The sequence below is a fragment of the Rhipicephalus sanguineus genome, chromosome 6 (assembly GCF_013339695.2).
Source record: "Rhipicephalus sanguineus isolate Rsan-2018 chromosome 6, BIME_Rsan_1.4, whole genome shotgun sequence".
Taxonomy (NCBI): Eukaryota; Metazoa; Arthropoda; class Arachnida; order Ixodida; family Ixodidae; genus Rhipicephalus; species Rhipicephalus sanguineus.
In genome coordinates, this window is record NC_051181.1 from 108,194,569 (window position 1) to 108,338,747 (window position 144,179).

At 45.6% G+C, this 144,179-nt stretch overlaps 6 protein-coding genes across 12 annotated transcripts; 1 reads left to right on the plus strand and 5 right to left on the minus strand.

Annotated features, from left to right (window-relative positions):
- Positions 1-6,720: 6,720 nt before the first annotated feature.
- Positions 6,721-13,591, minus strand: LOC119396139 (uncharacterized). The gene is made up of 4 exons (XM_037663238.2): positions 13,413-13,591; positions 8,426-9,341; positions 7,185-7,248; positions 6,721-6,845 (listed from the first exon to the last, which is right to left on the minus strand). The coding sequence occupies exons 1-3, from the start codon at positions 13,456-13,458 to the stop codon at positions 7,230-7,232; spliced, it is 981 nt and encodes a 326-aa protein (XP_037519166.1). The 5' UTR covers positions 13,459-13,591; the 3' UTR covers positions 6,721-6,845; positions 7,185-7,229.
- A 13,192-nt stretch (positions 13,592-26,783) lies between these two features.
- Positions 26,784-29,157, minus strand: LOC119398004 (uncharacterized). The gene has a single exon (XM_037665278.2). The coding sequence runs from the start codon at positions 29,026-29,028 to the stop codon at positions 26,839-26,841; it is 2,190 nt and encodes a 729-aa protein (XP_037521206.2). The 5' UTR covers positions 29,029-29,157; the 3' UTR covers positions 26,784-26,838.
- A 14,219-nt stretch (positions 29,158-43,376) lies between these two features.
- On the minus strand, positions 43,377-48,806 carry LOC119396140 (mucin-19). 6 transcript variants are annotated; one of them, XM_049416976.1, is made up of 5 exons: positions 48,679-48,806; positions 46,994-48,187; positions 44,689-46,387; positions 43,771-43,838; positions 43,377-43,504 (listed from the first exon to the last, which is right to left on the minus strand). In XM_049416976.1, the coding sequence occupies exons 1-4, from the start codon at positions 48,722-48,724 to the stop codon at positions 43,817-43,819; spliced, it is 2,961 nt and encodes a 986-aa protein (XP_049272933.1). In that variant the 5' UTR covers positions 48,725-48,806; the 3' UTR covers positions 43,377-43,504; positions 43,771-43,816. The 6 variants fall into 6 exon arrangements, with proteins under 6 accessions (XP_049272933.1, XP_049272929.1, XP_049272930.1 ...); XM_049416972.1 differs by having other exon boundaries at positions 44,689-46,105; positions 46,703-48,187; XM_049416973.1 differs by having other exon boundaries at positions 44,689-45,937; positions 46,535-48,187.
- Positions 48,807-60,270: 11,464 nt separating this feature from the next.
- LOC119396141 (heat shock 70 kDa protein) lies at positions 60,271-82,733 on the minus strand. 2 transcript variants are annotated; one of them, XM_037663241.2, is made up of 4 exons: positions 82,472-82,733; positions 66,393-66,685; positions 61,694-61,775; positions 60,271-60,391 (listed from the first exon to the last, which is right to left on the minus strand). In XM_037663241.2, exons 1-4 carry the CDS (start codon positions 82,731-82,733, stop codon positions 60,381-60,383), a joined length of 648 nt encoding a protein of 215 aa, XP_037519169.1. In that variant the 3' UTR covers positions 60,271-60,380. The 2 variants fall into 2 exon arrangements, with proteins under 2 accessions (XP_037519169.1, XP_037519170.1); XM_037663242.2 differs by lacking the exons at positions 60,271-60,391; positions 61,694-61,775 and adding an exon at positions 64,357-64,449.
- Positions 82,734-100,567: 17,834 nt separating this feature from the next.
- On the plus strand, positions 100,568-102,389 carry LOC119396143 (hexokinase-2). The gene has a single exon (XM_037663244.2). The coding sequence runs from the start codon at positions 100,853-100,855 to the stop codon at positions 102,275-102,277; it is 1,425 nt and encodes a 474-aa protein (XP_037519172.1). The 5' UTR covers positions 100,568-100,852; the 3' UTR covers positions 102,278-102,389.
- Positions 102,390-138,902: 36,513 nt separating this feature from the next.
- Positions 138,903-143,044, minus strand: LOC119398006 (frizzled-8). The gene is made up of 4 exons (XM_037665279.1): positions 142,904-143,044; positions 141,740-141,951; positions 141,165-141,246; positions 138,903-139,001 (listed from the first exon to the last, which is right to left on the minus strand). Exons 1-4 carry the CDS (start codon positions 142,947-142,949, stop codon positions 138,994-138,996), a joined length of 348 nt encoding a protein of 115 aa, XP_037521207.1. The 5' UTR covers positions 142,950-143,044; the 3' UTR covers positions 138,903-138,993.
- Between the last annotated feature and the right edge of the window lie 1,135 nt (positions 143,045-144,179).

Consider the following 144,179-nt stretch of genomic DNA (forward strand, 5'->3'; position numbering starts at 1 on the left):
CAAGGAACGAGAACGCGCCCTCGCCCGCGAGGGAAAAGGCCGACGCAGGCAATGCCTGCTAGCGCATTTCTTGAAGAAACGGACTACTCGCGCTGCTCAGCCTTTCATCGGCCACCCCGTATATATAGGTAATGGATCTTGACCTGCAATGTAGTGCCGCTGGGACATTTCTCTTTGTGTAGTTGAACAATAAATATTCGCAGCGTGCACGTTAACTAAAAGCGGACTGCGGGTCTCTTTGTCTAATATTTCTTCTGTCTCTCACTGCCCATTATCAGCGATATTGCTGTGGGGCACACCGGCGCACGCTGCATACTTCGCCCTTCCAAAGTTTTACGTTAGCGGAGCTGAAACACCCTTTCCTACATGATTCGCCCCTCCCCAATTTACTTTGAAACGGCATCACAGAAAACTTTCTTCCTTTTGTTTCTCTGTTTCTTTTGTCTATTTTTTCTATATTTCCCTCTCTATTTCTTTCTTTCTCTCTATCTATTTCTCTTTCTTGCTCTTTCTATCTTTATTTTCTTTCTTACCATTTTTTTCTCTCTCTCTGCTTCTTTTTCTCGCTTTTTTTTTATTTCTCTCGATTTGTCTGTTTCTTTCTCTTTCGATCTTGCTCTCTGTTTTTTCTATCTCTCTTTTGGGTCTGTTTTTTTCTGTCTCTTTCTATGTCTTTCTCTGTCTTTCTACCTTTTTCTAAGTTTATTCCCTTTATTTCTGTCTGTCTTTTTCTTGCTATCGCGCTCTCTCTATCTCTCTGGTTGTCTATGTTTCTCTGTCTTTTTGTCTTTTTATTACTCGCCGCCGTCGCTTCGCAGCGATTTCTTGGGCTAACTGCTGCCTTCTTCACTTTTGTTCGACCAGTGGTGAATAGTGGGATTCGCTCAATCTTTGTAGCACATACCCGTTGATGACGATAGTTTTCTGATGGCCATAGGCATTTTACGGCCGGCCATAACAGCTTGGCTGTTAAGAAATATAGAGAGACAGAGAAAGAAATAGACAGAGATAAACAGAGAGACAGAGAGGAGATACAGACAGTCACACACAAAAAAAACATACACAGAAAGAGAAAGAAAGGGAGAACGAAAGAGAAACAAAGAAAGAAACAGAAAGAAATTGACAGAGAAAAATAGAACCAGATAGAAAGAAAGAGGAACCGAGAAATAGAGATAGATAGAAAAGGAGCAAATATAAAAATGATAGAAAGAGCTAGAAAGAAAGAGACAGAAACAGAGGGAGAAGGAAAGAAATAGAGACGAAAGGGAGATTTTACTTAATGAAGCTGCTTGCTGCTTTAATTGCCAAGCGATTCCCAGTGCAACCCGATCAACAACTAGCCCATAGTCATTTACAATGTGTTCACGTGAATGTGTTCATCGGCGTGTGAGTGCACGTGGGCTAGTCAAGCAAGGACCAGCCGCATGCCGACGACCCCTGCAGGGCGCCAGCCTCGCCCCTCTCAGTGCAAGCTGTGCAAATTTTTATGGCATGAATTTCCGTCGATATCGTAACATGCTTACACCAGACAAATCAGTCTGAGTTTCCGGCTAGGAGCCGCTCTGTGTGGTCACAGATGACAGCCATTTTTGCCCTGATCCACGAATTTAATGAATATGTTACTATATAAGTGCGCCCCCTACGAGAGCGGTAAGTGCCTCTCTACAGCAATTGCATATTTATTGTTAAGGGCAGATACACCCTACAGTGCGCTACTGTTGTCTGGTAGTTCTGTAACTTTAGACCTTACAGCGAACGATAACTTCCACAACACTCTTAATCAGGTTCCGCTGAAATTGCTAGATATAGCAAGGAAACCGGATATTATTCGTCTAGTTTTCTGGATATAGCCAGCGTTTAACTAAGACATGATTTAAAGTGAAGTTTCGGTTCGCATGGTTTTGTGCCAATAATATCATTAATATAAGCACGCTGTTTAAGCCCTTTTGGAAGGCACGTTTCCAAAGGGCTCTTTTCTTAAGCGATTAAGCGTGAAACCCTTCAGAGGTGCTGATAAATGAGATCTCTCCAGATATTTTGAAGCACGCACTTTGTTAAGGGCCGCACACTCACGGCAATGTTTGGAAGGTGGGCCTGCGGAACAGTTCCAGAATGTTAAAGGAATAGATTTATCCTCAACCCGATAAGGAGGTTCTCTGACGCATATTCTAGTTTTTGCATGATAGCTTTCAGAACATAGCTTGAGACTATCGCTGTACTGCGCAGGCTCTCCTTTTAGCCAGAGCGATAATAACTGTGAACGGTGTGTTGATCACTTGTTATATCCTTTTTGGGGTTGAAAAGCAATTCATTCCCCTTCGACGGCGTGAAACTTTACTGAACTAACAAAAAACTACATGCGACATCAAGTAGCTGCGGCAGTTTGAAGATCACGAATTTATTTGTGCGTTGACGTGATATTTCAGCATTATCCTTAAGAAAGGAGGAACCGAAAATGTTAATTAGGTACTAATATGCTATCTGCGTTATAGCAAAAACGGTACCGTCAAGAAAGTTGCAGTTGTATCTTCTCTAAAAAACGCGGATTTCTTCGTACCGGAGTACTTGGCAAAAAATATGAGGCAGGCTCACTTCTTAATTAAGTCGCTGTGGATTTTGTTGTTTCGTAGGTGTGGTGAAGACCTGCATTAAGGTACTATGCTCTCTGTGTATTAGGTGCGCGTTGTAAAGACAGATGTTCTGTTTAAATTTAAGTAATTTTATGTCAAATGTGCCCCCAGGAATTCGCTGTAATAATGACAGGTGGTTTTTTGTATCTTTGTGCACAACCAAATAAGTTTTGCAGGCTGCAATGAACACTGAGTCCGCTAAACCATTTAATGAACTTGTTCACTTGTTCGGCTGTGTGTCAGGGAAAGAGTGACATATGAGATGGGGGAGGAGAGGAAGCTCACCCTATGCGAGTTTCTGCTTGCTGCACTTCGCTGGTGGCAGGGCAGTAAACCATTCAGTTGAGTACAACGCCGATGTTCTTAAATTCAATAAAGGGGCCCTGGTATCAGAACCACATCTTACTCTTACCGGTATTCCTTGCTGACTGCCGAAGAGGTTCAGAATGCAGGAATCACAGTATACCTGGAGTGTTCTTACAGAATGTACCTCACAATTCAGTCTCTTCCTGCTATACACTATAATACAGCAGAGCTGTTATGCTTGACGTCTGCCGTGTGTAATAGGTAGAAAATTATCAACATCACGAACCGGCACGCGCTCTCTTCACCCTCTTCATCTTCGTTCTCTTCTGCTTCGCTCACATAACACGTGCGCCGATTTGTCCAGCGTGAGATGGAATAATTCTGGTAGGTGAGCGAACGGATGCAGAGAGAGAGAGAGAAAGGAAGAGCAGGAAAGAAAATAAGATATAGAAAGAAAGATAAAGAGAGAAACTGTTGGCGAGAAAATTTCTTGGCGAGGCGAGATTCCAACCTGCGTACCCAAGACCCCAAGGCGAGCGTCGTAACCACTGGGCTATCCAGGCTGGCTAGCACAACATAGCATAGCCTTATATAGCCCTTTCAGTCACGGATTATGATGCACAGTCTGAAAATGCATCAGATTTGCATGGCATGATTTCAAGGCACTCAGTATTACATTCCAAGAAATAAAATGAATAAATGTGCTGTTTTATGTGAGTTTCAGCAATTAATGTTAATTAGTGTGTAATTAAATATCTAATTATTCTGCAATCAGTCAGCTTCAATCCTTGCATAAGAGGAATCAACTATTAGGCCCCAAATGCTTGCACAGTTTGTTTTTTAGTTGTATGCTTTTCGAGCGAAGTAAAAAAATACTCTTGACGTTGGTCCTGGAACGTCGCACGTCGTACGATCGTCGAACATGGTAGTGCCTCTAGCAAAGTGATCATCTGCAGCAATAAGCAGCCTAATGAAGTTAAATAACCGCCAGTTGTCCACTCAGGAAGCCTGCACGAATGTGCACACTAAGTTTCAGGCCACTTGAAGAAACACGCGGTGCGTGATGCGATTCCGAAGTTGATGTGTACAATTGTACACACCGTGACTGAAAGGGATAGTATAGTACAGTACAGTATAGCAAGGGGGTGGGAAAGGAAAGTGAGAGTGAGGAGGAGAGATGGGATGATGAGGTGGGAAAGGAAGAGGGGGAACCAGTACAGGGAGAGAGAGAGAGATACAAAGAAAGAAATAGAGAGAGGAATACACAGAAAGAAAGGGAAAAAAAGAGAGAAAAAGATAAAAGGCGAGAGAATGACTACAGAGAGAGAGAGAAGGAAAGAAAATGGCTTTTAAGGGCTCCTTTTTCTTTGTTAGACAGTATATTAATGAGAACTAACAGGCAATAAAGATTTTCCTTGGCATTATTGTCTGTTAGTTCTCATTAATACAGAGAGAGAAAGAAAGACATAGAAAGAAAGGGAAGCAAGAGAGGAAAAGATAGAAAGACAGATAAAGGAATAGACAGAGAGATAAAGAGATATAGGTAAACAGACATCAAAAAAAGATAGGAAAAAAGAGAGCACGCATATTGATGTAGAGTATAGTGCAGCAAGGGGTGGGAAAGAGAGAGGTGAGAAGGCAAAAGCCTAGTCAAGCCAGGGCCAGCTAGGTGCCCACCTGCTCTGCTGTGACCCAGGTTTGCGCGATTTAGTGCAAGCTGCGCTAATTTTAAAGACGACAGTCTTTCTTGGGGAACTTAAACGCAGAAATTTTGGTCTGTCTGTCTGTCTGTCTGTCACCCGGTTCAGCGACCCGCCCAAAGTTGAACCACTTGCTTACCGCCCAACCATCTAGAACTGGTACGGCTGTCCATACTTGTGAACGTTGTCGATCAAAAAGTAAATATTACGCATATCTGAGGCGCAACACCACTAGGTAAGTATTAGGTGGTGTGTTCCTTTAATAGAAAATACATAGATACGTAATTATAAAGACCGTAGTTTCTTAAGCTGCGATCAAAATGCCTATGCGCGCCGACGAACGGAAGGAAGCCCTCTGCACAAGCTCATGTTTCCCGATGTATTGCCAGATGGCGTCCATCTCACGCAGCGTAGAGTTACTGTATATGCTACCTTTCTGAAGGTAGCATGTACAGTAACTCTAACGCAGCGCCTTCTCTATCGTCTTTACACGGCATTTGCAGCGGAGCACGCAGATACGCGGCCAATTTTTTTACCGAATACTTAGGTGCGCTCGTCTTACGAGCGCACCTAAGTATTCGGTAAAAATTAGCGCAGCTTGCGTCAGACCAGCAGGCACGGGGAGGGAGATGCAGCGTGCGCATAGTTACCATGACCATATTTTATAAGTACTCTGAGAGTTCAAACGCCGCACTAGGCCGTATTTTTTGCCATCATTGCGGTATTCATAGAGCGACGTGGACCACTGAACACAAAAGGCCGGCGTCCCTGTGTTTTCCTCTCCCTGGCCTTTACTATATTCTTCGACACGCACTTTAATGCAGAAAATCTTTTGCAGGAGGGCCTAGAGATATGTGCCGCTATGGAATATGACCTGAAGAGGACTAGCAATACGCCGGCTAGGGCAGAAGGCTTCGATGAGTTCGCGTATCGTTGTCACAGATTAAGCGAAGCTTCTATGAGTTACAGATGTCGGTGGTGCTGGCATAGTGCGCAAGAAGCCCGCAACCGGCGAGTGTAGGGAAATGAGGGTGCACACGAATTCGGCCCTCGAATATGCGCAGGTCACAGGCGTATTGTATGGGCCGTTTTCCAATAATTCGTTCTCTCTAGATCGTGGGCTGGTCGGCGATCAGCCGTTTCTGATATAGTAGTCTGATTTTTTTATCGAAGTCACCTGTCATTTCACGTTGCCACGTTGCATTTCTGCCTTTCACTGTTGCATTTCATTGGTTCATATGACCATTATTGCTGCTTGTAGCATAAAAGCATTGCTCTGCTAACCATACAGGTGCTTTTTCCGCAATGGAGGTAGGAAAAGTTAGGAGAGAGCATTGCGCAATGCGGTAGAAAGAAAGAAAGAAAGAAAGAAAGAAAGAAAGAAAGAAAGAAAGAAAGAAAGAAAGAAAGAAAGAAAGAAAGAAAGAAAGAAAGAAAGAAAGAAAGAAAGAAAGAAAGAAAGAAAGAGTAACAGGTGAGGCACGCAGACGCCAAGCTTCGCTTGCCCCCATTTTCCGGATAAGGAAGGGCTCCTAATTTTTTATCAGAGGATGTTGCGATAGTTTTTTTACATTTGCCTATGTGGAAATCCAGCGCTGGACGCTGTTGTGTGCATGGGAATGCTGATATATGGTGCCTGGTTCCGCTTCGTTTTCGTGTGGTCGGACCACCTCGAAGGTGTGCGCCGGAATTTGCTGCTGCTCAGATTAATCAAAGTTCTTTTAAGAAATACATTCAAACCTTGCCGGCCCTTGAGCTAGCGACTGAAGTGTCTGGCCGCTACTTTCAGCGTAAAGGCCTGCCCAGAAAGCGCTGATGGCTACCACTATCACCGGATAAGGGCTGATGAAATGCTACAAGTATGCTCAGAAATGTCCTCGACAGCAAAACGGCTTTTCAGATGCGACTGAACTCGCGCCCGGCGTCTCAGTGAGTTTTGCGGAGGTGCTTGTCTGTTTTTTTTAATTACGTTTAAAGCTGAGTACATTCTAAATAAATTCGCACATGTCAAACTCGCATCTTGGTGCACGTACAGATACGCACAATAAAATACTGCTCAGTCAGACAGCAGTAGCCCCAAAAAGTCACAATTAAACTTTTTTTCGTTTTATTTTCGAAAAATTAGTTATCAGTCTTGGTACTTTTTTACAGCCGGTGTTTCTTCGCTTCTTTATTATTTATTTTGTAGGGTGGTTCATCAACTATGAATCTGCAAAAGAAAACATATTTCACATATAGTATTTTCTAACTGTAACTACCATCAAATAGTGAGATATTTCGCTTGAGTTCTAGATGTCTCAGTAATTCTTCTAGCAAGTGCCTTATCAGATAGTCGTAATTTTTTTTCTTATAAGTCACTCGTGTGTTGCGTTCTGATTAGCGAATAGCTGGTTCCTAATGCAGATATACGAAGATAAAGGCGTGCCCTGCGATTGCTAATATTTGTCGTGATTGCCGCTCACGCAGATATTTTCCTTTGTTATACAAGTAATTAGTTATACGATGTTAACAAAAACAAACGCACATCTTATAGAAATATATAACATACGTGATTGATGTGTTGTTGACAATATGTCGGGCACTTGAACAGCATTTACCCTACGGTCTTGAGTCTGAAAGAGAGGAAACCGTGCACCAGATCAGTATTCATCGTTAGCTCCGTGCGCAGCAGAAAAATGTCACCACTTTAAGCTACGAAATTCCTCATTAGCCATGTGTGTGTCCACAAAACATGCACTATTGAGCGGCGGTCACGCTGTTCATGTTCATGGCATGTCCAAAGACGTGTCCGAAGTGTCCCACACTATTTCATAGCCGTGTCATATACTGGGGTAGGACACACGTATGAAACTATAATATGAAAGGACATTGAAGCAGAACCTTAACAAATCGGATAACTTATGTATAGCACTTCTGTAAGCTATATATTACTTTTAATGCGCATACAAACATGCTTTATAAGTTTACGGGCTACAAAAGAAATCGTATTATGTTTACTATTTCCAAAGCCCTAGACATATTTAAGGCCATTGAGGAGCGGTGTATCATTTATCCACTTCTTCTACTTCAGATGCTTCATTACGTATGTTTTAGAGAAAGCAGTTTTGAATGGAAGTAATAAATCTCATTTCTACGTTATCACAAAATTTCGCGGTATTCCGTGTTCATTAAGCAGTTGATTGCCTCAACCACTAGAATTTCTGATGCAGTCGGTATGGTTTAAGTTCTCTTTGAACGGGCCGTGTAAATTGTCAAATCAGGTAACTAAGGTAACTAAGGCCACCATCCATAAAAATGAACGTGCTGACTTAAACCATAGCTTTTTATGCCACTCATTATACAAGCAATTTCAGACTATGAACCAACAAAAGGTATTCGTTAACACAATGCTGCTGATGCTAATAGCAGAGTGGAGCAAGGACCGTAATAGAAGAGACAAGGTGACAGCAGATCTTTCTGGTTACTTCATAATTTACTAATAATTTCGGGTGTTTCACCTGCCAAAATCAAAATGTCATTATGAGGCACGCAGCAGTGGGTTAGTGCGCAATAATTTAATTTCATTTTATTGGGCATGATGTTCATGATGTTCTTTCATTTCGCTTCCACCAAAATGCGACCCTTCTGACAGTGAAACAGGCCGCTCAAGTTCTGTCCCTTCTAAAATAGTTTCATTAAAGTGAGAACACCACCCAAATACAAATTCCTCCTTTGCGTACTGAAAGCTGACAGTATTATCTAAAGCCACGCAACTGTACACGTAAGAGGGTGTAGAGTAGCGGTACGTACCCTTTTGAGCCAGTCACAGTGACGCTGGGGAGGGCAGCCAAGCCAGGGGGTGTGACGAGGCCGACGTTTGGTGCGGTAGCTTTTCCGACAACTCCAGTAACAGATGGTGTAGAAACAACACTTGTGCTTGGGCCTACAACAGATGTAGTTCCAGTTCCAAAGGTCCCAAAGCCTCCGAAGCCTCCGAAGCTAGGTCCGAAGCCTCCGTAGAAAGAAGGACCGAATGAGCCGTAATATCCGAATGGACGGTAACTGCCCCATCCACCATATCCGGGGAATCCAAAGGAGCTACCGTAGGAACCGAAGCCTCCAAGGGAACCATAACCGAATGAGCTCAGAGGGCTGCCGTACAGACCAGAGAAGCTAGGGTAACCTCCCAGGAAGCCTGAAAGGCCTCCGAGTCCTGAGTAACCTCCATACAATCCTGAGAGACCACTAAGGCCAGAATAGCCGCCTAGGAAACTAGGGTATCCGAAGCTACCACCGAGCACACGTACGCCTCCGAGACCGCCGTACAAGCCACCCAAGCCAGAGTATCCGCCAAGAAGTCCTGACAGGCCTCCAAGTCCAGAGTAACCACCGTAGAGACCAGAAAGACCACTCAATCCACCATAACCTCCGTAGAGGCCTGAGAGGCCTCCGAGTCCGGACAGGCCATAGGAACCCCCATAGAGCCCACCAAGTCCACCGAGTCCACCGAAGCCTCCACCGAGGCCATAAAGACCGCCATATCCACCGTATCCTCCACCGAGGCCATAAAGACCGCCAAGTCCACCGAATCCTCCACCGAATCCTCCACCGAGGCCATAGAGACCGCCAAGTCCACCGTATCCTCCCAGAAGACCTCCATAGCCACCACCTAGCAAGCCACTAGAGCCTCCCCATCCCAGGTTAAAATAGGCCTGTCCTTGAACGGCTGAAAGGAAAACAGAACGGTATTTCTAAGTAAATGTTTAGGCGCTCTTAGGTAAAAAAAAATGTTACAGATAGCATAGACTTCCGTTTTATAGCACTCACTTATGAGATAATGGTTATATATCAGCACATAGCAAGGTGATGATTACAAAGCATGTGAATTGGCTTGAGCACGGAAATTACGATCACGCCTGTATCCAGTACGTCCACCAAATTTGCCACAGGGCAAATTTGGTGGACACATGGCTGCAGTCGCATGGCTTCAGTAGGAATAGGAAAATATATTTTATGATAAGGCTGTCAAACAGTCTGGCTGACCAGCACCCTTCTCTTCTTCATGTTACAAGGTACTACTGCGTTCACGGTACACTCATGCACATTTTCTTTGATTTGGGCACAAATGTATACATTTTCGGTGACAATCGTGCGGCTACCTCTGATATGGAAGCCTCAATATTATTAGTTGTCGGGCCGATTCGGTCACTGCTACTTATCTCGTTTAGGGCGCGTTCAACTCCCTGAATAGACATTCGTTGAAAGATTTCGGCTGATCCCACGCCTTGTGGGAATCGGTTTCATGCGAAGAGGTAAGCAAGTATTCGTCTATGCAGCATTTTTGGCTTTCAGCTAAGAGTTACGAGATGGATCGACGTGTTCTTGTAAATTTTGCAGCTGTGTGCACATGTAAGCTTACGAAGCATGTCGACTACACTGGCGTTTAAAGGGTAGCTTATGGTTTGGCGTAACGTCTGCATTCATGTTAGAGCACATACGTCAGTATTATCACAATGAAGTGCATTTTACGGTGCGACGATGTGAATATCCTACGTAAATTTCGTTAGTGTATTTCTCCGGTGTCGAGCAACGCTTGAATATGTCTTGATGGATCATAGTTCTAAAAATGTAATGTTTATTAGACTGCTATAAAAGCAGAGCCAAAACTGCAACTACAATTCACATGAACCCGACATGACGCCTGTATCATATATTTATTACATATCTAATGTCTATTGCTTTGCTATAAAACTTGATAGCCAGCCCTGCAACCACAGTTGACGTTGCAGCGACATTACGCCTGGAGAGGGACTTTTTCCAAAGCAGCTAGTTTAAAGACCTGGCGTTGCTCTGTGGTAGAATGCCTGAGTGCCATGCAGAATGCTTGCGTTCGATTCCTGCTAGGATCCAGATTTTTATTCTTTGCATTCGTCGCGTCAATGCTGCCGATATCAGGTTTACTTAACGCTCATGTATTTCAATTACCGGTGTTTGTTCGCGACGCGGCGGAGGGGCAAGACCTGTCTGTCCCGACGTGGGAGCGGCCCGCTGCGCGCTAATCGCGCGTACCGAAGGACTAAAATAAAGTTGTTCATCCATCCATCCATCTCGCCGTTCCTGGGTAAATATGAACTGTCAATCACCTGTGGTGCATACCCGCATACCGCGGCCCGTGGTATACGGGTATGTGCCACACGTGTCTGTAGGGAAGGTTTTGACGACGTACGCGACGGGATTTACACGTTATTGACATCATGACCAGACAGTCATATTCGTCAAAGCCTCTTACCTTCCCATGCCGATTTTGGTCTACACCAAGTTAAGGAGGCAATCACAAGAGCACCCAGACGTAGGTGGCTAGATATATACGTGGATACGTAGATAGAAACGCTCAAAGTGCGTTTGGTTAGCTAAGAAGTGATATGCATTTAATAATTCTCAAGAGAGTCTAAATTGTTGCAGCTATGAGCAGGTAATCATTATGTTGGACTATTGGCCATATGTAGGGATTACACTTCTTCTATAGCAATGGTCTTAAACAGGCGACCCAATAGAGCATATACGGCCAGGTCGTTTCGTTCTTCATTTGTGTTGACATCGCATTACTGGTGACCGCAAGAGGTGTGTCAAGGAGATGTAGCAAGCGCGGCTGAGGACATTTTGACGAAAAGTTGGGCCGCCAATGAAGTAAACAGTTGGAAACTTCTGCGCTGCTCCTCATCCTATAAAGGTGCACATACTCATGCGGAGCCGGAAAAACACTCCGAGGCGCTGAGTAATCATACTAGCCAGTATCTGGTAAGATTACAAATAACTACATCTGACGCTGGCACCAATCAGAATATATCACGTAGATATACTCATCTACATGTGGCGCGCACTCGGAAACTTGCAGACTTTTGCTAATTAACATTTGTCCGCGTAAAATAGCGAGTTTGCATGCGCCTTAACAAGATGGCGGCCGAAAGATGGCGCCACCAATTCGCTTCCGTGAGTTGGCGTGGGCGCTTTGTTTGAGTTGCATATCGTCGCCTATATAGCCACTTCTCTTGAGGACTCGGTTTTACGAGCACTACACGTGGCAAAGGCATCTTTGTTAAATACCGTGAATCGCTTTCGTTCCATCTCATTATCAAGTCACGCCTTGCATCTGTGTTATTCTTATAGTTTACATACAGCGATGACTGAGCAGCCGGCCAGCCGCGATACATCATGGCGGCACCCTCATGGTGTCTGATCTTCGATGCGGAGTTTCTATTATAAAGTTCGCTATAATATCGTTAGCCATCAGTATTCGTTTGCGTGGGCAGAAGGCACTATGTTCATTGTATGCAACAGTGTCATGTATCATGCGTAGCCTATAATGATTGTTAAGAAGTTTTTATACTGCCGGAAGAAGCGGTTTCGTTAGTAATGCACTAGTTAGGAGTGTTTATCAGCAGTGCTTACTCTTTTATTTTTATTTATTAACTCGGTGTTCACCAACGCAGTCCTCATACACGATGCCTTTTGAAATTTGTACTAGGCATACGAAATCACTCTTTCTGTTGTACCGTGGTTCATGAAGAATTATACATATGATGGTGATTATTTACATCGCTCCTTGTAATAAGTGTCATCGCCAGCGCCGTGTTGCCGTTGAGTAGTTTTTGGATATCTTATCTCATTAATTGGCTAATGTGCGTCACAAAACTCGCGAGAGTTCGTGTGAAGTCATTTTCGTGTTTTGTTGGTGACGAAGTTGCTTAGCAGTACATTTGGGGGGGCTGGGAACAACACTTTGTGTTAGCACAACTTTGAGTAATCTAATTTGAACTCTCTCCTGTGATAAGTTTACAGAATTAAACAGGAGCGATCGATCTTGGCAAAAATATGCGGAAAAAAGGCACATGTCTGCCACAAAAGCGCAGACGCAACAGCTTGTCATTCGTGTAGTGCAGTCTTGGTGGCAACCATAGGCGTGTGCAAGGTTCCCCAACAGGGGTTGGAGGGTGGGGGGGGGGGGGGCGAAGGTTCATCGCAGCGCCCCCAGCCCCCTTACTATGTCAAAGTACAGGGCAGACTTTGACCTTGCCCCCCCCCCCCCCTTTCTTAGGTGACTACGAATGGCGACCGTCCCCCCTGCCCCCCATTCCCGTGCGCGTGCCTATGGTGGCACCACAGTGCCGTGTTGGTGCTGACAAATATACGCAGTACACCTTGAAGTGGCAGCTTATGAGCAAGGGCACACACAAGCCCGACTGATCTGTACTTGTTCTCGAAAGTTCTTTGTTATACAGTTCTTATGCTGATAACATTTTGTAAATAATCATTTTTCTCATGAACTGACCTATATGTTGAAATAAGCTAGAATAATAAAAGCGCCTTAAATATACATATAATAGCAATAATATCAGCAAGATATAATGGCACCATACTGTCAACAACAGTTGTTGTTTTCTGGTTAGAAGTTCAGCTAAGCGTTCTGGTATGCGTCCTGCCATTCGAGGTTAATACTGAAAGCGGTGGCACGTCGGCTATATAAAGTTATATTCATGAGGAGTGCTGAAGCCGTCCCTGTTGCAGTGTTCCAATCATTACTCAAGTGTCGCGGCAAAAATATGGCACGTTTCTCGGATCTTCAGCGTGAGCTCGTATTTCCCAAAAGCAGCTGCAGTATTCTCAGCTGTAGTCTGGCGGTTTGTGTTATCTCCTTCTCCAACTTGATAATGGTTGGATTACGTAACATAAACACGAAACGCACAACACGGTCTATGGGTTTGACTCCATTGTGTAGCGCACATAAACATATACTCACCACAGCCGAGCAGGCAGACGGCGATGGCCAGAACCTTTCCGTGCATGGTGGAGGATCCCGTGTGTCCCTTTCCGCAACGCTGTACTGCAGGGCGTTGTGCTGTGAGCCGGCGACGGCATCCAGTATATATACAACTATCGACTGCAATCCCAGCATTCCCCTGCGTTCAGGTGTTGTAGCCGCGTGGAAGCGTCCCTCATTGTTCGCACCTGTTTTGCTGTATCGAAATGAGGGGAAGTCAAGGGCAACGAAAACAATAAAGGCAATGTCATTGTTGCAAAATTTGCCTAAAATGGCGTAGAAAATGCTCCGATATTCGATGCTGGAAAGATAAAGAAAAATACATTGCAGCAAGCAACATAAAAAAGTTATTTGAGGAAGAGCGGATACTGCGCGTGATGGTGTTGAAAGGGTAGTACGACCTGAACACAAGAATGACGTATGCGCAGTCGTTCACGTCATTTGTACCCTCGAATGTTACACGGACAATTTCTGGATAAAAGCAAAAAACAAAAAACAAAAAAAAAACATGCTGTGTGGTTTAACGCTGCGGACCATGATCTCATTGTGTACCCAACATATTGGGGAACTCCAGGTTAATCATTACCCCATCAGTGTTCATCACTGTGCTCATATATCTAAGTACACGGTCGTTCTTACATTTTGCACCCAGAGAAATGCGGCCACTGAGGCTGGAAATCGAACCCGCTTGCTGCAAAATGCCAGCCTTTATGTATCATTCAAATAGTTATGCAAATTTGCTTTAAATTCAACCTGTCCCAAACGCAAGGAGCACCAGTGGCGTATTCATGCGCCATTTCCATTCATTATATGAATATTTCTTTTGGTGTTATGAGCCACCTTATGCTTTCATTCCTAGGCGATAACAGTCCGATGAAGAACGACGATAAAAACCAACCTCGTAGAAAAAAAAACAAACTACTGCGCGTTGAGATTGCGCCTAGATTACATTTCTTTCATATTTTGTTGATGAAACATCTTTTAACCATAACACCATTGCGAAACTTGACTTGTTGATCCTAGTATGAGTTTGTACTTGATATTCCGAGTGAATAAGACGAGCAACAACAGTAGACAGACCTGCAGGACGTCAGGTAGATGTTCTCTCAGTCTCAGTTCTCTTGTCGCTTGCCTTACTTGTTCACATTAGATGCTACTACATAACTGACATCCCTATACAGTCACCTTATATATGTAGTTTTATTGAAGGAACGGCCCGTTCTTGCACTGCGTAGTGACTTCCGTCGCTACACTCGTGTCCAAAAATCGGGTACCTAATTCTCCAAACCTTTGGTTCTTAGCTGTTTCTTTGCAATTCGTTAGTTGGCTTTGGTAGTGATATCACGAACAATTATAGGTCAGAAATTTACGTGGATACAGGCGCAGTTCCGTATGAATTGGGTGACCTGGCGTTGGGGCAACGAAAAGAAGGGTGTAGCGAAGGGAAGGGTACGTATGATGTGTTAACGACGGTAGGGTTGCTAACCAGAAGGTATCTCGAACACGAAATAATTGCTATGTCCACCACGTGAACTTTATTCCTATTTTTGAACTCGAATAATCGCAACTGTAAACAAGTTTTACAGTTCCAGCGACTGTGCTTTGTCTTTTCACTTTCATGTCTCAAAATTTTTTTTCAGGAAGCGAGCACGAAAACGCGACCCTTAAAGAACAATGCCCCATGAAAAACTAAAAAAAAGGCACACGCAAAGACGTCATCGCCAGTACAAGAAACGCAGTGGTCGGCAAAGAGAACGTTGTCTTCGGCTGTTTCAGTCGACTTGGTGCTGCTGAAAGAAAACAAAAAAAAAGGCCTAGCACGAAAACGAAACAAAAGAATACAGTAATGCATAACCGCGCTGGGCTCCCGAAATAAAATATATGGGGACCCGTGCTAAAGCTATGCTGAGGCCGGTAAATGGAACAAGATGCTAAAATATGGATTCTTTTCTCTCAACCCTGATTCTCTACCACACGCTGACATCAAATATTCATCTGACTGTAATGTGCAGCGTTGCCACAGCGGGTTCCTATTTCGTAACCTTTATTTTTAGGCAACCGTGCTATTTGTTCGACGCTCCAACCCTGCATGTGCTCCTCCAGCTTCTTAGGCAATATGTATTTTCCAACAATGGCATGTCTACCGAGACGGTCATTTCGTGAGTCCATGAACTTTCGAACCCGTCGTTTCCATGTTCTCGATACTGGCTCGACATGGTCTGCGTTCGATTATATTCTTCTGCAAGTGCTGCTTTTAAAATTTTGTCAGTTGATTGGCAAGACCAGTCACGGAAATCCTATACGTGTACAACCTTAATGAAAACCAGCATATAATGAAGCCAAGGAGGTTATAAGCGACGTTAATTGTACTGTTTTAAGTGTATTGTAACAATCTTGATATAGATGTGAAGAAAGTAACGTGGGCGAAAGGATAACTTGCCGGGGCCGAACCTGTGACCTTAGGATCCGAAGGTCGCCGTTCAGGAGCATAAATAGGCTGCAAATCGCCTCTATAGGCTATAAATAACGAAGATGAGCATCGCGAAGCACTCCTCTTCACCCCTAACGTAAACCAACTCGCGCACATCGCTTTTTTGTACGTATAGTATTTCAGTGTGTAGCTATTGCAATAATTCCTTCGCCATTTCGATGAAATCACGAAATTGCGTTTCCCGATTAGAAGCGAAGCCAGGGCTCGTTCCGCTGTAGTGTGCAACGCGCGCAAGGAATCTAATGAAGTAGAAGGTTCCACTCGTAAGCGTTTGCAACGGTTTGGTGTAACGGCGTTAAACCATGGCAACCGTTTTGCTAGCTCTGTATATACTATTTTTCGGTTATGCTACACTGCAACACTTGCGACCCGCCCCGATGGTCTAGTGGTTACGGTACTCGACTGCTGACCCGAAGGTCAAGGGATCGAATCCCGGCCGCGTCGGCCGTATTTCGATGGAGGCTAAATGCATGGGCCGTGTGCTTAGATTTAGGCACACATCAAAGGGACTGTCTACCGTTCTTCATCGCTTTTCTGTTTTGTACCGCAATAGAAAGCGTACCGTCTGAAGTGTCCAACCTTGCAGCGGTTTCTCTGGAAAGTGAGTGGAAATTTTTAAAAGAGAACTTTTAGATCTGCGTTCGGTCTTCTTCCATTGGCGTGAAACATGCCCACAACACTGGTAGGCGGACGCGATGACGATTGTAGTGCCGGTAAAAATTAAAACCTAAAGCACATGTGATTTCTGTAGTATTACTTTATTTTCGCTGAACACGATTGTACGGACTGTAACAGTTGTTTTCAGCGCTCTAGCGGTTAAATGAGGCCTTATTATACGATTACAGAACACTTGTTTTGCTGTAATCGCAGTCTATGTGTTTATTTTAGCACTGCTGCCACAATCCAAGCCAAGTCGATTCATCAAAAAGATACGATAAATGCGCGCCTTCACAGCGCAACACATGTGGGCATCCTAACAACAATACAGCGGCACAGTACGACCAGCGCGGAGAGCCGCATGGCATAACGCATGAGTTGAAGCACACGAAATTGAAGACGGCGCCGCGCCGCAAGAAGCGCATCCGGGCGCCTTTTTGGATGCGTGAAAAAAAAAGCAAAAAATTACTCTCTGACGCAACCCAAAGGTGCCTCAAGTGCGTTAAATACAATTTCAAGTTATACATGTCTGTTTTTAAGCAAAATGAGTCTACCTGCGAGGATTTCTTGTCCTACCAGTAGATAGAACCACATCGCCGTTGAGTTACGCTATAGCGGTCATTCTTTCGCGATTTTCAACATCAAATTAAAAATATAATTCCTTGTTTATGGGGCAAAAGCATGCTCCTTGCCGCCGATGTGACGAACGATCTCCTCATTTTCAGCAGAACCAGAAAAAATTTTTCCGAGCTGTAGACAGTCCCTTTAAGGAGCCCCAGGTGGTCGAAATTTCCGAGCCCTCCCCCCCCCCACCATGCGGCATCCCCCGTAATCATATCGGGGTTGTGGGACGTAAAACCCCAACACATTGTTACATGCAACATCTGCGTTCACTTTTTCTTCGGACAGCCTTGATATGCATGCACCGCGGTGTTTCGTCTTTTACATTAGCCTAATTTCATCAAATCTTTCTGGGCGTGTACTGTCTGTTTGCAGAGGAGCTGTTTTACGCTAGTTTACAGTGCATCGCTGCACGCGTCGACCTAGCGCCTAGATAAAAATTTCATCGATCTTCCACTAAAAACTTGATAGATCTTCCACTACTGTGACGATAGAAGCCAGCGAAAGAGAGAGAGCATTCCCAGGATTTGGGGACATTTGTGCGTGGCGCCATCTCTCAGCGGTAGCAAACGGCGTCCTGCCATAACTGAATGGGAAAGAGGCGAAAAAATCATATCTCTTGAAAAAAGCAAGCTATAGAAAACGAATCGGTGTTCTATACAGTAGATACCTACTGGAACGTTGTGGTAAAATTTCAGTGTCGCACTACAAAGCGCGTGGCTTCCCAAATTTTAACCGAATGTTGAAATAAGTTTCTACTGTATAGAACCGGGAGTCGTTTTGGTTAAAACGCTTTTCGTCAGATATGATTTTTTTCGCCTATTTCCCATTCAGTTACGGAAGGCCACCACAGTCACTGTCGAGAGATGGCGGTGCGTGCATATGTCCTTGAATCCTGGTCATGAAAGGTTTTTTTATGTGGCAGAAAAGCTGAGAGTTCGGCCTGAATTTTCTGGCCTGCTACAGGGCGTTAAGAAAGGGGAGGGGTGGGAAAGAGAGGAGAGAAAAGGTGTTGATGATGATAAGGAGGAAGGTGGCGATGAAGCAAAACCTTGAATGCCCAAAAACTATTTACAGTCTCTTGCCGAGTTCTGTCTCGCGGAAAAAACTTGCTCAGCGCTTTCAGAATATCGCGCTGATGACAAGGCGGTGGTCCCAACAGAACTTTTTTTGAAATTTGTTGCTTCGTAGATTTTAACAAGACGATGGCCGCCGAATTCTTATGCGTGATATATCGTGGGCAGACGCACAAGAGGTGTTCAGTATCTCAAGAGTGGCACGAAGCTGCGACAATGGCGGGTCTGGCATAATGAATATGGCAATGAATATTTGTGTATTTGTTGGAGAGAGCCCGGCATAGTGTACTTTTACAAGCCAGAATCCAACTGTGCCTGGCAGACTGGAATACTGGAGAAGTGTTTCAACGCGATAGCGTCAAAGATCTCGTTTCGCTGAAATTACGGTGTCGGAGTCGTTGGTCGTGAACGAAAAATGAGCGTTGTCCCCGAGCGAAATTCGAGGTAGATGCAAAAAAGAAATAATAAAAATCTTCGGTTCGAGTGGGGCTCGAACCTAGGACTTCTACGTGGCAAGCAAATCCTCTACCACAGAGTCTCGCCATGGCTTGAAACTCTGTCGGAAAAATACTCCATAAAAGAATTCGGCAGATCCCACGTACCGTGGGAATCGATGTTATGCGAAGCAGGCGGCGGAAAGGTGACTGTGGCGTAATTTTTTATATTGAGTGAAACGTTACGAAATGACGCCAAAAATATGTGCATATGGTATACGCACACACATATGTTAAAGAGTCGCACATGTGTTATATAACCAGTCGTTTAGAGTTGCGTAACGATGCCAACAGCAGCATAGGTGTTAGCAACGCCAGACGGAGTAAGCTGGTATGTAGTGCTTATACTTGTCCGTTATGATGGAGAACGCACGCACGTTTCACGAACCCGTGTGAATGAGTGGAAGGGGTTCTTGAGAGTTCTCAGGTAGATGGCGGCGAGCGCAATGTCTTTGTTATTGTAACTGATGTGCGCAACGCAGACCTCGTCGATTCTGCTGCTTGTCCGTGTGGGATGCGGCCTACGTTGAAGTTGTGCATCGCTGTGTTCTTACATGTGCCCACGCCTCCGCACCTGTAAATGTAGCCGCTTGCTGTGGACGACAAAGTGGGCTCATGGTTCCAGGTTTCAGAAAGTGCTAACACGCCAGTTTCTGTGAGCAGAGCAGTTTTTTCGAGGTCGTGCACGTGTGCGTGCACAGACTGTACGTTCAGAGCGTCGAGCCCGAGGTGATTGTTTTGGTTGTGGCATCGAATGAAAGTGGTATCCCAGTCCAAGACAATGTCTAGAGGTTTGTTTGGTAGCCAGGTCATGTCGTCGACAGACTGTCTGTCGATAGAGCGGGCGACATGTCGGTTCCTGAAGCCACCTTTCGCGTTGGTTAGTTATAGGCCGTTGAGGCTGGTAGCCCTGGAAAGTACTACGTAGACCAACTGCGGCGGTTGGCACTTATACGTAAACCACCTGGGCGTATGAGGCCCTTTGTGACCTATATATAGTTATGGAGTTTGCTTGGTCAAGGGGACACTTTGTCCTTTTAAACGAGATATTTTTCTGGCGTACATCGTGCTTGTGGTGGTTCGCATTACCACGGGCACCCATTTCAAGTCCATTGAGGGGTGTACGGTGGTAATGTGCTTCGTCCTAACTGAGACAATGCTTACCGTGGATGTTGGAAATTCAAGCCACAGTCGAACGAGGTTTCCGTGTTCATCACGCTTGATGTACCACAAGGTGCCCATGTTTCCATTAAAGAAGTCGTCGCTTACGGCCGCGATCATATACGGCTTGCCGATGCTCAGGAAAATTGAGGCCGGCAGGCAACGCATGTCGCTTGCGTTCATCTTTTTCACCTTGGTCAGGGAATCCCTGTGTGCCTGCTCATTCTTATAGCCAGTTATGTTATCGCATGCGGGATGACATAACACGTTGTCTGCAGCGTCGAAGAAACGTGCGTTATAGCGATCTACAGGGGCGTAGCCGGGAGGGGGGGGGGGGTGGTTGGGGCGGTTCAAACCCCCCGAAATTTTTCAGTTTTGCTTGCGTACATATACACGCACACATGCAAACGCATGCACGAACATACATAAAGTATGGTTGAACCCCCCCCCCCCCCCCCCGAAAAAGATTTCTGGCTACGCCCCTGGCGATCGACGTCCGCATTGGTGTAGTATAGCCGTATACCGTCAGGGAACTTCGCGGCGGCTTCCTCGCATGTGACAATGCGTCTCTCAATCAATCTGACGCCATACTTGGTCAGGATGAGTTCGTCGCCTAGCCTCATAAGAAATTAAGAGAATACTGCATCATTCTGGCGGACAACGTGGACGAGTGGATGGTAGTCGAGCGTCTTCCAGGGGAGTTCTGCCTTACAGCTCCTTCACTTGCCTGGAGTTTCAATGTGTATGTTCGCGGTTACTGTATTGATTGAGACTGTGTATTACCTGCGGCACATACCCGCATGAAATGATTTGTGATATGCGGGTATGTGCCACACGTGACTGATGGAAAGGGTTTCATGATGTACGCGACAGGGGTTTTGCGTTATTCATGTCAGGACCAGTGAATCATGTTCCTCATGCACTGATTCCCAGTTACACCAATTTTGGTATATTACAGGTTATGGAGGCGACCAGGAGAGCGCCCAGACGTAGTCGGCTAGATAGATAGATAGATAGAATAGATAGATTAGATAGATAAGATAGATAGATAGATAGATAGATAGATAGATAGATAGATAGATAGATAGATAGATAGATAGATAGATAGATAGATAGATAAGATAGATAGATAGATAGATAAGAATAGATAGATAGATAGATAGATAGATAGATAGATAGATAGATAGATAGATAGATAGATAGATAGATAGATAGATAGATAGATAGATAGATAGATAGATAGTGTGAGATGTTTGCGTGGGCCCAGGCGCTCAATCGACAAGGGATGGGTCACAGACAAAGACAGGACGTTTATACACATGGACATAAATACATAAATGGTCTAACTAGATACATAAATGCTGTGTTGTGCGCTGGTGGTCCCGGCGAAGAAGCAGGCGAAGAAGACCGGCGGTGGCGAACGCGGCCGGCGGGGACGCCGTCCAGCCCGAACACGCGGGTTGGCGCGAAGCGCCGAAGAAAAGAAACAAACGTCTGCACTGAACGAGTACTGATCACGCACTAACTTTATTTACAGGTCGCCTTACGAAACATGAATGCCAGAGCGGCGCCCCCTGGCATTCTCACAGTGCATTCCGAAACCGAAACCGCGAAAAACAACACAACAATAAACTCATAACCTCGGCCGGTACAACCGTCTCTAGCGTTCTAGTACGTGCACTGCACGGTTCTCGCGGCCCTGACACAGCGCATCTAGTGCGCGCACCACTCGACGTGACCCACTCACACGTCGCTGTCGTCGAGATGGTCCGACGTGTCGCCGTGTCTCATGGGTGTGACGCCGCGGGGTTGATGAACCACCACGGTAGTCGTTGGGATGGCCGCTTCGCTGCGTGGTGGATGGCCAGGCCTGTCCTCGGCCACGTCCGAGAACACCGGTATTCCTGCCGAGCACTGCTCAGCTTTCCTGGCTTGGTGCTCTGCGTAACCGCCCACTCGCCCGCAGGTCTCGACCGTGACCGCAAGCACCGTCGTCGCCTGGCGTAGCTTGTCGCCCGAGTCCGTCCGCAGTTCACCCATGACAGGTTGAGCGCCGCAACGGGCCGGTAGCCGCCACGAACCCTCGTTCGGCCACTGCTGCACCAACTGCTTCGGCCCGAGTTGATGACGATGATGATGCTCCTGGGATGATTGGCACCTACCCACTCAGGGTGATCGGCCAAGAGTCGGGCGTATCATATAGTCTGAAATTTTTAAGTGGTCATACAGCGTACAGTGTCAATTATAATCAAAAGTTATCTTTAATGAATGCTATAGTTTTAGATTAGACCGTGTTGCATAACCTCCCAAATGGCCAAAATGATTGTCATTATGACAATTTAAAAATTATTAGTGGTTGATGTGTCGAATAAGCCGATTTGATTCGCATATGAATTTCTCGATAGCACTGCATATATTCCCGTTCGAGTGCCCCAGCACAGAAGCCTCAAATGACAACAGTATAGTTGAAGGAACTGGTAGACCAAGGTGCCGCATTACAATTTCGATGGTTCGTTTTCTGAGAGAGGGAAAAGCGTCGGCATTCCAGCAAGAAATGTTCGATTGTTTCGACCTCATTGCAAAAGTAACATGTAGGAGAGATCGCCGGACCAGCTCTGTGCATGTATAAATTAAGAGTTTGGATCCTACATCGCAATCTTGTCATTGCTACTTCTGTCTGCCTTGTTTCACACCATTTTCTGCTCCGAGGGAACTGAAGGTGCTGAAAATCTGGTGATGAAGCAAGACTTGGAGTAAACAATGATGAAGCATGCTTTCTAAATCTGGCCGCAGCGACGAACGCCGTAAGTGGAAGTAGATCAAGGACTGGGCCTGCAAGGGATAGATAGATAGATAGATAGATAGATAGATAGATAGATAGATAGATAGATAGATAGATAGATAGATAGATAGATAGATAGATAGATAGATAGATAGATAGATAGATAGATAGATAGATAGATAGATAGATAGATAGATAGATAGATAGATAGATAGATAGATAGATAGATAGATAGATAGATAGATAGATAGATAGATAGATAGATAGATAGATAGATAGATAGATAGATAGATAGATAGATAGATAGATAGATAGATAGATAGATAGAAGCGACCGAAGTGCCTGAGGTTCGCTAAGAAATGCTTCTCATTTAATATTTTGTAGTGTGAGGGATGTGCTTAGCGCATGTAATATTGCCTGGCAGAAGCGCACAATCGCACCAGGATTCAAAACGTGTGAAGTGCGCCGCCGGTGGTTATTTTAAAGGCCCACGAATGACAGAGCGCACAGGCATACCTAATTATCATTATCAACGACAGCCTCAACAATGTGTGCAGTTAGGCAGGTACGCGTGTTACCTTACGGACGTGTAGTGGGTACTTCCCCAAGTCGCAAAAAAGAAGAATTATGTCGTACTGGGTACTTCGCACCTGTACTTGCAGTATGTATTCTGCATAGTTTGAAACGACCACTATTAGGCACACAAACGATCCTTTCCTTGCGACACAGTTGAAGGCGACGAGAACAGGGTCCGCTTACGCTACCGCGTTCTACTCTTGAAGGCGAAGCTCAAGCGTCCTCCAAGTTTTCTCTCGTGCTTAGGGTCAACAGACACAAAAATGTCGCCACCTTATAAATGTATATTTTTTGAAATCGTCTTTCTTTTAATGCAAAAATGCAAATAATGTCGAATGCGCAGCTTTAAATGGTGACAAAGATAATATAGCTGATAATGAAATAAAATCTAAAGAAGTAACCAAGGAAAAGACAAAGCGTGAATTTGCAAACATAAATCACCATGCATGAGGCAATGCATGAGATTTATCCAAAAGCAGGCAAGGAAACCGCTTTATCAAGTAAAGAAATGGAAAGCAGGCTAACACAGTCCGACCGCTTCCCTCTTTTGTGATATACCTGCATTATTTCTCGTGATAGCTTTTCACGGTGTCTGAAGAGCACCATATTGCTGTCAAAAACCGGACGACACCCACAGTCACGACAGTTCAAAGAAGCTCTGCAAAGCGCCATGCCAATTCGCCCAATGTTCCATCTCACTAAGTTGGCTTCCTCATTTTCGAAGACCTGAGTGAGTGAGTGAGTGAGTGAGTGAGTGAGTGAGTGAGTGAGTGAGTGAGTGAGTGAGTGCGTGAGTGAGTGAGTGTGTGAGTGAGTGAGTGAGTGAGTGAGTGAGTGAGTGAGTGAGTGAGTGAGTGAGTGAGTGAGTGAGTGAGTGAGTGAGTGAGTGAGTGTGTGAGTGAGTGAGTGAGTGAGTGAGTGAGTGAGTGAGTGAGTGAGTGAGTGAGTGAGTGAGTGAGTGAGTGAGTGAGTGAGTGAGTAAACTTTCATTGGGTCCAGCAAAACGCGATAAAACGCGCACCCGGTTAATCTCAGGATTTCTTCCACCCATATTCTGCAATGCAGTATGTCGGACCATTACTGACCGTATGAAACTAGCGACATCAAACGCCTTGTAGTAAAGCGGCGCAAGAAACAAAAACGCAGGAAGAAACAACATGCGGACACAGCGCCTCTGTATGTGTGTCGTTTGTTCCTGTGCTTTCGTTTCCTGCTGCGCCATGCCACAAGACATTTCATAAGGGCAAACCAACAAGCCCGAATCGATGCCCTCGTACACTACCGTACTTACTTTTATATTGCCAGCACGGGTTAGCACTGACTAGTGTTCGCTATTATTAGCTAAATATGAGTGATATGTCAGCTAGGGTTGGCTGATCTTGGCTGAATGGTGGATAGTACTGGGTAATGTCGACGAAATTCAGCTCAGTTTTGCTAGTGTTGCTTAGTGTCTGCTATATAGCTGCAAATGTTGGCTGATATCGGCTAATGTTGGATATGTGCTGTCAGAGCAGCAGCATTGTCTTTAATGAAAAGTCAGTGATTGAATAGTATACCACACTTTTCTCAGTTAAGTTCCCTGCAGGTCTTTCAAGTTAGCGGATACTATTTAACCAGCCACGTGCTATACAGCGCATGTGAGGTCGAAACCTGCTTACAATCTGCATAATGCAGGTTACAATCTGCATAATCAACTGCGCCGCACTCGGCATCGGCGCCAGCTAGCGGTACGGGTGCTATTCTAGTCTCTCCACAGATAACATCACAAAAAAAGGTATGCATAATATTGGAAACAATAGGCGAGACTTTATCTTCCGGATTTCAGTAGGAGTGGTTCGTAAGGTTTGCCTTCCGAGAGTCGTGAGCTGAATTGCTATGGCCCATTATGTGCAGTGCCGATATTGTCGCATTGTTCACGTCGCTGCATGTGCTTGCGTGAATAACAAGCGACACAGTTGGCTATGAAAAAATAAAGTTAACAAGACATATCTTTGCTGGGCAAAGGGATGAAAGCTCCGTTTTCAAAAAAAACGCGTGGGGGAAATCACGTTCTGTACGTAAGCACATTTAGAAGTGCTACATTACATTTCTCATTTTTTAGGTTCAATGTAAGAAGCGTTGGGTTCAAGAACTACTTTACTACAGGGCGTCAGGCGAAGGCTGTGCGGGGATTTACCTGCTGCTAGGGGTCAGCCATACACAACCGTTTCAATGACGCTTTGGGCATTCTTATATATAGACCGCCTGTCTCAAGAAATGCTTGAAGAATTTTCATTCCAGGTTTTGAAAAGTGAAGAGGCAATTTCATTTGAGTATAAGCCTGTTAACGATGCAAGAGACGCACTGTACAACGTTCACAGGCCACAGAACATTCTCATGGTGGGCAGGAAAATGAACGGGTATTCACGATGATTAATTGGAGCGGCTCCTGCGAGCAGAATAAGAATTGGTGTTCCGTTTCGCGGAATTCGTAGCTGAACCAAACGTGACCTAGTCATCACATAAGCGGTTACTGTCTGTGTCCTTACCGCCAAGTCCCTTTGCACCGCCCAATTTGGCTTTGCAGGGCGTCGGGAGATCCTTTCTCAAAGCCACCGCCATTATCCCGGCCCACAGAAGAGGTCATCCGAGCATCGTTGAAACAAAACCTTAGCATCCGGGCACTCAGCCCAAAGTAAAAGAAATGCAGTCTCTGGCCCCTAACAGGACCGCATTGCAGCACCGCATTACATACGCTAGTTAGGGCCCAAACAAATTACAAAGAAAAAATATTGCCTCCGAGTTCTTCTCAGGGTTTCTTCACACTATCCCTGAAGCTAAAACTTGTAGTCTCTGCAATTTCCAATAGCAACGGTCCCAAGGCAGATACAGGGCACCATGCACTTACACTATTAAACGCCGGCGCCGCACCTGTGCACTTATAAACGCCAGCAGGTTGCGTGTACGCGGAGCTAATCTCGGAGGCAACGGTTTGCCGCCTCCTTCTAGACATGGCGCCCCACTGTGTGCGGCTCACAGCGCCGCATGGCGCTTAGGATTGTGGCTGTTATCATCTCCAACAAATCTGCTTGGCCGGTAGCCATTTCATGCTTACATCTACTCTCAATTACGGGAGAGCCAGCCAATATTTAGGGACGAAAGGCGTAGATTTAGACGCGCGTAAAAAAAAAAAAAACATTAGTTTCTCAAAAGTAATCCGGAACCTGTACTTACGGTGTGTCGTAACAGAAAGTTTTGCTATGTCCGTAAGCAATTTACCGTTTACGGTTTACCAGGATACCGGGGAAGTATACGGCAATACATAACTTCGCTGCCAGCGACATCTGATTATGCAGGTTGTAACTAGAAAAACGGGAAGTTAATACTGCAATTGATCACGCGTTTTAATATAACTACTGGTGTCACGCACTGGCAAGGAGGTAAACGCCACCTCGCTGTTATTTTATGAGTTTCTATTGCCAAGAACAGTGTGGAGAGAGAGAGAGAGAGAAATAACTTTATTTATAAAGTCCAGCGAACTTGACTTGGGGTAGGCCTCAACCCCGGCCTAGGCATCGGCCGCGAGCCCTTGGGCTCGGGCGGCTTCCTCGGCTCGCTGGACGGCCCAAAGTTGTTCTTCGATTGCGGAGCTGAGCAGAGCCTCCTCCCAGCGCACCCTGCGGTTCGATACTGCCTCCTCATGGTTTCCGTGTGCTTTGTCGTCTAAGCTCGAGCACTCCCATAGTATGTGGCCCAGTGTTGCCCTTGCATCGCACATCTTACATTTGTCTGTCAAATAGAGATCAGGGTAACAGAGACGAAATATAACTGGGTTTGGGTAAGTGTGTGTTTGCAGCTGCCGCCATGCAACTGCCTGCTTTTTATTTAATCTATTGTGTGGCGGTGGGTATTTGCGTCTTCCTAGCTTGTAGTGCTGCGTTATTTCATTGTAGCTAGTCATACGGTCCTCCCACTCCCACTCTTCTCCGTGTGGGACCTCGGTCGAAGCGGCGTCGGCGTTCGCAACGGCTCGGTTCGTGAGCTCTCGAGCCGCCGCGTGTGCCGCCTCGTTGCCGGCCAGCGGGGTTTCTGTGTGTGCGGGGGTCCATATAACGAAAGTGTCATTTTTGTTTCGGATTTTTTGCTCGTTATTCGTTAGGATTCGCAGTGCCTCTCGGGAGACCCGGCCGTTAGCATAGTTACGTATCGCCGCTTGCGAGTCACTAATTACTACTTCGGCCTCGGTGGTGGCCACTGCGAGGGCGATGGCCACCTCCTCGGCCGTCTCGGTGAGTGTGGTTTGCACCGTAACACTCGTCTTGCATATTCCTTCGCAGTTGACCACCGTGGCCACATAGCCACACCTGCACGCGTATCTGGCCGCGTCCACGAATACCGCTTCCTTGCTATTCCCGAATTTCCTGTGCAAGTCCTGCGCCCTCTTATTTCTTCTACCGGCGTGATGATCCGGGTGCATGTTTTTGGGCAGCGGCGGAACTACTATTCTTTCTCTCACCGTCGCGGGTACGTCTGCTTTTTCACCTTGCTGCGTGTGATAGCCTATGCCTAGCTTTTCAAGGATGTGCCTACCCGTTTTTGTCTTTGATAGTCGTTCGTATTGGGCTATGTCGTGCGCTTCTATTAATTCATCAAGCGTGTTGTGCAAACCTAGTTCCAACAATTTCATCGTGCTTGTGTTCTTCGGTAACCCTAAGGCTTGCTTATAAACTTTCCTGATCAAACAATCTAATTTCGCTTTCTCGGCTACCTGCCACTTTAAGTAAGAGGCAACGTACGTGATTCTACTAAGGACGAAGGCTTGCACAAGCCTAATGGTGTTGCCTTCTTTCATACCGCTGTGTCTGTTTGTAATGCGTTTTAGCAATCTGATGGTCTGATTTACCGCTTTTTCCAACCTGCGAATGGTTTCACCGTTGTGCCCATTGGCTGCGAGATGCAAGCCTAACACGCGTATGATGTCTACTTTGGGAATTGCGTGTCCTTCCGAAGTTGTCAGCCGTATCTCTTCTTGTGCGTTATTTCCGCTTTGTTCGCTTTCTTTGGGTTTGCGACCTCTGCGCGTAGGTTTGTAGACTAGTAGCTCGGATTTCTCAGCCGAGCAGGTGAGGCCTGTGCCCTCTAAAAAACTCTGAACCGTGTCGATGGCTCTCTGTAGCGTTTGTTCGATCTGGCCGTCACATCCCTGCGTTACCCACATGGTTATGTCGTCTGCGTACAGACTGTGGCAGAGCCCGTCAATCTCCTCTAATTTAGGCGGTAACCCTACGAGTGCGAGGTTAAAGAGCATGGGCGAAAGCACCGAGCCCTGAGGGGTGCCGGCGCTGCCCATCTCTATCTCTCCGGACTCGAGAACGCCCAGCGTGATCTTCGCTGTCCTGTCCGTGAGAAAATCACGCACGTAGTCGTATGTCCGTTTACCGAGTCCTAATTCCATTATTCGGATCAGTATAGCTGAGTGCTTGACGTTGTCAAACGCTTTCTTAAGATCTAGGCCTAATACTGCTTTGGTGGATCTGGTCGTGCTGTCTATTACCTGGTGCTTGATTTGTAGCATGGCGTCCTGCGTGGAGAGGTTCCTCCTGAAACCCAGCATGGTGTGAGGAATCAGGTCGCGGTCCTCGAGAAAGTTTGTTAGTCTCGCGAGGACCACGTGCTCCATGACCTTTCCGACGCAAGACGTCAGCGATATCGGTCTTAGATTTTCCAGCTGTAGGCGCTTTCCCGGTTTTGGTATCATAACTATGCGGGCGGTTTTCCACTGTCGTGGAATCCGTCCCTTTTCCCAGCATTCGTTAACGAAATTCGTGAGTTGCTCTAAAGACGCGTCGTCCAGATTTCTAAGCGTTTTGTTAGTTACCCCATCCGGTCCGGGTGCCGACTTTGTGTTGAGTCTGTGCAACACCGCGCGTATTTCAGCAATGCTAAACGGTCTATCTAAGTCTTCGTTCACAGCGCCTTTGTATTCGGGGTGGGGTACGTGTCTAGCCTGATTAGTGTATCTCGTTTTGAGCTCGTGCAGGAGTTCTTCGTTGGTCCCTTTGTATTCGTTTATAATCTTATTGACCTTTTGCCTATGTGCCGTTTTTGTCTCCTCTGGTTCCAGTAGGAACCTGAGGAGATTCCACGCCTTGGTTAACCCTAGCTGACTATCCATGCTGTTACACGTTTCTTCCCACTGTGACTTGCAGAGCTGTGACGCATATTCCTCGATGTCTCTATTTAGTTTGGCAATTTTCCTACGTAAAGTCCTATTGTGTCGTTTTGCCTTCCATCGGGCTTGTAGGCTATGTTTAGCCTCCCACATGTGCAAAAGTTTACTGTCTAAGACCTGGAGGTTCGCCTCGGGCGGGACCTCATGCGTTGCCGTCGCGACATCCCGCTTCAGCGTTTCGGTCCACCTTTCGATATCGTCAATATTTTCCAATGAGTTAATTTTATCTTTCCTGATCTGTCTGAACTTATCCCACTCGACAAGCTTGAGTCGCGTGCTTCTCGTCTTGCGCGGCCCCGCGTCGACTTTAATTTCTACAATGGCGTGATCGCTGCCTAAATCCTCTTGTGTATTTGTCCACCATACGTTTTCTATGTTTTTAACAAACGCGAGGTCGGGTGAGGTGTCTGCACAAACGCTGTTCCCTCTTCGCGTAGGTGTAGAGGGGTCAGTAACGAGAGTGAGACCTTCCTGTTGCGCGTCCTCCCATAGATTCTTGCCTTTCAAGGTTTCATACTTGTAGCCCCATGCTGTATGGTGAGCGTTAAAGTCTCCCGCTACGAGGAGAGCTCGATTACCCGCTATGCCAGCCGCTTGCTTGAGTAACGTGCGAAAGCGGTGCTTAAGTCGGGGGCTGCTGTACACGTTAAGAATGAAAAGACTGTCGTTCCGGTTCTTCGTGGGCACTATCTCCACCAGCAAGTGCGGTATCGTGTCGGCCTTAATCTCGTGTTGCGTTACGGTCAGGTTACGTTTGACTAGCGTCGCGACGGCCGGTTTGTCCCGAGGGGCGGTATCCTGAAATGACCTGTAACACGATAATTTAGCCTTAACGTTAGTCTCCTGTAGGAGTATCACGTCCGGTTGCTCCTTATTAATTAGGTACTGTTGCAGGTTTCCCCGCTTTCTAGTGTATCCTCTACAATTCCACTGCCAAATTATGTAAGTTTTCGTGTCGTGTGTAGCCATGGTGCCAGCGAATGTTAGTGTTTTCCAGTGCTATCCCAAGTCTCTGTTTCCACTGATCTGTGGTACGGCTTCCCTGTCGGTTTGACGGGCCCACAGTTGCTAGCTGGCATTTTCCTTTCTGTGTTTTCGACCCTCATCTGTAAGGCTGTTAGTTGTTGCTGTATTTGCTGCATTGTAGCAGTTATCTGCTGCATCGCATTAGTGAGCTGGCTAAGCATTCCTTCCATTTCCAGCTTACGCGTGTTCTTTTCCTCCTCTATTTCTTTCCGCATTGTCCTTATGTCATCTTCGACTTGAGTGTCTCGTCTATCCTGCCTTTTCCTGCTCTTTTCCTCCATTTTCTGTGTTTTACTCTCGGCGTGAGTCGAATCCACTTCTACTGCCCTGCGTTTCGTGGGTGTGGGCACCGTTTCTTCCCCAGGTAGTACCTCCCCTGTATTTTCCGCAAATTGGATGATTACGTCCTTCCTAGCTACCTCGTCCTTTAGTTTGGCATTTTCTTCTCTGAGTTCCTTTATTACGTTGATGTATCTGGTGTTATCGCTCTCCAATTGCTCGAGTCGTTTTTGGATTTGCATGATAATGTCGTTTTCCCCTTCACTGTTAGGAGCGGCAGTGCCGAACCGCGCGTGCGCCCCGGAGGCGGCTTTTTGTGCCCAGCTCACCTTGAAGGCTTTGGGTAGCCCGTCTTTATCTCCGTTTCCGGTAGCTCGCGTCGTTGTGGTGCCGGTACTGGTGGTAGACCTGCTCCGGGACCTGGGTCCAGCCTTGGCTCCGGCTCCGGGTGCAGGCTGTCGCTTGGTGTTCCGCGACCGAGAGCGGGAGCGGGAGCGAGAACGGGAGCGCGAGGTGGATCGCCCTCGTCTCTCTCCCTCCAGCACCGAAAAGTCGTTTCCTCCTTCCTCGTTGTGTCTTTGGTCTTTGGCTGTTTCTTCTTCTTCTTCTCGTTGTCTCCTTTCCCAGAGTCGTTTCTTCACTATGTAAGGAGTCCTGTACTTGGCGTGGCATTTTCTGTCTCCGGTCGGGTGATCCTTGCCGCAAAGTCGACATCTGGGTTCGCATTGGTGGTCTTCCGCTGGATCATCGCAGCCACAACCTCTGCATCGTTTACTCTGTGGGTTGGGGCAAACATCGGATCGATGTCCGAGTCGGCCGCATGCGTAGCACGTCTCGTACTGTTTCTTGTATAGCACGCAACGGTGCTCCGTTCCATTGTAGTAGATGTAGTGCGGCACTACACTTCCTTCGAATACGACAATGGCGTTTGCCGTCTTTCCCATCCTCTTCGCGTGCAACAACGTTGGGTTATGCTCGTTGACCAGGTGTCTCTCTATGTCGTCAGGGGAGTCTTCGTCGGGTATCCCACGGATGATGCCCTTGGTTGTATTTTCCGGCGCTGCTGCGTATGCACTCGCTTCGTACTCTTTGTCTCCCATGCGTAGTTTGCAGATTTCACAGTATCTTCTGGCTCTCTCTTCCGATGGAGTGCTGACTACTATTATGTTCTGTCTTTCGTTGACACGAAAGATATCACCTCTTGTTTCCTCTTGCGTCAGTCCGGCTGCGTTGCGTATGCTGTCGCCGATCCGAGCAGCACGATGCGTCGCGGTACAGAAGCCATCTGTAGGGCGCACGATGATCTTGATGTCGTCCGCCGGCAGGTTCGGTTTCTTGATCGTCATGTTCAGTCTTCGCACGTTTCTGGCTGCCCTTCTTATATATATTTCTTCACTAGCCAGCGTGTCAACTGTTTGCTCAACTGGGTCAGTGCCCCCGACGAGCGTCTTGCGTTCCTTGCATTTGGCGCGTACGTCGAGCCATCCATTCTCTTTACGGAGCTCTGTCGGCGATATTTCTTCGCCTTCCACTTGTACCACTTCCATTTTGGTCGTAAACAAGGCCGTAAAGCGATGAGTAGTGAGGGGCGTCGCACTTCTCGCCGCGTTCGGCCTGGTCGCCGGCCGCGTTTGCGGCGCGAGCAACGGCGTCGACCAGTGCTGCGTTCGGCTTAGTTCGTCTGCCGGTGAGGCACCGCAATAAAGTCACTGCAGTGACCAGAAAAATGGCTCACCTGCGAAAAACTTGGTATCGACAGCGTTCGCTGACCTTCTCGATGCTGCTGAGGGATATGTCGTTGATCGAAGATCTGAATTTCCGCCACAAACATCGAAAAACTGCAGAGCCGACGTGAAACACGTCCGCACTCTCTGGCCCCCTAGTGGCACCGACCAGTGTGGAGACCAAAAAATCACAGCATATCCACGGAGTGAATGATGATGAGTGGGCGAAGCTGCGGAGGTTCATCGGTAAACCGTGAATCTTCCGTGAATTCTGCCCAGTACATCATCACCGACGTGAGATCGGGCGCGTTTATACTAAAGGTTCGATGAGTTATGACGACTTGCAGCTCACTTTAATTTTACATGTACGCTGTGAATTTTCATTGTTTAGAAAACCATTGCTTTAGAAAACACCTTGCGTCTTTCGTTAAGCAGCTGGCGTCTTTTTCGTTTTGCTTTAGAAACATCTGGCGTTCTTTCGTTTTGTTTTTACAAAACATCTGGCGTCTTTCGTTGGTTTATTTCATCAATCAACGGCGTTTTGAACAAAATTTTTATTGTTTAATCACGCACAGGAGAAATCTCACCAGGCACTACCTTGGAGGTAAACAATGGCTGCTAATGGGAATGAGAGACAGAAGAAGTCGGCTTTTAGCTAACACTTACACTTCTACAGAGACAGAAGAATTCGGCTTTTAGTTAACGCGCACGCTGCGAATTTTTTATTGTTCAACAACGCACAGGAGAAATCTCCCACCGGCACCACCTTGGAGGTCAAAGGGTAAGACTTGTTACTCACTACTACGAGCACGACGAGGGACGAACGGGTGCCGCCTTAAGGAGCTTCGCCCCTAAAAAATTTGAACAGATTGTAATAGGACAATATACTAGAAAACTGCTCCACTAGCTGTGCAATCACCGTTAGTGACACCGATGACACGGCAATCCCTTAGCGTAAAGATGTTTGCGGACAAACCAAAAGCCTCTCACCATACCATGGTTCTGTGAAGTAAAACACCAGAATTGAACATTTTTACGCGACGTGTTATTCTTTTCACGTTTTAAAGGAGTACTGACACGAATTTTAAAAATTTTCGGATGGTCGCTTTAAGCGATTATTGTGGTACCTGGGAATGCATCGTATATATTTTAATTACTGCTACCCTAAAAAAGACACTTTCGGTTTCGATATCGAGGGGGCGGCTTCTCATTGACGTTTCATAGCAGTGTCACGTCGCGGCGATACAGAAACCCGCGACGTACTAGCGGCAAATCCGTCATCTGCTCGTGGTGCACCTAAATAACGATGAGTGAATGGTCGTCCAGTGACCCCGACAGTGATTTCCGCGATTTAGGCTGCATGCAGGACGCAGAACTCGCAAACTCGGGGGAACTGTCTTGACTCGTCGAGACAATGTCCATTGCAGTGGGGCTGGCTTGCAGATGCTCAGCGACGAAAACTTCAGAGTCAAATTAAAATATTTTATACGTGTTCTCCGACTCCGATGTGTGGACTGCGTTGACACTACATACCAAGGGAACGAAAGATGTCCCTCTTTCGATGTCTCAAAATCGTGTCAGTACTCCTTTATGTCCGTGGCACTAAGGGTCCGGCTTGTCGGACGTCCGTCTCATGCTACGCGATCACGCTTGAAATCAAGGGCTCAATAAAGGCCTAAACCAGTCTAGCAATGGTCAACATAGGGTTAAAACAAACGAACAAGGCATAAAATAATATACTTAACAGAAATAACCAAGAAGAAGTCGCAATAATCAACTTGAAATAACTAAAAAAAATGCTTCGTTTCTTAAATTAAACTTAAAATTACTAAGATCGCTAAATGCCCGAGCCGCGAAAAAGAGGGTGCCACCGCCTCTCCGAGCGAGAGATTGCTCCTCCCACCGGCGTTTCGCTGGCGTTTCGTCGCTACATCTAAAGGGGGAAGCAACCCGACAGTGCTCGCTGCAGACGATAAGTATCTCAACTACCTTAACGAGCAGGAACTTGATAAAGAGCAGGAAAAGTAGCGCGCATGTCGCACACTAAGTTTGCGAATATCCCTAACACGATTCTACTTGTGCCGGGGCTACCCTGCATGCTTACTTCAAAAATTGATGTCATTGATGGTTTGGTACACGGAGCAGTGGGAACTCAACGATCGGGAATCGCTGAGTGCCCGTTTTACTCACTTCCGCAGGTTTCTCAATATTGAAGCTGAATTTAGCGCGGGATTTAGAACTACAATCACTGCACTTTTTTACTGCGAAAGATGTTATCAGATCACAACAAGGGCCGTTTTTGGCGCCGTAGTTGTCCGCCGCCGCAGCCGCCGGTGTCCGTAACCGCTATCGCTCGAAATAAGCAAAAAAAAAACGAAATAATAAAAATTATCCGGGATGGAACAAGGTTCGAACCTGGGCCCTCTGCGTGGGAGCCCAGTGTCCTACCTCAGAGCCATGCCGGTGCTTGAAAATGCCTTGCAAAAAGACCATTTACAGGCTTGATGCCGGGAAGTAACCACATTAACATATGTAATGTAGTGTGGTAGAAGAGTAAAATAACAACCAGGAGTCACACAACGCGAATTGTGAAACGAGAGTGTTGTTGAATGCTTCCAACCCATTACAAGGGGATCTGCCATTAATTCTTCATTGTTATCAGCCACAACATCAACAAAGTGAACATAATGTCTTACAGGTATTTAGCGGGTACCACGGTTCTCAGCAGAATGACGAAAAAATGCATAGTGGCTGCTTCCCTATTTCACAAAAATTATGATGATTTATAGCGTAGTGGGTTCCTCTCAGTGCACTTCTATTGGTTGCCAAGGAAGCCCATAAGGCTCCCATGATCCATTTCCTCAAGGTCTCAATAAGGTTAATTCCCTCACTCTCAGTCTTTCTCTCGTTAACGTATGTTATAAAGCGTGGTGGGAGAGTTCAATAACGACCGGGCGTCACACAATGCGAATTACGTAACTAGTGGTTGGTTTAAAGCTTACAACCCATTACAAAGGGCTCAACCATAATTCTTCATCGTCATCAACCGTGGCATCAACAAAGTGCACATGAGGCCTTACATATGGTACCTCGCTTCTCCGCAGAATGACGAATAATGTCGTTGTGGGTGCTACCCAACTTCACAAAAATTATGCTTTGTGGCGTAGTGGGTACGTTGATAGTGTACTTGTATTAGTAGCCACAAGGGAGTTTATAACGGGCTCTAGAAATGCCGCTCTTCCAGCTTTCGCTGTGACTGTGCTGCGCTATCCGCGCAGGCCTGGTGTTTTTTCTATAGCTGCACGCTATTGCGGTCTTATTTTAAAATTAGGTGGACTCAATTAGTACTTGCTTCTATAATTCAATTTCACACCGACCAAGATAGCTATAACCACTCTCCTGTAAGAGTCATCGCCACATGACCAGTGTGGAGCACGCGTCCTCCCTTCTGCGCTGCTGCTCAAGCAATTGGCATAAAGACGAAGTGGCTGAAGCAGACGCGCGTCTTCCGCGCTCACATGATTTTTAGTTTTACGAGCTGGCTCGCCAGGTTCATAAGCTGGGGCAATGTCCCGCGTCGTAAGCGTGACCTTAGTTCCATAGGCGACGGCTACAGGAGCAGCTCGCGCAAAAGAGAAGTCATCTTCCTCTTCTTGTTCCAGCCCTTTGATGATGATATTAACAAAGGCAAAACCATAAATAGCATAGCCAACTGTAGCATGCGCACGCTCGCGCGAAAGAGAAGTCTTCTTCCTCTTGCTCTTCGAGCGCCTTGATGATGACATTAACGAAGGCAAAACCACATTTCCTCGATTTCCTTGACCACACGTTTGGCCACAGGTGCAAAGTCTGGGACCGCTTGTGCTTCGACAACAACCTCACCACAATCGCTACTATTAAAACGTGTGACGTCTTTATATGACAGTAGAGGAATTGTATGAAGCAGTCACGGTTTACCCGATTATCTCCGAGCCAGCTCCTCAATCATCATTTACTTCGTGGATATGGCGTGATTTTTTTTACTTACGCGACGCCGTAACGACAAGGTGGACGAAGTAGGCGCACAGCTTACGCGCTCACATTCTTTTCTCATTTTTGGGCGATCCTATTATATAGACCTCACACGACCTCGAATCATAGCCATTTAAGGCTGTCGCCTTAAGAATGCGCTTGTATATATTGTAACTCAGACTGATGAAACTTCAAACTTTCCTTGCAGCTTAAAAAGCGCCATTTTTTACCGCGAAAGCGTTTTACGCCGGGCTGCAGGGAAAAGCTGTCTCTTGTACGTATGTTGCACAGCCATCGCCAAGCACGTTTCTTCTAATTCTCGAGAGATGGCCTTACTTTGCCGTTAGACCGCTATAACTCCTGCTTCTTTCTCATGCAGCTGTTCTGAAACCGGCTTAACACAGACAATGGCTTCGCTGCAATGGCGCCAAACAAGACAGGTCATAAATTATCTATCCATGCCTTTATGACGAACCGCGACCACTGAATGCAGAGTTAATTGCAGTTCACTTCTTTGAGTCTGCAATTAACGTCTACTACATAGTTCTTTGCAGATGTGTCAGTTACGGAAAGGGGGGGGGGAGGCGTGGAGGGAGATTTCACTTTTCCTTTCTCTTTCTGGGCCATAGACCTCAGTATTCCTAAATACTGGTTGTTTTATTCTAGACATTCAGTATAATGCTGGCACTAATCTTGCAAAAACAAACATCCATATATCGATCAAAAAATGGCAGATTTATTTTGTGTGCCTCACTCTCATTTCGCGGTCACTCTGGCTTGACTCGCCGCTCCTTCCGGGCAAATAGAAAGTAAATAGAAAGAAAAGCAATACCAACTATCAAATCAGAACCTCTTTATCTATATGTACATTTGTGTGTATAGGTGCGTCTGTTCAGAGGTGAATAGAATCATTCCCGTCCCTCTCCTTTCCCTTCTCTGTAAATAAATTAAGCAAAAATGTATCATTATTCCGTCGTCGTTACCCTCCCATTTGCCTCTTAAGCATTTTCTCAAAAGTCATGAAGCGTAGAGCCTAATCTGAATGTAATTAAATTCCTAGTTTCTGCTAATTTTTTAACCATAAGCAGGGTCAGTTCAGAGGCTTGTCTTGGAGCACTTTACTAGCATATTTTAAAGGCGACTCGAGTAAGGAAGCGATTGGAACATGTTCATACAATCTTTATTTTTATACATTGGTTAAAGTATTTGACAGTCCAACATCGACAGTCGTTCTTGAAACTTTCCCGTCACTACTTTAAATAAGTTAATTCCTTGGTTATATGCACACCGTTGTGAACAAACGATAGTTTATCTATACCACAGACTGTGCCTTAATTTTCTTCAATAGCAGTAGTCAGGGCTGGGCAAAGATACTTTGAAATTGTATCGCGATACGATACAAGATACTCGGGCAAGAAGTATTTGAGATACAGATACAAGATACTCGCGGAATAATTGTATCCGATACGATACTTCCCAATTGTATCTTAAGATACTTCGATACATTTGCAAATTTGCTGTTATAGATCTATATAATGAAGCAGCAAAGGCCTATGTAGAAATGTGTTTACTTGAAAATTTCTTAACTGCGACCAGCTTTGTTTAATTTTAACAAAATACCTGTTTGTATCACAAGATACAAACTTTCTTGCTCAAGGCGTATTAGTTTCATTTCTAAACGACTTATTGGGATTTGTTTGGCTGCTTAACATGACAGCTCTTTAACTGCTGCGCTGTTGTTTTTGCTTGACACTTCTGTAGTTTATTGGTGTCGCTGCTCTACTTGGCGACCAGCTGGCTGGTTACCATCTGCTTGCAAGTGCCTCCGCACGATGGCGCAAATATTTCTGTGCAGTCCTACCTTGTCTGCAGGCGTATTGCTTTCGTAATACCGCATCCACCGACAGGGGTACAGCAGCAACAACGTTGGTAGCGATATTGTTTGTGACGCATCGTGTAAAGACGATGAACTACATAGTCGGCGCTCACAATTAATTGAGGACACAAAACTGCAGTGATTTTTCATATTTTACTTATCTGCTGGCGTAAAGCGTTCGTTAGCAACATATTCACTAACGTGCCATCTTTTACCATTTGTTCTCCGAGAGAACCTGAGCCGCCAGGAAACGTCTCAGACGTATTCCAGCTGCGCAAAACGCCGAAGGTTATCACTGCTATTCACACTATTGCCACTTCTAGCTCCGCTTACCTGCGGATTTGTAACAATAACAATACTTTAAGGTGACCAGAAGAAGGAAAACGAATATATTTAGGTCAAATAGCAAGGCGGTTCCCCAACTGAAGAAACGACCTCGCCTCTATGCTGGCACAACGTGCATGGCCGACCTGGCCGGCCACGGCCCGAGCTTGGTCGACAGAGTTGGGCCGAGGTTGGGATTGGTTAATGACCTTACACCGGCCGACCTTTGGCTGCTAACGTAGGCCGACCTTGCAGACATCAGCTAGGTGGTGCGCAGCTGGATCAATAATCTTGTGCGAATAATGTAGTGGAAAAAAATGACAGCGGAAGCTCAGCGCTCATGTAAGAAATTTTCGCTGACCGAGAAATAATGCACGCGGCGTAGGAAAAAAATTTGCGCCCACAGATATAAAGCAATGTCGGCTTGTCGCTGACTCATAGTACCTGGCCAACGTGGTAGGTAGCAAAACATGGCCCTACGGAGGACCACGTTTGGTCGCCCGAGCATTGGGTGCCGACTCTTTCCCTATCATTTGCCGACCGTTGGCTGAACGTCTTCGGCCAACTAATGACCAGCGTAATTGGTTGCTGATCAGGGCCCCACCTTGCGCCGCCACTGGTCGGCCGACAATACCGGTTGCCGAGCGCTGCCCATGTGTTTGCCAACTATCGGCCGTCGGCCAATTTCATTTGGGTCCGTATTAAACAATCAAAGCGAATAAGTATACAGGGGTTTTCACGTAAGTAGAACCCAATATTAAAAAGATCAAGCGGTTAACCGCCGCTGAATGAAATCAAAGGTATTTGGTTTGCCGTCATGTGGCACTCGTTATGGTATGTTTTGTACTAAGCTTAACAGGTTAATAGAAGCGCGATAATGCTTTTAAAGCCTTCTGTGCTGACGACGGACTCGGCCATTGTCAGAGACAGACTCTGAGCAGTGTCATATTTTCGTTTCCTTTTTTTGCCCCTCTCTTTTTGTTCCTTTTCTTGCTCTCCCTCTTTTTTTTTGTAGCATCTCTCTTCTATCATCTTTTATCTCCCTTACCCCTTCCCCCAGCACAGGGTAGCTAGCCGGTCTATAAGAACTGGCTAACCTCCCTGTCTTTCCGCTTGTTTCTTCCTTCCTTCCTTAACTTGTTAATTAAATAGGGTCAATTATGCGACATTGCGACATTTTTAATATTCACTTTAGGGCCAACTGCGCTTCGACACATCGTAGAGCGAATTTAAAAACGACCAACCCAATTTTTTCTTTGGCGGCGTACATGCTGCGTGGTGAATATTTTCGGGCTTTTCGAGAAAGCCCGCAAAAATATGAAATAAAACCACGTTCGCAGACAGTTAAAAAATAAGAATAAAGCAGAGAACGTATTTTAGCAGCAGGTTACAAAAGACATAATACATAAACAGACGGGCGAAAAACTATGCAGAGGACTAGGTAATGCATGGGGTGCAAACGGAAGACAGCAAAGAAAGCACTTGTGCTAACAATCAAATTATCAGTAAAAGAACTTCTCGAATAATTTAGCAGGAAGAACAAAGGCACAGTACTTCAGAATATTTCCTGTTATGTAAATGCTGGTTCTATTACATCTAGCGTCAGCATAGAATCTTCTTTGCATGCAAGTCAATCTCGTCGTACTATGCAAGTCAAGTTTGCATCCACAAGATCTTTCAAATCGCTGATGTGTGAAAGGCGCGAGACGCAAAACAGCCCCATTTTTGCATTCTTGAGACATTGCGACGAAGCATCACGCAAGACAAACTTCGATAGTGACAGTATAGCGGCATCAGAATTTGCGCAAAAGACGCCGCACACATTGGGAGTACGCAGCAGAGTGCAGGGTCTATGAACAAGTGTCATCACATCAACACAACTAAAAATAAAGAAAACATCGAGAAAACAAAAGGTCGACAGTGTGTAGACGTTCGCGCGCTTGGTTTTGTTTAAATGACTCGAGAGCCATCATGTCACTCTGCTCCACCAATGGGGACGCGTATACCTAATCACCTGCCCTCGCTGGAGCACTGTGGCGGAAAGATAAAAAAATGTCGCAGTTGCTTTGTTTTCTTCTGGTGGAATTATGGGCAGTAGTATCAGCTTAAGAAGCGGAGTTCAGCCAACGTTTATTTTTTCGCACGGTGCTGTTTCTATAGCAGTATCTTGTACCTTAAGATACACGATACATTGCTGAATGTATCGGAAAACAGATACAGATACTTGTTTTGCAAGACGTATCGCGATACAGATACAAGATACCCAAAGAGTATCTAAGATAGTATCGAAGATACATGTATCTTCGATACTGCCCAGCACTGGTAGTAGTAGTAGTAATAGTAGTAGTAGTAGTAGTAGTAGTAATAGTTTTTACTACTGTTGGTAGCATTTTTATACATCTGACAAAATTTTCAGCACTGTTATTCACGACAGATGAACATTTTTTTGAAGCATCTTTCCAGAAGCAAATCTAACGCCTTTATAGAACAATATCAGCGATTGGACATCATTTCCACCAACAAAGACGCCTTATAGCTTACTTACAGGGGGATTGGCCAGAAAGACGAGAGCGTGCATTTGCTACAGTACCCCACAAATAAAAGAAGATAATTTCGCCACAATTCACTAATTTCGTCCAAATTTCGCTGGTGCGTACACTTTTCGGTGCTCGAATTTTGACAACTTATGCGAAGGAGTTAGCTCATAACACGTCTTCATGTGCCTCTTAGGCGAAGATTACGCGCTTTTCTGTCCCATAACAAATTCTAACGAAACTAACATGATTCAGTCAAAACTTAATGTTTCTTATCGTTGTTGTATAGACTGCTTATAATGTGGACCTAACAGCGCGCAAACATCTTTGTTTTCGTTTTATCGCCGCCATTGTTACAAGGGAGCTTTATCTTCAGATGCACATTGACCCGCGTTTTTAAAGCCGGTGCCGTCGCTGTTTTCACACGCTTAACATTTCACGCAGTTCTCAAAGACTCCTGCCAAGCATGATCATACAGACGTAAAAATTTGAAGCCGGGGATCACAGTGCACTAGTACCCAGCGTTTGGCAACATTCTAAAACGCGTCTGAAATGAAGGGCATAGATATCATTGTCTTAATCTGTGCCTATTGTTTTCTGAAGACCCTTTCTCAGCACGAAGTACTGAGCTAGAGTCACAACTCAAGCTGTCTTTCCATATTTCTTCATGAAATGTCTCTTTTGATGAGAAATGAATATTTGATAAAGCGCAGAGTGCTGCCGTAGCAAGTATACAGATCTACAACACTGTTGCAAGGCTTCACTGAAGCCTTGCAAGCAAGGCTTCAGTGAACTCCCATAAAACTTATTTAAAGGCTGATGCGTTAGAAATCTTAGAACTTGTAGAAAGCTCATATATGAATCTCTGTGCATCCATTCGTATTAATGTGTCTTCCAATTTGTGCTGCCCGTTTCTTCTACGACAATGTGAGGGACATATTATTGCACTGACTCGCAGGAGAAAATAAGAAATTTCGTGTCAGAGAGGCAAGCACCGCTTCTCTCTCTGCGACAAACTGCGCGGACTTAAGGGGACCTAATAACCCTTCTTGAACATACAAAACGCTGGCCATCTGTAGGCAACGCTTCAGTGAACTCACATAAAACTTATTTAAAGGCTGATTTGTTAGAGATCCTAGAACTTGTAGAAAGCTCATATATGAAGCTCTGCGCATCCATTTGTGCTAATGTGTCTTCGAATTTGTGCTGCCTGTTTCTTCTGCGACAATGTGAGGCACATATTACTGCACTGACACGCAGGAGAAAAATATGAAATTTCGTGTCGAACAGGCAAAAACCGCTTCTCTTTCTGCGGTAAACTACGCAGAAAGCGGGCGCCACAGGTATTAGCCTATTTCATGAACGGTGCGCTAGTTTCCGAGGCCAAAGAGTGCATCGTGTAGGTATCCCTGCTGCTCACGGGGTGTCACTACGTGCCCGATCTATGTAAGTTCTATGCATCTCTCTATTATAAGTACTCACTATCGCGGCAAAATAAAAGTAGGGAAATGCTCAAGGCTATGACACGTGCCAACGTGACCTCCGGGCTGCGCATCCCTGTCGTCCAACCTCCCTTGTGTAGCTTCGACTGCGTTCGTAGCGGAAAAAGCCGATATTCATTAAAAACATCTTTATTTACAGACAGCGCGGCTTGTACGAAAAGTGGTTTGTACCCGCTCATACTTGATAGGTTCGAAAGACATTTGCGGCAGGAAATCCGTGAGACAACAGAGGCCAATATTATAAGTCATTCAATGATAACTTAGAAAGGCGCTGCAGGGCCCCGATAATGTAAACTTCACAGACCTCATTGTCCTCCTTGAGAATAATGGCGCCAACTGCGAATTGAACTCTGCAGTTATTCCAACAATCGTGGTTCGTTAGCTCGCCTGTTAACAGTATGTAGATATACCAAAGTACGTTTATTTACGCCACCAGTCACATGCAGGCCAAACGCAGATATCCACATTAATTTCCATTCCCGGCTTATATTGGAAATGGCATAAACGACGTAAACTTCGTAGGCGCTAAGCCCAGCGCGACATTTATGACTATGCGTAAAGAAATACGTACTTACTATTACCACCCATAAGACAAGAATTTTAATGATCAACAATTCATTTCTTAAACAAGCAAGCTTGCACAACGTCGTTCGTGTTCCACTTGCGCACGTGTATAGTCCAAAACGGCCATTGTATTCAATAATTAGGGGAAGCACGGCTCATGATCTGAAAAAGAAAAGAAATGAATTACATGGTGTTTTGAAATGCTAATAAATCACCGCACAATCTCAGCATAGAAAAGTAAGATCTATTGTGACTAAAAGTTTGTCTTCAAGTATACTCAATCAGGGTTAATAGAAATCCACAACGCTATGCTATGCATTCACTAGTATCAATATGTTTTCGTCATGGAAGTTGTATTTCCTTCTTCAAAGACTGAATCATCTTACAAACGGAACAGAAGTAGCTAAAAATAAAGACATTCAACGTACTGGGATGTGACATCATCAGCGATCCTTGTTGCGATAGTGGGGATTCTCAACGCACTATGGTCTTCACACTGTAAAGAAACAGGAAAATATTCGCATGCCGCTTTTGTTTCAAGTTATTCTCCCTGCGTTCTCTCTTGTAGCTATGAGTAGATTTATGATCCAAAATGCACGTTTTATACTGAGAAACCATGAATTGATTAATTCTTGCACATCATTCACAAATACCACAGTGTCGTGATAAAGACAAGTAGGTCGCCTTGCATTTACATGTATCGCATTTAAACAGCCGCTTCTAGCCAGCAAAAAACTGTGTGGGATATCTTTTCGATTAAATTTTTTACCGAATATAGGCTTAGTGCCTGCGCCAATATTTAAGTTTTTTAGCCCAGGCACCAGTCAGAGATATTTCAGTGACAATAGTAGGAGCTCCGTGGCGCCATGGTTTTACAAGAAAAAGGATGGGAATGAATACCAGTGGTGTAATTACCAATTAATGAAAACAGCCTACTAATAATAGAGTGGCTCACATCCAAACGACTTACAGACCTCTGAGATCAAGCGACAAGAAGCGCTTCCTTCTAATATAGCTCATATCCAGTATCCCATCGGCGCTTTGCACTTGAGGATATCTAGCCGTATTTGTTATCATCATACATGTAACAGCGATGGTCAAAACAGCAGCCAATGCTCACAAGATTTTTCTTTGCTCAAAGCAAGTCTTATAAGAATATGGGCTCTACACAGGTATTTCTTCGTTGAATAGCGTTATTGTCTTCTCGTCTTCATCTATCCTTAAATATTTTTGCTGCAACAATTTCCTGGCTTTAGTTATTTAGAGGATCAAATTATTTTCCGGGATTTGTGATTAAAAGCATCAAATTTCAAGGCTACGATGAAGGCATGTATGGCAGCACATACCCCTTTGCCCCAGTTGCAATGTTTACTGGCAGTGCAGGCAGGCCATCGGGTGTGACTAGGGTAGTACTTGGTGCTACAACCTCAGGCAGCAGTGTGCCAGTGACAGATGGTCCTTGGGCAGAAGGGACACCAGTTGATGACATTGTAGTTCCTAAGGGGCCATGCTGGATGTGGGAGCTGAAAGATTTTCCCAAGGGTCCATATGGACCGTAGTAGCATCCAAGAGGTCCGCCGTAACCAAAGGGACCAAATGAACCAAATCCGTTACTGTAGGCTCCAGGGAATCTAAGGGAGCTACCGAAAGCGCCGTATCTATATGCACCTAGAGGGCCCACTCCTGAATAGCCTAGAGAAGTTGCGTATGGGCCATAGTTTCCATATAGACCAACTCCGTGCCCGTAAAGGCCGGAGTATCCGAGGGGGCCAAGTGAACTTCCGTAGCCGTATACGCCAGCGTGGCCGCCGAATGGATATCCCCAAAAACCATTCATGTCACCATAGGCAGAAGGATAGGTCCCACCAGAGTACCCGTTGTGGAGCCCGGACAAACCTCCAAGCCCTGGAAAACTTCCATACAATCCTGACAAACTTGTGATCCCAGGATAACTTCCATAGAGACCTGAAAGGGCAAGTGAGCTTCCGTAAGGGCTGGGAACTCGCGGGTAGCCTCCAAATAACCCTCGTGGTCCGGAAAGACCACTAAGGCTTCCCAAGTAACCGGGATATCTACTGTACAAACCAGAAAGACCTGTCGAAGTGGAGTATTCCCCCAATAGCCCTGACAATTTTCCAAGTCCTGGGTAACTACCGTATAGACCTGAAAGAGTGAGCGAGTTTCCATAGAGGCTGGAAAGGCCCAAGTAACCACCAAGTGTATCCAGTGATCCGGAAGGAGCACTAAGGCGTCGGAAGTAACCGGTGTAACCACTGTACAGACCAGGAAGCCCTGCCAAACCAGGGTATCCTCCCAAAAGTCCTGGCAAGTGTCCGAGTCCGGGGTAATAACCGTAATTGCTGTAGAGGCCTGAAAGACCAAACGAGTTTCCGTAGAGGCCGGTAAGTCCTGAGTAACCTCCAAGTGGTCCTAGCGGACCCGAAAGACTAAGACCTCCAAGGTGACTTGGGTGTCCACCATACAAACCAGAAAGCCCTGTCAAGCCCGAGTATTCTCCCAGAAATCCAGACAGGTGTCCAACCCCTGGGTAACTTCCGTAGATACCTGAAAGGGCTAGTGAGCTGCCGTACAGGCCTTGAAGTCCTGGGTAATGTCCAAGTAGTCCTAGGGGTCCGGAACGACCACTAAGGTGTCTCAAGTAACCGGGATATCCGCTGTAAAAACCAGAAAGCCCTGTCAAATCAGAGTATCCCCCCAGAATCCCTGATAAGTGTCCAAGCCCTGGGTAACTTCCGTACAGACCTGAAAGAGCGAGTGAATTTGCATAGACGCCGGAAAGCCTCGAATAATCACCCAGTGATCCGGAAAGAGCACTAAGGCGTCTCCAGTAACCGTTGTGACCACTGTATAGACCAGAAAGTCCTGTTAAACTAGAGTACGCCCCCAAAAGTCCTGGCAAGCGTCCAACTCCAGGGTAAAAACCGTAATTTCCATAGAGACCTGAAAGACCAAGCGAATTTCCATAGAGGCTGGAAAGTCCCGAGTAACCTCCAAGTAGTCCTAGCGGACTCGAAAGACTGAGACCTCCGAGGTAACTTCGGTGTCCGCCATAGGAGTACAAACCAGAGAGGTCTGTCAACCTTGAGTATTCTCCCAGAAATCCAGACAGGTGTCCGACTCCAGGGTAACTTCCGTAGAGACCAGAAAGAGCTAATGAGCTGCCGTACAGACCTTGAAGTTCTGGATAATGGCCATATAGCCCTAGTGGTCCCGAAACAGCACTAAGGCTCCCCAAGTAACCAGGATATCCACTGTAAAAAGCAGAAAGACCTGTCAAGTCAGAGTATCCTCGCAAAAACCCTGACAAGTGTCCCAGCCCTGGATAACTACCGTAGAGACCCAAAAGAGGGAGTGAGTTTCCATAGAGACCGGAAAGTCCCGAGTAATCACCGAGTGCACCCAGTGATCCGGAAAGAGCACTAAGGTGCCCCCAATAACCGTCGTAATCACTGTACAGACGAGAAAGTCCTGTCAAACCAGAGTCTCTTCCCAAAAGTCCTGGCAATCGTCCAAGTTCAGGGTAATAACCGTAAGTTCCATAAAGACCTGAAAGACTAAGCGAGTTTTCATAGACGCCGGAAAGTCCTGAGTAACCTCCAAGTAGTCCTAGCGGACTCAAAAGACTGAGACCTCCGAGGTAACTTCGGTGTCCAACATACAAACCAGGAAGCCCTGTCAAGCGAGAGTATCTTCCCAGAAAGGTGGACGGGCTTCCGACTCCAGGGTAAGTTCCGTAGAGACCTGAAAGAGCTAGTGAGCTGCTGTATAGACCTTCAAGTCCTGGGTAACGTCCCAATATTCGTAGTGGTCCGGAAAGATCACTAAGGCTTCCCATGTATCCGGGATATCCGCTGTACAAACCAGAAAGACCCCTCAAACCAGAGTGTCCTCCCAAAAGGCCTGACAATTCTCCAAGCCCTGGGTAACTGCCGTATAGAGCTGAAAGGGCAAGTGAGTGTCCATAGGGGCCAGAAAGTCCCGAGTAACCTCTCAGTGTTTCTAGGTGTCCTGAAAGGCCATTAATTCTTCGTAAGTAAGCTTGGTATTCACCGTAGTAACCAGAAGGTCCTGCTAATCCAGAGTGAACTCCCAGTAGTCCAGACAAGAGTCGAAGTCTTGGGTTGCTACCGTAGAGACCGGAAAGAGCCAGGAATCTCTTACTGGGGCCGTAAACACTATGTGTGCCTAGTGATCCAGAAGGAGCGGTAAAGCTGTCCAAGTAACCTGGGTATCCACCATACAAGCCGGAAAGAGCGGACAAACTAGGATAGCTTCCCAGAACACCAGACAAGTGTCCGAATCCTGGGTATGCTCTATATAAGCCTGAAAGACCGAGGGCTCTTTCATACAGACCTAAAAGGCCTGCCTGGTGTCCTGGACTTCCTAGGTATCCCCCATATCCTCCAGGAAGTCCTCCTAGAGCACCAGGGTAACCTAGAGATCCATAAGCACCGCGGTACAAGTATCCCCATGGGCTAGAAAATCTCGAAAGTCCGTAAGAATGGGACAAATAACTGCCATAGTCTGAGTAGCCCCCGTAGTAGCCACCATACAGGTTTGAAAAGCCCCCGAAACCTGGGTAGCCGGCCAAAGAACTATACGGGAAGCGAACAGCTCCCCATGGTGTTCCTACAACGCCGGTGCTAACAGTGCTTCCAACCACACTTGGAGCAGCACTTGATATGACGGTAGTTGCGCCGCCCACTGCTCCACCTGGAAAGCTGGCGACGCTTTCTTCAGTGACCCCAGAGGCTACTGCTGGTTCAAATGTGAGACTGATGTGCTCTTGATGTTGTCCTAATGGAGCAGCTCTGGATGAAACAGCTGTAAAAAAAATAAATGATTTATGAATCTTCTCATTAAAACTTATCATCCTGCATTAAATTTTTATAGCACTTTTGTGTTATACGCATCGGCAAAGCACTTAGTGACACCTACGATCCTTTTAAGAACATATACTCTCGGTTCAGTCTAGATACGTTCAGTAAACTCCTGCATATTTTTCTGTAAACCGTTTCTTCATGTTTGCGTGGTCATTCTGGGGGCTCAAGTTATCTGAGATAAACAATCCACGGTGCTTCAGCAAGCCTGCTATTGCTTCGGTGATTCGTCTAGTAGCTGTATACTCCAATAATAATCAGAATTCAGCATACACCCAGATTGGGTCTGTTAAACTGAATGTATTATTCAGCAAAAGGATGCATGTACGATACGTGACGTTCAGTTTTGTGCATTTCGCTAGAACAGTAACATACAAAAGCTTAAAGTACGGTTAACCTTGAGGTATAATGGTTTTGTCGACCATGAACACTCACCACAGCCTAGGAGGCAGAAGACGACGGCCAGAACCTTTCCCCGCATGGTGGAAAGCTCGTTCAGCCCCTTCCTCAACGCTTACCGGCCTTGTGTTGTGAAGTGAAGTGGCCCCTTCTCGTAATATATATGCCACTGTTGGTTGCTATGCAGCTTTTTTTCTCATCCTGTGTTGCCTGACGTACTTCTTTTTGTTCGTTGTGCGCGTATCATGTGCTTGCTTTTTACACCGATTAAATAAAGAAAGCTTCCATTTACTGTATGATTCGGCCGTGCTTCACAGCTTGGCAACAGCGGTTTGCAGGCATCTATTGTCTTTTACGCGTTGTGTTTCTTTTTGACACTTTCTGAACTCAGCGACTAAGGAGTAACTGAAAACGCTAAGCATACATTATCACTATGACATCGAACATTAGTTGCTAAGGAAAAATTGACTCAGTTTGTTCAAGCTTCGTTGCTTTTTTTCTTGTCTTGAACCATGCGCGCCAAGCCTTCGGCGCTTTCTGAAAAAAAAGGAAAGGTAAGTTTGTAATAGGTCGGCAAACTGTGACTTACGCAAAGTTGCTTGACAGGGTGAGATCAAACTCTATTTGGTGCCCCAGCAACAGCATCGTGGTTAGTCTGATTTTCTTGTTCTGTGATAGAAATTTCGATACTTGTTTGCCCAATGACTATTGTTTCCGTTCACGACTCATGGAACTTGGCGCTGTTCTACGGCTAGAAAAAGCTAACAAAAGCTAACGGGAGATTCAGGGCAACAAAGAGATGTTTCATGTATATTTGGATACTTTTGTTGCTCCGGTAACAGTTATTTGGCGTAAACAATTCAGCTGCACTAGAAAATGGTAACAGCTAGGCCAAACTAAACTTGTCAGTGTGACTTTCGTCCAAATGAAATAAAAACGGCGAACACATCTCTCACTCAACTTTTATCGGAAGCTTCCATGGGAGCCCCCTGCTGCTCTCTGAAGAAAAGTTGTGTGTCGAGGAAAATATCATGTAATTTTTTGTGACTGCTGCGTTCTTGAATTCCATTACTTCGTTTGAAATAGGCCCTTAAACATTAGAGTGTTATGTCTCACACAGCTACTTATTTTTGTCGGTTGCAGTAACATCGTTATTTCTCGTTCGGTGCAGTGTTACGTGCGTCAGGCTCAAAATTTTAGCAGATATCATCGCATGATCACTGTCCACGGTCATACGATTAAGATAGAGCATAACATCATGCAATGTTACCACCACCTACAAGCTTCATATATGAGGTGTGCAGCGTTGCCGCGCTCTTTTGTTCTTCACATTACGCATGTGTCATGTAGAGGTGTCGCTACGAAGTCTACACGCGAGCTGCGTCTCTGAAGTCAGACGATATCAGTGAATGATACCTGACTTAAGGTCGCTAACGCCCACCGCACGAAAAATGTAGCAAATTTTGTAACTGAATAGCAGCGCCAGCTCAGTGCGATATACCAGCTAGCAAATGGGAAAAAGGACTTTTTTGAAGGGCCTAAACTCCCGTTTTCCCAACTAAAGTTTCATGGAGGAAGTTCAATTAGAAGCCCTACATATGCCTAGTGATCGTTAGTGTGAGTAATAAAAGAAGCAGACACCACCACCTTTGTTTTGCCCTAAGTGCCACTTCAGTACCCTGAAGAACGATTGCTCCGGTCCTTGAGATATTGAGTTATGTATGTCTGTCGCAAAGCAAGATACTACTATCTGGTGTATGGCACCGTCGGATACCGCCCTTTGTAGACTGTGACTTTTTAGATGCGAAGTATCTCTTGCTCGGGGGTATGTCACGCGGCGTGGTAATCCGCATGCGGCGCAGTAGTCCGCACTCCCACTACGCATGCGCAACTCTCCTCCTTCCCTCTCTCCAACAGCTGCGCGTTACTCTCTCCACTTCTCTACCAGCACCTGCTTGCGCTTCTCCTGTGTTCTCGCTTCTGCTCTCGCGGCGCAAGCGCTACTCTCCTCCTCTAGTCTCCTCTCCTTCAAGTGGTAGAGCGCTGCGCGCGTTCAGTCCAGCGCTTGCCTCGGTTGGCTCCTCTGAAATGCGGGCTCGACATGCCGAAATTCTCTCCTGCAAGCGCCGCGATGAGGGCCAGCGCATGCGCGTCCCCTCTCCCTCTCTCTCCTCTCCTACGCTGCCTCTCTCTCGCGCGCCTGTCGACCGCGTTCCCCGCACGCCCTGTGAGAATTAAAGGCCAGGCTAGAGGGAAGACACGACGCGCGTAGTGTTCCTCTTCGCGTTCCATGACGCGAGGTCGGTAGCATGCCCAGCGAACGCCAACAGAACGCGATCGTGGAAGTGCTCCGGCTTCGCATCGCCTCATGGTCCCCTTTAGCGGAAGACGGTGTAATTTTTTTTTAAGGCGTTGCTGTACATCAATAGGAGATTTGTCCGTCTGTCCGTTGTGTGCAAAAACTCTTAGCGCAGGTATGTGCCACATAAATTGGGCAAATCCCACTACTCCCCAATGGTCCACTAGAAATGAAAAAGGAAACGCACGGGGCTGGACATCAACGTATGTGTCACACATATTGGGCAAAACCCACTGCACGATTGGTCCACCTAAAATGAAGAAGGGGACACGCGGGTGGCAAACCAATTAAGATCTTGCCCGAAGCGGCATGCCACGAAACCGATAATGCGGCAAAAAGATTCATGCTGCTCAAAGGCTCCTCACCGTAGTGCACGAAACGTCAAGCGTATGCGGTAAGCCATACGAGACGACGCATGTTGTGGAAAAAGGAGGCAGGGTGCTCAAATGGAAAGGAGAATACGCTAAATTCAAAAGGTACTTTCTGTAAAGACAGTTGCAAGGTGTGTGATTAGCTATGGCTCGAAATTGGCTCGAGTCGTATGCTAAACAGATTCGCTGGTCATTCACCATGACAGAGGGGAATGGCTCCTCAATTATTTTTCTTGTTCGTTCATGCCTTATGACCTCTGGTTTTTATATATACATTGCATATTTCCCGACTTAAACAAGCCTTCTGACATAGCACTTGATTGTGTCGATCGTATAACCGTGGAATAATTAACATCGAGTCTTATCGGCTAAATTTCTTGTGTTCTTGAAATGTGTCAGAAGTAATAACTCATATCTGTTCCTATGCTTATTATTTACGGACGGCTTCAACCTAGGCCACTATCAGTGTTAGTTTAAATCAAGGAAGTATCGGCGTCCGTTTTCCAAATTATCAGGCCGTGATTGTTTGATTGTGTAATACCCTTGTCACACGGGTAGTCTAACCACAGTTAAGTACGACGGCCGTTAAGTCTAACGGCTGTTGTACCTTGTCACACGACAACCCTAACCGCAGTTAATCCGCTAACGGCCGTTTTCGTAAACGGAGGTAGGCAACCCCTGTTAGCGCCGTAAACTGACAACATGGCTGCCTCCATGTCGGACGCGAGCAGCTCGGCTCCCAGCGAAATATCAAGCCAAAAGCGTGTCAACTGGACCGTTGCGACGATGGAGGCGTTGATACGCATTTGGGAAGATAAATTACCGGCTTTGAGGTACCAGTTTGTCCGTGCTGCAAAAATATCGTGTGCATTTCACGAGATTGATACACAGCAGCGTTCGTTCATTGAACAGGGCTTCACGCTATTTGATAGACGCGCATCAAAACACGCTGCTGACGCGTCCATAATCGAGCGTGAAGCCCTGTACAAGGCGGTGTAATAGCGGTGTTGCACGAACGCAGCCATGTATGAACTAAAAAACGCTTGGAAGCGCTGCAAACGTGTGACAACGCCTCTGTCTGGTTTACGGTAACTGTGGTTACGTCCGTTAACTGCAGTTGGGGATAACAGCGGTTAAGCTTACCCGTGTGACAAGGGTATAAGCTTCCGTGTCAGAGACTAACCGTCATGAACTTGCATTCATTCATTCATTCATTCATTCATTCATTCATTCATTCATTCATTCATTCATTCATTCATTCATTCATTCATTCATTCATTTAATGCAGAACTGCACTAGCAGGAAAACTTGAATTATTTGGTAATAGGGTGAAAATAACTCTGAGTACACGCGCTGTCGCTGACACACAAATATATACATCGAAAAAAAAACTGAAAGAGCTTAATACTATATGATTGAAATCCATCTTTATATGATCTTTCTGTTTTCTAAGAAGTTTCGGTTCTGTTTCTTAACTGTGGTATTTTTGTGTTTACCATAAAAAGCATGTATAGTCGAGATAAGGACACCATGTGTAGCTTATTCGGTGCTTCTCAGATTTTTCTTGTGTTATTGGTTATGCAAAAGTGTACTAAACATTTTCACTCAGTAATATTGACTATGCGGAACAGGCAATTGACGCGTCAGGCATCCACATAAAAATTCAGCACCTTGGACCGGAAATAAAGGTCGCGCAACTGGACACGGTCAATCTTGTGAATACTTGTGCAGGTAAGAGCACGCAACCTATGAGTAGATAACACTAGCAGCATGTTCAAAAAAGCGCCAAACACGCTCCACAGTTGACTCACTCTCATTCAGCATGACACAGATGTGTGACTTATCCCCGGTAGGATCCGCCTCCTGAGTAAACTTTTTGTGAAACTGAGTGTATTAAAAAGTACAAGCGAATGTTTGGTGGATCTGAGTATAAATGTATGCGTTCAGATACGTTTATGGTCAAGGCTTTATCGAGAATTTCGATTTCGGTTGGGTGCTACCAGAACTTGGGAGGTTCAGCATAAGTACCTGTCTGTTAGAGAGAAGGGGTGGTTTGTTTGTGCGAAACACTTTTTTGGGGGTGTTGGGTGGATCTGGGGTGTTGGGATCATCTGGGAGTGGGAGCGGAAGAGGGAGTATCATATATGAATATTTTAACAGCTGAGCTGTTTAAGCGGCCCGTAATCTGTCCAACGTGAACAAAATACCTCGGGCGGGGCCCACTACCGAGTACAGCAAGTGCGAGCGTTAAACAAAAACGAACACGTAAAAGAGAGAGAAGGAAAGACAGAAAAGAATTAAAAGAGGAAAATATAGAAAGAGAGAGAATGAAAGCGATAGACAGAGAAAAATAGAGATAATATCTGGTGTTTAATGTCCTAAAACCTCGATATGATTAGGGGAGACGCCGTGGTAGAGGGCTCCGGAAATTTCGACCACCTGGGGTTCTTTAACATGCACCGAAATCTAAGTACACGGTCTTCAAACACTTTCGCCTCCATCGAAAATGCAGCCGCCGCGATTCGATCCCGCGACCTTCGGGTCAGCAGTCGAGCGCCATAACCACTAGACCACAGTGGCGTGACAGAAAAGTAGAGAGCAATAAAGGGAATAAACACATAAAAATATAGAAAGAGAGAACATAGAGAGAGAAAGAGGTAGAAACAAACGCACACGAAAAAGAGATAGAAAACAGCAGCAAGAGAAAAAGAGAAAGAAACAAAGAGAGAGAGAGAGAGAAAGATATAGAGAGAAAAAAGAAGCGATAAATGGAGAGAGAGAAAGGAAAGAAAGAAAGTTAGAAAGAGCAAGAAAGAGAAAGAAATATATAAATAAAGAAAGAAACACATACAAAAAAGAGATATAAGAAACAGAGAGATAGAGAAAGAATGCGAAGAAGAAAGGAGAAAAATAAATTGTTGTTTAACAGAGTAGGCTGCCCTGCTCTGCACTTCCTTTAGGCTTGGCACCTCCAGTGCGAAGCTGCCATAATTCTTTATGGTTTGTTTATAATTTTAGTCAGAAAAACTCTCAAAGGCAAGAATTTATCTTCGGAATCATTAACGGTGAATGCGGCGAACATAGGTGGAAGTATATGTGATTTCTATGAATGAGAATGAGGATGTTTTCTCATCGCAACAACCCACAAGAAAGCCACTTATCTCTACCGCAGTGGTTTTTTAAACAAAAAAAGTGAATTGTAGTACCTTCGGTATTGTGTTGTGCGGTGCTAGATTGTAGCTGAACAGCAATCACTTTTTATTGTTTTTTTTTTACAATTTCTGAATATTGTAAAAGTGGGCTTGTCCTTCGCTTCTTTTCTGTGGGGTTATGAGCAGAATAGTTTAAAAAATACAGACTTTAACATGCGGTGTGCATAGTCAAAAAACATTGAAATGTGGCTAAAACTTTTTAATGTGCTGATGCAGCCGCTTTCATCTGTTAATACGCACTTAACTAATAACAGCTGCAAGTTAGGCAAATTCTTCTCCTTGCGTTGGGTCCCGCAGCTGCGTTCGGCGGTAACTTGCACTCGTAGTTTTCTTTTTAATCTTCTAACAACACGATTTCACTTGTGACCTGTTGAGGAATACACCTTTTGAACTAGCGTTGAACGAACTTCTTTTCTAATGTTACTGTGTCAACTACAGTAACAATCTTAATAGTCCGTTTTACTCTAAGGGTTCTACAATACCTTTGTTTTCATGTGTGAGTATCTTTCGTTCTGGAGTTCGATGACTTCAAGCATGCGAGAGTCTTCATAGAAGTGTATCACGTGCCGAGGGGATTGGACAATACCTGATCACTTAGTGATGTGACTCATGAAATATACTTATACACTTCTTAAGTAATAATTGTTTACTTTCGGCCGTCACTTGGGCTAGATACATCAAATAAACGCGGTGTGCAAGAAACTGGCTTTAGCTGCGCCGTTGCATTCTGCATATAGCCCGCGTCAGGTAACATTTTTTTTTCATGCTTAGGGTCAATGGACACAAAATATTTATTGCCGCTACTGTATTTTAAAATTGTCTTTCTTGAACCAATTACTTCTTCCTTTTGTCACCCATCCCCTGATATTCTTTCATCAGTATTTGTTTGTTCCCTCTTGCAGCTCTGAGAGCTTTAGCAGTTATTAATAACGGAAGTTCTCAGAGCTGCAAAGGATGAGCAAAAGAGAGCTTCAAACGACCTGTAAAAGAGAGCTGCGTCAAAACTAATCTCGATGGAGCATCAGATGCTCCGTCTCGATCAATCATTTTCCAGCAATATAATAAGCAAGTAAGTAAGCAACGGTGACTGGAACTTTAGTAAATCCAACGATTCATACTTGTAATTTTATGTATTTTCTGACGGGATGTCATTGGACACTCGGCTAGCGGTAAAAAAATTTAACCTGAAGGGTTGACCGTGGATAAACGGCTTTGAGTAATATTTCAGTCATACGTAATCTTTCGCCTTCCGCGAATGATAGACTGTACGTTAAACAACATTCCCATTCGCTTAACAGCCACGTCGGTGACCGGTCTACGTCCGTAATACCTTACGATGTACGAGGTACTAAATGAACCGTTCGATTTTACTATCTTCTCTGTTAATGTAGATATGTTTTTTTTATTCTTCAGCTGTTTGGTCTAGGCTGTTTTGAATTTGGGAATAATAAAAAATAATTAACTTATTAGTTCATTGATTATGATTGATTGATTGATTGATTGATTGATTGATTGATTGATTGATTGATTGATTGATTGATTGATTGATTGATTGATTGATTGATTGATTGATTGATTGATTGATTGATTGATTGATTGACAATGCGAAATGTAGAAACTTCAGACGGCCAAATATGCGCCCTTATCCGTACCCTGCACACGACAGTCAGCTTGTGGAAAACTACTCGGGCTTAAAGGGGCCCTGCAATACTTTTTCAGCCTGGTCAGAAAAGGCTGCCGATCGGTAGTCGAGGCACCCTAGAACACGCGAGCCAAACATTATAGCGCCGCCCGTGGCCTGGGTTTTACAATAAATTCTCAAAATCAGCTAAAAATCACTTATTCTCCTCTCCACAAATGATGCTATTGACTCACTATCACTGCGGCACTGGCTCAAGTTCCACGCCATTGGCTGATTTGATCATGGCGCGCTTGGTAGTTACTGAGGGCGCCGCGGAAGGCCGTCACTAGCCCCCGTGCGCACGCGATTGCACTGAAGGTACTCAGCGAGTTCGAAGAACAAAAAAAAAAGAAAAAGTGCTCAAGGTCACAAAGTGCGCGTGACGTACCTTCTTCCCCCGTGCCACTCCTCCGTGCTTAGCTTCCAGCGCTTTCGTGGGGACGAGAGAAGAGAGAAAGCAGTTACACCGTGCGACAAATCTGTAATTCCACTCGTACTGGGCGGATTCTAAAAATGTTTGCGGTGGTCAATTCGTGAGGAAATAAGCTCATTTAGTGAAGCCATTCTATGGCTGCTTGGAAAAGCGTTGCAGGGCCCCTTTAAGTTGTATTTGACAATTACTGCTATTACTACAAGTGACACGGTGTTTTACTCGAAAGTTGCAATCGGAATGTTGATCTATGGCTTCGTTTGCGAGTGCCATGTTAGTATGCCTTGTATCATACATCACATCACATCACATCACATCACTTTATTTCCTTAAAGAACCCTCAAGGGGGTATTACATAAGGGGTGGGTTTACAGTACAGCCAGGTGAAATTCATTCGGAAAGAAAATTGGTTACATACAAGTGAGCCCTGCTTTTAAAATCAAGTACGGGACCTTTATCTTGAGAAGAGTGGCGAAATGTGAACGTGATAGCGTTAAAGAGCTCGTTTCGCAGAAATTCCGGTGTCGGCGTCGGCGTCATTGGTTGCGAGTGAAAAATTGTCATCTTGTCCGTGACCGAAAATTCGAGAAAGATGCAAATTAAATAAATGATAAAAACCTTCGGTTCTAGTGAGAATTGAACCCAGGCAGTCTGCGTGGCAAGCAGGTGTTCTACCACAGAGCCATGCCATTGCTTGAAACTTCTTCGGAAAAAAACGCACTATATGAATGTCATGTAGTAGAAGGAGTCTCCCTAACGCATGTAATATTGCGTGGCAGAAGCGTAGAATCGCGCCAGGCGTCAAAACATGTGAATTGCGCAACGAGTGGGTGTTTTTAAGGCCTACCTATTACAAAGCGCTCAGACGTGCTTAATCATCATCAGATACAAAAGCATCAACAAAAAGCAGCTGCGTAAGTTTGCGTGTTGCCTTACGGACGCGTAGTGGGCCCTTCGCTGATTCGCAAAACGAAGAATTATGGCGAAGACGACACTTAACAAGTGTACTTGCAGCGGGCATTCTAGGATAGTTTGAAACGGCCATTGTTACGGGCACAATCGTTTTTTTTTCTTACGGCACGGTTGAGGCATGCACCGAGAACTGAAGCTAGGCTAGCATTTTAGAGGGCGGTGCGCACGGGGCCCGATTACGCTATCGCGTTCTACTCTTGAAGGTGAAGCTCAAGCGTCCTCCAAGTTTTAAAGACGATAGTCTTTCTTGGGGAACTTAAACGCAGAAATTTTGGTCTGTCTTTCTGTCTGTCTGTCTTTCTGTTTGTCGGCACGTCACTCGATTCAGCCACCCGGCCAAAGTTGAACCACTTGCCCAAGGGCCAGCCACCTTGAACGGCTGACTAGGTTCATACTTGTGTACATTGTTGATCAAAAAGCAAACATTACGCATATCTGAGGCGTAACATCACTAGGTAAGTATTAGGTGGTGTGTGCCTTTAATAGAAAATACATAGATACGTAATTCTAGAGACACTAGTTTCTTAAGCTGCGCTGAAAATGCGACTGCGCTGAAACTTACCTTACCTCATTGTTGTGTTTAGGTTTCGGTTCAGTATTGCACTGTACGAATGCCATGGGGCGCCGCCCTGTCATACCTGTTTTAACCAGGGGACGTGTAAATAAAAGAGTGTGTGGAGAGTACTCGTTGAGTGCGGACGTTTCTTCTGCTTCGGCGCTTCGCGCCAAACCGCGTGTTCGGGCTGGCTGGCGTCCCCGCCGGTCGCGTTGGTCACCGCCGGTCTTCGCCTCCTGCTGCGCCGGGACTACCAGCCCGCAACACAGCACACATGTTTCCCGACGTATTGCCAGATGGCGTCCATATCTCACGCAGCGCCTCTTCTATCGTCTTTAGACGACATTTGCAGCGAAGCACGCAGATACGCGGCCAATTTTTTATATTGATAATCAATGACATGTCAAGAATGCCTACTTTTTCTCGCCTACATTCCTTATTTTTCATTCGTGATTAAGCGTACTTCGTCGTTCCCAGTGTCCTTATTGTCATGATTTACTGGTACCATACCCCTTTACTTCAGGAACTTAACGCGCATGTCTTCGGGTATGTCTGTCACAATTTTACGCTTCATCGTAACAAGAAGCGACGTAAAAGCTGCCTGCCTATGAAAATTATGATAGTCTTCAAACGCGCTATATCCTTAGTAGCCTTGTACTATAGATGTCGGTTGTTCGTAAGCAATGTTGATTCCTTGCATTAACCGATTTTTTCCAAAGGTGCTAGCAGCATTCATTGATGGTGTGCAAGGCTCGCCCTGTGACGCTATGCTAGGTGTTGCTTTCGGCCCAACTGTCATGCTCCACAATAAACAGTGACAATTGTTCGAGAAAAAAATAGAAAAAATTGAATCGCAGTCCCGTATCAATGGGGATGTGCCTTCTTTTGGCACTGCTTTAATGTGGTAACCACTCTTTCAATTTCGCGTATTCAATGATATCCATGACAGAAAAGCGAAACGGTGATGCGGAGACTCGCTGGAGACAGCCACCTGTCCCGAAAATATATAAATGTGATAGCGCTAAAGAGCTCGTTTCGCAGAAATTCCGTGGTTGGCGTTGGCGTCGGTTGCTGTCAGCGAAAAATCAGCGCTCTCCGTGAGCGAAACTTCGAGAGAGGTGGAAATAAATAAGTAAACAGATAAAGAATCCACGGCTTGAGTGAGAATCAAACCCAGGCCTTCTGCGTCTCAAGCAGGCGCTCTACCGTAGAGCCGTCCCAGTGCTTGACACAGTGTAGAAAAAGATCTATACGAGTGTCATTTAGTGCGAGCACTCTAACGCATGTAACATTGCGTGACAGTAGGGTAGAATTGTACCACCCGTACAAAAATGTATGTAGACAGCCTATGGACTGTCTAAGAAGGGTTTAGACAGTCTATACACTGTCTAAACACACTTTTGTAAGGGCAGGCGTCAAAACATGCGAATTACGCAACGTGTGGGTAGATTAAAGATTCATGCATTACAACGCGCTGAGGTATAATTAATGATCATTATCAAAAATGGCACCAGCAATTTGCGCACGTGCAGGTGTTGCCTTACGCGTAGTGCGTGCTTCGCCAATTTGCAAAATGAAGAATTATGACGTAGTGGCCACTAGGCAATTGCACTTGCAGTGGACACTCCAGGATATTTTGAAACAGCCAATATTGCGCGCACTGACTTTCCTTTCCTTGCGGCACGGCGGATGTGCCCACCGAGAAGCGAAGACCTGCAGGCGGGCAGTCGAGATGCCTGGGCCCGACTATTGCTTTCTATTGCGTTCTACTCTTGAAGTCGAAGCTCAAGCGTCCTCAAAGTTTTTACTTCCCGAGATACTTTGGAACAGCCTTGTTTTGAAAAGCAGACGGAGATCCCTTGAGAAACAATTCTACACTTGCCAATGAGGGAACTGAGCAGCAATCACAATCAAATCGCCACATCCTCAATCTATACACTGTTTCTTAGAATACAAATTGAGAAGTCCAAAACACAAACCTGTTGTTGGTTCAGTAGCACTAGTTCAGTGCTGATTTACTTCGCGTAAAGTGTCATTGTATGCAGCATTCTAGTATATTTGTTTATTTCCGTTCAACAAAGGCGGGACGATGAATTTCCCTGTATTCGCTGAGGAGGTGTGGCTCTTATTCGTTAGGCCCGCTCAGTCGTATATGTCCTAGGAAACACCTGCAAAACAAATTGCCACGAGTTATTTATCAAGGTCATGCTACACTGTTCTGGTGCTACTCTCACAATGCAGTTATCAAGAAAATTGTTACAGTTCAACGCTGAGCTTGCGACTGCGTTCTTTTATTTTATAAAAATGGTGGTCGGCAGCTCTGCACGGAAGAGTTGTATGAAACTTGGTGTTCACACCTTCTAGTATGAATATATAGTTGTGACTTAACGTATAGTAACGTCAAAGTCAGGCTGCGGTGCAAATCTATAAAATGCATCAATGGTACCATTCTTCTTTTCCATGCCACGAAGTACACATTGATTGTCCAAATAAACCATTTGTAACGATTGGGTAAAGTATCGGTGCAAACAAAATCAAATGTCTATTTTATTTTTAGGGGTGAGAGGAGGGAGGGGCTGTGGGAGAAAAGAGCGGCCACAAAAAGAAAAATTGCCGAGGTGGCTGCCACCTACTGGACAGCAGCGGACAGGGTACATTGAACAGTGGAAATCCGAATGTTAATGTAAGTGGAACATGTTGTGCACAATATAAGAAAAGAAGATTTTTCATTGAAACATTTCCTCATATAAACAAAGCAAAACCGGCAATTACGAAGAAACGGACTCGCTGGCAAATGTTACCGCTTGCGACAGTCATCGCAAAACACCCGCTTCCGGCATTTGACACGCCCGGCTCTCAGTAGCATTCGTTGATCAGCGAAGCGAGGATATAGGGCAGTCGTATTACATCGTGAGAGTATAAGGAGTGTTCTGCCAGCACTACATTATCTAGGCCTACTACATCGTTGGCTTTTTTTTTTCGCTTGAGGATTGGCCGACAAAAATACCCTTAAAATATATAACTTCCTAGCATGTCTATACATTCACCTATTAGCAAGCAAAACCTTTCGGCCCCTAAAAAAAGCATCAGTAGAATGATGGGAGAATTATCAATTCCAAGAGTGTAATCAACAGTAAAATGCTGAAGAAAATTACAACACTGAATGGTAAAGAACCTGCTAAAATACTATACGAGGTAATGAATTTAAAAATCTTATTATATTGAGTTATGTGTTCATTAGATAAGAAAACCGCAGTACACAAAAAGAGAAAAGCGTATTTTTCTCATTGTATTCCCAACTTTTGTGAAAAGCACTGCATGGCATAGCGGCTACTTTTCAGAGCTAAAACACAATTTATTTGGCTGAGGAGTATCGTTGTATGATTTCTTATCTACTACGTAAAAGTTGTTTCTGGCATAGCGCTTGTGTCGCCTATGTGGCAGTGAATAAAAATGTTGCATCCACTCACATATTTTGGTGGGGTAGCATGGTTTCCGCACACAACTGTTCCGTTGCGACACACAACGGCTTCCGATGGGACATACGCTCCCCTGAAATGCAACGTAAGAATAACCACAGCATTTTTTATCATCATCACCAGCAGTAACACCTTTTTGAAACCCCCTTGCATGAGGCAACGGTAAATCTGCTCCCATAATTTTTAAATTTCGACTGTCACCACCCCAGCCACCAATAAAGTACTGAATATGTTCTGATATTATTCTTCTGGCGCCATATCAAACGTTTTTACCAACGTGAAAGATTTCCACAATTTTGTTTATTGTTCTTTTCTAGAATACCGACAATGTATCCTGAGGATCTGTACTGACCTCTTCTATTTCTCTTAATTTTTATTATTACTTTGTACGTTCGTATGCCTTATTGCGTCCTAATTAGGTCAGGCCACACAACTTAAGATAACATTATTCCATTTATATCTTCAAATGTAAGAGTCATTTAGAAATATTATAACAATTATTTATTTAATTTCAATACTTTCCTAGTTCTCACGAGCAAGCTGTCCACGCCAAAGCATAAACACGCTTACTTCTAAGCTGCTACAATTGATATTGCGGCTACTTTGAAGTGTCATCTTTAAAGCGAAGCATCTACGAAAGCACAAAGCTTTTAAAGGAATAGCCTCGAATGCATCATTAAACGCGCGAAAATTGACCATCGGCGGTGGCGGCGTCAACAAGACTGATGCAAAAAGTCACGTGATCAGAGATTTTGTCATGATGACGTCATTACGACATCATCACACGACATCGTCCCTTCGACAAAGGTGAGCCAATACAGGAGGCAGTGCAAAACTACGCGAGTTGCAGAAAACTCGCAACGCCTCCGATCCCGGAGGCAGTGCGAAATCATGATATGTGCAGAGAGCTTTCGCGGGAGGATGGGATGAATAATACAATCGACGGAGAAGTAAAAAAAATAAGAAAAGGCGAAAAAGGAGGAGGTGGTTTCGTCTTCGAGTCGTCTTAGCCAAATGCATAAAGGACCGTATGATCTCTCCGCATCGTGGCTGGCCACTATCTTACTGCGATCAAAAAGCGTGTGTCTCTCTACATCACGTTGTGTGGCCGTTGCTTTAGTACAGTTCAATACACTTTGTCTGGTAACATTTCGATGGAATCTATTTGTTTGTTTGTTTGTTTGTTTTTTACAACAAATTTTAACTGCCTCATGCATCAGCACATTTTCATGATGCTCTGAGATGAAAGGTCCGTTTTTTTGCATGTTTAGCATAGAAAACGTAGATGCTGACAAGCCCTGCAGGGCACGCGACATACAGGCAGACGTTGAGTCGATTAAGAAAGAAACAAGGCTCGGAAATTTGTTCGGAGTTTTCCAGCTCGCAACCAAATGAGAGACATGCCGCTGTATTTCTAGATCTTTATAATAAAAAAAAAACACCTGGACTTAAACTGCTGCGACCCCTAAATGAACCTGTTTACACAGCACGCGTTATAATCTACTCGTACTGTCAATCCTGTTACAATACTGAAATACCAAGAGTTAAACAAAATGCAGCAGTAACATGTGTGCGCGCACTACCTCTTGCTTGTAAATCTGGCAAAGCGGCAGCATTTATTTTTCGCAAGCGTAGGAAACCTTTACACTTTTGTTCACTTGAGATTGTGGATAAAAGGTAGTCTAAATCGCGGTTCGTTGGAATGGTTTTCTTAAATGTGAGGTAGGGGTGGGGGGCGCCTTTGTGTGGCACATTTCTGCATTCTGTCCTGCCTTATTGCCGCTCCTTGAGGAGGGGCACAAGTTTAGGACATGTTAACAAATGACCGAGAGAGAGAGACAAAGTGAATGTGACAGCGTTCGAAGTGTACTTTCCGCACATTTTCGGTCGTCAGGGACGGCCCCTTGGCTAGATTGAAACCAGTTTTGTGTGTGACCAGAAGCAAGCACTAGATACAGAGTGACGACAGAATAGAGAACGGCATAGCGAGAAACTAGAATGGGAAATCCAGTTTCTATTGTAAAATTAGGAAACATAGTAAGAGAAATTAGAACCACACGAAAGTTGGGGAAGTGCACACACGCACGCGAACTACGGCAGTAGGTTATGATGCCCACCGGCTATACCGTGTTTCATATAGTGAGTCACTTGCCAAGAAAATAATCAATTCTGGATCAAGCCCCGTCCTTAAGCAGAAGAAAAAATATCGAAATAATGTAGCACGTGAGCGAATATTACTATATTGCCATGTTTCGTTCGGGTCACAGGCAGTAGAAGTGGTAAAGTATAATACCGTAAAACATTTATGCAGTAAAGTAGTGGTCAATGTAATAAATACATTCGAGTTTTCAGAGGAATTTTCAGTGCTGAAGTTATGATTGTGTGCTGGTGTAAATACTTTAGCCGGGGTGCAACATGGTGAGTTTGAAAGCCGCTTCCAAGTTATTTCTTCTGTGTCTAGTCGTAATAAATTAGGCCTCTGTCTGGCACCAGTGTGCAATAACCTCATCTTCTAGTTACCTTTTGCGCCGGGAAACTTCTGTGGAAAAGACCAAGCTTTATCCAACGAGGGAGTATTTAATAGAAGATGCACAAGAGAGTGTAGACAGTTATGACCTGTACCTCGTCACATTCACAATACCACGTACTTTTTCGATTCAATGCATTTTTTACTTACAATTCCTTTTCTGTGAAGGGCACTCGATAGTATATCTGTAGGTGCCCTTTCCTTTGCAATGCTTGAAAACCTTGAGGGCACGATAAATAAATAAATAAATAAATAAATAAATAATAAATAAATAAATAAATAAATAAATAAATAAATTCAGGCTCTAAGCACGCAGGCCATTTCTTCATACCGAGGTGATTGGCGAGTCTAATTGGCACAAACAGTTTAAACAACCTCGTAAATGAATTAAAGTGAGTTATAAATTAATACACGCCTCATTAACGTCAATTAAATTTTTCGTTCATGTACCTGGGATGTGGTAGGCCCTCATAGGAAGAACAGAAAAATTGGGGTTAGCACGAGAGTGCATGCTACGCTTAGCACGCAGCCCTGATTCTCGAAGCAACAAAATTGGCGAACGAGCAATCGAACAATGCTAGTGCCAGAATATGCGCGAATGGTTCTGGCTATTCTTGAACGAAAGGTTAATAGACCAAGGTCTCGTTTCCTTTGACACAACTCAATGAAACCAACAGACAATGAGGTCATGGAAGGCGTAGGGGACATTATTTGCAATCTTTCATTTGTAGTGTAGTAATTATAATACAAGTGTAAAGAAATAAAAGTGCACGAAAGCAATGCTAGCAGTTTCCACTAAGTCACGTAAAGCTTGGCACAGCGAAGCACGAACCCGTCGCCGCTCGTACTCCCCGTCGACCGACACGTGTAGCTTCGAGATGCGCGGCTTCCTCCTCGGAAGTACGCACTTTCTTAGGACGCGCCATGACTCTCCGGACACGATCAGGCGCAATCAAGCTATGCAATATAGAGCGGGGGATATGCACTATACACGATTTTATTTTCGATTCATGGGCGGTGCCACCTTGGGCTGATAAATGAATGTTTTGCCGGTTTTCTAGGTCGTCATATGAAATCATCATAGTCATGAAACGTCCAACCGTTTTCGTGCATGTGAGTTCACCGTAGCATTCTCTGTTTGTTTGATACGGATAAAAAACTGAAACGTTATCAGCCCAAGATGGCGGCACATGAAGGCGTCCACAAAATGGTCTATAGATGTTGCGCGCGATGTCTGCGTCAGTGGGCGCGGCTTAGCTACTGTGCATGCGCGGCTTGGCCAGGTGGTGCGGTGTCTGTCGCTAGACGACGCGACGCTTGATTCCTCTTTCTTTTTCATCTTTTTTTTTCTCTCTGCTTCTTTCTCCTTTATTGATGTTCTTTCTTTTTCTTCCTGCATTTCGTTCTAGATATTTCTCGCTTTCTAATTCTTTCTGTGCTACGCTTTACCCACTCCCCTCCTTCTTTCTTTCCTCTTCACCAACATCACATCAATCCTCCTCTGGCTCACCTCCCTTACCCACCCCCTTGCCACACTATGCTGTACAAGGCTATGCTGTGCGCTACAAGCGTGCCTGGATAGCCGAGTGGTTAGGACGCTCGACTTCGGATCGGGGGTACGCGGGTTTGAATCCCGCCTCGTGAAGAACTTTCTTTCGGCCAGAATTTTTCTCTTTCGCTTTCCTTATGTCTCTCTGTCTCTCTATTTCTTTCTCTTTCTCTCTCTGTACTCGTTCCCTCACCCATCAGGGTGATTACAGGCCACGCCGTAGAGGTGAGTAGTGGGACTCGCCCAAATTCTGTAGCACATACACGTTCATTATGATGATAGTTTTCGTGCACGGCCACACATTTTACGCCGAGCCATAATAGCTTGGCTCTTCAAACACCATGCAGCCGATAGGGACCATACTTGCAACCTTCGGATAACGCGTCTTGCACGCTACCAGTTGTGCTACAGCGACGGTCGTTCTCCTGTTCACTTTATTGGGTATTTCTGTGCATGTAAACATGGGAGTGCTAGCCAACGCCGCTTGTAGCCATATAACCTCGTATCCTCACAACAGGTCCTCTGGTGTTTCTACATGCTGTCCTAACTGCGCTGACTGTGGCGCACTGTAGTCGTGTTCATGTATTGCCACTTCTGAGCAGCTCATCACTTACTCCGCAAAGTGTCGGGCTGGTTCCTCCCGGCAAGCCTCCCGGGTAGACGTCCCGACTTGGCAGTCCTGCCGGCCTTCTACCGGGATAGCTTCCCGATGCGGATTGTGGAAACCTTTCAGGGCCTCGGTCTCGATATCCACCTGGATAGCCACCGACTGACTCTCTTTCGAGGCCACTGCCAAACTCTCTTTCTAGACCACCTCCACGATCCAATCCACGTGGCCGCTCCTCATAGAAGTCTCGAGGTGCGCGGAGGACGCCACCATCGTACGGCTGGGCGCAGGCTGCGAGCACTAAGGAAAAGACAGGCAAGCCATCTGGCTCAGGTAATTTCACATAAAAGTTTTGCAGTGTTTCAGTAACGCCGTAGGAGTCAGAACAGGATATATTTTGTAAGATGTTTCGTCTTTTCGGCATATAAACCTGTAATCCTTGTTACCGAGAAAATTATTCTGTGGATCCGGCGGATGCCGCGCTTTATGCGAGCAAGTACAAAGACGGCGAAAAATGAGAAACAGAAAGAGTCGTCCTAAAACGAGTTTTATGGTTCCTTCTGCGACACCCGAAGAAGAAGGCCTCCAGAAGAGTCAATGACGCCTGAACGCGAGATGAAAGAGTTTTTTTTTTTCAAAGCGTCGCACCTGTTCGATTTAAATCTAAGAGCTAGCAAGGAGAATTGTGGCACCCGCAACTGTCCAGTATATATGACACTGACCAAGGCTTTAACACTTCCATCCGCTACATCACAGAGCACGACAGATTGTGCCATTTTCAATCTTCGTGCGACAGTAAAGTTAACGTTACACGCGAGATTTGTAAAGCATTAATCACTGTGTTTAATTTTGTGCGCTAACAGGACACTGCGAGATGTTCCCTCTGTAAAATAAATAAGAAACATTAAATGAGGAAGTCGTTGTTCGTGAGCCTAACCTAGCGCGTTTATAGCAATAAATAGAGATTAGCTGTATCTGTAGTTCCGCCGATCATGTGGATCCTGGGCCTGAGGCTTAATAAAAGCAAACCAAGGTGGTAATCCGGGCACATTGGTAGTCCATTTTAGAGGGCCTCTCACCAGCATCTCAAAATAAAAAAAAAAACAAGCACAATATTCTCTCCTGACGTCTCTCGTCTTTCTGGCGCACTTCGTACCTCAGAACAGTTATTCCCGAGACGTCTATATAGAACACACTCCTGAATGGTCCATATACGCGAAATATCAGACGTGAATTGTCTCCTGCGCTACTTTACCATGCAACCGCGCATCCGTTCTTCCTTGCCTCGCATGAATATTGTCACGTGGTCGTGACGTCGACGAAGGCAGCAGTCGGCGTTTGCAGGATGAAACTGTTTATTTGGCCGAACTTGAGCCAGAAAATGAGAACTAGAACTACAGCAATACACGCTGTACAATGATAGCGGCGATCAGGGGGAACTGACTAGCGGTGAAGCGCGTCGGCATTTAAACATGTGCCGTCGAATATTCCAGCGTTATCGCTGGCTGTCGTGCAAATTCTAGAATAAGCTCGAGTGTGCGCCTCTTCCGCGCAATCTTAACAAAACGATCTACAATGGTCGCGAAGGTTCTCGAACAATGAAGCGCGGTTCGCGCTGAGCGTTGCTGACAGTCTGTGGCCGAAAATCGAATACACCAAAAGTGATAAAGAAAGGCACATGGCAGTGCCCCCCTCTGAAAAAGCATCGTCCCGATGCTTAAAACAGAACAGTCTAATGCATGCAACAATAAATAACAAGAATAAAGCAACAAAGTACAATAGACAATAAGAAAAAGAAAGCACAATAATAAAGCAAAATGACAGTCCTCAGATTCGCTCACGCGCGTAATATGGTTTGAGGCGCACGACATGGACGACTTCAGGTCGTGCACGGCGCCGTTGAGAGTTAGTAATGCCGTCAGGGACAACCTTTTAGTCGAGTGCGCCGAGGCGTCGAAGTACCCTGTACGGTCCGAAGTATCGTCGAAGAAGCTTCTCACTGAGTCCCCGTCGGCGTATTGGCGTCCATACCCATACACGGTCACCGGGTTGGTATTCTATGTGGCCTCGTCGAAGGTTGTAGCAGCGGGTGTCAGTCATCTGCTGGTTCTTGATCCGTAGGCGGGCGAGCTGTCGTGCTTCTTCGGCGCGCTGTAAGTAAGCGGCGGCGTCGAGATTTTCTTCGTCGGTGACGTTGGGTAGCATGGCATCGAGCGTCGTTGCCGGGCTTCTTCCGTAGACCAACTTGTATGGCGTCATCTGCGTCGTTTCTTGGACGGCCGTGTTGTAAGCGAAGGTCACGTACGGAAGGACGGCGTCCCACGTCTTGTGCTCAACGTCTACGTACATGGCCAGCATGTCGGCGATGGTCTTATTTAGGCGCTCGGTGAGGCCATTGGTCTGAGGGTGGTAGGCAGTGGTCCGGCGGTGGCTTGTCTGGCTGTGCCTCAAGATCGCCTTAGTTCCGCAGTAAACGCCGTACCTCTGTCGGTGATCAGGACCTCTGGGGCGCCATGACGCAGAACGATGTCTTCAACGAAGAACTTCGCTACCTCGGCGGCACTGCCTCTAGGTAAGGCGCTTGTTTCGGCGTAACGGGTCAGGTAGTCGGTAGCTACGATGATCCACTTATTACCACTAGTCGACGTTGGGAATGGTCCCAGGAGGTCCATCCCGATCTGCTGGAACGGTCGCCGAGGTGGCTCGATCGGCTGAAGAAAGCCCGCTAGTCTTGTTGGCGGTGTCTTGCGTCGCTGACAGTCTCGGCATGTCCTTACGTAGCGAGTGACGTCGGCGGCAAGGCGCGGCGAGTAGTACTTTTCCTGTATTCTTGCCAGCGTTCGGGAAACACCGAGGTGTCCTGCTGTCGGGTCGTCGTGCAGGGCCTGGAGGACTTCTGGCCGTAATCCTGAAGGCACCACGAGAAGGTACTTGGCTCGATTCGGTGAGAAGTTCTTTCGGAGAACGCCGTTGCCTAAGACAAACGACGCCAGTGCTCGCTTGAACACTTTCGGAACGACGGCGTTCTTGCCCTCGAGGTATTCCATAAGGCCTCTGAGTTCCGGGTCGGATCGCTGTTGTTCAGCGAAGTCGTCGGCACTTATGGTTCCCAAGAAGTAGTCATCGTCCTGGTCGTCTTGCGGCGGCGGTTCCACGGGGGCACGAGACAGGCCGTAGGCGTCAGAGTGTTTTCTTCCTGACTTGTAAACGACGGTAATGTCGAATGTCGCACGATGGAGCTTGAAGTCTCAAGCTCCATCGTGCGAGACGACCTGAAGGGTCCTTCAAGTTAGCTAGCCAACACAGGGCGTGGTGGTCGATCACAACTTTGAAGGGCCTGCCGTAAAGGTAGGGGCGAAACTTTGTTGTAGCCCAAATTATGGCAAGGCACTCCTTTTCTGTCGTAGAATAGTTTGCTTCCGCCTTTGATATCGACCGGCTAGCATAGCTGATTACCCTTTCCACTCCGTCAATCCTCTGCACAAGAACGGCGCCGAGTCCTACATTGCTTGCGTCGGTGTGCACTTCCGTTTGGGCGTATTCGTCGAAATGCGCGAGTAACGGAGGCGTCTCCAGGCGTCGTTTTAGTTCTTCAAATGCTTCCCGCTGCGGCGTTTCCCACTTGAACTCGACGTCGGTCCTGGTAAGGTTAGTAAGTGGCTCGGCGATGCGGGCAAAGTTTTTGACGAACCGCCTGTAATAGGCGCACAGGCCGAGAAATCGACGCACGGCCTTCTTGTTGGTAGGCGGCGGGAATGTAGCGATGGCGACTGTCTTCTGGGGGTCAGGGCGTACTCCGGACTTGCTTATCACGTGTCCCAAGAACAAAAGTTCCTCGTACGCAAAGCGACACTTTTCTGGCTTCAGGGTGAGTCCGGAGCTCTTTATTGCTTGAAGTACAGCTTCAAGCCGCCGTAGGTGTTCGTCGAAGTTTGAGGCAAACACAACTACGTCGTCCAAGTACACGAGGCAAGTCTGCCACTTGAAGCCAGCCAGCACTGTATCCATGACACGTTGGAAAGTTGCGGGTGCCGAGCAAAGACCAAAGGGCATGACCTTGAACTCGAACAGGCCGTCTGGTGTTATGAAGGCAGTCTTTTCTCGGTCTCTCTCGTCTACTTCGATTTGCCAGTAGCCGGTCTTGAGGTCCATCGACGAAAAGTACTTGGCGTTATGGAGTCGATCTTGGGCGTCGTCTATCCGTGGGAGAGGGTACACGTCCTTCTTCGTGACCTTGTTCAGGCGACGATATTCGACGCAAAAACGAAGGGTTCCAACCTTCTTCCTCACTAACACCACAGGTGACGCCCACGGACTCTTGGACGGCTGGATGATGTCGTCGCGTAGCATTTCGTCGACCTGTTTCTTGATGGCCTCGCGTTCTCGCGTCGAAACTCGGTACGGGCTTTGACGGATTGGTCGGGCACTTTCTTCTGTTATGATGCGATGTTTCGCGACTGGGGTCTCTCGAATTCTTGACGACGACGAGAAGCAGTCCTTGAATTGTAGGAGCAGCGCTTTTAGCTGGTCTTGCTTGTGTTTCGGGAGGCTCGGGTTGACGTCGAAATCGGGTTGGTTTCGTCGATCTGTCGAAGCAGGTTCAGTAGCATCGAAGAGGGCGAAAGAACTGCTGGCGTCCACGAATTCGTGGATATAGGCGACCGTCGTACCAATGTTGAGGTGCCTATATTCGTGGCTGAAGTTTGTCAGCACTACCTTAGCTTTGCCATCACGCAGCTCGGCTATGCCTCTTGCGACGCAAATCTGACGGTTCAGAAGTAGGTGCTGATCGCCCTCGATGACACCTTCAAGGTCTGCGGGTTCTTGAGTTCCGACGGAAATGATGATGCTGGTGACGTGCTCTTCTATCACATTCAACACGGGGTTTCCTGGCGTCGTGTGTGGCAGCAGCGCTTTTTCTGAGGTTAGTGTTATTGACTCAGATCTCAGATCGATGACGGCGCCGTGGTGGCTTAGGAAGTCCATCCCAAGTATCACATCCCTGGAGCAATGCTGTAGGATTACAAAGCTCGCAGGATAAGTCCGGTTATTGATGGTGACTCTTGCGGTGCAGACTCCAGCCGGAGTTATTAGATGGCCCCCAGCGGTCCGGATTTCGGGCCCTTGCCAAGCGGTCCTAACTTTCTTCAATCTTTTGGCGAATGGTCCACTGTCGACGGAATAGTCGGCTCCAGTGTCGACGAGAGCGGTGACGTTGTGGCCGTCCAATAGTACGTCGAGGTCGCTAATCCGTCGTCTTGCGTTGCGGTTAAATCGCGGCGTCGTGTCACGGCTAGGTCGGCTTGTCCCGCTGCTTGTACGTCGCGTCGACAGGTCTTCTTCAGGGACCGAGGTTTCGTCGTCAGGGCTTCGTCTGCTTCGCGTCGTGTTCGGCAGGTCTCGTCGCGTAGTCGTCGTCAGCGGCCGCGGAGGATCTTCGGCATTTCGTCGTACAGCAACCGCACCTCCATCGGTTGCTGCCCTTAGTTTCCCGGATACGGGCTAGGCGACCGGCCCCGGTTTGGGCCAGTGTGCTGCCGATGGTGCGGTGACATGTAGCGGCCGGGCGACGGCGAGCGGGAAGGTCGTCGTTCTTGCCACTGTGTTCCGGTCAGGTAGTCGTCGATGTCGCGAGGCCGTTCGCCTGGCTGCGGGCGCGGCGCGTTGACGGCGAATCCGCGTAGCCCCATCTGTCGGTACTGGCAGCGGCGGTATGTGTGGCCGGCCTCCCCGCAGTGGTAGCAGAGCGGGCGGTTGTCAGGGGCGCGCCAAACGTCGGTCTTTCGGGGGGTGTAGCTTTGGCCTGCGGGCGGGCGGGATGGCGTCGGAGGTGGCGGCGGTGTCTGGCGACGGAACTGCGATGGCGCGGGGCGTTGGTGATAGCCCGAGTGGCGACAGCATGGCGTGCAACGGCAGCATAGCTCATGGCTTCCGGCGCAGGTGGCGGCGGTGCAGCAACTCCCAGCGAATGCTGAATTTCCTCGCGAACGACGTTGGCTATGGAATGCACTTGGGGTTGCGATGCAGGAAACATCTTTCGGAGCTCTTCGCGCACGACCGCCCTTATCGTCTCACGCAAGTCGTCGGAGCCCAGCGCATGTGCTTCCCCGTAGTTCGTCGTCGGCATACGGCGGTTGTATTGCCTCGTACGCATTTCTAGGGCCTTTTTAATCGTTGTGGCCTCCGAACTGAACTCCGCGACTGTCTTGGGCGGGTTGCGTGCAAGTCCGGCAAAGAGCTCTTGCTTCACTCCCCGTATCAGGAAACGAAGCTTTTCTTCTTCGGACATAGCCGGGTCTGCGTGCCGGAACAGTCGGGTCATTTCTTCAGTGTACATCCCGATGCTTTCATTCGGGAGCTGTACACGGGTCTCCAACAGCGTTTCGGCTTTTTTCTTGCGGACGACGCTGCCGAAGGTGTGCAAAAATGCGGCGCGAAAAAGGTCCCTGTTCGTCAGCGTGGCTTCTCTGTTCTCGAACCATGTCCGAGCCGTGTCTTCTAGCGCGAAATACACGTGCCGTAGTTTGTCTTCACTTGTCAAATTGTTGAAAACCGCGACCCGGTCGTACCTTTCCAGCCAGCTCTCTGGATCTTCGAGCGACGACCTGTGGAAGGTTGGCGGCTCCCGGGGCTGATGCAGCCGGATCGATGTTGGAGCTACTGGGTCGGTCATCGTTACAGTCGAGGTCACGGCGTTAGGTTGCCTGGCGTTGCCGGGAAGAGGTCCGTACTCTGGCTTGAGTCCCAGCTGCCGGCGGCTAGTTCGACGATCCGGGTTTTCTTTGCCGTCGTCCTCCTCGCGGCTTGGGCTTGGGTCAGCGCTTCGCGGGGGCGTCCGGATCATGGAAGCATCAGCACCTCCACCAGATGTCACGTGGTCGTGACGTCGACGAAGACAGCAGTCGGCGTTTACAGGATGAAACTGTTTATTTGGCCGAACTTGTGGCCAGAAAATGAGAACTAGAACTACAGCAATACACGCTGTACAATGATAGCGGCGAACAGGGCGTCGTCCGTCGATCAACTGACGAGCGGTGAAGCGCGTCAGCATTTAAACATGTGCCGTCGAATATTCCAGCGTTATCGCTGGCTGTCGTGCAAATTCTAGAATAAGCTCGAGTGTGCGCCTCTTCCGCGCAATCTTAACAAAACGATCTACAATGGTCGCGAAGGTTCTCGAACAATGAGGCGCGGTTCGCGCTGAGCGTTGCTGACAGTCATTGTGGCCGAAAACCGAATACACCAAAAGTGATAAAGAAAGGCACATGGCAATATCGTACGTGATCAAATGATTTCACTTCATTTTCTGTGTTTGTGACTGCGCAAACGGACATCACAGCGTGTAGACGACAAGCGCGAAATCTCGATAGGGTGAACGCTTAGTGCAGACATGGCACACGTGCTTTTAAGAAATAAGTGGCGATGGGGACATAAGGCCTGTAGGAAGGGTAGCCTAGGCGAGGAGGAAACCACTACCTTGTCTTTGAACGAGGGGTGGTGAGTGGCCTTTTAAGAATGGTAAAAGCGCAATATTAACAACGACACAAAAAGGCACACGCACTGCGCAACGCATTTGCTCATGTTATGCTATATGTACAGGCAGTGTTAGAATCACAAAAATAAACTGTTGAAGGTAGCGATATGTGTGTGCGTGTGTGCGCCTAATTTGTGCCGCTGTTTCTAGCGCGTTTTTACCATTCTTAAAAAAATTTAAGGCGAGATATGATATGCCTCGCTGTGCTTCTAGAGTAAAGAGCACGGCGAGCAAGAGGAGATAACATACAAGTGACACACAAAAATGGCAGATGTCATCTTCTATATACAAACCGTACATAAACACATGCGTTAATGAAAACTAGAAAAGAATGTGTACAAAAAAAAGGGAAGCTGAAATTGTGCATTATAAGGAATGCCATACTTTGACGAGGAAACTTAAAGGCGCCCTGCAACACTTTTTCAGCATGGTCAGAAAAAGCCGACGATCGGCAGCCGAGGCGATCAAACAGGCGAACCAAACATTTTAGTGCAGCACGAGGCCTGGAATTTACGATTCAGTCTCAGTCAGCTAGAAATTGTTCCTTCTTCTTGACAAATGATGTCATAAAGCCAAATGAACGCGTCATAAACCCAAAGTCCACGGCCATTGGCTGACTTAAACATCGTGAGCTGCATAGTTACCGTGGCCGCCACGGGATGCCGCCACGTGTCCGCGCGTGCGCTCGCGATCCCGCTGAAAATAAGCCGCGCGTTCGAAAAAAAAAAAAACAAAAAACAAAGTGCTCAAGGTCATGACGCGCGCTGATGAAAGAACGATCTTCTTGCCCCCTTGTCATCGCCCTCCCTGCGTAGCTTTCAGCGCGCTCGCTATTACGAAAGGAGAGAGAAAGCGCTTGAAGCGTGCGACAAATCTCTGTAGCTCTGCTCGTTACAGCAAAGTTACAGGGATTTTGGGGCAGTTTATTCGTGAGGCATAAGCTGTTTTAATGATGTTATTCGACGATTACTTAGAAAAGTTTTGCAGGGCTCCTTTAATGTGTGAAAAAATGTAAAGAGTTAAATATAAATTGAGACATTGCTTTTAAAACGGGTTTTGAGCCTCTTTAGGCAGTTCCACATGCATGGCGCCACAACAATACGTTCACCCTCAGTTATTGTTCGTAAATTGTACTCTTCTTTGTGCACTCGCATCTGTCCTCTGGTACATTCTACACTTGGATCGACAGTGCGCGCAGGTGCAAGCGACGTGATCGGTTGAAAAGAACGATACAAGAATCACGGGTACTGGTTTGTTCAGGGCAGCATATTACACAATGATCCCACTCGCACTTAAATAAAAAGAGCAGTAACTCACATCGCCCGTATCGAAAAAGCCATGCGGGAATACGTGAACAAGGCAGTGCCTCTTGCTTGCGCAGCCCAGTACAGGAAAAGAGACGTTTGCAGGAACTGAACAGTTATCAGTCGGTAGCATACAGCGGCACGTGGATCTATACCTCTCCTTTCGAGGTTCGATAAGGAAGTTTTTCGAAACTTCTTGCTCTCTCTCAAATACAATGGCAAGTGCATCATCAGCCTTCGTGTGAGTCAATCAAAGATACTAATGCTTTAATTTCTTAATGGGTCTTGTAAGCGGTGATCAACAATCCGATTATCCTTGTGCTTACTCGCTACCACGACAGAATGATGCATTTTCTTAATGAGGGATGGGGATTTCTCGCAACATTTTCGTACAGGGCGAGCGCTTTTGTTAAGCACGTACAGAAAATTCATGTCACCTTTATGTAACCTCGCTTGGCTAATTTTTCCGTTTAGTTCGAACTACACAAACTATGCCTCCTTCTTGATAATACTAATTGCTGGTGTTTTATGTTCCAAAACCACGAGATTGTTATGAGAGACGTCGTTGGAAAGGGCTCCAGAAATACCGACCACCTGGAGTTCTCTAACGTGCGCCTAAATCTAAGCACACGGGCCTCTAACATTTTCCCTCCATCGAAATACGGCCGGCCGGGTTTTGAGCCCACGACCTTCGGGTCAGCAGTCGAACACCATAACCGCTAGGCCACCGCCAATGGTATATCTCCTTCTTAAGGCGACCAAATGTGAAACAATTAATAAGTTTATACTAAAATTATTGTTCGAGAATTTCAATTTCGCTAACTTGCGTTATAATGAATGAAAGTGAATGTCGAAGCTACCTTTTTCTTTATTTACCGCCGATCTTAGTGTCAGTTCGACGTCACAATTTTCTGTTTTTACACGGTATTTTGGACACATTGAGTCAATAAAATTTTCATAAACTTTCTTTGGGACGTGTCGCTCCCTCATAATGTAATGTAATTCATGTATATATAAAGAATCACGTGGGCCCTAAGAGACGCCGCTGAAATATATGACGCACTGGCAAATTGCTGGACGTAAGTCTGGAAGTAAGTTTTATTATTTATCTTGACGCATATCTTGAGATATGTCTTGTTAATCTCGAGGTATATGCTTTACGTCGCAACTTGCAAGTAGAGACGTCAGCACATTTGCGCCAACGACTCCATGAGAGTGGTTATTGTCTGAGCATTCCCACTTTGTGTCAGAGCACTATGCGACGAGGTTATTCTCACTGCCATCGTACGTTCTACTGTTAAAATAAAAATATGCTGTTAGTGCTGTCACTTTGTTCTCATTGTTCACGTTACGCTAGTTAAGGCAGCGCGAGCAATGTTTTGAGGTTATAACATGAAAAAGTATTTACGTTTTTAAAAAGCCAGACGCACGTTTATTGCAGTGTCCTCAGAAGAATGCTGCCTGACTGTTCACCAATATCTTATTATGTATATGTGTGAAGCTAATTCCTTGAGCACGACAGCTAACTTTGGCATGTATACGTTGAGCCTAGTCTTCAAGGGAACCAGCCTTCATCGTAGTGATGTGCACATGCAATAGTAGCAGCATTTAAAACGAACAATGGCGTATCATAGCACTGCAGTTGGCTCAAAAACTACTGTTAAAAACGCACGTGTGAACAGGACGTGTCATATGGCAAAAAAAGACAACAGGATTATAAGCATGCGCACTAATGAATAAACCGGAATACACGCGTGGAAACATTTCTTTCTTGCACTCACGTACGAGAAAAAAAAATGTTTGTTCGTTAGTGCAGACGTGAGGCCTGTGCATTCAGCAGCCTGCTGCAAAACTTCTGTCGAGATTCCAGTTACGTCAACTTCATCGATTACTGATTAAAATGGTTTTCTTCCGCCTCCGTTCTCGTTGCTGATGGCATCCATCCTAGTTTTGAGGGCGTCGCGTTAATAGCTACGCGTATCCAGAGACTGTGCTTCAGTAGTACCAACGCATTTTCTTCCGTTGGGAAGACACTGCTCCTTCCCTTCCGATCGAGCCAGCACGCGCTCGGCTGTCAGCAAGCCAGCTGGTCAAGGCCTCAAGTTTTCTTTCTCCCAGTGAATTCCCATCAGTAAGTCACCGTTACCACAGCAACCATCACCAGCGTAGTTTTTTTCCGAGAACTCGGCTTTCAACGAGCCGACCGAAACATCACCCAAGCCTCCCAAACACCGGACAATGTAGCACAACGGACCGGATCCCGCCAGTGCATCTACTGGCTTGTGTTACCATGTCTTCATTTAGCCCGCCAGCAAAACGAGATTTTCCTCTTGATCGGTGTGCACAGTGACGAATGGAAAATGATACCCAAGTGACCAGACTACAACTTATACCCTTACCTGCAACGCAAAGCACCGTGCGTACCAATTTCCGACAGACTCGAGGAGTGAACAAGAATCCTACGATCTGAGAAGGTGAGCATTGTACCGGAAAGGCAAATACTTGTAGTGCGTTCTTGAAGCTCAGGAAAATAGTGGAATAAGCACATCCGAAACGAGCCGCATGCTTCTACTCTCCGTGCATACTTAGTGGGTCGTGTTGCCCTAAGAGGACTGAGCAGTCTTTCAGTAAAAGCATTTACGAGTCACATGTCAGCTAAAAATGTTGCCCAGTGGGATGAAATGCGCAGGCGAACCTCTTTAGATCTTACACGTATTGTTCAAAATCATTATTAGCATCCTTTAAAAGACTCTAAACACGGAACATGCACCTACGGCAATATTTGCATGACCGTCCGCCCACTAGTGACATGCAGCCAGTTATGCTTTCTAAGGACAGTTGGAACCCTCCGGCCCAGCGTTACAAACACTTAGCCGTGTATATTGACAACGTCCACCGAGACGTCCTTCTGCTTACCAAAAGCGAAGCTTATTTAAATCAAACATCTCGTCAGAAGAAAGGAAGGCTGTCAGGTCACTGGCTGCACGTTGTGATATCGTGAAAAAGCCAGCTGACACAGGTGGTGGCGTGGTCATCATGAGCAAAACGGATTATATAGGCGAAGGCCATGGACAGCTTAACAATCTCTGTGCTGCGTCTGAAGAACACCACGGGTAATCTAGCAATCGGCATACCATCCTAACTTCATCTAAAACGGGAGTTCCTCATAATGTGGGTAGTCGAACTTTCAAAAAAGCACAGTGCTTGGTTTGTGCGCATATGACGACGCCACACATTGCTAAAAGCACTGCTTCCGATAACGACTATAAAATTAAAGATAATTTCAAGTTTGTCGTGTGAAACAAACAAGCGCCTTCTTTACTCGAGTGTTCTGTCTACAAATTACAGTACGTTTAACAAACCGAAACGCCGTTCAGATACAGCTTTAACAACCCTAAGTGTCACGCTGATACTCTTCCTAATCTTCCGCTGTCAAAACAGGTGCGTATTCTAGGCCATTCATCGTAAAAAGATACTGCTAGAATCATTCAATCCGGTTTTCGTTCCCACCACGAACGAAAGCGTCGAAAATCGTGTCTGTAAATTTACAGCACTTACTTGTATCGATTTAAATGCTAGAAGAACGGAAACTTTATTGTCAAATCAATGAGATTTGAGTCCGGCGTCTTTTTACTGGGCCTGGGCACCCACCGCGGACGCGGTTCCGAGACCTTGTCTCGAAGCGGCTTCCTCGGCACGCTGGACGGCCCAGAGTTGTGCTGTCAGGTTCGAGCTGAGCAGTGCGGTCTTCCAGCGCGAGCGGAGGCTGGCGGTGGAAGAGACGGATGAATCGGCACTGTTCGATTTGTCTATTAAGCCCTGACACTCCCACAACATGTGGCTAAGCGTGGCAACCTCGCCACACGAGCTGCATCTGTTTGTAGTGTAAATATCTGGATACATGGCGTGCATGAGTCTGGGGTTCCTGTACGAATCTGTTTGTAATTGTCTGTAGTGTACCGCTTGCGTCCTGTTTAGCCTATCGTGAGGGGATGGGTATACGCGTCTCTGTAACTGGTAGTGTGTCGTGATATCGTGAAACCTGGTCATACGATCCTCCCACGCCCAGACGTTTGCCGTACCCCGCGGGGGCTCTTGTTCCTCCGGTGATGCTCGGTGAGTGAGGCCTCGAGCAACACGGTGAGCCGCTTCGTTTGGGGTGCTCAGTCCGGTGTGTGCCGGTATCCACAGCAAGTGCCTTCGGTTATCGAAGTCGACCTCTCCTGGATGTACGGGATGTCGCTGTAGTATGTGGCACGCCTCTTGCGAGATGCGCCCGTTCGCAAAATTGCGAATCGCTGTTTGTGAGTCGCTGATCACGTACGTGGCCTTGGTCTGTGTGAGGGCCAGTGCTATAGCCGCTTCCTCTGCCGCTTCGGCGTGTGCAGTGTTCACGGTCACGCTCGTGAGGTATTTGCCTCGATGGCTGGTAACTGCCGCCACGAAACTCTTCCTGTCTGGATAACGGGCTGCATCTGTGAAAACCGCTTCCTTGTCGTTGGAGTAGCTTTGGTTCATGCTTTGTGCCCTGGCTTTACGCCGTCCCGTGTGGTGCTGGGGGTGCATGTTGCGAGGCAATGGCGGAACGTATATTCGCTCGCGTACTGCTCTTGGAATTTCGACCTTGATGCCATGCTGCGTGTGGTATGTTATGCCGAGTTTTTCGAGCACGTGTCGGCCCGGGCGGGTCTTGGATAGGCGCTCGAGCTGGGACATTTGTTGCGCCTCCACGAGTTCCTCGAGCGTGTTATGCAAGCCTAGTTCTAGGAGTTTGCTGGTGCTAACTCCAGGCGCAAGTCCCAACGCAAATTTGTACGTCTTGCGTATGAGGGCGTTAAGCTTGTCCTTTTCCGCAACCTTCCATTTGTGAAACGGTGCCGTGTACGTTATTTGAGAAATGGCGAAGGCTTGTATGAGTCGTATGACGCTGCCTTCGCGCATGCCCGCGTGTTTATTCGCGATGCGTCGGATAAGTTGCATCGTGCTGGTGACTTTTGCCGTTATCCTGCGCAGTGCTTCGCCATTGCCGCCGTTTCCTTTTTACCCTTTTCGTTTCCCAAATTCTCGAGACTTTCGCCCCTTTTATTATTTTTGCTGTTAAATTTTATGCAGGTATATTATTTCACTACCTTTATATTTATCGGTACAATGACAAAATGTGTGCACGCGAATTTATGTCACTCGTTTATTGATATTCTGTGGCCCATTATAGCTGTCAAAAGGTATTGATAATTGTTTGTGCCGGTGACATATCTATTCTGGTTACAGTCCCAGCCAACTTGCACCGTCCGCGTCAGCCAGTTGACGCGCGTGACGGTGCAAGTTGTAGCGGGCGCGGGCCAAGAAACCATCGTTAAGTTATCGGCCTACCGCAGCAACGGACCCGGCGGGTCGCGGCCGCAGCTGATTTCGTTCGCTCAAACCACGGCTGAGAGCACCTTCGCTGCGCGCGAATGCGCTAGTTACGTGGTTTATTTTGTATATCGCGGGCTTTCATTGTAGCTTGGAAAAAAAATGTTATACGTGAGACTTTCTTCATCGCAAATAATGCAATGGGGGTTTCTGAAGACGCTCTCGAACTTTGCGAGTCGCATTTCTTGCCTAAAATCAATATTTAGCAATTTCGTTAAATACCAATTAACAATTAATTAATTAATTACAAAACAAAAAGTTGTCTGTAGTGCGCAAGGTGGCTGTCGGCAATTTGCAACTCATTTCACTCGCCTGCCTCTAATATTGTATTTTTTAACCCTTCGCTAAATAGCTGGGACACCCGGTATACGGAATTTATGGGCTGTGGGTGCTGCCGATTACTTTGGTGAGTGTCGTGACTTGGACGCCGAGCCAGGGTAGCCGGACTTCAATGTCGCCGCATACAACAGCGCTCACACATATGCACGCTCTAAAAGCCCGATTAATGATTAATTGGGGTCACAACTATTCCTCAGACTTTTGCTATGTATCTCATATTGCACTGTTCAGCTTAGCGACTGCAAAACTCACGAGATGTCACGCTACGTGTCAAGGTTATTGCTTAAGGCTGGCATGCTTGTAGACCGTATTGTTCACAGTGAATATCTCTTATGGCCTTATTTCTAGCTGTGTGTCTTTCTTTCCGTATGTCAACCAAAGGAGTATTTCATGCAGATATAGCTAGGTTTTTTTTGTCGTTTTTTTTTCAGTTAACGCCTCAAAGCCTAATCAAACTTCATTTATTTAGAAGGAAGTTTCGATGCGCCGTCTGTGGGCATATCACGGCGATCTGCAACGTTGCTCCGCTGCTATCAGAACGGAAGTGCGATGGAGGCGCGGTCAATATCTGCTCATAGGACGCGTAACGATGTTCTCATCGACCGTATTGGTATCTGTTGTACTCTCGGCCCTCTGTTATGATGCAGAGTCAAGGTGCCTGTAAATAGTGTATATTGGCAATCTCAGCGGTCATATTAATACTATGCTGCATCGGAATACAATGGCTAATAAATGCATTGTAGTCATACCATTAGTGAGGTTCTTACGCCAAAAATCTAGTTTGGCAAAAGTAAAGCTGTATTGTGCTGTTTTCGACCATATATCCTGAGAACCATCAGAACACACGGAACTATCAGCCCATGCCTATTCTGACAGTGCGGTTTTACCGTAAATAGGAAAACATGACTGGAGATTGGACTGAAGCTCGGATAGCCAATGAGCTACTGCTAAAATAGTTAGTCTAAGTGCAATCGCTGAGCTGAGATAGTTACGAAAGTCTTCGTGCAATCAGCCTAAAAGCTGCAAGGACTAAATGCCCTTGATGCAGTTTTCTTCAATTACCTTCTGAGCGTATCCAGTCACCTGAAGGACTTACTGCTGGACTGACTAAATCATAACACCGGTTTTGAACATATCTAAAATCGGTAAGACGTAAGGGCGGTACCTTGGCGAGGTATATTGTAGGGATATTTAATTACAGGCAGTTATGTGGTGCGCAGAAGTAAGCTTTTCGGTGAAATTCATATCGCGGCAATACTCAAAAGTGTACCTCGGAATTCTGTCATGTCTTGCCTTTCTGTTTCTGTTGGCTTATACCCTCAATTCACGCGCTTCAACGTGTTGCTGTATAGTTATAGCTTCTGATGGCTCACTTATACCGGCCTAAGGCCCCACATTCTAGAGAGAATGCCTCAACAACAACAACATACTGTGAAAGAGCACAGTAATTCTTATCAGAAATGTAAAACGCATTTAAAAGTGGTGCGTTACACTTACGTGTGCACAGCAGCGCGAATGCCACCGACTTGGTGTCCATGCCGGAATCTTCTGAGGCCTTGCCTGAAACTTTGCAGATAGCACGCGGCTGACTTGCAAGGACGGAATCGCCTATCGCCGCAGAGGCGGAGCCATGTGTGGCATCCACGGGAAAAACACTCAGCTTCCCGGAAGTTTCGTCTATCCGGAAATGGCGGTTGAACTCCGATTGTGTTGTTCGCATATCATCGTGTTGCAAGCAGTATACGAAACGTTCAAACATTAATTTTAGATCAACAAAAGCAGCTACTGAGTGAGATAGCCTGCGCCGTGCTTGGAAGGAAGTGCTCCAACGGTGTAGATATTTTGTTGCATGTTAGCGAATATTTTAGTGTACCATCCCGCCAGTGGTGAACGAAAGCTGAACGCCGATCGGTGAAGGGCAAGCAGTGCGCGGTGGTGCCCTGGCAAACGTACCTGCTCGATAACTACAAGCATTCGTTAACACAAAATAATGTTGGCAAGTATTGGCTAAATAATGACATATGTGGGAGTCAGCAAGTGTTGCCTTATTTCGCTAAACGATGGTTCATATTGGCTATTCTGCATAAAACCCTCGAATGATTGGTAATGTTGGATAGTGCTGGATAAATGATGTTCAGCGTTTGCTAATGTGTGACTAATATACGCTCTCGTCTGGCACAAGGAGCAGCATAATAGAGTAACAGTCATGGAAGTGTACGGAACCCTCTAGAATGTCTGTCTGTCAATTCATAACTGACCGCTGGGAGAATAGTAAATGTAAACGTACTTTTGTGTGTGTGTGTGTGCGGGGGGGGGGGGGGCTTGCAAATGAACCACACAAACTCCGTTGTCACTGCAGATGCTAAAATGGTCACACCTTGCAGTGTTGGCTGCTTTAACGGTGAATCTACGTTTATTATTTGCACTTTGAAGTATAATTATAAAATTTTGCGTCTGGATACTGGGAATTATTAATTTTTGAGACTGCAAATTATTTAGGGCGCCCCTCTATATAAGTACACCATTTTTCTTTGAGCACATGCCTTTCTAAAACTTCGACCGCCGCGACTGTTGTTGACCCGTGATCTCGGTCTGAGCAGCGCAAATACAATGCACTGAGCTACGACTGCGGGTATACTGACGCAAGTCGAAGCAAAATTCGCTTTCCTGGAGAACAACAAGCACTGCTCAGTGATCTGGCGGGATCTGGCGGCACATCTCAGTAATCTCGGGAGAGCTTGGGCCGTCATAACATCCGGTAATCGAGACTTGTTTTGCCATCGTCTGCTCCGATCAGCCCTTCGTCGAATTCGCTGTAGTGCTCCAGTTGAAGGGCCGCCTGCGTAGTTGCACGTGTAGCGCGGCCTTCATCTGTGCAGCCCCTTTCCTCGCACGCAAACAAGCAGAGATACACACAGCCACAGCCAAGAGGATTCACAAGTGCCACATTTGGATAGAGTGACATAATGAATTATGCATTTTTTATGATATGGTGGCGCAAAGCAGGAACAAATAGCGGAGCTAGTGTTCGACCTAGCTTTTTTTAAGTTTTTGCGAGTGATGGCAAGCTTTTGCTAGAGATGCTAACTTTTTGCTAGTAGTACTAAGTATGGTAGCCTTGGCTATCCTTCTCGGGTTTCGGTCGGTTACCCAAACTACGCACGGGTCACGTGGTGTCGGCGGGAACATGTCACGTGGCTAGCTGTTAGGTGATCTTGTGATTTTAGTCACGTGACAAGTTAAGGGTTCGGACCTCTTCTTGTGTCCTTATTTGTGTCATCCTTATTACGCCAATATCATGATGCCACCGCCTCAACGTCTTTCCCATCACAGCTTCACAGTGAATAAATTACCTACTGTCACCACTGTTGAAAGAATTTGTTGAAAGTTTGTTGAAAGTTGAAAGGTTGAAAGTTTAACCAGCGGGTAACTTGAACCTCGACACGCTGGTCGCTTTTCAATGCGATGCACTTCATCCATCCTCCTGTCCTTCGCCTATTTCTTGAATTTACGTCAATGATTTACCACACGATATATCGATCATGCAATTCCAAGCTTTTGTGTGCGCCATACGTTCGACCGCAGATCCGATTCTTTGTACTTCAGATAGCAACATACTCTCTTAGACGTTATCTCTGGCAACAATGATGACTAAAGAATGCAAATCTGGGCTGGCCTATTCTCCACCACAAGGCAGCATCTCTTATATTTTCCTCTATACATTCATTTCAGCTTAGCTTCGGCAGCACTGATTTGCCATCGAAGCTTTGGCTTGTATATAGGCGTCATCCTTCTATTCATTTCGCGCAATGCAACACCTGATATTGCACTAGGCTTATCTGCACACAGAAAGCATATTGTCACATAGGTACTCTACATAGATGCATCGCTTTACACTGCTCGTAAAAGAGGTCATAAACCGGATTCTTGCGATCCACTTCGTTCTTATCATGCAGCAGGGCAAAAACCTCGTTCCCATTAGATTCTGAAAAGGGGTTTTCTTTTTTTTTTTTATCTCAACGTACTGTTTCAGAAAATACATGTTACGCAGGTTGATCTAACTATTTTTACTAAAATGATGTATAAGAGAGGATAGTGCCTTTATGGCAGCACGGCTATTAAATGCGAAGCATTTCTTAGCGAACCTCAGGCACTTTGGCCGTTTCTATCTACGTATCTATCTATCTATCTATCTAGCCGCCTACGTCTGGGCGCTCTCTAGGTCGCCTCCATAAATTGTAGTATACCAAAATTCGCGTAGCAGGGGATCAGTGTATGACGAACACGATCCACTGGTCATGACATGAATAACGCGAAATACCTGTCGCGTACGTCATGAAACCCTTTCTCTCAGTCATGTGTGGCACATACCCGCATAACAGAGTTCATGTTTTGCGGCTATATGCCACAGGTTATACAGTGTCTCAACCAACACAGTAACCGCGAACACACACACACTGACACGCAAGGAAAGTAATAATAATAATTGTTGGGTTTTTATATCCTAAAACCAGGATATCATTATGAGAGACGCAGTAGCGAAGGGCTCCGGAAATTTTGACCATCTGGTATTTTTAACGTGTACCGAGATCGCACAGTACATGGGCATCTAGCATTTTTGCCTCCATCGAAATTCCACCGCCGCGGCCGGGATCGAACCTGCGACCTTTGGGTCAGCAGCCGAGCACCGTAACCGCTACACCACCGCGGCGGACGCAAGGAAAGTGAGGAAGCTGAAGACAGAACAGCCCTGGAAGACGCTCAAATACCATCCACTCGTCCGCGTGGTCCGCAACGTGGACCACGTGGATTACGCAAAAATCGGGATCAATGCTTCCTACAATAAATCTGCCGAGAGAACCAGGCCTCTCATCATTACCGGTGCCTTCAACATTACTTTATCATGATCGAACAACGTCTGGTCCTTATACTGCGTGAAAGATGGCTTGGATGTGGACAGGGAAATAAAAGACCTCGCTGCCACGTCGAGGACAGGAGGCATCATAGATCATTTCATCGTAAGAGGCATCCAAGATTTTCACCAGCTGTACTATACCTCGCACTTCACTGCACTTAGACCCCTCGTAGCCACGATCATGACCGGATCCGAAACAAGTCCGGTCCAGCTGCTGGGACTCACTGATCACGATGACCTTGTTCAAGAACTGCCAAGAACCCCTTCCACACATGCACACGGGTTCGTGCGTGCCTGCGTGCGTTCTCCGTCACAACGGACAAGTATAAGCATAAAAACTGTGACAACTGCAACTGTGACTGTAACGTACGAGCAGTGCGCCTGCGTGTGCCACTCGGCTGTGTATATCTAGCGAAACTTTCCTGAATGAAGCTTAGTTGCCAGTAACGCCTGTCCTGCGCATCTGTGTTCCTTCTTTGTCGTGTTCGGATTCGTGCTATCCAGTATTGAAGAATATAAACACTACATATCAGCTTACAGCGTCTGGTGATGGTAACACCCATTCTGCTATCTGCATCGTTACGCAACTGCATGTAAACAACTGGTTATATAATAGATATGCGACTCTTCAACTTATGAGTGCGCGCATGGCACTTCCACGTTTCTATCGCGTCATTCCGTAACGTTTCGCTCAATGTGAAAAATTACGCCACAGTCACCATCCCGCGCATGTTTCGCATAATATCGACTCCCGCGGTACGTGGGATCTGCCGAATTTTTCCTTCCTTCTTATCAAGCGAGGCATAAAATACAGAAAAAGATAAAAATTGAAATTCCACAAAATATGTCACCTATTATAACTTCGAACATGTAAACACAGAAAAATGAGTAATCCAACAGGACATGAGTTACAAATATTTGAACACGAGTTCATGTAAGTAAAATGAGTTCCCATAAACATGTATAAAGTCACATGTTTTATATGGCTTGTCACACACAGCAAAACAGACTAAACAAACAAACACACCTAACGTAAGGTACGCGTTGTAGCGGTATACAGTTTTAAACACATAATTTTGCAGTTAACCAATAGTGTACGGAACAAGTGCTCATCATAGTCGCTATTCGCCCGTAACTTTATTTCAAATTTGCATGGTTTATATGTACACCTATTAAATGCGCAACATTTCTTCGCCAACTATAATCACTTTTACCGTATCTATCTATCTATCTATCTATCTATCTATCTATCTATCTATCTATCTATCTATCTATCTATCTATCTATCTATCTATCTATCTATCTATCTATCTATCTATCTATCTATCTATCTATCTATCTATCTATCTATCTATCTATCTATCTATCTATCTATCTATCTATCTATCTATCTATCTATTTGCCTGCCTGCCTGCCTGCCTGCCTGCCTGCCTGCCTGCCTGCCTGCGTCTTGGCACTCTTGTGGTCGTCTCCTTAAGCTTGTACATACTATAGTTTGCATCGGAGGACCTGAATGTATGATGAACACGATACGTAGGTCATGACATGAATAACGTGACTTCCCATTCGCGTAGGTAACGAAATTCTTTCCACCAGTCACGTGCGGCACATACCCGCATATCGCGGTCCATAGTGTGCAGTTATGTGCCACAGGTGAATCTGTTCATATCAACTTTGGACATCTTAACGTAACAGTGTGAACGAGCCCATGTCACAGAAAATCTGGTGCCGGGGTCGGCGGTGCTGTAGATGGGTTCAAAAATTCACAGGGTCCCTTATGCACTCACCTAAGACGACTGGAAGGCGAATGCCTCCTTCTTTTTCTGCTCAGACGATGTATTATTCCTGCGCCGCCACCCTCCGAAACCTTTGTGCACCTAACGTGGTTTTCCACTGTCTCCAGTATCCGAAGCACCTCACCTGGCTTTGCACTGCCTCCTTGATCGGCTCACCGTTGACCAAGCTACGATACAATGTGATGAGGTCATCATGTGACGTAACAAATTTTGGCGATCTGTGACGTCATGTGGTGACGGAATCGCGGGATGATTTATTGCATCACTCGTGTTGACGCCGCCGACGCTGGACGCCGGTCAATTTTCGCGTTTGGTGAGTTATCTGAGGCTTTCGCCTTATTATCCCGATGGAAGCAAAGAATAAAAATCGCGGCTAGAGCAGGAATCGAATTCACGTATTCTGCATAGTAGTAGGTATTCTGCCCTAGAGCCACACCAGTGCTTCAAACTGTTTCGGAAAAAGACCCTATACAAGTGTCGTGTTATGACAAAGCCGTTGAAGGTCGTAGTGTAGACTATCCGCTTTTATACCAATGTAACAAGCATTTCATATCTTTGACTCCTCAAAGGTATGGTCAAGCGTAGCGCGAATACGTCTACAACTACTACGTATACAATATCCACGTGATTAACCCGCAGCATGCACCTCATGGCAATGAGAGGGACGTATCTGTTCTAACGTGGCTGCCGACGTTATGTCGGACCATGAGCTACGCTTCACATGTCAGTGTAGTCAGCGTACATGCCAATCACACGATATGCGCAAAAGTACCCAATTTACATGAAGACGTCGAAGCATCTCCTATAGTTAGGTTCAAAGTGAAGAATCCGGCATCGGCTACTGTTGGCTGACTGCGTCGCATGAAATTTAATCCCACAATGCGTGGGATCTGCCCGATTTCTTTATATACCTATTGTGCCTCCAACATAATGTCATTGCAAGCCTATGACGTCAGCGATCCCAGCTCTCTGACATCCTATGCGTTCAAGAGAGAAGTGAACGTGTGTTCAAGAGAGAAGTGAAGGTGAACGTGTGTGTCTTCTAAACGTAACAAAAGAGCATCCAATGGGCACAACAGGTCATATAACTGTTGTCTTCCTGCACGCCGTGTCACGAGGTTAAAGGCTCCATGTGGCGGAACTAGGAAGGAAGCAGAAGAGATGGGAAAGGTAGGCAGGGTAACCAGTTCAGAAAAACTGAAAAGCTATCCTACACCGGGGAAAGGGATGGGATAACTTCAAAGTTAGAGGTGAAAAGATAGAGAGAGAGAGAGAGACAGGGGACACATGCGCAACGTCAAAATCAGCCATTTTAAGCGCTGTGTGTCATAACTGTTAGTCTAGGAGCGTGTTCAAGTCTGTCGCCCTAAAGGGCCCCTCAGCAGCCTCTGAAAATACACGCGTTATTCGAAGGTCGCAGGTTCGATCCCTGCCGGCGGCAAGTTATCTTTTCGTCTACTTTATTTTCTTAAGATTTATATCCCAATTATTACAAATACCATCTCCTATACTTTCTTTGGCATTATTGTCTCTTAGCTCTCGTTAATATTGCGTTAGAGTGTACTAGAACAGGGGAGTGCCCGGAACGAGCTTCAAAAAGTGAAGCCCAAAGAGGGTCAATCCGCTTGTAGCGCTGCGATCGGTATAGTCTGCAATGTGTCGTTGTTTAAAGAGTTGCGCGCGGCTCCGCGAAAGTGGTGCAGTGGTACGATCCCCGCTTCCCACTCAAAATGCCCGGGTTCGAATCGCAGCTGTACAGGGTGGGTTTTTATTCGTTTTTTTATTGAAATAGAAAACAAATGAAGGAGTTGTTGTCACCATTGCTTGGTGACGGCTACCCCTTTCCACATAGTCGTTAAGATAACAGAATAAATAAAAAAATATATCTATATATATATATATACATATCTACAGTCGTACAAGTTCAAGAACTCAGTAGCTATCGCAAATATTAGTGTCTTCAAAAAAACGCTGGAGCACTTTCATTGCTTTACGGTTTATCCTAGTCGGCCATGGGCCTAGTATTTTCGCTAAGGAAAACGTTCGCTCAGAGTCCAGCGTGTGAAGTTCTTGTTCGAGTCGCTGTCTATGCGTGTCGTACTTCGGACAGTCGAGCAACAGATGATGCACATCCTCGTCGTCGTGGCCGCATGAACATGTTGACGATGATGCACGATGAATCCGAAATAAGAAGTGCTTTGTGTAAGCGGTTCCGAGTCTTAGGCGATGAATGAGTGTGTCGATACGTCTTGGGAGCTGGGGGTCTAATTGGCACTCAAGGTTAGGGTCAACAGCGTACAGAATCGATTCCTTTGTGCTGTCTGGGAACCAGGTGGATAAACATAATTCACGTTTCGTTCTTCGTAAAATTCGGTTTATATCACATTGGGATGCAGGAATGAGGTGGGTTTGTGTGTAATTATGAGCGGCTTTTGCCAACTCATCTGCCATTTCATTTCCGTAGCTTCTGAAAGCTCTTTCAAGATCGCGTATATATATATATACTATACGTATATCTATTTTTCCTGAAGTGGCATTTTCCACACACGCAAGAGCCGCCAGGGAATCCGTGATTACTACCCACCTTCTGGGCCTCGTTGACAGTTTAATAAAGCTGACCGCTAGCAGAATAGCTACAAGCTCCGATGTTGTTGAAGAGGAAAGATGACTCAGTCGACATGCATGTTCCTCATGTAACTCCGGAATGATGAATGCTGATGTCGCAGTCTCTTTGTTGACGGAGCCATCAGTGTACACGTGAGTGTAGCCTTGGTATCTGTCAAACAAGTGATGTGAGGCCAACTGCAGAGCGGCAATGGCTGGTACGTCATGTTTACTACGCAGACCTTCTATTGACGTTTCAATAGTTGGTAGCTCTAGCAACCAGGGCGGATAGGTCAAGTCCGGCGGCCAATGTGTCGACGCAGGAAGCCGTGAAATGTACTGTTGGTACACACGGTGTATTTGCGTGCCGGGACGGTTCTCAATTTGTGTTATGAGTGGATGTGAAGGGTGTTGCGTGACTAGGCGAAAGAGGTGCCGACAGGTCTCCACATTTCGAATCACTATAAAGTTGGGTTCCCGTGCCTCTGCTAATGTCAAAGAACTTGATGTTGCCTGTGGAACCCCCAGACATACGCGCAGGCTTCGTGCTTGTAGCAGTTGAAGTCGCTGTAGAGACGTCGGGGATATGTTGTGGAGAACTGGTGCGGAGTAGTGTCTACCTTCATAGCTGTATTGGTTTCCCTTACTTTCTTAAAATTAGCTTCAGTTGCTACGTATTGCTGCGAAAAGTAACGCAAAATGAGAAGTAAAATAAAAAAAAAAATTCACAGTTAACATAGTTATTTGCAGCGCCATCTCTTGGCATTCAATCTCGGGGGCCATACCTTATGTTTTTGTTGAATTCCGCGGGATGGCGCTTCAAATAACTACGCTCACTGTGAATTTTTTTTTTCTATTTTACTTCTCATTTTGCGTTACTTTTTGTAGCAATACATAGCAACTGAAGCTAGTTTTAAGAAAGTAAGGGAAACCAATACAGCTATGAAGGTAGACACTACGAATAAAAACACACCCTGTACAGCTGCGATTCGAAACCGGGCCTTTTGAGTGGGAAGCGGGGATTGTACCACTGCACCACTTTCGCGGAGCCGCGCGCAACTCTTTAAACAACGACACATTGCAGACTACCGATCGCAGTGCTACAAGCGGATTGACCCTGTTTGGGCTTCACTTTCTATACATTGGTGCTGCGGCCGTTCCAAGCACTCCCCTGTTCTAGCACACTCTAATTGCGTCTAACAAAGAAAAAACGAGCCCTTAAAAGCCACCTTCTTTCCTTCATAAAAAACGAGCGCGTTATTCTCTCCTGGCGTTTCTCGTCTTTCTGGCGCACTTCGTGACGCAAGAACAGTGATTTACGTGACGTAATCACGGTACATACTCTCGGTTGGTCCCTATATACGCGAAATATCAGTCGTGGATTATCTTCTACACTGCTTCGCCATGCAGCCGCCCGCCCGTTTTTCCTTGTCTCGCATTTCTATCGTGAGCGATCAACTGGTTTCACTTCATTTTGCGCTTTTGTCGACTGCGCAAGCGGAGATAACAGCGTGTAGCCGCAAGCGCGAAATACTGGGCCTATTCGATTTTCCACTTCTGGCTACATCTGGCTACCCGCGGGCTGCCAGAGACAGCCAGAACGCATTCGTTTTTTCTCGGGTTGCTCCGCCCACCGCGCGCGCACTTCCGGTGGGCATTCGTTTTTCGCCGTCTGGCTGCATCTGGCGACCCGCGGGTCGCCAGAACTCGCCAGGACGATTTTGGTCTGGCGGCTCTCTGGCCGTTTTCTGGCTAGCAGACGCCAAAAGGGACGATGAGCGCTCGCGACCATCTTTGCGTGGTCTCCGCGGAATGCAAACGCCTCGGGATCCTCGGCGGCTCTCGGCCAGTGCGACAAGATACGTCTTTTCGGCCGAAATCTTCGGTCGTCCTCATAGGCCTTGAGGATAAAATGCCGAAGCTTCAAGCTCCTCAACCAGGGCTGCACAAGTAATTCTAGACAGTCGGGATAGCTTTTTAAATTTAAAGTTCACTTACGCCGGCCCGACCTTCTCAACGTACAGCGGAACTCTGCCGTTCTTCTCGTTGCAGTCTGCTTATCAGCAGACACACAACGAGATCTTCGATATTTTCATTCTCGCACACAACGGTTTGGTGACGCCTGCGAGCGCGCAGCAAGGCGAACAGCCCAGCGATCGTCGCTAACAAAATTTCTACTAGCATGTTGGAGCAGACGACGCAGTTGTGAGCCGCCCAGCCGCGAGCCCGAAATTCGATTTTACTTCTCCCGACCACTTTCTGGTTGCCAGAAGTTTTTAGGCCACGTGATATAACGTCATTTCCTGTCAGAACCGGAACCCGCTGGCTGGTTTCTGGCAGCCAGCGGGCTGCCAGAAAATAGATACGCACCGCGCTAAGTGCTGGCATTGCACACGTGTCTTTAAGAAATAAGTGGTGAGCAGGAGGGATCGCCTGTAGGAAGGCTAGGAAAGGTGATAAAGAAACCATTCCCACGTCTTGGAGCACGGGATGGTGACGTGCCCTTTAATGAAATTTAACCGTGCCTTCGCCGTCCTCAGCTGCGATGGCTTCTGAGGAAGACATTCCAGAGAGGTTTCTGCTAACATCGGTCTTTGTTCAAGGCCAGATAGAGCGATTGCGAGGGATCGCCTGTGCACATTACAGCGAGGACCGTCGATTGAAATGCGTTGTAGGGTCTCGTAGCTATACGACGGTAATCAGAGAGAGCGTTCTCAGCAATTGCTATGTGAAACGCTGCGGCAAGGGTGTTATATCTGTAACCCTACAATACAGCAGGCTAAAGAAAAAACTCACAAGGTCAATTATGCATTCGTCTGAGACAATTCTAAGATGAAAACCATCTTTTTCTTCTCAGTTCTTCTTTTACAGCAGAGCTGTTATGCTAGAGGTTGGGCGTGTGTCGTAGACAGAAAATCATCATCATCATGAGCCGGCACGAGCTCTCTTCATCATCGTCTTCTTCTTCTGCCCCGCTCTCAGAACACGTGCGCCGATCTGTCCGGCATGGAATGCAATAAATCTGATGGGCGATAGGAAAAGTACAGATAGACAGAAAGAGAGAAAAAAAGAGGAAGACAGAGAGAAGTTCTTGGCGAAAAAAAAGGTTTCCTGGTGAGAGCAAGCATACCCATGCATGGTGTAGTATAGCAATGGGCGGGTAAGAGAGAGGTGAGAGGGTAAAAGCCTAGCCAAGCCAGGACCAGCTAGGTGCTCACCAGCTCTGCTCTGTGACCCAGCCTTGCACGAATTAGTGCAAGCTGTACTAATTTTGTTTCCGCTCTGTCATTGTATTGATCCTCTCCCCCCCCCCCCCCCCCCTCCGAAAGCGTTCTGTACCTCACCTGGTTTTGCACTGTCTCAGTGATCGCCCTACCTTTGACCAAGCGACGATGTCATGTGACGTCATGGTGACGTCACAAGTTTTGTCGATCTGTGACGTCATGATGACGTCATGTGATAATGTGATAACATGATGATGTTTTGCGTCCCTCGTGTTGACGCCGACGCCGCGCGGCGCGGACGGTTAATTTTCGCCTTTGACGAGGCACCTAACGCTTTTTCTCCCAAAAGTTATTATGGAATCATAGCTATGGTGACTATAGTTTGCCAGATGTGTTTTTTGCATCTTTTTTTATTCACCTGCTTTACTTGTGGCGTATTTTCTCGCACGCATCGAACCACTGATATGTTCTCGTCTTCCGGTTTGTTAAAGCAACGCTAGTTCCTAACCATTCTTGCTACCGTGAAGTTTGAAATTCCGTACAAATGTGGTGCATTTCAAACCATAACTGTTTTTTTTTTTTGCATAACCATATTGTTCATGTGTTTTGTTTCAGTTTGTATACTTCAAGGGCATAGGTCGTTGAGCTATAGCTAGCGAAATGGCACCGCTGTGATGAACGCATTTACCATGAAAGCGGCACTTGTTCCGTGATACTTTTCGGAAGTTTTGTGAACAGGCGTACAGGTCAAAGCAATCGAATGCTACGGAAATGTCTGCATGTTGCTTGATGTCTACAACTATTGTGCATCCTAATGCGTCGTGTGGGTCATAAGATATTCGTGGCGTTTATTCTTGTCAACGACATCTTTTAAACACAACAGGTGCTAATCTGTCACGCACTTCACCGTATTAAGCACGGTTTATTTTTGTCCAGCGTCACATTAACCTACAAGAATACGGAATAGCAGTGCTTTCTACCACGTATGCGCTTGTCCGTCCATGTTTCACTCTTGGACAGTTTGGGCTGGGATGCAGTAATTACTGGGAAACAGTATGTTAACTGTACGCGCCTATAATCTCTGTCAGCGTCCAAAGTTTTCACTCGTCATTTTACGTGGACCATCACATTTCTGGTCACTGTTTAATATCTACAGCTGCATCCACTCCCTCATTTCTTATTTTTATTGATTCGGATTTTACCACTCGAGCGTAAGCATACAGTAGGAAAATCGCTTCATATAAAATATAAGCACTTCGCTCTGAAACCGAAGTGGTTGCGTGGATTACGTTAGAATGCCTGTTATAATTGTTATATTATGCGCACATGCAGTAACCATCTGTATAAAATAAACCATTTATCTTTATCCAGCATAGCACAGGGCATGTGTGAAACCCCTTTTAGCAAAGAGTTATAGCATAGTTATAGGCTGAAGTTACCTCGCTATTATTTCGCAGTGTGTAACACCGTCAAAAGAAACGTCAAATGTGACCTATTACCCGAGTATTAATTACGACTTAAAATGAAGGATATGAGTGCATTAAGGTAGACGAGTTGATGAGATTTCATCATAAAACCACAACGCAAGTGCACTCAACAATAAAGATGAAGCGAAGTGTCGTTTTGGTTTTTTCTACCTTGTGTTTGTTCGTTGGTTCTCCCGACAGCATATATAGCAGGTGTAGTGTGAATGACTCACATGATGCAGTATTGCGTTAGTTAATTCTTTGTTTTCAGTTCTTGCACATTTCACGAGTGCACGGAAAGTTTACGCAACGCTGTGTTTTCCTTTCTTCGCTGATAGCCCAAATTCGTGTTTTGCATAAACCAATGTAATTGTTTTATTTGCTCAGAAACGTTTGAATATGTACTTTAAGAAAACGAAATTTTGGGCTGGTTGGCTTTTTCATGATCACTAAATGAGTAGAGCGCGAGTAGAGTCTGCGTGTCCTTTTTGTTATGCGCTGTACTCCTTTAGTGATGATTTGAAGATGATTCCAACTATAAAGCTTAGAAATCTAAACTTGAAATTCAGGGCGCGTTCTGAGTGCCTTCTTATCGTTATTTTCCATCATCTACGCGAAGTGGCCGGGAAAAACTTCATGACAGCTAGAAAAAATTCCTCCGGCATTAATCCGGGTCATTAAAAGTCAATTGATCCTAATCAACTAACAAACCACCCCTTTTCGACTGTTGTCACGCGTCCGTCGCGCGTAATAAGCACTCTGGAACCGACCAAGCTGCGGAGCAGATTGATCGCTGCAGCCTTGAAGCACAAAAGTGTCGCCGAGTTCCACGTGCCGTATCGTGGGCGCCAGAGCATGCCGTGCCGTACGTGGGTGCGATACTTCAGATAAATGTGCCCTTTTTTCCGTACAGCGAGACGAGGTTATCAGACGGTCTTGAGCAAGAAGCTCTCGAGCATGCGTAACCCGGTCCGCATAGCATCGGCGCACTTGCGTCAGCCACCAGCGGCACTTGACTCTTTCAGCGCATCTGATTTAATGTTTCTTTCTAGTATGCGCATGATGAATGGATAGCGCTGGGCACCCTCCCCGACTTGACTCTACGGAGCCGACGAGTTTCAACTTTCAATAGTGACACCCTGCGTGGTAACATCTTGCCGACTGGTGGCGAAATGCTGTATACGAGAAAGCCGCGGATACGAGCCTTTTGAAAGTGCCGATACACAATACTAGTGCCACCAGCTGCGTGTGCTATAACGTCTCTTGTTTATTTAAGCAAAATGCGGCAAATAGTTCTGTCCATTATTCGTTTCGCGCTGTTTCACTCTTGCGCTCGTGAAACCATTCACAATTTGGCTTCTCGCACACATGTCCCGGTAAAACCATTAGGATGTATAGTCGCCCATTTGTTTTTTAACCTGAACCCACGAGCATCGACCGCCAAGTTGATAAGCGCCGTACAACGGAGTGCAACGGCGAAATGAACGAGAATACGCGCATGCGCGCAATGAGCAGTCTTGGACAGCTGCCGTCTGCGGAAAAGCCTAGCTATGGTGGCTAGCCTAACAGACGGCAGCTGCCCGCGACTGCTCATAGCGCGCATGCGCGTATTCTCGTTCATTTCGCCGCTGCGCTCCGTTGTATGGCGCTTATCAACTCGGCGGTCGACGCTCGCGCGTTCAGGTTAAAAAATTGGGCGACTATACTTCTTAACGTCTTTACGCGCGGTTTCTTTGTTTTCAATTCGTTGAATGTTATTCCTAATTCGCTCCGTGAATTAAAGTTTCCGGATGTTTGAGGTACACCTGCTAACATCAGACCACAAATCTCACATGCGTTGTGTCTGTGTGTGTGTGTGTTACCATACGTTGTAATAAAAAGTATTACCATACATTGTGCCAACATAGTGCCAACTCTATAACTTTTTCTACAAGGATGTATAAGAGCGTTCATAAAGTTGCGCTGAACAGTGTACAGGTGATGAAAGAAAAAAAAATGTGGTCTAACGCTCCTAAGTTGCGCTGCGGGGTGCGATGGACACTTTAGTGGGGGGCCCTGGAATAAAGCTGAACAGCCGCTTCTTTCAACGTGATCCAAAAACAGGTTACAGCCCATTTTTGCTGTCTGAGTTGATTGGAGTATACAGCCACCCTGGAACCTTCTACCTCGTACTCATCATAGAGACGTCATAAAATGCCTCTCGCTACTGATCAAAACGGTAACTGTACTGCACAATGGTGAAAACGGTATTTGCCCTGTATAACGCAATCGAAACAGGTCAGAATCAGTCAATTCGTTATCTCCGGATACTACCGATGGATACAGCCACGCGCACATTGTTCTCTTCGTTTTACAGGATGTCAGGGGTAACGAAGTGTCTGAACTTTTGTAAAGTACTGCGACTTTTGTCGGGCCATCAGCCGTGCTAGGTCTTGGGCAGCTGTCACTGCAGCCTAAAGAAATGTAGAAAAATGCAGATTACTTCATATTGACATCCTTCTCCTGTTGCCGTGAAATGTTTCTATTCTTTCCTTTTAAAGTTGATGCAAACAGAGTACGTTTCTGACGGCAGCGCCTTCTATACGACAAATGTGCATATGCCACTAGTCGTATGATTGCTGGCGCCGACTCCTCGAAACACCACTTATAATAATTCCCCGAAGACTATCATCTTGCGTAATGTTGCGGGCATGACGACTCTTGTTGCCGCAATAGGGTATTTGTGCAAGCGCGTACAGATCCTCGTCGCAAGAAGTTTTCCATCGCTATTCCGTCCGCGCTTCGTGCATTATGCTCATGGTGCCTCCGTGGTCATATGCGCACTCAGTGTAAAAACTTCACGATGTTTTGCTGTGTTAGCGCCTGTGACACATTGAAAATAAATAAATTGTCGAAGGTTTATATAACATAACTGATGTTATATTTAATGCGATAATAATGGTATGCCTCGTCTGCTACAATTCTGCGATAAAATAAAGAAACATTGTTCTGTGTCGTATCTGCGATTAATCTAGCGATAATTATTGAAAAATTGCAAAACGTAGAAGTATCAGCAATCTGACGCATTGAGGTCCGCATTCATAAAGTAACGCCAGCCTCTTTATCCTGCTCTTATCACCATATTAGGCTCAGATATCGTTACATTATAGTCATATTATGATAGCTCATTACAGCTGTTACTTATCAATGCACATGCGCAGGCAACAAAAGCTAAATACTTTGTTTGTCATTGCAGCATACTCTTGTTCACATGAACCTCTTACACATGTTTGCACCAAAGCGACAACACATTATCCTGACGCTAGATTTCGACAGAGTGAAAGAAATATTGAAGCTGCAGTTTTCACAGCGAGGCTGTAAATGGCCTGGGCATTCTGTCTGTGCGTGTGCGAAAATCCCTAGCGCAGGATACGCCATAGTAATTGGGCAAACCGCACTACTCACCACCGGTCCACTAAAACTGAAGGGTGATCGTGCAGGAAACGCCAAGCGCACGCTGCAAGCCAGATAATACGAGGCATGTCCAGTCAAAAAGACGCAGGTTGCTCAAATAGAAATATTTAATGGAGCATACGTTAAACTGAAGGGGGAATTTCTGGACAGACAAATTGGATTTACTGGCAGACTGGGTTACTGGCAGACTGGGCTAAGGTTCGACATTCTCTGTCCCATCTGTCGCGCTAGACAGCTTCGATGGTCATCCACCTTTACAGAGTGGCTCCTAGAATTTTTGAAAAGTCGTTCAATGTACCACTAGTAAACATATTTGTAGCGCAAAAAAACCAGACGTAGACACAAGTAAGGAACACATACACAGTGATTCAAACCAACTAGCCCGCATCACCGCCTTGACGTTCAATGTAGTGTCTCTTGTTCCGGGTTTAAGCATTGGGTGCATGTCGCTGAGTGACATGCACATATAAGGAGCAAATCGAATCGCTCTGTCGCAGCATCTTTATAATAAGGGTTATGCCTAATTTTCACTCTTCACGGCACACCCTGTGTATCTGAAAAATAATAATTGCGTCTTGTTTGCATGTATAACTTAGTGCATAGTGTGTCCTTGGTCTTCATATACACGTTGTTTTCTTCAAAATTGGCTAGCGCGAAAATCGACACGGACTAAGAAGGAACACTGATGTACAGGACAGGCGCTACTCGCAACTAAGCTTTATTCATAAACGTCTTCCTACATATATACATAGCCGAGTGGCGCGCGCAGGCGCAATGCACATGACGGTCGACATGGTAATCAGGACCGGGATACCAAAACATATTCGCATTATAACCAAGTGTCTAAGAACAGTCTTTCCTTACTGCGCAGAACAACAGAAGTGTCACTGATACATTCACGGTCTTTCTTTTTAATGTGATAAGCCTCCATTAGTTCTCTCGCCAGCGCATTCCCACTTCTGCCCAGAATTCGAATGCTAGACAGCACTGGCTCACAGGCACAGGTCCTACAATGCGTAGGCAGATGAAAAGTCAAATTATTCTTAACAGAGCGCTCGTGTTCCCGTGCTCGATCGTTGACGCAACGACCAGTTTGTCCGATATAAACCTTGCCACAAGTGAGTGGGATTTCGTACACGACGCCTACGGCGCATGTGACGTAGGGCCGGACGTGCTTTTTTCCGCACGTCGGTTTTTTAAGTGGTCCCGAAATGCGTGGGCATAGCCCAGCCAGTTTATGCGGCGCTGAAAAAACTATAGGTACGTTGTACCGTTGTACCAATTTTGAAGATTATGAACCAACTAGCCCAACAACGTATACTCTTAATATACACGTTGGTTTTTTCTTCCAGTGCCTCCTTCAGTTATTTACTCTAAGGAGCCTTTCTTTTGCTTCCAAAACATATTTGCTTTTCGATCTGTGATTATCCAGTGGGAGTGTCCGAGTCTCACGTTTACTTCACATAGACTCGGCATAATTGCCGGGTGTCGTAGCGTGCACACCGATGGCGCTATGGGAGAAGGAAATCACCCGATGTTTCCATTTTTACTTTCCGTCACGCCACACTCCAAGACACAACTCAGTCGCTTCCCCATTGCTTACCCGACCGATCAATATCAACGCGGCGCCGGTACCGGCAGCGATCATAGACTGTGCCTCCTTATCAGGCACTCAACTGGCTGATGTATTTCTTCACACCCTCGACGCGTCCTCCTGCCCTATCCGCTGTTGTACGGCGCCGTCGAGCGACATAAGGGTGTAAAGTGGAGAGATTTGTGCAGCGATCTGTTACAGATATACCCAGCTAGTGTCATTGTCGCCTTAGGAAACAACTATCTGTAAGAGTTGCGAAAAACGCTAAGGAAATGTTCAAGCCTAGTTTGGCTGTCGTGATTTCGAGCGAGTTATCTGAACATGACTTTTATTTCAGGCGTACTAACTTATTTGCGAGAGTATTAGGTTCCCGTTTCGACAAAAAAGGCCGGTCTTACTTCTTGTGGGGAAAGAGTAATTCACGTCGGTTACGCCAGATAGCGCCAGAGTACCTGCTCCGCCGGCAATGCACGCGCGCAGCCAAATCGGAGGAAGTTTACGTCACTTATGCATCCCCCTCTCCCGTTTACGAGCCGGCTCCAGCCGCCTAGCTAGTTTAGCATCGCCTGCCACGGAGAGCGGCGGCTGTTCGGCGAGCGTTAGGAATCATTTACTGCCGGTTTTCTACGAAGTCGAGCCGCCGCAGCAGACCGCACGTGTCTAATTTCCGGAGCCCTCGGCCCCAAGTGGTGAGCGCGAAAAGGAAAGCCGGTTTTCGTCATTTGTTGACCGCTACAGCCTGCTACGTGTAGCGGAGTCACCGCACAGGGAGCGCATCGTCCTTTGGGCTCCGTCATCTTGCTGTTGCACCGCACGGATCTCCACCATGCAGCACTCTGCTCTCACCGAGGCCAACCTGAATTACCCGCAACTCCAGATCGAGGATGACCCCAAGAAGCAGGCGACGGTGGAGAACATCGTACGCCCTCTCGTCCTCAGCGTGCACACCATCTGCAAGATCCGGGACGTGTTCAACAGCGAGATTGAGCTGGGTTTGATGAAGAACCCTCGCAGACCGTCCTCTCTGCAGATGGAGAACACGTACCTGCCCGAACTTCCCGACGGCACCGAGAGGGGCGAGTTCCTCGCCCTGGACTTGGGCGGAACCAACTTCCGTGTCCTGCACCTTCAACTTGATCCGGAAGGCGAGAAGCAGTTTCACGTCAAATACTATTCTGTTCCGGAACCGATAAGACTTGGACCTGGCGAAAAGTTGTTTGACTTCCTGGCCGACTGCATTCACGACTTCATGGAGACCAATAACTTGATGGGAAAACGGATGCCCCTGGGTTTCTGCTTCTCCTTTCCGATGGTACAGAAGGCGCTGAACGTGGGCATTCTGGTCACATGGACCAAGAGCTTCAACTGCTCCGGAGTTGTTGGCCAAGACGCAGTTCAGATGCTCAAAGACGCCATCGACCGGCGAGGTGACATGGATATCGATATCGTAGCCGTCGTCAATGACACGACGGGTACCCTGGTCAAGGGAGCCTTCCTCGATCACGAGTGTGGCATCGGTCTCATTTTGGGAACCGGGAGCAACGCCTGCTACCTCGAGAAGATCGAGAACATTGAAAAGTGGGAGGGCGACAAAACGGGGATCCGCGAAGTGGTAATCGACGTTGAGTGGGGTGCCTTCGGCGATAACGGTGTTCTGAACTTTATCAAGACGGAGTTCGACCGGAACGTCGACGACAACTCGCTGCTTGTCAACTCGTTCACTTTCGAGAAGCTCTTCTCCGGCAAGTTCCTCGGCGAGTTGGTACGACACGTTCTGGTCAAGCTCATTCGAGAACGAGCCCTCTTCGACGGCAGGGCGTCCGAGACTATCCTCACGAAGGGCACGTTCACGACGGCTGACGTGTCGGAACTCGAAGGCGATGACGGCGAGAGTCGTGCTCGCGAAATTTTGGCCAGGATCGGCTACATACGGGTTACGGACGACGATATCGCTGTCGTGCGCTACGTCTGCGGCGTAGCATCGGCCAGGGCAGCGCTCCTCGTGTCTATCTGCCTGGCGGAGCTACTGAATCGCATGCAGAAGCCGACAGTGACAATAGCCATTGACGGTTCACTTTACAAGCACCACCCCAGGTTTCATCGACTCATGACTTACTTCATCACGATGCTGGCGCCGAACCGTCCTTTCAAGCTGATGCTCGCCGAAGACGGTAGTGGCAAAGGAGCAGGGCTTGTCGCTGCTGTGGCCGAGAGGCTGCGACGTGCGAAGCTAAATGGCTACCATGAGTGATGACTGTTAATCGGTTGGTGTACCGCGCTGTATGTGTGTGAAGAATGAACTGAATATGTTCTGAAAGTGTACAGTGTATTTTGTAAATATAACCCTGCTCTGTTTACTGTGTCTTTTATACATCGTCAATTCAAGGTGGTAAAAGTTGGCACTGTTTTCTGAGTTTTCAAACCTTGCGATGGTTTCGTACTTTACTATTGCTGCCACGGCACAATAGCGAATAACACCGAGGTTTGGCATGAGTTCGCACCAAATTTTACATTGCGCTGTGCTGTCGGCACGTAGTGTATTGTTTATATTGCAAACTGCCTAAAATTTTTGCGGTTGTGTTGTTTCCTTGAAGCATCTATACAGGCCGCATTGAACATTGAAAAGCGAATAGCGAAAATTCGCGAGTCCTGTGTGACGAAGTTGTGCGCTTGATGGTTAAGACAAAAGCTAGCATGTAGGGCTCCAACCTGCGTATATATAGATACTTCAATGCTCTCTGCGGTCATTGTGCTTGGAACAACGTATTTTCATGTTGCGCAGCTGTGATGAATTGCAAATCATTCTGCGGACGGTTATTCCGCATAAACGTGTCGAGGTACGATGTTGATGGAAATTGAAGTAGGAAGTTGTCTCTGCTAGCTACAATTGATGAATTCACAAATACAAGCAGCACAAGGAAGCACAGACGTCAACGCAGCCCATCATGTCTGCATTTACTTGTTCAATGTGTGCATATTCGTACAGTTAATCACAGGACTAGAAATACATAATCTGTCCCACGACGACGTATGCTTATTCGTACAGTTGCTCACAGGACTAGAAATACATCATCTGTCCCACGAATACCTGCTGACTGAATATTCTTCATGAATCGGTCGCCTTTATAATGCTACGTATGCACAGTCCGAAGGAAAAGCTTTACGATGGACAAAATAAAATACGGAGAATTACAATTTCGTTGTTGCAGCAGATAGCAGGGATGCGAAAGTGTGTTGATTTTCTTTCATTTCCAAGTTATCCGCAGTATTGACCAGTTGCGAGTGCTGAATGAAAATAGAAATGGAATACAGTCAAAGTACTTCTTGCATTGTGTCTGTTCATTTGTCACATTTGTTCTTTTGCTGCGTATTAACTCTCCTACATTCGATGACGTCAAGAACGTCGCATTGCATCCTTGATTATTCACCGCATTTTCCTAAGTATGTCACCGCGTCATGCGCAGCTAGAGGTTGTTCTCACAGATCACGTATGCTGAACACCTGGCGTTCACATATGCAGAACACCTGATCGCTGAGAAGCTTCACCAAATGTACAGTCTCGATTTTATGCAGATCTCAATCTAGGAAGTCATAAAACCTATGAAAACCCATCTGCAAACGATCAGCTGCTTATTTAATATGCAGTGTGGATGCGCGTGCAATTAATCAGGTCCAGAGCAACAGCAATATTTCGTTGAAATCTTACCGTAAGCTTTAATTATTAAATGTATTGCAGTATGGGTAGGGTGTTTTGCCCATATACCTGGTTAGAGGATTTTGGGGGCTGTGAATACCTTCTTTGGTAAGCTGTTTCCTATTTATTTATTTATTTATTTATTTATTTGGACAAAGCGATTCTTTGTAGCAGTATTAACGTTTAGCGTGCACTTTCTACTGAGGTTCATCAAAGATATGGTGTAATATATATATATATATATATATATATATATATATATATATATATATATATATATATATATAGCCAATGGAAGGACATACGCTGTAAAAAAAACATTCTATTTTACAAGCGTAAGATCTGCTACAATGAGCAGCGTAACTGCCATCCTAAGGTAAAGTCATGACAATGTCTGATCTGACCAAGGTATACCACGTGGATAGGTAACATGCTTATTCGCCGCATGCGTTTAGCTCATGTTTCGATTTGTTTCCAGGGCATAAAATCTAGTGATGAAATTTGAGTAGGTGTAATAAGTAACTCGGAACAGTTTGTTTATGCATAGCATGAGTGACGTGCCAACTTTTTCGTACTCCATGAATGAAATAACGAGAAAATTGTGGCTCAAACAGAGAACAAAAAAAAAACACACGACAGAATAGGACGCCAGGATAGAAGACAGGATACTGGCGTCCTATCCTCTAGTTGTTGTTTTTTTGAGTCTCAGTTTGCGTCACAATTCTTTCGTTAATCTATGCGCCAGCTTGCCCAACGCAATATTCTGCTTATCCATGAATGGAAGTTTACATGTTCGATCGCAGGGCATATAAACACCCAGGACTGTCATCGCGTGCAGAGAAGCCGTTCAGCTTGTCCGCTCTTCCGGCTGCAGATTATAAGCATGGCGCCCACGGCGATGAGGCCAAATCGTTGGACAAGTTTGGAATGCAGCCGAACGAGGCGCGTCAGAGGAGCCGCCCGGTTCCGCGTTATGGCGTCTCGCTGCCTCTGCTTCTGGCATTGCGCAAATGCAGCCGCGGCGTCAGACACCGGACGCCGCACGGCGTGAACGCGTGCATAAAATTGGAAACTGAGACGAGCCCCTCCTCGGGGCTTCTTTTATCTGTAAGCTGCACGGCCCCTATGCCTGAAAAATAAAGAAGCAATTAAGGCAACACAGACGCAGCTCAGATATCGGGAGGCGAGGAGTGCCTGGCACTCTTCCAAGAGCTCGCGCAGAGCAGCGGCTCTGTAGCCTTTCACGAGGGACGTGGAAAGACCTTGGTGGCCCTTATTACGATGATACGGTGGCCGAGTGACGATCCTCTGTTTGCCGCGTATTGTATTACGTGTCGTAGCTGTTCTTGGCCTTCGGACAAGCGGTAATCTTGCGAGCAGCAGTGCTGATCGATTAGATAAACGCCCACGCGACATTTATATCTTCTTCATTTTATTCTATTCATTGCGGATCCGTGTCGCCATTGTGTTCCGGAGTGCGTAGCACAACTGCCTGAAGATACGAGGACCAAGAGCTCGAAACGATTGACCCGCCTAGACATGTTACAAAATAATGTGAGACTAGGGTGTTATGTATGATATGCGGGTGCTTGTTCTTCATAACGATGTATTACACATACCGTATCTCTGCCCACTGTGCAAGCTTCCAGTGACAAAATTTGGAAAATGCGATTTAGCGCCAGCCATCGTGTGTTAAAAAACATTAGACGTCCGAAGTTTTATAAGTTCTTCCCAGTAAGAGATCGAAGCAGTTATCGGATGTAAGGCATATGATTTAGTTGCTCCGAGTGACTTGACGTGAGCTTCGCACTCGAACTGTGTAACATCGAAACAGTATTGCCACGCCCACTTCTTGTTTTATTAACACGAAAGTGTTTTATGCCGGGGTCCACCACGGCTCCACTGACGCATTTCCGTCACGGATATGACGTTGTAAAATATACAGACTAACATATGGCAAAGAAAAAAAACTGTAAGAAAAAGTTCCGTCACCGGGAGTCGAACTTACGACCTCTCGATCGCCAGCGCGCAGCGCGAAACGACTCCGTCACAGACGACATGTTCTCTGCTACGCTAACGGCGAGCTATTTATGTACACCATTCGCCGGTGGCGGTACTCAGAGATCGGCGGTACAGCGCGTTTTCGTTATCGCTAGCGAGATGGCGCGAAGGGCTCGAAGAGCGCGCTTTGAAAGTCGTCCCCCACGGGGATTAGCGCACGCCTCGACAGGGCGTGGTCGGTCGTGCGGGCGCTTATCTCGTGATCTCGTTGGTTTGTACGTCTTGCGCTCTGCCTGCAAGTTTCCGTTGAGAGCACGAATGTCACTCCTCTCACTGCAGCGGCCGCTTTTGCGAAGGGAGCGCGCTGCTCACACAGAAATAAGTTACAACTGTGACAGTTCCCGCTCATCCTTTGTATGTTCGTTCCGCGAGTCCTTTCTGCTTGAGCAGCGCATTGCAAGTTTCGAGCGGCTTGCCGTTCTTCGCGTAACATTACAATTTGACGCTGTAGCATTCATTCCTTCGCGCTTGGGGCGAAAGAATGCACAATAAACGCTCAACTACGCCTGTGAAGACACGTTTCACTTTCGTGTGATACCGATTCCTATGACAGACGGATCAGCCATGTTTTTTGAATTATTCGGGTTTGACCAGCAAGGACGTTTATCAACGATCGACGCTGTCCGCAAAGCAGTGTTCGAGAAGCTTCTCAATTGTAGTAGATCGTTTTATTAAGATTGCGCGCCGCCCGTGAATGTTCTAGCTTTGTCGAGAGATAATGCCGCCACCAGCGATATGGCTGGAAAGTTCGATAGCGCCTGTATAAAAGCCGACGCGCTTGACCGCTTGTCAGTTGATCGACGGACGACGCCCTGTTCGCCGCTATCATTGTACAGCGTGTATTGCTGTAGTTCTAGTTCTCATTTTCCGGCCACAAGTACGGCCAAATAAACAGTTTCATCCTGCAAACGCCGACTGCTGTCTTCGTCGACGTCACGACCACGTAACAGTATGATACAGCAAAGACCTTCATATTCCCGTAACATCATCCCCGTAACAATATCATCCAACTTCAGCATTTCTGCGAACTGCTTGCAGAATTTCTTCACCCTGCCACTAGTCATTAGCTGCTCCACGGTGGCAGCATTACCATGGGCGTAATAATGTAGCGAAACGTCGGGGTTGTTAAAAGCTAAGAGCATCGGAAGACCAGGAGACGAAGAAGTGTGGGAGCAAGTCCGCACAGGCAAGCGATGAGGAGTCAACACGATGATTCCGGAGAGCACTCATTGGGGGGTTTATTTATCTAACACAACTTGAATTTACAAAATACAATGGTCAATGAATACAAAACATAGAAAATGATGGCATACCCCGTCGGCTTGCATGACTGGTCTCTGGTGGTGCGATGCGATGTGGGCCCCGAGTCCGCTCTCCCAAAAAACGGGTCCGAGGTTCGCGTACCCGTGGATGCTGCAAAACTCCATTTAAGCAGCGACTCGGGCCCGTTTTTGGGAGAGCGGACTCGGGGCCCACATCGCATCGCACCACCAGAGACCAGTCATGCAAGCCGACGGGGTATGCCATCATTTTCTATGTTTTGTATTCATTGACCATTGTATTTTGTAAATTCAAGTTGTGTTAGATAAATAAACCCCCCAATGAGTGCTCTCCGGAATCATCGTGTTGACTCCTCATCGCTTGCCTGTGCGGACTTGCTCCTACACTTCTTCATCTCCTGGTCTTCCGATGCTCTTAGCTTTTAACAACCCCGACGTTTCGCTACAAAGTGGTGGAGGTGCGGGGTAACGATATTCCCGCTCTGAAATTATTCCCCGAGTCAACAATAAGTATCAGGAACCTACCTCTGACTGCTATACTATGACAGAACCCCGTACCTTTGTCTCTGCTATGTCTGCCCCCCAAGCAAAACCTTTCGTCGGACCACCAGTGTTTAGAGGCGCGCCGGAGGAATCTATTTCCGAGTGGCTGCTTTGCTACTAACACGTAGCCTCGCTTAACAATTGGGACCAAGCAACGAAGGAGACCAATCCCCACGCGAGTTTATGTGGTCGCTTGAATCCTGCTTCAGAACAAAACTAGTGCACTTTCTGGAAACGGCACACATTCCAGCAAGCCGCGACGATGCGCACACACGTGCTCGGGTTTCGGTCGCCGGTCTTCTAGCAGCCCCCTGCTGGGCGCTCGCTCGTTCGGGCACGGGGCGCGTACGGAACGACCGGATGTAGCTTCCCCCCGTCGGCTCGAATTCTCCTCCGAGGGTCCCTCTCAAAATAGCAGTCGAAAAAGAACGTCTCTAACACCATTTGGAAAAGAAAAACCTTCTGCTTAACTCTGCCTTTCGCGACAATAAGACTGGCTATATTAAATCTGCGTTGGTGCTCATATTCCTGAAATAGACTGAAATTCCGCCTTTTAAAGGAAACAACCCTGCAGTTTATTTATGCCAACGAACTGCCTATCTTTAGATGGTTGCATACCTCCAATGGCTCATTACACAACCAGGTTAAACGCGGAACTATTACGTCGGATGAAACAGTGACTTTTCTCTCCTCCTCTATAATTTTCTTCCCCCACCCCCTTGCCCCCCGGTGCGAGGTAGCCTACCAGGCTCAGCCCTGGTTAACCTCCCTGCCTTTCTTCTATTCTTATGCTCTCTCTCTCTCTCCACCACGTCTGTATCATAATAACAATAATAATATCTGTGGTTTCACGTGCCAAAGCCACGATATATAGTTGTGAGGCATGCCGTACACGAAGGCCCCGAAAATTTCGACCATCTGGTGTTCTTTAATGTGCACTCACATCGGGCCTCTAGCGTTTTGCCTTCATCCAAATGCGACAGCCACGACCGGGATAGAAACCGCGATTTTGGGGTCAGCAGCCGAGCACCGTAAGCTCTGTGCCACCCAGGTGGACCATGCATTTATATGTTGTGATAATCATTTTCAATGTGAACATTCTCTGTGACCGGAGTCGCAGTAGAACAAGACAAAGAAGTGAGAGCAATGCCGACATAATGCCTGGTAAACTAGGAATGCAAAAGAATAGGCGGCTTTCGTAGGAGTGAGTTATACTTTCGCTAACCATTAGCATTTTCACCTCCTAAGCTATTTTGACGAAATAAAAGGTGCTGCAGAAATGGTTCGGTATTGTACAGACTTTGAATTATATCATTCTCTTCTCCTAAAAGGTGAGCTATAAAACGTGTGGTATATTGCGGGTTTCCGATTCTCGTGTTACTGAATTCAACAAAAACCAGCTGGAAAAGCATAGCTTTCAAAATCCGTCTTTCTCAATGGGCCATCACTGTAATTGGAGACCAGCTAGCACACGTCGACGTCTGGCGCATGCTTATGTCACGGCTTCCCACACTGCCCTTATGCTGCCGATAATCAAAGACGAAGACCAACAATCTCATCTAAATCTAAACCACGCATTTGCACGTGGCAGCGGCCGACGACAGTGTTTTTCGTCATCGCGATGACGACTGAACGTGAGGCTCCAGGTCACACGAAGGCGGCGCCACTTTTTCATTCAGGACAAAGTTTTGGCTGCGCATTGCAGGTTACATAGAAATCTTATAAGGAAAATGTATTTATCGATATTCCGTAGAGGCGTATAGTAGCCTCGCCAATTCGTGTAGGATCGCGTGATAGAACATTTTGTTCAGCGTTTTCAAATTGGCGCGCTACACACCATTTTTCGATTGTCGTGACAATATTAAAATTCAGTTCTCGTTTAACAGACAAACCGTGCTCATTTTATTCAGTACCAATCCTTACATATACGGCTCTATCTTGGTAGGTTTTCTGAATGATTCTCCGCCCCTTTAATGATCAAATTTTAAGAGTAAGTGTGAGCTCAAAAAGCAGCTATTTTCTTAATGGTTAACAAATGGGGCCTTCAACAGGCCGCATGCGTCTGTAAGAGAACTTAAAACATTTGGAGCGTTCATCTTCCATTGTAGTGGTCCTTACATCTATTTGATGAAGAAAACTGCGCTTTCACTTTCTCATTTACTCGAGAGACAATAGGCAGCCGGCACCACATGCCTGCACGAACATTTCTTTTTGTAATATCACTACATAAAAAAATTACGACAGCTGCGCACCCGTGGTGCCAAGCCTGAAGGAAGAGCGGAGCTGGGTCACCTTCCTTGTTTCTCCTTATTTTTCTTTCTTTCTTCTTCTCTTTCTTTCTCTTTCCCTTTTCTTATCTTTTTGTATATGTTTCTTTCTATTTCTTACTTTTTCTATAACTCTCTCTTTTTCTTTCTCTCTCTATTTACCGCTTCCTCTTCCTTTCCATCTCTTCCTCTCTGTTTATTTCTATCTCTGTCTTTGTTTCACTCGATTTCTCTCTTTCTTTCTTTCTCTCTCTGTCTTGCTCTCTGTTTTTTCGATCTCTTTTTGTGTCTTTCTTTCTGTCTATTTCTTTCTCCGTCTTTTTATGTCTTTTTACATCTTTACTTCCTTTATTTCTCTCTATTTGTCTCTTTTTCTTTCTTTCTATCGCTCTCTCTCTCTGTCTTTCTCTTTCGCGTGTTCTGCACGTGTTTTGGGAGCGAAGCAAAAGATGAACGACAGGGCGAAGAGAGCGCGTGTCGGTTGAGTTATTGAGCTCATGATGACAGCCTCGTTGGACACGACCGACGGAGTTTCTTCTCGCGAAGAAAGTGGATTTCGTTTTCTTTTTGTATTTTTCCTCCTCCTCAACGGCACTCATCTCCTCTCCTCCCCCTTTGCTTCTCCCTCTCCACTTCGTCGAACGCTCGTAGCTGTTGTAGTCGGTAGTGGGGCTTGCACGATTCTTGTGGCGCATACCCGCCTGAGGTTTTTTGTTCGCGTTAAACAGATTACGGCTGGCTTAAATAGCTCCGCTGTTAGTAATACGTCAAAACAGTCGCGCTGGCCAACTAAACAGTGTCTTTGCTCATAAAAATATCTGATGAATTATAAACCATACGAATATACAGTACCGTCCACCCTTCAACGTAAAACTAAGTACTCTAAGCAGCGTTATCCGTGATGTATCATCACATTCCCAGTGGAGATATTCTCTGGCAGCATGTGATTTGGCATGAGGTGTACTGCTGTTGTGACAATTCAAGTCTTCTTCTCAAAAGCGAATTGAAGCAAGTCGTAATTGATATAAGGTACTAAATTTAAGAGCAGGCCATACTTTATCGCAAATACAACTGCAAGACTTGCGACCATCTGTATTCTTGCAATCACTTCGGGTAGGGCTTGCATATGTTCCTGAGAGGTGAATATATTTTAGCGGTCCACTTTATTAGGGTCCTGCAAGGCATGCCAACGCACGCCTTCCACGACCCTGATAAAGGTTTTCAACCAACCGACCACGGTAGTCTAGAGGACATGCCCTTGGCCTGCTAAGCTCGATCACGGACGTGATCCTGGTGGCACGGTATGACCTACGTCGCTCTTGCAAAGGCAGTCCATATCAGTCGCCAATGTTGGAACGAATTGCGGTTGAAAACCTATTGTGACGGACATCAACGCGCGGCGTACGATAGAAGCGCGACTATGTGAGGTGGGAACTAATAATCAAAACAAAAACTCAATGCAACTTTCCACGAATATCTTTAATTTGAAAGGCGGGAAAATAAACTGGGAATTTACTTCACGGCTTATCAGGATAAATGCTGACTGTCTCATTTTTTAGGTCGGTCGCCAGAATAGGGGGGCATATGCAGGCAGTCTGCCAATATGGGCTTGCGGTTATTCGGAGAGTGTTCGGCGCATTTTAGGCGCATTTTCGGCGCATTCATAGATCAACAGGGCACCGCTCACTTTTCCGCAGCGGTTTCGCGCTTATTTTTCGTAGGCTACTAACGCGACAGCGTTAAAGAGCTCGTTTCGCAGAAATTCCGGTGTCGGCACCGTCATCGTTGGTTATGAGCAAAAAATCATCGTCTTGCCCGTGACCGAAAAATCGAGAAGGATGCAAATAAAATAAATATTAAATAACTTCGGTTTGAGTGAGAATCAAAGCCAGGTCGTCTGCGCGGCACGCAGGTGTTCTACCGCAGAGCACAATATTGCAAGAAATTGCTTCGGAAAAGAACACTATATGAATGTCATGTAGTAGAAGGAGTCTCCTTAAGGTATGTAATATCTCGTGGCAGGAACGTAGACTGAATTCCAACGGCAAGCTGGGCGAGTTGGTAATTAAACATACTTTTCCGATATCGGCTGCGTGACCCGGACGGAGGACTAAAAGGAAGGGACACAGACGAGCGCCGACTGACAACTGTCTTTGGTTCTTTCACACGCGGTGGTTAATAAACACAAAAAATGATCACATGGCGCGTGCATGCCGCGACAGCGTGTCGTTTGTTTACGCAATTAAAAAATTGCGCTTCCTTATCGTGCAAAGTGATAGAGGTCTGGCTGACGCACGCACTTTGATTCACATGCACGTGGTAAGCTTCCTGATTTCTTTATTACTTTTATACGTGACCTTTATTTCATGAAACATTGGTTCGCAGTGGCACGTTTTGCAATGCGCAGTAGCACTGACAGTTGGGCGAGTTGGTAAGGGTTCATGATTAAGAAACGGCGCAACGATGGGTCACGCGAGACTGACGATGCAGACGACACGAAGACAAGCGCCGGACTCTCAACTAATCTTCATTCACTTCGACACACACTTTTACACCCACACGTAGTCACAAAAAGAATAAAAAACACACACAAAGGAAACAAAAATATATCACATTTACCTATTCAAATACAAGAATCCTTTCTTTTCTGCAGGGCGATGGACTGAACCCTGATACATGAATTCTTGTTATTATGTATGTTTAAAGCCTCGATTATCTCGCGAGATGTCTATACATGATTACTGGCAATGATGTTAGTTTTGCTGTATTGGGGAGCGCACCCACACTCCCTGCAATACGCAGCTATATGCGATAGGCCATCAGCGAGTGTTTGCCTCATGTTCTTTTAATCTAACGTTCACGCATCGTCCGGTCTGCCCCATGTATACAGAGTCACGCGACAAGGGGAGATTGTACACTACACCTGTGGCACAGTCAGTGGCTGGAGTTCTGTGGGTCGCACCACAACCTACGTTCTTTCTCACATTCGTTTCATTTGCCGTCTTGCTAACCCGTGCGCAAATTCCTCCCAGCTGATTAGGCGTTGAAAAAAACATGGCTGATCCCTCTGTCATAGGAATCGGTATAACACGAAAGTGAAACGTGTCTTCACAGGCGTAGTTGAGCGTTTGTTGTGCATTCTTTCGCCCCAAGCGCGAAGGAATGAATGCTACAGCGTCAAATTGTAATGTTACGCGAAGAACGGCAAGCCGCTCGAAACTTGCAATGCGCTGCGCAAGCAGAAAGGACTCGCGGAACGAACATACAAAGGATGAGCGGGAACTGTCACAGTTGTAACTTATTTCTGTGTGAGCAGCGCGCTCCCTTCGCAAAAGCGGCCGCTGCAGTGAGAGGAGTGACATTCGTGCTCTCAACGGAAACTTGCAGGCAGAGCGCAAGACGTACAAACCAACGAGATCACGAGATAGGCGCCCGCACGACCGACCACGCCCTGTCGAGGCGCGCGCTAATCCCCGTGGGGGACGACTTTCAAAGCGCGCTCTTCGAGCCCTTCGCGCCATCTCGCTAGTGATAACGAAAACGCGCTGTACCGCCGATCTCTGAGTACCGCCAACGGCGAATGGTGTACATAAATAGCTCGCCGTTAGCGTAGCAGAGAACATGTCGTCTGTGACGGAGTCGTTTCGCGCTGCGCGCTGGCGATCGAGAGGTTGTAAGTTCGACTCTCGGTGACGGAACTTTTTCTTACAGTCTTTTTTCTTTGCCATATGTTAGTCTGTATATTTTACAACGTCATATCCGTGACGGAAATGCGTCAGTGGAGCCGTGGTGGACCCCGGCATAAAACACTTTCGTGTTAAAAGCTACTTTAACACCAAACCGGCCTGTGACGTTCATCAATCCATTAGACAATTTATGCACGTACGGTACAATGGCAAATTTCTTGTTACTTTCCATGTTTTTTCTTTTCTTGTTCCCGTTCTGATCACTTCAATGCTCGGATTAACTTCTCACATGATATGGTCACTACATGTTCCGGAAAACCTGCGCACACCAACCGGCCTACTTGTCTAAACACACTCTTTTATTCTATAACCGCACGTCTTCTGGACCGCCGAGCTTAAGCAGGAAATGGCGATGACATCCTTTTCAACTTTTGAGTGTACTGACGAGTAACATAAGATGTATTTTTTGGAGCGCGGCCACAATTGCCAACATACATGACCGGGCTCCACGAAAAGCGCCAAATCAAGAAATCTTAATTCTTGCTGCTCATGAAGGTGATGTGTAAATTTAAGACCCCTGAATTTCTGCTTGAAGAGCTCCAAAATTTCATTCATTGTTTTTGAAGAAAGGCTCTCATCTACCAGCACCAAATAATAATCAGCATAACGGACTTTACACATGATGTTGCTGAACAGCAAAATCCCCTGTCACGCGCTTCAAATTTTTTTCTTCTGAATTATTTTTATTTATGGTTCTGATGTATATATACATACATATACACATACGGGACATCATGACGACGGCAAAAATCCACCGAGTATGTCCATATAATTGCTATCGCGATAAATACGCAAACGGAAATTCTTGGCGAAAACATTTGTTGGTGAGGCGCGATTCCAACCCGTGGATCCGTAAGCGAGTGTCGCGACCACTCGGCTGTCCAGGCACGCTAGCAGAGCATAACATAGCCTTGTATAATATAGAATAGCAAGGTGATGGGAAAGAGAACTGATGGTGAGGAGGAGGGACAGGAGGAGGAGAGAGTGTAAAGCATAGCACAGGAAGAAAAAGAACGAGATAAATATAGAGAAAGCAAGAGAGAAAGAGAGAGAATCGAAGAAAGAAGCATAGCATAAAAACAAAGAAAGCAATAGAGAGAGAAAGAGACAGATAGAAAGAGCGAGGAAGAGAAAGAAAGAAATACAAATAAAGGGACAAAAATACGTAGAAAAACAGAGATGAAAGAGAAAGAAAGAGAGGAAGAAAGAAAAAAATAAAGGCAAAAAGAGGCCGCCCAACTCAGCACTTCCTTCAGTCTTGGCACCACTTATTCGACGCTGCCTTAATTTTTGGCCTTCGGAATGCATGTACTGACAGAATCAATATACTTGACTGTGTGACCGTCACAGTATCCATTAATTTCTCGGTTCATTTGTTTTCTTTCTGCACAAATATTTGATAAAGCGATACAACTTCTTCAAACTTTAGAAATGCCTTGAGTTAGGTCTGTAACAAAAAACGCAGACACTCATTCCTCACGGCATATCAAACGTATATTCGGTCAGTGCATTGCTACGGAGCGGCTCGCCGACATTGAGACGTACTCAATCGTGAAATGAATATTGTAGGTATCTGCCGTCCTCTCCAGCTGCTCACATAGGCCACTAGTCAAACGCAGGTCGTCACCCCTTAGGCGTTATCAGCTGTCTCATTGGGCAATTTTCACCTCTATCGCTGGAGTGGGGCATTCGCCAGCGTTTTCGTGAGAGATAACATAAATGAAGTAAGCTATACATATCCGGCGCGGGGCGGGTTCTGACTGGTGGCGCCTTCGTTCAGAGGCAAAGCGAAAGCAATGGCGTGCAAATGCCGGCAAGGGCGCAGGCACTTTAGCTACGAGGCCGGACCGTGACTGCGCTGCTTCATGATGTTACTTCGTGCCTACAGTGTCCTGCACTGCTGAAGTGCCTCTAGCGTGGAACTAATTACAAACAGACATGTTCAGCTTGGCATAAACAAACAACAAAAACGCCACCTTTGAACATTATTTTGCACGTTTGTAAAAACTATGAGCAAAACAAGCTACCAGAACCAAAGCTGCGCATGGACCTCAGAGCGTGTCATACGGTCAAGATTGCGTGGTGAGAAGATACTCAATGTCACGAAAAGATTTTCGTGTATTGCTCTGACCAGCTGCGACAACTCTTCTGTTATGAGTTAAAGTAATTTAGATTGCAAATTGGGCACGGCACCACACGCATCGTATTACACGCACGCTCTGCATAGTGTACTGAAAAGAGCATATCGTATTTCGCTCCTAAGGGAAGGTGCACCAGAGCGTCTGAAAAATAAACGCACCTTGTTCCGACTAGTCCCACGTCGTCAGAACTCCCTTCGTTTTCTCTGGACAAGAATAAAGTTAATTCAACAACAACAGCAACCTTGTTCGGAGCAAGCTGTGTGGAGAGTCGCTTTCATACTGTGCTCCTTCCGCCCAGAACAGTAGAGTCAGTTACAAGCGTCGCTTCAGCGACCGCTTTGAGTTTATGCATCTAGCCACTGTGTGAACAAAACAACCATGCCAGTAAAAAAGCAGGCGGTTGAATTAGTGTGGGTATCATAGAGCCAACACACCAATAAATCGAAAATATAAGCGAATTTTCGACAGATTTCTCATTAAAATTAGATACTCATGTCTCATGAGTTGAAAAATCCGGCATAGTTGATGTCAACACGAATGGCCAAAAAAAAGAAAGAAAGAAGTATTGAATGCGTTGCTCGACGCGTTTCTGATGCCTCTATATTTTCGGTATGACTAATTCCTTTAAATATTGGGTTCAGCTCATTTCAATTCGAACCGCACCCCCTATTGTCTCCGTAGTTGTGGAGGAAATTCCGTAAAAATTTTCTGCGGCTGGACGCACGCGCGCTTATCCCACCATGTGTCTGCTCCCTCCCCCTTCACCTTACTAAGGAGGAGGAGCTTGGGATTAGGAGGCTTCGGACAGGGGTGGCCCTTACACCGATTATCATCTCAACGTGGAACTGGTTACACTTACCTGTGGGTGTTACGTCTTCGTACTGCTCTGTTAAGTGATGCAAGCGTATACATACCATCTTACACGAACACGCCAAAGGTTATAATCAGAACGCTCCCGTCACCTCCTTCAAGCCGGCTTTCGCTACAGTGACATGACCAGCTATGACCGCTGAATACATGATGACAGGTTCCACAAGAGACTGATTCACATCATACACAACACCAGTCTTACGGCTCACATATAATACAGATGCATATGTACACAAAATGTTATGCCTTAAAGGCAATTCTATGTCACAATAAAAGAAAAACACCGCTTGTCATGATAAACCATATCGGCGTCACCGTAAATATCTGCCGTAAAAGCACTCCTTAATGAGTGCGCTCGCTGTTGGCGGCAAGTTATCTTTTCGTCCACTTTACTTTCTTCGCATTTATATCACAATTATTACAAATAACATCTCCTATACTTTCATTGGCATTATTCTCTGTAAGTTCTCATTGATATTGTGTCTAACAAAGAAAAACGAGCCCTTAAAAATACACCTTCCTTGCATTCATAGCAAGGGTCTCGTTCTGGCAGACTTGATGCCTTCAGGTAGTATGCGAGGGATCATTGGTCAGCTGCCAACTCGTATGGATCACGTGCTACGTGACGCCAAAAAGGCAGAAAAAAGAGTGTTCCACACTCGCCGCCGTGGCTGCGATCGGCGCTGACTAACACTCCTAGGTTTAAATGCACATATATACCTCATAAAGTGACGGGGGGATGACCGCCGCTGTAGCTCAGTGGTAGAGCATCGGACGCGTTATTCGAAGGTTGCAGGTTCGCTCCCTGCCGGCGGCAAGTTATCGTTTCGTGCACTTTACTTTCTTCACATTTATATCACAATTATTACAAATAACATCTCCTATACTTTCCTTGGCATTATTGTCTGTTAGTTCTCATTGATATTGTGTCTAACAAAGAAAAACGAGCCCTTAAAAATACATCTTCCCTGCTTAAGGAGGGTACAGTGAGGCTGAGTGCTCTTTTATTGCAGAGGAAAGTGATCTATGGGTGGCAGCAGCCTGGATGGTAAACAGTGTAGAGTTAGCTGTCGTGGCTGCCATCTCACACACCTGCAAAGAATGGAGGCCGCATGTAAGCATAACGCTCAAAGGCAACATGATATACATAACTCAGATGATGCGGCTATTTCCACATATTTTGTACATTTACTGCTCACAGTAGACGTAGAAATACAGCAAACCCCTCCAATACCCTTTATCAAAAACATACCTCCTTGTGCTATCATCAGTCATGCAAGCACAGTAACTTTAGAATTGCGCTACTAAGCTCGTGGTCGCGCATTCCATGCACGACAACAGTGGCCGCTTTTTGATGGAAGCGAAGTGCAAGAACGACCGAGCGCTTCCATTTAGGTGCATGCTAAAGGTCCCCAGATGGGCAAAATTAATGTGGTCTGCCATTACAGCTGCCTGACCAATATATCATATCTTTGGCCTGTAAAACCTTACAACTGCATTACATGGGAAGGAACCGTATATGTCTTCAAAATTAACCAGAGTCCCCTAATATTACACCACCTTATAATCTGATTTTTGCATTAGCACGTCATGAAATTCTTATAAAGCTACACACCTCCTGGCGCTGCGTCAAGGCACATCACTATTCGTATTTTAAGCATCAGATTAGTCTGAACACCAATCCACAGTATGAAGTGTCGCTGCGGTACACGGTGCACTCACATTGAGGGATTGGTGGGCAAGGTGCTCTTATGCATACAACTTTTTCAAAGATGCAGCGCTGTCCGGGGCGACAAAAGACGTTCTGCGAGGGAAAGAATATGAAACCAACAAGCGTGAAAATGAGCATAGAGAAGCACTGAGTCATTGTGTTTTTCGTACCTGTCAGCGTACCAATAATTGTACTTCCGATAACTGCATGATATGTCATTTTTTTTCCTCGACAGATAATTTTCACATAGAAAACGTTTACTGTATATTTCTTAAGTAGATGATAAAATACTTGAAAAATCCATGAATAGTTACCGAACGCTGATTGTGGTTAGTTTCTTTGTTGTTATCATCTGTAGAGTTTCAATCATGCATTTTTAATATCTGTATATAGTTTTATGATGCTTTTTCACCATTGTAACCGCTTACCGAATTATGTAGGTATGCGTTACAATTGGTCACATTACTAGCTAGCCAGGCTACGGGACCAAACCAGTTTTAAAAGGTTTCCGGTTAAGTCAAAGTCAATGTGACAATAAAAAGACCTACAGCGACTGCCGACTCGAAACATTAATAGCCTATCCTGCAAGTGCACTATCTGTTAATACCTCGCATATCCAGGCCAATAATACTCTGCCGCGTGCGCCAGAGCTAAACACGAGAAGATGCAAAGTGAAAGGCAACACGTTTAAGAAATGATACACGAATTAATGATACCGTAGACGCTAGACTCCAGTAAACATCGATGTTTGAATAATCATTGGCATAAAATAAAGTATGATCCGATTCAATCCAACTCACTTCAGAGCATCGTGATTTTTCTGACAGCACACCAAATTAAGTGATATTAAAAATCACGATTTTCGGTTAGCACACCAAATAAGTGAATGCCTATGGTTCGAATCACTTTGTTGAAAGCAAAACGGCGGGATTGTTAAGATCGTTCGTAACGTATTAATTAGCGCACAAAACAAACAATGTGAAAAGGAAGAAGTGCGGCAACAAAGAGTAGAAGCAAAGTAGTTGTATGTTGTAACTCGGCTCTTGCACAGTTTAATTCTACGAACCGTATTCCTACGTCGAGAAACTCACGTGTGGAATTACAAGAATTGATGCCGAGTACATGCCAATGACCGAACACTTACTCCACATCTACGGCCGGCACCAGGCCTTGGAAATCCTCCACCTCCCTGGAATCGTTGCGCTTCCGTGAGCAGAGCTGAAACAAGCGTACCAGGTTAAAAGATCGCCGTTTTGAAAGCCCACTGTTCTATATGTATGCCCGCCGGATGCCGCTTCACACCTCCGGTGATGTGCAAGATACCATAGCTGTACCCCAAGGATTTTCAACACGTGACACATATTTACCTACTGAAGTTTATCGCTTATTCATGATCTTCGATGTGACTTCAATGCGACAGGAGAACGTATTAAATTGTGCTAGATAGATAAAGCTCGAAGTGCCCTCCTAAAGTTGCTATTTTAAATGAAAGAAAAAGCGCTCAAACAACACTATTAGCTCATCAGATGCCAACAACAACCGTATTTTACCTTCGAAATGATTTCACAGCAGAAAAACTCGTGGGTAGAGCTCACCTGCCGACAGCAGTGTCAAGGCAAACAGCAGGACCAAGGACTTCATAGCGACGTTCGTATACCAGCGGAGAAACTGACGATCCAGAAATGAAAGCGTGGAGTTTATATTAGACCTATCGCACGTGCGAGCTACGTATCAAATTACCATTCGGGGACTCCTGGGGTGCGTCATTGGTTCAAAACAGGCTTGCACAGAAAGCCGCTCAACGACCATGGAAGACACTTTTATTTTTCGCTTGAAGGAAAAAAAAACAGGACCCAGTCTTTAGAGGCAATCCCGATGGTGCGTCTGCGCAGACGGAGACGTGCACGTGTAGTGGTGTTGCCAGTATAGATAGGCAATGTGACATTGAACTCTACGCAGCGATCGAAACACGTTCCTCCGGCACGTGTAGCGATGAAACAAGCGAGATGGGTTAAGTCGTAGTTTCCAGTCATCGCGTCGGCAACGCTGCCTACTGCGTGCTATCGGGTACGTTCGGGGGTGTTAATGTACTTACCTTATCGTTATGGCTTTTCGTAGCTCCCTTCTAGTGTCTTTTACACGACTTTCTCAAACGTCCTTGTGTGATTTTTGCCGTTTTGTGGTCATTTGATCAGCGTCTTTCATGCTGTATGCGTTCTCTTCATTACCGCTGAGCGCATTACTACTAGAACAACGCTTTCCCCTTTCGCAGATGTTAAGTGGCAAAGATATTGTTTGTAATATATACCAGTGCTGTGAATATCTCAGGCTTTTCTAACGTTGAAGAATATGCTGTAACATTTGCTTACGCTGGCCGCCGCTATGGTACAGCGGTTACGGAGCTCGGCTGCTCACCCGAAGGTGGGGGGCTGGATCCCGGCCATGTCGGTCGTATTTCGATGGAAGCGAAATGGTAGAGGCCACTGTAGTTAGATTTAGGTGAACGTAAAATGACCGCAGCTGTTCAAAATTTGCGGATCCCTGCACTACGGCATGCCTCATAATGATATCGTTGTTCTCGCACGTAAAACACCAGAAATTATTATTGCAATGGTTCTCATTTGGCTAATAAATCTTGAAGTACAGGCACGGCGAACTGCAGTAACAGGGATGCTACATCTGTCAAAGAAGTTGTATTTCCTGCTTATTCTAGGTTCCACGAGAGTAGACTTGTCAGCGTTGTTCGCGAGTTATGCAAATTTTACGGACGAGTACATGAACCTGAACTTTGGGAACTACCAACAACGACATCATGAGAATAGGAAGGAGAAATAAACACTGCAGTGTTTATTTCTCCTTCCCATATGCCTTTTTTTAGGCAAGAAAACGTTTTTCTTTTGTTTTTCTTTTTGCAGAACGCGGATGTCAACTTCTCATTACGTGAGGTGGACGTCCGTTGTTCAATTGTCTGGCAAATACGTAAAATGTCGCGCATTTGTAACAACATGTGCAATATTGAAGCGCGTCTGTACTACTGGTCGGCAGAGCGGTAAGATTGTTCAATGCCGCGCTGCTCTATCTCATTTAAGGAGTATTATCTTCTTAGGTCCTTTTCTTTGTGCACAAACGGTTATCTAGCTGTGACTCACAGCTGCTCTCAGGTCATCTATCTTGTCTGTCGAGCGCGTGTTTATGGAGCGTGGTCGTATGAAGCCCGTCTGAAAGCGTTCATACAATACTTGAAACACCTTTATCTGTTTTGTTTTCTTCCTTTTCTCTTTCTTTCCATAGTTTCTGGTTTTTGTCGGGTAAATCACTAACAGTCCGCACTTCAGTTCACGTACTCGTTATTTCACACTTCGTAAAGCATGAGGTGAGACATGAAGGTATGTCGGGGCTTGCAGGTTGTTTCTGCCCATTTCGGTACACTTGAACAAGAACTTGCCTTTACACTGCCTCCCAGTGATAGCAATGGCGTTAAACTTACGGAATCGAACCAAAAATTGAAAATTTAGAGACAAACACGCTTTGAATTACTAGTTGAAAACCTTACGCTTCTAACTGCTTAAGAGTGAGAAATCTGAATGTTCCAAAAACTGCCTTTTTCAGAAAAGAGAGTCTTATTTCACTCGTACGGGTAAATGCCGTCACAAGTTGAGCCTCAAGTGAGCGGCTTTACATGGGTTAAAGTTGTAATTTCCTAGTATTTCAAGCACCGTGATACTGACCTACACAGAAACAAAGTTAACCCCTTGTGATTCGTAAAATTCTTTGTACACTGAAAAAGCTATCTTTGGGGCTTCAGCACCACACATCCTTTTAGATTTATCTAAATATCATAAAGAGGATGATAAATAGCAAATAGCTTTTACTAAATCGAGAAAAAAAATTGTGCGCTGCGTAATGGGATGCATGCTCGTCTATGGCTGGAATCTATTGTGGAGAAGGGGCATCACTGATGCATTTATTCATCAAGTGTTGCTGTGCATAGAAAGCGTGTCTGTTGTGCAGCCCAGTCGAATTAATATTTATTTATGTAGACTGCAAAAACTGTTATTCTTCGTAGTACTCAATGAAAACGTACACTTTTACAACTTCAACTACTTATACAGGTATTCTTATACGACTTGAACAGGAAAGGCGATTCGCTGTTTAGTGAAACACTTTTATACTCCCCTGCTCCTACTGGGAACGAAAATTGGTTCTCTTTTGTCGGATACCTTGACGCTGGCGCCATTCGAGGCATTTGCTTGCTCACATGCCCATGACACCGCAAACGTTTATCAAGAGCTCCCTCTGATGTCACATGCATGTGCGTGCGTCACCCTCTTACATGCGCCAACCTTTCGGTGAATGCGTTGCGAGGTAACTCGTTAAACATTTATGATACCGCAAATGCATGTGCTCACGTTGAAGGTCGTGCATCGTTGTCCGTCTGAACGCACTATCCGCAGGTAACGCCGCATTGCAGTGGTTCATATGATAGAGAAAAAGAAATACTTTGGAACAGAGCCGACTTTGGTACAAAATTAACCTCCCCCTCTTCCTCACTTCATGGTTTTGCTATCAAGTAACTTGAGCCGGCTAGAACATATTGTTCAAGAATGTTTCAGTGTGGTTTGAACGTGAACCAGAAACTGACATCAGTACTGCAGGAAACAATGAAAATATGTACAAAGCAAGTATTAATTTCTGTTGAATACGCAGCAGTGGATGGAGAATATGCATATTTGAGAGCTTTAAGAAGATCAGAAAGAGTCTAACGCCGAAGTGGAAATATAGAAGCATTAAAAAATTCGCATAAAATACATTCAGTGACGCGCAGATGGCCGCAGAAATTAGGAAATAAGCGATAGCATGAATTCTGCGATACGTTATCCCCCCTGACGCCAGTTCTACGAATATGAATGACTATTCGTACTTTGAGTGAGTGGCCGTGTTGTTCAAACACGGCCATTTCGTGCCCTTGCAATAGCCAAAGTTACTTCAGAAGTAGTCATTGCTGATGAATTCTGTAAAGTAATTACCCGAGAGAGCATTACTGTCGCTAGTGGTGAATTTCAGTACTCAGCAGAGATGGCAAAACAAAAAGTTCTTGCGTGTTCTCATTCGCAACATGTGCAACTAGACTACGATTGCTCTATGACTGAGCTGAAATATGCACTTGCGTCTTGCAAAAATAAGTCTGCGGCAGGTCCAGATTTAATTACATAGAGTATGCTGCAAAACGTTGGTCCAAATGGTCGACTCGCACTCTTACGCCTGCTTAATGACTCGTGGACAAATGAATGCGTCCCTCAATCTTGGAAGACAGCTGGTGTGATACCAATATTGAATCCTGGTAAATCTCCGCTTTCTCTTCAGTCTTTTCGTCCTGTAAGCCTGGCAAGTTGTTTTTGCAAGATTATGGAGAAAATTATTGACTAGACTGCAATGGTGGTGTGAACGCACACAGGTACTTACAGAACGCATAGCAAGATTTCGAAGGAGGCGGTGCACTATAGATGTAATTTTAGATATCGTTACTTGTGTTGAGCACGAACGATCTGAAGGAAATGTAAAAGTAGCGATATTTTTAAACCCTAAACGAGCTTTTGATACTGCCCATCATATACATGTTTTGAGTGGCCTCTTAGAATTGGGAGTCTCTGGACGGACACTGCGGTGGATAGGTGATTTTTTGAAAGAGAGAACGGCATTTATTGAAACAAGCCAAGGAGAGAGTTCTCGTCATTGTCTCAGTCAAGGAGTCTCACAAGACAGTGTATTAGGTCCATTTTTGTTTAACTGTGTCATGGCGAAATTACCACGCAGAGTGCAACCAGGAATTCATTACTCGCTATATGCAGACGATGTCTGTATTTGGGCCTCCGGTTCGTGCACCAGACATGTTAAAAGAATTTTGCAGGACGGCCTAGACATTGTAGACAAATTCATAAAGGAAAGAGGAATTGAACTGTCTCACGCTAAGACGGCTGTACGACCTTTCACCGGAAAACATCTAAACAACTTTCAGCTGTATCTTGAGGGACAGCCTCCGATTATAGTAAAGCAACACAAGTTTCTGGGTATTACTCTCGACAGACAACTCTCTTGGAACGGTCATATAAAATCCCCTGAAGAACAAGTAATCGCAATGATTACTGTTCTTCGACGTGTTGCAGGCACAACAGTGAGTTTGTTAGTGTCGTCACTACTGACAGTACATAATGCCCTGATAAAACAAAAGATCGCATATTCTTCACCAGTTATGCATGGGCTCTCTCGTTCATCTGAAGAGTGGCTTCAGCGATTAATAACCATAAGTTTAAGCCTATGCTTAAAATTCCCTCGAGCAACCTCGAGCGCCTTGGTAATTGCAGAGGCACGACACCCCTCGTTTCCTGTGATGAGGGCAACAGAATCCTGCCAACACTACTTCCGTGTCTCAGTACAGCATAACAACCAACCACTAGCAGTGGCACCAACTAAGAGAAGCCAAGCTAGCATAAATACGATCGTTGAGGAGTAGAAAAACGTTTTACCAAGGCATGAATTTTGGAGCTCAGATGTGTTTTGTCCACAGTGGCGACTTCTAGCCCCTAATATTCAACTTTCTATTGTAGGAATCATTCGAAAACGAGACATGTTTATAGTAGCAGCACAGCAAATGGCATTATACGAGATAACCTGCAGGTGTCCTGGTTATATACAAGATTACGGTCATTTGACTCATTCATGTGACAATTCATTCAATTCAAACATTTATTTAATGGACAACGCATTTTCCAAGCTGATGTACATCCAGTGTGCCGTTTTTCTTTGCCGGAAAATCCATTTCAGATGCCTGGACATAAAAACGAAACAAGGTTGTCTTTTAATGCAGATGCAACTTACACTTTTGCTTGCTGCCGACGTATAAGGCAATGGTCTGAATCGGCGTATCCTCAAGTATATGCTCTCTAGCTACTCTAGCTACTCTATTCTGTAAGAAATCGCGCAAAACAAAAAGACCGCCTCTCACTAACAAATGCTTTGAGGCGTATAACGGCAGCAAAAAGCAAGAATCTCTAAGAAGATATCAGCCATTATCTGACGTTGACAATCCTCGTCGATGTCTCTCGCACAGGTCTTTTGAAATGAACCTTCCATAGTCTTGATGATTTAAGACGATGTGCGTGAAAATAACTTTAACACTTAGAGGCATACATATAGAGACACAAGATAATTTAATGCAAGAGCATACTGGCAGAAAATGTTACATGCTAATCTGGCTCCTTCAGATGGAGAACTTGAGTCAACATTAGAGCAGACTTGGAGCTGAAAGCACGCATGTATTCGGCTATGCCTCGTATACTCACATCGATAGATGGGTGGACAGGGGGCTCTGATGCACCGTACTTGTTGGGGAACGCAGCGCTGACCAGGACGGCAGACCCGATTCTGCATTCGAGATAAGAATGTACCTCGCCATATATAAACGAATCAGACGTCACAATTTGAACTGTAGAAGAATACCCAGGTAGGCAAGCGACCATCTCTTAAAGACGGATTTGTTAGTTTGTTTATAATGCCCGATTTATTCTAGTGAGAATGTATATACAGTGAATCCGAATGATTAGTGTTTTGTTTTGTCGCGTTTTTAATTTTTACCCTGGCTGAATTGTTGTCTGTTACAGCGTGCTTGTAATGTGGAGTGAAACATAGCTTAATGTTTTATGAAAGCGGAAAGAATTTTATGACATCGGCTGAAGGTACTCGCTGATAAAGAATGTTATTTTATTTTTAACCCGCAACGGTGGTCTAGTGGTTATGGTGCTCGACGGCTGACCCGCAGCTCGCGGGATCGAATCCCGGCCGCGGCGGCCACATTTTCGATGAACACGAAGATGCTCGAGGCCCGTGTACTTAGATTTATGTGCATCGTAAAGAACCCCAGGTGGTTCAAATTTCCGGAGCCCTCTATTACGGTGTCCCTCATAATCATATCGTGGTTTTGGGACGTTAAACCTCGACAATTATTATGATTTTTCATGCTAGAACGTGGTTAGCACTCACGCTTTGCCAGCTTCGCACTGCTCGGAAAGGCACCTCCCACAAGAAGATTCGAAACCAAGGGCGGAACTTATAATGCGCTCCGTTTGTAGGTGCGCATTCCCATTGGCCAGCTGGCTTCACTAATGATATTTACAGAGTCAAGGTCGGCTAAATGTTCCTCTTACAGTTATAGCATAACATCCTTTTAAGAATAGAGCCTCTGAAGTTCTCATTGAGACATTCAAGAAGCAACATATTCACCTATTGTGGCAGAACATGCATGCTTTCATGCTAAAAGAAATCTGAAGGCTGCTGTTAAAAAGAAAAGGAGAACGCATTTCTCACGTTCCGGTGTTCAGAGCGTGAAACACGAAAGTAGTGCGAGAATGTTGGTGTACAGAAACGCAAGTTGTTTGTTTCGATTCCTGACACATGCTTCATGCATAAGAAAAATGAGTCAAATGACCATATCGTTGGTAGCTTATTATTATTATTATTTTCAAATGGCCTGTCCGACGGCGCCTTTAGTACACCTGCTAATTGTGCATACCAGTCAACGCCCGCTACTGGCCTAAAAATTTTCAAGATACACTGTTGACATTGCACGAATGTAACGGTATCTTTTACAGTGTAACATTCCCACTGCGCACGTGACAACCGTTCACTAAATTATTAGAGTTGGTGCTACCTTTACGCTACGCGGCGGCGCCAAGAGGCTCCGGGAAGGTGTGTCAACAAAATATGAGTGTAAGCTATAAATGAACGTTTGTACGCACTAGTAATAGCGTCGATACATGGGCGCGCAGAAAAATATTATGATCGAGGCTTGGGCTAGTTGGTTCATGGTTAAACAGGGGAGAAAACAGCGCAAAATCTAGACAAGACACAAGACGAAGTAGCCCTGTTGTCGTGCCTTCTTCGTCTTGTGTCCTGTCTCAATTTTGCGCTGTTTTCTCCAGTGTTTAACAGAAAAATACCTTGAGTGGTTGTATTCCAAAACTCGTGTCCTGAAAATGAACAATCACTCACTGACTCCACAACTGCGGCCACTGCCAGGCCGTGGAAATCCTCCTCCTCCTCCTGGAAATCGCTGTGCTTCCGTGAACAATGCTGCGATAAGACATATATATATAGTAGGGAAGTAGTAGTACTATATATATATATATATATATATATATATATATATATATATATATATATATATATATATATATATATATATATATATATATATATATATATATATATATATAACAGCTGCATCTTACCGGTACTTACCTACGGAGCAGAAACCTGGAGACTTAAAAAGAGAGTTCAACTTAAATTGAGGACGACGTAGCGAGCGATGGAAAGGAAAATGATAGGTGTAACCTTAAGAGACAGGAAGAGAGCAGAGTGGGTCAGGGAACAAACGGGGGTTAAGGATATCATAGTTGAAATTAAGAAGAAGAAATGGATATGGGCCGGGCACGTAGCACGTCGGCAGGATAACCGGTGGTCATTAAGGGTAACTGACCAGATTCCAAGAGAGGGCAAACGCGTGAGGGGAAGACAGAAAATTAGGTGGGTAGATGAGATTAAGAAGTTTGTAGGTATAACGTGGCAGCAGAAAGCACAGGACCGGGTTGATTGGCGGAACATGGGAGAGGCCTTTGCCCTGCAGTGGGCGTAGACAGGCTGATGATGATGATGATGATGATAGTAGGGAAATCGCCGATATAAAGAAACCTCTGTTGGGGACTCAAGTTCGGCCGAAACCTTTCAAGAAGATCTCCGGAAATTCGCTTACATGTGGATTCTCTCGCACACGTCAGCCTTAGGTCACTGCTCATCTCCTTCTTTCCTCTCTCTCTCTCTCTCATCTTTCTATTCCCTTTCCCAATCTCTGCAGGTAGGGTAGCCAACCAGACGCGTTTCTGGTTTACCTCCTGCCTTCTTCCTCTCTATTTGCTTCCACGCTCCTTCCGAAGACTCAAGAAAGCGACGCATACTGATTTGCTAGTTCACCATTCATGTCTTATCCGTAATTTGCCGCGTTACATTTCCCAAATAAATTGGTTCTTTTGTAATCTTAATGCCCCATTGTTGTACGGGGCATTCTTTTTTTCCTGGAGAGACAACGAGCAGTCAGTAATCACACGGCCAATGAATTCTTGCAAACAGGCCTAGTTGACCACCCTGTGAGGCGCCTGTATCTTTCTCACTTCGGCGGTCTGTGCATCAGCTGAAGTTTTTGTACGAACGAAAATTTGTTCACTAATTTAATCACATAAACAGTTCATACATGATGATTGTGCGGGAGGTAGAGGCAATAGGCAACTAATTTTATGACACTGCAGAAACTTGTGCTAAGCAAAAGAAATGAGAAGAATAAGATAAAATAAGCATGAAAAGAAAGAAAGCAGCAATAACAGATCTTGGCTGTGAAACTTCTTTTTGACACTTGCATAATCCTTGAGACAGAATATATGGCCAGTGAGTAGGTTAAGTAGTCAATGATGCATTTCCCTTTAGAAACTATAATATACGTGACCCTGTAGAGAGTGATCTAACTTCACTCAATTTTTGTACTCTGCAGACAGTGCTTGAAATATAGTTTGACTTTTTGAGCATGGACGAAAAAACGATGCGGACACAGCGCTGTTTTTCGTCCTTGTTCTTTTGTGCGCTCAAAAAGCGAGACATGAATTACGAACATGCCCAAGCATACGCTCTTGAAATATAGTTTCTACAGTACCACTAAATACATTTCTCAAGCGCAGTTCTAGAATTATCTGTGATGCAAGTGGTAAAGCAAGCTCGTATTCATCGCAATGAGATGCGCTGACAGAAAACCCGAAATATTTTTTAGGTAAAACTCACCTGCGGACAGCAGCAAGAGGGCCACCAACAGGAATATGTTTTTCATGGTTGTGCTCGTGGCGTCCGACAAACTGGCGAAGCAAGGGTCGATGGGTGCAGTTTACATTGGACGTATCGCAGGTTCGAAGGACGTATCAAATGACTGCTCGGGGACTCCGAGTCTGTTTTGGTCTTCCAGAACAGGCTTGCACTAAGAGCGGTGCCGGGGCAAGGTTTTTCCTTTTCGCTATTCTGCACTGGAAAGGAGGAAGACAGGACGGGGTCTCACGAAGCAATCTCTGTTGCGTTTGTATTGATGGAGTTGTGCACACGTGCATCCCTGAAACCGGTGTACATGCGCAACGTGACATTGAACCCGGTAGATACTGAAATGTATGAATGAAGTAAATAACCGAGAGTTCGACACAAAATGGCGGTCGTCACGTGGGCAGTGCTCCTCCGCTGAAAAAGCAGATAGGTCCAGCGCTGTGCGCATCGGCTTCTTTCTTTCTTTTCTTTTTTTTTTTTTTGCTGCAGGTATATCAATGCTGTAGTTCCTCCTCAAATGCCCTCATGTGACAGCAGCACCCTACCTCCCCCTTTTTCAGATTTTCTATTTGGCTCCGTTAAGTACAAGACGTAACTTATACCACAAGAATACCAGGAATGAAAGGGAAAACTAGACAATGACAGAGGAGAAGTACGAATGGCGCTGTCTTGTTTGTTCTGTCCTCTATTTACTTTCTTCCTTTTGCTATTTTCTTTCGCTATAATTTTATATAACAAGCACTGGCTCACCCAAGAAAAAGATATCCGAGAAATGTACTTAAATTTCGATGTATGTACATCTTCCTCTTTTGTGGTCTCCTCTAGCTAAATAATCTGCACAGTATATCAGCTCATATTTATCAATGGCGCTTGAAAAAATGACTTTACCTAACCGTCAAGAACGCTTTTTGCCGTTCCGCAAATTAAAGCTTCATTTAACCACAAGACGCATGCGGTCACATTTACTCCCACTGATCACACAGAGATGCACGCCTCCTATATGGTAAAAATTCCTTTATTCTATTCTTTTGTACTGCATGGTGGACGTATTCCTGCTCCGTGATTTACATTAGCTAACTGACAGAGTAACAGTGAATTTCACCTGAAGGTATACAGAAGTAAATTCTTAGAAGGGGTCCACTTGTAAATTCAGTGCTATGCAAGGGAGTCTTCAGCTTGTGTTTTTGTGTTATGGATGACATGAAGGGTCGATGAAGGGCCTAACAATGTGTATTCGCTGAATCAAAGAACGCTATGTACTAGAAGTCGTATTTTTCGTGTTTATTCTGTCCTGCATGGTTTGCAATATCTTTCAAGTTGTCAAGTGGTGATGAAGAACGTGGTGTCGTCGAAGGTGGTGGTTTTTATGTTCGTCATTTACTGCGTTATGTTACGCTTTCCTATATCCTTGCCTTTTCGCCTATTGATGACGCCGCTGTAATAGACTGCGATATCCTGGTTCAAAAGCGAGATCATGTTTATTTTAAAGGAGATTGTGTCATTTCCGCACGTAAATAGACACATGAGAAAACTGTCAAGCCCTTCACAACTTTTCGCTTCCGAAACGAAGGCACGGACTTCTAGCGTAGTTCGGTAGTGTATGCCGCAAGTGCCGTAACACGTTCCGACTTTGGCCCGCGAAACCCTCGGTGATTGGCTTCACATATGAAAATTTGTTCACGCTGTGCCGTCGCCGCTGCCGCACCGCACAGCACATTCAGAAACTCCCATGGTTCTGGTGCGCAGTTAAAAGGCTCTTGTGAACGTGCGCCCGACGAATTTGCGGCCGGGAGCAGCCATGGCGATGAAGCACAACATTACCGTTGTCAGACGAGCCGTATTCTGCGACCTTGGGGGGAAAAAACTAGCTACCGTACCCCCTCTGTTAACTGTTAGGAGGTAAGGAGTGCCGCTGCTGATGGAATAGCGGCTCTTCTATCAACATGCTTGCGCGCCCATAAAAGTTGCTGAGTAAAAAACCCTCCCGAACAAATGCGTAATAAAGCTGTCAGCACGCCGCAGCAGCCCTGATTTTTTCTCTTTGAATTTCAGTAACTGGCGGCCGGTACATGTTTCGTGTAAGTATACTATTCGATATCCGATTCGATATTCGATATTTTTGGCCACTATTCGGCACTATTCGATTGGAATTCGATTCGAGATGAAATTTGAGTATTCGCACATACCTACTTGCAAACAATATAGATCGTCTGTTACTATTTTTGATGAGCACAGGGGTGCTTCACAAGACAGGGCCTAATAACAAAAAGCTATAAAAGTGAAAGCCTTAGAGGCCTCGCGAAACACGAAAATTGACTGTCGGCGTGCCGCAGCGTGGGTGTTCGTGATGCAAAAATCATCACGTCACGGGGTCACCGTATGACGTCATCATGACGTCACACATCGCAAAAAAATTTTTTTTTCACGTCATCGTGACGTTACGCCACATGAGCACGTCATCACATGACATCGTACCTTGGCCAAAGGGGTGCAGATCACGAAGGCAGTGCAAAAACCATGTGAGGTGCCTCCGATCGTGGCGGCATTGCAAAACCAAGATAGGTGCAGAACGCTTTCTGACTGGCAGCGCAGGATCAATACATCGACTGAGAAGAAAAAGAAAATAAATTTCGCCTTTGAGTCGTCTTATATGAATGCATAAGTGACCCTGAGAGTTTCACATATTGCTTTTAAGCAAGCCAAAGAAGCGCACTAGATCTTTTAACATAACTTCGGTTGCGGCAACAAGGTTTTAAAAACATCTGCGTCTCGCTTTATGTAACCGCTAACCTTTGCTATTTAAGGCAACCACGTGGGCTACATTAGCTAAATGAATGGTACAAAACAGTTGAAGAGTTGTACAACACAACCCTGACCTGTTTCGTTACCGTGGGTAAATTGGCCACGTTTTGTAGGTTTTAGTAATTAGGTATTTTTGATGTGAATAATATCACAGATACAGTGTAATATTACATATCAATGTAGAGGTAAGTGATCGTACCTTTCAGTGGTATTATGAAAAGAGTATCTTTAAATAATAGCTTTAAGAAAATAATATCAGGATATAATATGCAATACTATTTATGAAATACAATATTTAATAAACAATTGCATAAAAAAGCTCTCATTCTGTGCTTCTCACATGAAATAAAAACGATAGAAAAATAATATTAAATATGCAAGATGTTTGCTCAACAGGTTTCTGTATGAGCAAAAATAAGTGTGAATCGTCTAGCTCAAAAGTGTATGAGATCCTTTTTTGTCGGCCAAGTGAAAACTGCATTATTTTAGCATTGTACACGGTTATAATTTCTCTTCTGCAAATTTTCCAAACACAGTAATACAATGAATATAATGAGGAGGAATAAATTTGCTTTTGTGTCATAAGTATTCTTGCAAGTTATGCTGAAATTATATGCACAGCAAAATATTCAGATATCAAAAGGTAACACTGAACACGGCACCAAAACATCCTAAAGGTGGGCTGCACCGCACACAAAAACGTGTAAAGCTACAAAAAATTCGGCAGATCGCACTCCTTATGGGAATTGGTTCTATGCGAAGGAATCAGGGAGTAGTTGTCTATGCTGCATTTTTTGGCTTTGAGCCTAGCGTTACGAGGTGGATCGACGTGTTTTTGTAAGCGTAGTAGTCGTGTGCACATCGTGGCCTTACCAGGCACGTCGACTACACTGGCGTTTAAAGGGTAACGTATGGTCTGACGTAACGTCAGCACTCAGGTTAGAGTACTTACGTCAGTATTATCGAAACTAAGTGCAATTTATGATGCGATGATGTGAATGTCATACGTCACTTTCGAAAGCGTATTCCTCCGGGGTCCAGCAACGCTTAAATATAGGTTGCTGAATCATAGCAATACAAAACTAATGTTTATTAAACTGGTATGAAAAAAAGAGGGGAAAACGCACACACTCGAGCACGGGAGCATTATAGTCGTTTAGCGAGGTCGGTTGAGCGGAGAAACTTCAGCAACGCCTTCGTCGCTTTCTGGTTGGAAGCTAGAACGTTCCGGCACTCCAAGATTGAATGTTCCGAAAGCTGCTGGTCATCGAGGCGTGCTAGCGTTGCTGAGAGCTGTTGTCTTTGGGAACTATAATGAGGACAATGACACTGGACGTGCGCAATTGTTTCCTCGCTGCCACAGTGAGCACAGGCAGCAATGTCTGCCATTCCGATTCGATAAGCAAAGCTGTTCGATAGAGACACTCCAAGCCACAGGCGGCAGAGGACTGTTGTTTCTTTTACTCTTTTTGTTTCTCTTCCTTACCTTTCTATCCCCCTTACCCCTTCCCCAGTGCAGGGTAGCAAACCGAAAAACTTCTGGTTAACCTCCCTACCGTTCACTTAACCTTTCTCTCTCTCTCTTAGACTGGTGTAAAAGCGGAGGCAACACTGGAACCACAAGTGACGTTAACCCGACATGACGCCTGTATCATGGGAGTACATACGTAATGTTATTGCTTTGTTATAAAATTAGATAGTCAGCACTGCAACCACAATTGACGTTGCACGGACATTACGCCTGCATACGGTCTTTTTCCAAAGCAGTTTCAAAACGTGTCGTGGCTCTTTGGTAGAATAACTGAAAGCCACCCAGAATGGTTGGGTTCGATTCCTGCTGGAATTCTGATTCTTATTCTTTGCAGTCGTCGGGACAACGTTGCCGATGTCGGTTTTTCTTGACACTCTCGCATTTAAATTACCAATGTCCGTTCTCGCCGTTCCTGGGTAGATATAAACTGTCATTCACCTCTGGCGCATACCAGTACACCGCGGCACGTGGTAAACGGGTATGTGCCACACGTGCCTGGAGGAAAGGGTTTGACGACGTACGCGACAGGATTTTCACGTTAATAATGTCATGACCCTACAGTCATATTCGTCAAATCCTCTTACCTATTCGCCGCGAGGTCGACCTATAGGAGGCAGCACCGTCGCCGCGTTACTGTGGAGAGGCGGTCGGCGGCGCGTATACAAATGCACACAGCGGCGCTTCGTTGTGGGCTGTTTGAGCCGATTGTCGGCGAATGCAATGCGTTGATTGCAGCTTACTGGTAATATTTACGCTTTCCATTGTTGAATCGATGCACGAAGATCATCCAACGTTACTGTTACTAGTGAGAGAAGCGCAATCTGCCGATGAAAGGTATGCTCGCCCTGGGTGACAGTCTGCGCTTACGCACTATACGACATTTTTTGTTGTTTTCTCTGCACGTGTTTACCTTGTGTTCTCTGTACTACGCACTGCTGTAGCACGCCTGAACTACTTAAGTGGTTACTTCTTCTTCATTTGTATACCAGCCCATATTCCTGTGCAATGAGTTCAATAGCACTGTTCGCATACGCATGTAAGAGTGTTTAGCACAGAGTTTTCATCGATCATCGATTGATTACGTGCACGACAGTGATGCAACAAAGCAGGCCCGTAGCCAGGAATTTTTTTCGGGGGGGGGGGGGCGCTTGCTGAAAGCCTTGACTATTTGAGAAAAACGCCTATTTTCACTGTTTATTTTCACTGTTTATTTGCATGCCCGTAGCACCCCTTGGCTACGGGCCGGCAACAAAGGTCCGGTTATTTTATGAAATAAGGGTTTTTTTTTCTCGAACTAATCATGTCCGCTGCCTTCCATCCAATTATAACACCTCCACACAAACGCTCAAGACAATGTAAAAAAAAGGTTGAGGTTTTGCGTGACATTACACGACAAAAATGTAAGGCACGCCGTCGGGATTAATTTTTAACATCTGGGTTCTTCAAAGCGTACCTAAATCTAAGCACGCGGGTGTTTCTGCATAAATTTCGCCCACAGTTAAAATTGCGCGCGGGAACACCGTTTTATCACTGCCGTGTCATTCCGTTGACTTTTTTTTTTAGGGGACAGTTTGAGTACCGAAGTGTCAGACTTCGCTTGATAGAAATATTTCGCTGTAGTGGAACCACGACCGTACAATAAAAGGACATGTTAAGCACAACTAAAGCTCATCATAAACTACAGTGCCGCAGTGATACACCTAACAACAACGCGAAAGTGCATGAGCCTCACTTTTGTTTACCACCGAGTCGGTAAAACGCAGCTTCACACACTGTTTAATGCTCCTTATGTTTGGGACTATGCCAAGCGCACTTTACGACGTTCTTGAACCAGAAAGCGGCACCAACACTGAAATGATTCTGGCGAACGAAGGGTACGACACCAATACACAGCCCTCTAGAAAGCCGCGCTCATTGATCTTATATACAATGCGCATGCAGTCGAGCAAGCCCATTTGCTTCTGTACGCCATGTTAGGTATACGTGCGAGCACTTAAACTCGCGCTAACATAGCAGAACAAACAAGCCCTTTGAGAACGTACAGGACGTACGCGCACATGGAAACACGACGGGCATAGCAGACGACGCAGGGAGCAATCCACACTAGGCGCGCTTCAGCCAGTAGCCGCCAGGCGGCGACACTGCACGATCTCGCTGCCAATACCATACCAATTCTGGTCTACACCAAGCTAAGGACGCGATCACGAGAGCACCCAGACGTAGGCGGCTAGATAGATAGATAGATAGATAGATAGATAGATAGATAGATAGATAGATAGATAGATAGATAGATAGATAGATAGATAGATAGATAGATAGATAGATAGATAGATAGATAGATAGATAGATAGATAGATAGATAGATAGAAACGCTCAAAGTGCCAAAGGTTGCCCAAAATGCCGATTTTGCTTGAGACGCATTTCGCTTGACTGCGCAACACTACTCTTATGTAACGGCCGGTTACCCTTCATGGGCTGAACATCACTCTGCAGGCTGAATGTGATGCCGCTAAATCTTCACCATATACTGCTAAGACAATACAAGTAGGAAATATAACAGCGCCACCATCCTCACGACCAGGCCCGTAGCCTAGCCCCCCCCCCCCCCTCGAAATTTCGGTGAAGTACGCTAAGAAAATTTGGTGTTTTTCTCCCATAGTCAAGTTTTTCATGAAGTTCCCCCTCCCCCCCCCCCCCCCCCCCGGAGAAAATTTCTGGCTACGGGACTGCTCACTACATTTCAATCGGCGCAAAAAATCGATGTGCCAGAAAGCCAAACGTACTGATCGACACCTGACTACAATTCGGGCTCGTTGTAGGATTTTTTATCATCCAAACTATATTTCTCTGATTTATCATCAACCTCAGAGTCACTTCTGCTAGAATCAGCAAAAAAATCTCTTGTGGACGCAACAGAATTGTCCAAAGAACAACCTTTCCGAAAGGGTCTCGCTACCTTGTCGTCTGCCATCTTCGCGAACAAACCAAGCGAACCGCTATATTTGAGTCATGCTTTGAGTCGCTGTTAATGTATCGCCGCCGCTCGAGCAAAAAACTAACTATTCAGGAAACGAAACATTAGTGCTCACAGAATTCGCTAGATGGTGCAACTAGTTGATATGAGCGCCCGTATTTTTAAGTTCTCGCTCGGCGTGTTCGGGTCACCGGTGACCAACATTCTATAGACGCGGTAACAAAAGAGTTAACTCAATATTCGCCAACGCATCTACTTGTAACCGAAAACATGCACTTTTCTTCACTCAACTTACATAAAGTAATAGCTCAATATAGAGTAGCAGTTGTCTTTGTGCGAAGTATGCTTTTTAGGCAATAAAAAATGTCGTTTTAGGCGCAAAAATTAGGCAGGCAAAACAATGTCTTAGGCCTCCAATATTTCAAATATAGGCACAATAAATTTTCACATAAATTCAAATAATTTCAAACGAAGATGTGCACGACCTCTATCTACGACAGGTGAACAAAAATGTTATTGCTTCAGATGGCACAAAGGCGACGACAGTTTAACATAGCCGCGCAGTTGTGCTTTGTCCCGCATTATTCGCAGAAGACGGTCTCTCCCGTGTTTGTGTCCACTGTCGAATCAACACACTCCTGGGTGTCTTTTCGGCATGACTGAGAAGGGCAGAGTAGGATCAGATAGCTAGATCGCTAAAAGACCAGAAGGGAAGGATTCCTCCTATTGGCCGGGTCGAATCACGTACAGCCAATTTCTCCCCTGGCAGTGAACCACTGGACTAGCCAGGCAGAGAGTCGGGGGTAGCCCCTCCGCCCCTCGAAACATTTCACTTTGCGTGTACATACAAATGCAAGCACGAACATACATAAAGAGTGGTTGAATGCCCCCCCCCCCCCCCAAAAAAAAAAAAACGAAAAATATTTCTCGCTACGCTATTGCAGTGAACACCTTAAAAGGTAAATCACAAACAAAACAAAAATCTGCGTGCACATCACAATTTTCTTTCTTTTTTTGCTCTTCACTCTCCTTTCCGCTGACGGCTCACCACAGTTTCGCATTCGCCAACCGCTCGCGCCATGTCAGCATGGCGGTGAATTGTCGCCGCCGTGTCCCACTTCACTGCTGCTAGCGGTTGTTTCCGGGAGTTGGTTGAACTAGAAGACTAGGTTGAACGCCATAGTTCCGAACAGTCACAGTTGCGCGGTAACATGAATAATGGTCTCAAAGTGCACCCGGAAGCAAAACTTCGCGCTAAATAGTGTTCCTATAAGCGCGAATTTGGCAAATAGGCATTTGTAGGCATTTGTAAGTATTTAGGCACGAACACCAAAAAGAGGCACTTATAGGCACTATAAAAACAGTATAAAAGCCCTCCTTAACCTCTAGTTCATGCTCATATATCAAAATGGCGCAATAGGAGCGCAAGGAACAAAATAGGCATTTGCCTAAATTCCGGTCTCTAAGCATTAACCATTGCCCCCAGAACAATTTTAATGTTCGCACTGCATGGTTCGCACTTTACGCTGCAAAGTTTGCGCGGTGTTCGGAAACTACTGTAAGAACATTAAGGCCTTCAGAGTATTAAGAAAAATATCAGGACAGACATAGGCGCCGTACATAACGTTTCCTGCTTTCCCTGTGTTCAGGTACGAAGTTCAAATGGTACCAATCAGTCGGCAACCTAGAACGGCGATCGACAAAACGATGCCAACGCATTGACCAACAGCCGTCTCTTCGGCCTAATGCCAACGCAAGAATATGGAGTGCCCCGGGCTAACTTATGACATAGCTCCATTAAATATATGCCACGTGCACATACATTGTGGCACACACATCATTTATTTCTCTCCTTCACTTCGTGCCAAAAGGCATTATTATCCTTAATAAGAAGTGCTGTTGCCAAAGAAGGGGTTCGCAAGGATTTTCTCACGTTTTTTTTTTCTTTTTAATTTTGTTACTTCTTCCCCGTGTTGGAGAATGCGCTAAAAAGTATTGTGAGAAAGCGTAAGGTGTTGCTCCATTCCTCAACTCACCTTGACAGCTAAATATTTTCTGACGTTCTCCTGTTGAGCAATCCTATTGTTGTCAATCCACCTGCCCATTCTCCCGTGTTTTCTCCTTCAAGATATTGACGCACCGTCTTGGCTATGCCCATCTCTTGCGCACGTACCTTCTAGTTCACCTTCGTGCTTTGCCATCATCTTGGTTCTTCCGGACGTTCTTTCAACTATTGTTTCCCGTTTCCAGTGACACCACTTGGTATCTTTCTTTAATCATACCAAAAGCAAGCACTGAACAAGAAATTGCGTTTAAAGAAGATGCATTCTCTAATGTAGGAACTAAACGAATTCCTCATGCGCCCACGTGAATTTATTGAACGAACTCTCACGAGGGTTCCTCGACCTCACTTTCATCCTGTGGGCGCTTCCTTGCTTGACTTCAGATACCTGCGCATGAGGAAAAGAAATTTAATTTGACTACTACTAGAAGTTAGTCACGCTTTCTGTCGAGACAACATCCAATAATACAATTATGAAGTCTAGTGTTTTACGAAAACTCATCTGGCAAGGAAAAATCATGGTTGAAGAAAATGTACATTCGCCAACTAAAATAAAGCAGCAACAGAATTGACGTTTCGGCGCCCAGTACGGGTGCCTTGTTCACGATGAACTAAAACTATAAACACACTAAACGCACTAAAACAACACCTGATGGAAAATATTGAAATGATATTGCAATCATAATACAAAGGGACAAACACAAGTCACATATGAGAAAACAAGAATATGCTTCGGAGACCAGAAAGCACCTTAATGACACGGCAGTTTCACAGCTTGACTCCAAGTCAAGGTGTGAAATACTGCTTTTGTATAATTTCTCAATGGCTGCACAAAGCAGCTTCTCTACATTCGCGGAGAAAGTAACTACCTCCGAGTGCTCCACTTCCTTAAAAGCTATATTACTTAAACAAACAGAAGATGTGATATATTGTAGGAAGGGTATGTGTTGATACCGTACCAATTACTTTTGTCATATATATATATGTATATATATATATATATATATATATATATATATATATATATATATATATATATATATATATATATATATATATATATATATATATATATATATATATATATATACGGTGATGTCCTGGTCGCACTCTTCAGTGGTCATTTTCGCAGCTGCTGGTGACATAGCAGTCTGCATAAAATTAAGGTCAGTTGTCTTGATACTTTAGGGCAAGGGTAATAATAAACTACTTGCACAGAGTGCGACATACACCTGGTTTCAAAACAAGATAAATATTTACGCGCTTATTTACTGTTCTAAGGTTTAAACGGGTTGAAAACAATGTTTATCACAGTGTGCAACGGTTCTCATCAGAATGTATGCACGTAAAAAAAAGCAAGTATGAATTCATATATACATGGCAAAAGAAAGCATTTCAGTGCTTACAATATCGTCTCTCGAACATTATGGTATGCCACCCGCCATTTGTCCGGTTTATTCGTTGATACAGCATAAACTCAAGCGGTATAGTTTTCTGTTTATGGACACTTTTATGTTTAAACGCAAGACGATGTCAAAAGTTTCAAGGAGAGCATTATATGGGGAGGTAGCTATTACACGTTTGATGGCCTAGTCGCAGTTATACGTTCTTTTGTGCTCACGAAGTTGTTCAATGCGGCGTCGGACATCATTTTGAAAGAAGGTGTTTTGCAGTGTTAAAGCAGTGTATTGCGTGTAAATAAATTAAAGCATTCGTATGCAGTTGAAATTGTCACATCGAACGAATATTGCTTGCATTTCATCAGTATTCTTTTTTTCGTCGTTTCGGATTTTTCGCGGCCTATAATAATTGGGCAGAAAACGATTTCATTTATTTTATGAAAGAAAGCTTTGGACGATATCTGTTGCCGTCCTAAGCGTTGCGTCAGATTACTTCTCTAACACAAGTGAAATAAAAGCTTAGGAACGCTTCTAAGTGAGTTCAATAGAGATGTCGAGAATATGGATGTGGTGTCAATAAAAGTAATCATTACTTATTTTCTCTTCCCATCGCTGTGATTTGCAGAGTCATCATATTCAGCAACTAGACTATTTGCGCCGAATACCAAGGTGGTATCTCTGGCAGCAGTTGTGCGTACCTGCGGCCTCGCCGCCATCTACGTCAAAATGACTTTATTACGAGAACTGAAATCTGGTGGAGTTTAATTTTTGCGCTAGCTGCTCAAGGGATGATTTTATTAATGTGTTTGTGTGTATGCGCGTGCGTGCGCGCGCGCGCGCGTGTGTGTGTGTGTGTGTGTGTGTGTGTGTGTGTGTGTGCGTGCGTGTGTGTGTGTGTGTGTGTGTGTGTGTGTGTGTGTGCGCGCGCGCGCGCGCGCGAATGTGATAGGTGACAGGCTTCGACAAGTGGCAAGTTTGAGCACTCGTCTACCTGGTCAGAAATTTTAATGTGGTGCATTTTGATCACTGTATTTTATGTGAATCGAGCTTTTTTAGATGGGCATGATGACTATCAGTACACAAGGAAGGTAATCAGAATTTTTCACAACTGCAAAAACGCAGACAGGATTTGGCGTCGTTCATGTACTCACATCGATAAATCGGTGGGCACGGAGCTCTGACACACTGCACTTGTTGAGGAACGCAACGCTGGCCAACACGGCACACACGACCCTAGGTGAAAGACAAAAGAAGCTCACTATTAAACGCAAATCATGTGTCGTAATCCACACTTGTTATTTCGGACTACAAAAAGGCTTCACCACGGTGTGTCGTTTTGAAAATCCTCAAACTGCAGCGCTGTTGCTACTAGAATGGTTTGGTGCTTTATTTTTCATATTGAATTGGCTAGACAAGGAATTCGACCATATAAGATTGATTCCATTAAGCGAGGTCGATGTTCATGAACTGCGTGGGGAACCTGACACAATTACGTATCATGGAGGGGTTCCCCGTTGACCTAATTGACCTATGAAGTTAGCACTTCAAATTTCACGTAACTTTATGTATAAATGCACATACAAGTATTCCTTAAATTCTTTGTCTTAGTAGCACATTCTACACAGCATGAGGGTAGCTTACTATTTATTTATTTATTTATTTATTTATTTATTTATTTATTTATTTATTTATTTATTTATTTATTTAAGAAGAGAAGTGAACTTACACCACAGTTCTGGCCGCCCCCACCAGGACGTGGAAACGTGCCGCCTCCTCCTGGTCGCGGGCCCGGCCTAAAAGGGAAGCCTTGTCCACCTGGTCTATTCGGGACAGGTAACTGCGGAATTGTGCCTGGCCTACCAGGAAGCGTCCCTGGTCTTCTAGGAGGTGGAGGAGGAGGTGGTCTCAAGGGACGCTGCTGGGCTTCCGTCAGCAGCGCTGAGGAGGTATGCCGATAGTCACTCCACAGGTTACGCTAAGAGACACTAATAATTTATCCCAAATCTGCAAAACGATCGTACATTTATGATCCCGAAAGTTGGCATCTGCCGAAATGTTATGCTAGTTGACGCTGCAGTTGCGTATTTGACTAAATTACGCGTCAAACCTGTGCATAAGCACTTCAATACAACTTCTCGTGGAAGTGAACTCGTTATACATTATAAGTTGGATACGCGGTTCACGCAGACATGTGGAGAAGATGAAGAGACAGGCAATGGAACTACCGCAACATTACATTTTCTCTGTCGTTAATCGTGCCTCACTTGGAGATGCGTAACATATACGCATCGATGCCAACTATTCTGAAAACTTGCCCCTTGAGTCGTTTCACATCGGCCCTATATGTTCCAGTCTGTATTCATTTATGTTATTTTTATTCGCCAAAAGAATTTCTGCTGCCTTTTCAAGGCAGCAGAAATTCTTTTTCCTTCTATGTACTTTCGGCCAGATATGCGCACGGCAGCTGTCAGCCTGGAGCTGTCGGGAAAATAAATCACAGCCTTACGAAAATCTCTTTCGAAGCTTATTTAACGGGCTTTCCGCGTGTTTACTGAGCGCTGTTTTTCAGTTATTGTCAACTACGCGTTCACTTGCTTGCCATGGTTTCCAATGTCAAAATAGTAATCGTTAAAGCTTTAATTTTTGCAGTGTCTGCTCTTACGGGGAACTCTCTCTGAAACGCTCCCCTTTTGGCAGGTCATTTTTCGCAGGTCACGTTAGAAACACGAATACTAATGAAGATCGATAACGTTGGGCTGGTGAACGTTAGGGTATGACTCGGGAAGAACGCAGTGAACATTACCGATACTTCTATGTCATTATTCACATCTGGAACGCGAATTTCGAACGAATTGGCAACACGCAACGCGCCTTCAACTGTGGAACATACCTGCCGAGAGAAGAACAACGGCCAGTGTGAACGTAATTGTCCTCATAGTTCCGTTCTCAGTGCCTCCAGGCCAGTGGCGATCGATGACCGAATGGCAAACGTGTGTCGGCCAGTTCTCCGGTCAAGACGCTTTTATTACGGCCACCGGAAGTTATACAGGAACGCTTGTTATACAGGCACCGCTCCGGGGCGCCCTCCAGAATGTATGATAAGTGGCATCTTTAGAGCAGCTCGTCGCATACTTAACCTTGCAGGGATGTACGCTAGCGTGAGCACATAGTGCAGTCTAACCGGATATTTTCTGAGGAGGATGTATGCACGAACAAATAGAATGGCATTGAACCATTCATTTACGATGCAACCAGCGTATCTCGCGGCACGTGTCGGCTAAAAACGTATACAACCTTGTGCGGCTTTCTGCCGTTGGAACAACTGATGCGCAAATCTTAAACTGGAGGACACGCAAAGCTTTACTCATTAGTCTGCTAGCTGGCTATTACTCAATCGCAGTATATCATTCAAGCTTTGGGTAGGGGTAAGTCAGTGACCTTCAATTTTACTTTCGGCGTACAGTTTACTATCGCTGTGAAGTCGGTGCGGAGAGGTCTAACCGGTCAGAGCTCAGCAGTGCGGAAAACTGCGGGGACGCTATTTGGTAAGGATGCTATTTCCAATGCCAGTGCCTCTTGGCGCTTTTCGACTTTTGTGAGGGGTGAGAGTGCGGCAGTCCTTGGAGAGAATGGAAATTGGGAGCTTTGTACGAAATAAATGCAATGTGAGGAGCTCACATTAAGGTAACGTCGCGTTTCCGTAATATCGAAACTAAAAACTAACCAGAGCGTGTCTTATATGGATGGGAATGTAAAGGCCACAAATTACTGATTTAAAATAGATCACTCTGTTTGCTATTTAGGTAAGAAACAAGTAAGGATCAACGCTTCTTAAGAATACTTTAAATTGGCACAGAAAGCAAAAATATGGTATGTCACGCCATCTTGCGAGAAGCATTGGTACTGGGCTGCGGAGGCCTCGACCATTAATATAATGCCTCTAGAGGAAAAGCTGGGCCGCAAGACCGCTAACCACAAGAACGCTGATATCTTGGAACATAGAGTTAGTACAGACTCCAGAGGAAAAGCTGGGCTAAAAGAATACCGACCGCAAGAAACTGCCATTATTGTACCTTTGTGATTGCTGCCTTCGCATTTATTTACAATTCGGCTAAAAGTAGCGCTATTCAATGTGAGTAATACTGGCGATAAAAATCAAACACGGG

Excerpts from the sequence above, each read along its gene's own strand:
- LOC119396143 (XM_037663244.2), top strand. The coding sequence starts at position 100,853 with ATGCAGCACTCTGCTCTCACCGAGGCCAACCTGAATTACCCGCAACTC.
- LOC119398006 (XM_037665279.1), bottom strand. The coding sequence starts at position 142,949 with ATGAGGACAATTACGTTCACACTGGCCGTTGTTCTTCTCTCGGCAG. Across the intron at positions 141,952-142,903 it reads CGTTGTTCTTCTCTCGGCAG|CGCTGCTGACGGAAGCCCAG; the intron begins GTATGTTCCACA and ends ATACCTCCTCAG. Across the intron at positions 141,247-141,739 it reads GGGGCGGCCAGAACTGTGGT|GGTCGTGTGTGCCGTGTTGG; the intron begins GTAAGTTCACTT and ends TCTTTCACCTAG.
- LOC119396141 (XM_037663241.2), bottom strand. The coding sequence starts at position 82,733 with ATGTTTGAACGTTTCGTATACTGCTTGCAACACGATGATATGCGAACA. Across the intron at positions 66,686-82,471 it reads ATTCGCGCTGCTGTGCACAC|TGCTCGCAGCCTGCGCCCAG; the intron begins GTAAGTGTAACG and ends TCTTTTCCTTAG. Across the intron at positions 61,776-66,392 it reads CCAGCCCGACACTTTGCGGA|GGGAGCGTATGTCCCATCGG; the intron begins GTAAGTGATGAG and ends GTTGCATTTCAG.
- LOC119396139 (XM_037663238.2), bottom strand. The coding sequence starts at position 13,458 with ATGCACGGAAAGGTTCTGGCCATCGCCGTCTGCCTGCTCGGCTGTG. Across the intron at positions 9,342-13,412 it reads CGTCTGCCTGCTCGGCTGTG|CCGTTCAAGGACAGGCCTAT; the intron begins GTGAGTATATGT and ends TTTTCCTTTCAG.
- LOC119398004 (XM_037665278.2), bottom strand. The coding sequence starts at position 29,028 with ATGATACCAAAACCGGGAAAGCGCCTACAGCTGGAAAATCTAAGACCG.
- LOC119396140 (XM_037663240.2), bottom strand. The coding sequence starts at position 48,724 with ATGCGGGGAAAGGTTCTGGCCGTCGTCTTCTGCCTCCTAGGCTGTG. Across the intron at positions 48,188-48,678 it reads CTTCTGCCTCCTAGGCTGTG|CTGTTTCATCCAGAGCTGCT; the intron begins GTGAGTGTTCAT and ends TTTTTTTTACAG. Across the intron at positions 43,839-44,688 it reads ATTGCAACTGGGGCAAAGGG|TGTGAAGACCATAGTGCGTT; the intron begins GTATGTGCTGCC and ends GTTTCTTTACAG.